This window comes from Gossypium arboreum, chromosome 7 (assembly GCF_025698485.1).
Source record: "Gossypium arboreum isolate Shixiya-1 chromosome 7, ASM2569848v2, whole genome shotgun sequence".
In the NCBI taxonomy this organism is placed as follows: domain Eukaryota; kingdom Viridiplantae; phylum Streptophyta; class Magnoliopsida; order Malvales; family Malvaceae; genus Gossypium; species Gossypium arboreum.
In genome coordinates this window covers 1,087,443-1,229,517 of record NC_069076.1, presented here as the reverse complement: position 1 = coordinate 1,229,517, position 142,075 = coordinate 1,087,443, and the positions used below count along the sequence as shown (strand labels likewise).

Genomic DNA, 142,075 nt, shown 5'->3' with positions numbered 1-142,075 from the left:
TTAAGAACAAAAACACGCGGATCCTAGGCGGGCATGGATCGGGTCGGACCGGGTCGCATGAAACGGCGTCGTTTTGGGGCTTAAGGGTGCCAACCAAAACGACGTTGTTTTGTAATATCTATAAAGGTTAATTTTTTTGTTTTAAAATCATTTGATATCTGTTTCTAAAAAAAATCTAACTCTTTCTTTGTTTTCTCTGCAGGTTTAGGCTCCGACGAGGCCCCAGGTCAACCACCACCGCCGATTGCTACCGCCGGCCACCGTACATGGTGGCCGGAAAGTCAAAAAGGTATATTTTTTATTATTTTCTTTTAGTTAAATAATATACTCTATATATGTGCATGTGGATGTGTATTTGAATAGAAAAGAAAGAAGAAATAAAAGAAAAAAGAAACAGATTCGGGAAAGGGAAAGGGAAGAAGATTAATAACCTCTTTTTTTGCCTTCAATTTTGGTTCTGGTACTTGAACAATCTATGGTACTTATCTTGCTGTTTTTTAAAACAATGTATGTATTTCTAACCTCCTTAAAAATTCTCCTTTTTTCTCCTTTTATACACTGAGTTTTGAAGGCTTTTGTAGCCCCATTTTACATGATTTTTCCTATTCTATTTACTGTCCTTTCTTCTGTTCTGCAAACGGTGCAACTTGGGCAAGTGGAGGGAGTCGGTAGCTGCTGGTCGATGTGACAGAGGTTGACAGAGAAGCGGCGGTGCAGAGAGCAGTTGGTGGAGGCAGGTGGCTGTTAGGCTAGGGTTTGCTCTTTTCTGATTTGTTTTGGGCTAGTGTTTAGTTGGGCTAGGGGTTTTGGTTAATTTTAGGTATTGGGCTGGTAGAATTGGGTTAGTGGGTTAGTTTGTTTGTAATGGGTATTGGGCTTGATGGGTTAAGGTTGTAAACGGGCCTTTTGTAATAGTAGGCTAAAATTGGCCTACAACATATATAATTTCAAATTTATGTTCTATAACATGGAATTAGTTATATTGTAATAAGATTTTAATTTAACTCGAACAATTTCACTTTATTCAGCTCGACTTGATTCAGAAAGAATTTCAAATAGATTTACGATAATAAAATATGACTCATTAACTTGATTAACTCAAATTTTTCACTCGATTCGACCAAACACTCAAACTGACAACAATCTTAACACCATTAATTATTTCTAATAATATATATATATATATATATTTAAAAAAACATTCTTTTCAGCGAGTGTTGGGTGTAGTAGTAAAGCACCTTACATTCTCCCGATGAGAATAGAGTTTAAATCTTGACAATGATATTGTTAGAATGGACAACCAAAAACCTTAAATATGGATCATAAGACGGATATACATTCTTTTCAAACTCATGATGTTAATATAAATTTTTATATTGAAAGGAGTTATAAAAAGTTGAGAGCACGAATTATGTCAAATTAATAGACGAGGATTAAATTCAAAGTCTAAGGAAAATAGAAAAACTAAAATCATAATTTGGTAGAGATAAAAATATAAATTTGGATTAGCATGCAATATTTAGTTGAATGTGAAAACTAACAAATGAAGCAAAGTAAAAGATCATCATGGTTGGCTATATAATGAAGCAGCTTGAAAATCATGAAAGGACACATTTGAGTTTTTGTGGGAAAGACACTGTGAGTACATGTCTTATTGCAACGAATTCATCGGTTGAAACTAAGATTTTATGAGAGATCGGATCGAATCGAATTGAATCTTCGGATAAAAAATGAAGACAAGAACATGTCTTTCACCGGTGAAGAACTCAATGGATTGATTCACTTATCTGCATGGCCAGGGGTGAGCGTTCGGTAGAACCGAGTGAAAAATTTTCGAGTTAACTAAGTTTACGAGTCCTTTTTTATTATCCTAACTCAAGTTAATTTTTTTTGAAATTGAGTCGAGTAAAGTAAAATCGAGTTGAGTCGAATCGAATCGAATTGAATGAAATTATTCGAGTTAAATTAAAAAAAATTAAATATGTCAAATAAAAATATTGTTATAGGATAACTAATTTCATGTTAGAGCACATAAAATTGAAACCATATATATTTGAAAAAATTTCAAAACAAAATAATAATAAAGAAGATACTTGAATATGATAAATTTGAATAATTAATTAGGCCCCAAAATTATTATTTTAGAAAAATTTTAAAATTTTAATCTTTTATATATTTTTAGAATTTTTATTTTTAAAAATATAACTTTTGAAAATTTTATAAATATTTTGAATTTTAAAATTATTTTTATTTTTTATAATTTTTATTGAGAGAGACCAATTTACTTATTTTCAAAGTTGACAAAGACCAAAAGAGTGTTCACACTAATCTATTATTCGAATTATTTGAATTATTCGAGTTATTTGAATTGTGAAATTCAACTCGACTTGAACTCGAAACTCAAATCGAATTATTCGAGTTGATTCAAATAATTCGAATAACTCAATTAGATTAACTCAAAATTAAAAATAAAAATTCGATTTTTTTAAATCAAATCGAATTTTGTTCACCCCTATACATGACAACTTTGTGTGACACATGAACACTATATCCCACCAATACCTATGAATCATAATAATGCAATTCGACTCCAACTCGATTTCATTCTATTTAATGAGACGGAGTGAAAAATATGATGTAAAGATTGTTCAGAATTCAAACCGAATAGATAGCTTTCTAATAACGGTGACATAGTACTTGTGCCAACTTAGAAATTCGTAGCTTTCAAGGCAATGCCTAGGAATTGATTGTGGCAATCAATTAAATGTTAGAAATGTATACATTCACTTCCGTGTAACACATATCTCATATTAATATGGAATTAATACTAATATCACACTCACATTCATAGCCATTGTTGCATAATCATATATAGATCTTAGTAACCAACAGTGCCTTATTCCATAAACCTAGAAATTTAGAAGAGGGAAATCAAGGAGATTCCAAACTTATCTTTGGCATCTTTGTCAAGTGGATCATCTCCTAGATACATGTTGATATAAGCCCTGCATAGAAGTTCACTCTCAACCTTGCTTATCACTTCACCCATCACTGCAAACCATTGGAAAAACATGTCACATTTCTGCAATTACTATTTCATCTAGAGATGGCAAAACACATATCGTGATCTAATCTATTTTTATTGGACGGATTTTTTTCTTAAAAAGTGCATACAAGACGGGATAAGGTGGATTTTTTTGGAGATAGTGGATATGAATTATAGAATGGTTATAATAATTATTTACCTCATTTCACTCCAACTCACCCCACTTTATGAAATTATCATTTTACCCTTATTTATAACTATTATTAAAGTAAAATTGTAATCAAGTGTAGAAGAAAAACCCATATGTTTTATGTGTAAATTTTTTCTAAGAATTATGTTTAAATACATACTTTTAAAAAGATTAAAAATATTAAAAATAATTAACAAAAAATAAATTAAAGTGAGGTGGAATGGGACGGGGTTGAATTGGGTTGGGTTGGGAATGGATGTATTAAACAATAATAATTTTTTAAATTATACGTCCATAGTAAAGCAGGGGAAGTGGTGGAGTAAATCGTGATAACTGTGGAGTAATAGTGAATTTAACAAAATTTACCTTCGTTCCACTGCATGATCATCCCTAATTTCACTTTCAAACACTCACCTTTCGTTTCAAGAACAAAGCCTGGAAGTCGAGAAATCTCGATAAGAGAACCCGATGTAAGCTTAATATCATCTGATGCTTGTCCCATGACCCTATCATCAATAGAAAAAGTTAATTCAAAACTCGGATACTTAAAAAGAAAAATAAAGAATCGGAGCAACGAGTTATTACTTGTTGGCTAACTCATCATTCTTCTTCCCACCATTTAGTTTCTTGATGGATGCTCCCAGACCTTCCCCAAAGTTCTTTCTCACCATGCTAATGGTGAGGCTTGAATACACAATCACCAACCTTACCACAATTTCCACATCACTGTCGATCACCATTTGATAGAGCTCTTTTGTGGGTTTTTCTGGGGCTTTCCCAATCTTTGACTTCAACAAATCTTTCAGCTTCTCATTATCAGCGTACATTCCTTTAAAAAAAAATTTAACAATGACATGATGATTTTATTAAATTTTTATCTATTTTATAATTAAAAATTGATCTCTATAAGTTAAAGTGAAGAATTATAATTGTATAATTATTCTGTTTATCATGTTAATTTTAATAATAATAATAGATAAAATTTTAATAAAAAATTTAATTTTTTATTTTAAGAATTAATTTATCTATTTTTAATTAAAAGGACACAAATACAATTTGACTTACATGATTTATTTGATTTACCATAGCTATAAACTTTGATGCCGAATCCTAGCATGGATTTCTTCCTAAGACCAACACAATTGAGCTGTTTCCCATCATCCAATTTAACAGGAAAAGAAACCCCAGTTTTTGGTTCAACTGCAACTTCCTCAGTTCCATTTGTTTCCTTTTCATCATTGGTTACTTCTTGAGCAGCTTTGGCAATTGTATTCTCAGAACTGGTCGCCATTGTTGAAAACTTAAAATAACTTTACGACAAAAATGGAAATTGAAAACAATAAAGATGGTTTTATGTTGGTGTGGTTGCTTTGAAAATTTGAAGAGAACCCAAAGGTTTATATAGATGGAAGATGTAAATAGGAAGATAAGAAACACATTTAATTGGAAATTTATCAGCATTTTTATCTTACAGGCCTACCTTGGTATCAGCATCGGATAAAAAAATAGAAATTTGTAAAGAATCAATCACACATATCAAGGGGGAACACATCTCTTATGAAATCCTGACTTGTCAATGTTAAATTGGTTCTGGGTTTTGGCCATTTATGTACTTCGAAGTGCTCAATCCACCTTCACCTATCAACTTAAACAAAATGCCACATTTTCAACTTATTAAAACATCAAAATCCAACAATAACTTTTTGATTTTTACCATGTGATACCATCATTCATTTAAGATTTCCAATACAAATCTGAGTTGGTTTATTAAAATAGTAAGTATTTTCTCTTAAAATTTATCAATTTAAAATTATCTTTATATGATGTGAAATACAATTGATAGAAAATTTTGACAAAAATTACCAACAACAGTAATGCTTAAATTAGAATTTTTAAGTTGAAAAATAATTGGATTAAATGCTTAAACTAGAATTTTTAAGTTGAAAAATAATTGGATTAAACTTTTAAAATTTAAAATACAAGGACCAAATCTCAAATTCTATACAAATATAAGGATTAACAGCATCTATATATTATAGTAGATATATATATACATATTTTTTTTATAAAAATTATCATTTTATGTGATAAAGCGATATAATATCAAAATATCATGTCATCACATGAATCAAAACTGAAAAAGATTGTCAAATTCTGATAAAGAAATCAAGGACTGAATTGAACAAAATACCAAATTTAAAGACTTTTGAAAAGTGGTCTCTAATACTGAACGGGCCTTTACCTTTGAGCTTTGGGTTTCAAAAATTGGCCCCAACTACATTCTTTTTCTAAGGTAATCCCATGTGTTCAATAAGAAGCTCTACACTTGCATTATTAATCTCTCTTTTTATTTTGGAGCAAATTTTAAGGGTTCATTATGATACATAATAAAGACTTAAGTTTCCATTAATCTTTTCTAACTAAGAGAAATAAGTACTAAGATAATAATTAGATATAACTTTAAGGGCTAAATTTTAATTCTATCTATATTAATTATTATTGTTATTTGACATAATGTGAAATTTATTTTTATTATTTACATATTTTATTAATTTAATTTTTAGTTAATTTGATGTTTAATCTTTAAAAATATAAAATTTGATTATATGATTTTTAAACATAATGGTTAAAATGTTAAAATTTTAAAAATAGCGACTTGCATAACAATTTATATGTACTTCATGCTAAACTTTTTATTTTCTTATTTTTGAATATTTTTATAATTTTTAAAATATTTTTAATGTGGCATATAAAATAAATAGTATTATACCAATATAAAATACATGTGGACTGCCATTGTCACATTTGTCATGGGTTGTCATGCCAATATTATTAAAAGAATTAATTTTAAGTCAATATTTTCATTAAAAATAATAATTTAATTTTTAAAAATTAATTTTAATAAAATTTAATTGTTTTTAATAAAATACAGTTATCTTGAGTAATATTATTTTTCAATGTGTGATGAATTATAGTTATTATTTTGTTAATTGGCCATAATAAATGTTCTACATAATTATTTTTTAAGAAAATCTATTTTTAAATGTACGAGAAGAAAGGCTTGAGAAGTCCATGGCTGACGCATTCTTAATTTTTCTCTTTCTTTTGTTTTTCTATTTTATTTTTGTATTTTGCTTTGCACAATCCAAAAATAATTTCAATAAAATTTTGCATAATTTTAGTGGTTTCCATTAATTCCTTTTATTTCTTCCTCACCGACAAGGTTGACCTCGTCAAATAATTAATTTTTTGGATTTTATTTAAAATAATATTTTTATTAAAATAAAATTATAATATTAAATATAACCTTCCTTAATTTTTTTAACTAAATTTAATCGTCAAGATTGACTACCAAATTAAACCATTAACTTTTAAAAAAGTTAAATTGTTATTTTTAACCTTGACTTCTTATTTCTTTCTATTTCTTTTTGAAATTATAATAATAGTAAAAGAAAAAAAAAAGCTTTGTTGAGGTTGGCCGCCAAACAAAACAAATATATATGAAATGAGAGTTTGACACGTCATGAATCTAAGGGTAAATCAGGAAACTCGTGGAAAAAGTATCAATTAAGTAATTACGTGGCAGCTGATTGTAGCTTGACTGAATAAAAACCTTCGGATGTCCCTAGAGAACATAAAAAGAAGTCAGAGAACTTATTAAAAAAAGTCAACGGTATTTTTGTGATTAATTAATAATCACTAGAAAATAGTATCAATATTAAGGTTGATTTTAGTTGAAATCTTTAATGTTGACCGATTAAGTTTGACATAGATGGGATCATTAATTTCCACATTAATAAAAACTTGAATTTAATCATAAAAATTATTAATTTCACCTTACTTAATTTAAATCCGAATGACAATAATTTAAAAGCGATTCAAAATTAGAATGATTCGAACCTAAAATAATTTATATAAAAATAATATGAAGTGACTTAAAATGATACGACTCAAAAAATTTATTAGTAACCTAAATTATTTGATTTTAAAATTGACTTGAACTCAAAATGATACAAATAAAAACTTTTAAAATTTTAAAACTTGAATTGATTTGATCTAAATTGATTTGATTTAGAATAAACTTTCATAAATTTAATTATTCGAGATTGTTCTGCAACTAAGGATATATGGACACAGATTATATATTCAAGAGACTTGCATGAATAGGTTACAACTAATCTAGAGAATAGTCTTAGATTGTAACTGGAAAGGGTAGATTGACAATCTTTATTTGGAATGGTAGTTTGGCGTATTTAGAAGAACCAAAACCTATTTATTTTTCAAGGAATAACGTCGAGGATTAAGGATTTAATGAAAATTTGATACAGTTGGGCTAAATAGTATACCTCTTCTGTTAAGGTAAATGTTTCCAACGGGCATGTTCCCTTATTAGCTTCACCCATGTTCGGGAATTGGAATCAATTAAACTTTGATGGTGTTGTAAAAGAGGATTCCAATTTTGCTACAATTGGAGGAATTCTACGTGATAGATACGATAAATGGATTTTTTGGTATAATTGGTTTGTGGGCATTTCATCAATTTTAAATGCTGAATTGTGAGGTATTTTGAAAGGCTTGGCGATTGTTATTGATAGATGATTTGACAAGATCTTTATCTTATCAGACAGTCAAGAAGCGGTACAAATTGTTCACGAGAGTGTTTCAAAGGTGTCGAATTCTATTAAAATACTTTTGACAAAAATGGTACAATAACCGATTCAACACACTTCCAGATATTATAATAAAGATGCTGATAAGTTAGCCAAAATGTCTATTGATAATAAAGGTGGTACTCAACTTTTAAACGCCCAAAGAAATTTGAATGTATTTCTAAATAGTTTCTTGTAATCAATCCCATAAAAAAAATAGAATTATTAGCATTTAAATATTATATAATTTTTTTAATTCACATTAATTAAAAATAATATAAACACCATAATAATTATTCATTACATATATATATATATATATATATATATAAAATTTAATGAGTCGAAGCGAAAACAAAATCAAAGTAGTCTTTGTTGGACTATATTTGGCAGTCAATCATGGCTTAATAAAGGCCTGTAAGGAAAATATTTGAAGAAAAACGCATTTAATTACGGCTATAAATTTTTTTTTGTTGTTTTTATGATTTTCTTTTCTTTCATGTGATTCATAGGAAATAAAAATAAAAATAGAAAAGGCCTTAAAATGTTATTTAAATAAATTATATTCTATAATATCTATACTACTTATATAAAAATTCTCAAACTTTTACACTTTTTTTAAGTTCAGCAATAAAATTGAATATAATTGTCAAATATTAAAATGAAAAATATAAATATTAAAGAGGATTTAATTGTTAAATTCAAGGATCAAAGTGAACAAAAAATATATGGAAGATTAAAATTATATTAACCCTTTTATTATTGTGTGGTAAAAGTATAATCAAGTCAATCTCAAGTACTAACTAAAAAGAAAAATGTCACATTTAATACCTGTACTTTCATAAAATATGTAATATGATATTTATATTTTAAAATATTTAATGTGTGTTTTATTATGGTATAAGGTGTTAATATCATTAGAGATTAACTAAACCGATCAATAAAAATTCCACATGTAAATTTATTTTCTCAAATAATGAAGTTCACTTGGATAGTATGATATTAAGTGAAAAGTTAAATAAAATAAAAATATTAAATTAAAAACAAGCAACTAAACATATGATTAATGAAAAGAAATAAACAATTTAAAAATGACCATTTGCTCAAATCCACAATATAACGCTTCTACTTATGCGAGTTTAGTATTTACTTTATTTTTATTAATCATATGTTTTAGTTATTTATTTATTTAATTTAATTTTTTTGTTTTATATAGTTTTTTACATTATGTTATGTGGGCTTAATGTTTTTTTAAAAAAATTTACATGTAAAATTTTTATTAATTAACTTAATAATTCACTAATAGTGTTAATATTAAGTACTGTAGTAAAATATATATTTATAAGAAGATAATAAAAATTAATAATTAATCATAATAATTAACGTGCTTTTACATTTACAATAATAATTATAATAATTATAACAATTACGGAAGGTGAATAAACAATGATTTTTCAGACAAAGATTGAGCAAAGAAAAAAAGAAAAGACATAATAGTGTAGTAGGTAGTTTTATTTTCATGTCATTTCCATTACAGTACATGAATATAACCGCGTTGAAAATCAAAAACCAAAAAACAATTCTTCCTTACACAATCTTAAATAATCTCAGCTCTCTCTCTCTCTCTCTCTCTCTCTCTCTCTTCGTCTTCAATTAACCAGTAACCACATCCCATCACCCATTTCTCGATCCACACTTTTCCCAGAGTCCTTCATTAAAGTCTTCTTTTCCTTCTTCTTTATATAATTCAACTATTTTTTTTTACTTAAAACAGCTCACTTTTTCCACCCTAAAAGAAAATACATCTTTTTATTTTAATTTCTCTTTGTTTATCTCAGTGTTTGATTCTTGTTCAAAGGGTCTTTCTTTATTTATTTCTTGTATTTCTCTGTTTTATTTATATATGAAATTTTGTTTTGTTGGGAGTTTTTGACTTTTGTAATGGGTAGTTCTTGATGGGTCTTTTTGGATCTGAAATCCATGATTTTTGGGATGAATCTTTGAGTATTAGTACCTTAATGTAGGCGAAAGCTATGATTTTTTTTTTAAAAATAAATTAAAATGTGGGATTTTTGAAAAAGGGTTTCTTTTTATTTGATCAATAAATGGTAGTTCTTTAGTTATTATTATTATTTTTTTAACAATGGGATCTGGAAATGGGTTTTTTTCAACTCAAGAGTTCAATTTAGATTCTAAATGGTTAATTGATCCTCAACAGCTTTTTGTTGGTCCTAAAATTGGTGAAGGTGCTCATGCTAAAGTATATGAAGGAAAGTAAGTAAATTTTTTTCTCTTTGAATTCTAGTTTTTGATCATTTAATACTTGTTATTACATTACAGTTAACTTATGTTTTGTTGTTTTTCTAGATACAAGAATCAAAATGTTGCTATTAAGGTTGTTAGAAGAGGGGAAACCCCTGAAGAAATTGCAAGAAGAGAAGGAAGGTTTGCAAGGGAAGTTGCAATGTTATCCAAAGTTCAACACAAAAATCTTGTCAAGGTTCAATTCCTGTGGCTGAATTTTATGTTTGTTAGGTTTATAGTTAATACATTATCGATCGATATCTGCAAATCAGTAATGTTTTATGTCATACTTAAGCCGAAATAGGTTGATATTGTCTATGACTATCTGTGAAATCGGAAAGTTTTAGGTCATATTAAGCGGCAATAGGCGTCTGTCTTAGCATTTGGCATGCCGGTTTTTTGGATCATTATATTTTTTGGTTTCCGTCTATTGACATCCTCGAATCCACATAGTTTTATGTCATACTTAAGCCGAAATAGGTTAATATTGTCTATGAATATCTGCGAAATCGGAAAGTTTTAGGTCATATTAAGTGGCAATAGGCGTCTGTCTTAGCATTTGGTGTGCAGGTTTGTTGGATCATTATATGTGTTGGTTTCGGTTTATAATCAATACATTGTCGATTGATATCCGCAAATCCACATAGTTTTACGGCATACTTAAGCTGAAATAGGTTGATATTGTGTATGAATATCTGCCGAATCGAGAAGTTTTAGGTGATGTTAAGCGGCAATAGGCTTCTGTCTTAGCATATGGTGTGAAGGTTTGTTGGATCACTATATCTGATGTCTCGGTTTATTTTCGATGAATATCCGCGAATCTGAAAGTTTGAGGTTTTGTTAAGTGGAAATAGGCTTGTATCTTAGTGGAGTTTTTGTTTATTTTTCCAGTTTATCGGAGCTTGTAAGGAGCCTGTTATGGTGATTGTAACTGAGCTTCTACTAGGTGGGACATTGCGTAAATACCTTCTGAATATGCGGCCTAAATGCTTGGACATGTGTGTGGCAATCGGATTTGCGCTCGATATTGCTCGTGCAATGGAATGCTTACATTCCCATGGTATCATTCACCGGGACCTGAAACCTGGTATGACTATAACTTTTTCTAACAGTGCTTATATGTCTGCACTAGAGTTGCTTGCTTTGAAAAATAAATGTACTAGGAATTGGATTGCATTTTGTCCCCTTTTCTCAAAAAAGGGCAAAATAGTCCTTGTACTTTAGATTAAATAGCAAACTGGTCCTTCTGTTAATATTTCATCTATTCTTACTGTTAAAAACTGCCCTCTGTACCTCATGCTGAGGTACACGTGGCATGCCGCATGTCACTATCTGGTTATTAGATCAGCTAGATCAGTTTTTAACAGTTCAAATAAATGAAATTTGTAATAGAAAGGACCATATTACTTTTTGATCTAACCTGCAGGGAATAATTTGCCCATTTTTAGGTAGAAGTGACAAAATGCAATACGACTCCTAGTACAAGGCCTCTATGGTTCTTTTACCAAAAAGTTGGTTGCTTCTATGTATTTTGCTACTTGATGGATCATTAGTTTCATACCGTATAGCATATCTCGTGGAAACTCTTGACTAACAGAGAAGAATCGATTTTATAATGATTTTTCATCCTTACCTAATGAAAATTTCCCTTTTTAAAATGGCCAAAAAATACGAATACTGTAATTTAGGAGGACAAGCTGAGTCCATGAGATATTGTGTTGTCGACTTTAATACGCTTGCATGATCCCAATAAATTCTATCCTATTGTAGAGAACCTGATATTGACCGAAGACCATAAAACAGTTAAACTCGCGGATTTCGGTTTAGCCAGGGAAGAGTCATTAACTGAAATGATGACTGCTGAAACCGGGACGTATCGTTGGATGGCTCCAGAGGTAAACCTAAAACCGATGTTTTTTTCTGTATAAACTTTGGGTTTTAGTTTACATTTGTGATGCTTAACCTTTACATATGTAACAGCTTTATAGCACGGTCACGCTAAGGCAGGGAGAGAAAAAGCATTACAATCATAAAGTAGACGCGTACAGCTTTGCTATTGTGTTATGGGAACTCATCCATAACAAGTTACCATTCGAGGGCATGTCGAATTTACAAGCGGCATATGCAGCCGCTTTTAAGGTAAAATGAATAACACATAGCCTTGTTTTTGTACCGATAAACTACGATGGGGATGGTTTCTCAAGTTTTAACTTTGTTGTTTTCAGAATGTTCGGCCTAGTGCTGAAGACCTTCCGGAAGATTTAGCAGCGATCGTGACTTCATGTTGGCAAGAGGATCCGAATGCTCGACCCAATTTCACTCAAATCATACAAATGCTATTACACTATCTCTCGACGGTTTCACCACCTGAGCTGGTAATGATGCCTCCAAAAAGAACAACATCCGAGAACGTTGTGTTCCCGCCGGAATCCCCAGGAACAAGCTCGTTGATGGCTGCTAGAGATGATGTAGCGGAAACCGCGAAAACCGTGGACGGAGAGGATAGGCGAAAAGGTTTCTTCTTCTGCTTTAACCAGTGTTATTGATCCCCTTTGAAGACACAATTTTGTATTTCAAAGGGTATTATTATCACAAAATTAAAATTTTAGGCAAGTTAAATAAAGTAAAATTAGCATAAATTGCTTAGATATTAGAAAGAAAAAGTGAAAAAAAATTGTTAAAATTAATCACATTAATTTAGTTCATAATTGTTAACTTTGCATATTACTTTTAAATCAATGGATCAAAGAACTTTTGGTGGCAGGGTTGCTTCCATTTTTATTTTGTTTTAGATATTATTATTTCATATGAATCTAATCTATTTTTACTATTAAAAATTAGTCTTTTATATATCAATACGACCACTTATTATTCCGATTTTAGCAATACAAATGAATAAAGTTTTTAATAAAAATAATCAGTTTACTCTTTAATCTAATGTGTATAAAAATTAATTAGTCATTTTTAATAGAATGAAAAAATATTTTTTATTAAGAAAGCAAATACTTTTTCTAATATAATAGAACCCAAATATCTTTGGTAAAGCCTAAATTCAACTATAAAAATTTTGATCAATTAAAATATTATATATATTTACTTTAATTTATAGTTTTATATTTCACAAAAATTGAGAATTTAAACTAATGATGGATAAACACATAATTTTTTAATTAATTTTGCCAAATTGTTTTTAAATTAGTTTAATATAACATTGGGTACCTAAATTTGATAGTTTTTCCTAATTTAATACCTAATTTTTTTTGTCTTTTTGGTACCTAAATTTTTTTGTCTAATTAGGCACCCAAATTTGACATTTTCCTCCTAATTTGAAACCTAAACTTTACACTTTTTATTAAGTTGATATTAAATTTTTTTTTGAGGTTCAATTTGGTACCTGAATTTGAATCTTTCTCCTAATTTGGTACCTAATCTTTTTTTTTGTTCGATTTTGTGTTTGAGCTTGTCAAATGTTTTACAAATTACTCTAATATACTAACAATATTTTTTATGAGGTAGCAAAAATAATCAATATATGATTGACATGTGGCAGATGATATGATTTTTTTGTATTTTACATGTTCAATTACTTTTAATTCTATTTATTTAATTAATTGAAAATAATGAATTTCTTTTAATTTGAGTTTTAAAACTCCTTTTCTTATTTAATATTAATTTAATAAGCATAGCTCAATACCTATTTTTAACATAAATTTCCTCTCATACTGATCATATTTTTGTAACATAATAAAAAAAACAATGTTAGTATTTTGCTTAATTTGTATAACATTTAATAAATCGGTACCAAATTAAACCTAAAATTAGATACCAAATTAAAAAAAATGCCAAATTTAGATATTGAATTGAGCCTAAAATACTTAGATACAAAATTGAAAAAAGTGTAAGTTGAAATGTCAGATTAAACTAAAAAAGTTGAAGTGCGAAGTTAGAATACCAAATGTTATATTAAGCATTAATTATATAAAACTATAAAGTTTAAGAATATTACTCCATTTCAACTTTTATGACAAGACTTTGTTGGGCCCAAAAGACCAGTAATACGGCATCGTCTTATTCTACTATATTTACGTGTATTTTTCTTTTTCGCTCAAAGCCTTTCCTTTTTGATAATCGGAACTTCACTTGACAAAACGACGATCAAGGTCCACATGAAACGCAGATCCGATTTCATTCTCTTTTTACACTATACTTGGATCATCTCCAGTTTTTTAACGGTATGTGTCTATTTTTTCAATAAGGTTAGCAATTGCATTTTTTGCAGGGTTTCCCGTACACATGGGTGTCTTAAAGGATGAACGTGATGATGTTGAAATGGTTTGTGATGCTATGTTTATTCTATTTGTTCCTCTTGTTGTTTCTTGTATACTGTTTCTCACTAGTGCTTGTGCTACCTCTGGAGAACTTTGATTCAGCAGTTTGCTGTCAATCAAGAATATTTTCGTGGCATTTTTAAGACCGTTGTTTTGTGGAGGAAAACTATATTCAAATGGTCTTCAAGGAGGAATTTGTAGTTCTCATTGTATTAGATTTACTAGTGAAGGATTAAAGGGCTCAGTGATTAGCCTGAGAGTGGGATGATCTAGCTCTATGATCTGTGGTTATACTTCTAACTTGTTATTTTTTGGTTACCTCCCTAGTCCCTATTCACGACCAAAGAAGTTTCTGGTGATTGTTCTTGGCAAATAATATTGCAGTTTTGTTTTCTTCATAAACCAAATATTCTTGTTTACCTTTATCCCACAAAGTAACCTTTTTGATCCAGAATTTCCTGAAATTGGAAAAAAGATTGATCACCATTCATTCCCTTCATGCAGGTTCGTTGAGGCCCTTGAAACTCTTGTTAGTGCTTTGACACCAATTGATCATGCAAAAGGGCCCACGAACGGGGTTCAGCCAGCTTTAATGAATACTGATTTGCTTTCCCAAGAATCAGAGAGCATTGCTCTTCCACTAAGTTTGCCGGTTAGAGTTCTTTGTATCAGAGAGCTCCTTACTTGACTCGTGAGGCTGAGGTGAACTTTTGGTTTGTTTAATCCCCTTGTATTCAGCCGTTCAATATTTGATTGCTGCACCTGAACCTTGCTTAATATATTTGATTGTAGTCTTCGAAGGTGCATTTGAAAAGATTTTTAGTATTATTAAGGAGGAAGGAGGTTCTGAAGGGGGTGTTGTTGTGCACGTGATTTATTTCATTTAATTTTTTCGAGTTAAGTGAATTTATACTGGCTGGTTTGCTGTTATACCACTCTCTTTTTTTTTTTTGGCAGCTTGTGTAGCTAATTCACGCATGTTGTATATCCTAATTTGCTATGATATGTTGGAGCAATCTATAAATGAAAGAATGTGATTCTTATATTGTTCTTGAACAGGACTGTCTCAAGCTGCTGGACAATCTTCTTCATAGTAATGCATCAAATCAGGTTTACTCCATGTTTTATTTTCATCGTTACCAATCTCTTTTGTGAGGGTTTATCTGCTGCTGATTTTAAGTGGGTTTTAGGTACTACTAAGGGAGACTGTGGGCTTTGACCCATTAATATCACTCTTGAAACTAAGAGGAAGTGCTTACAGTTTCAGTCAACAGAAGGTTAAATATTCAATTGTTTATAGCTTATGTGGCTTCTGTTTTTTCTCCATGATATCACAAGCTAACAGGTCATTTGCTGTTCTTCATGAAACAAACAACATGCCAGTAGACAATTAAAATAATTAGTGAATTGGAGACTATTAATTTGTTGATGATGGGAGGTTCAGAAGCTGATCCTCAAAAAGACTTGAACAAGATCACCAATAAAACGGTCCTAGTTCAGGTTCATTACGAATCATTTCTGCTTGAATTGAATGCCTAAGAGCTATCTGTTTCACTGATAGATTATCTTGTTTCTGGTTTTCTTGATTGTAGAAAAAGTTGTTGGACCATCTTGTAGAAAATGTATTGATCCTATGGAGCCAGTTAAATCCTAAAACTTCTGTTGGATTTAATTATGTTGTATGTATGTGTTATGCGCCTTGGCGTAGGATCTAGTCACAAGTCTAGATGAGAAAGAATTCTTGCTTCGACCTATGGTTACTCAAAAGGCAGATTCGTCCTTGATTGAATCCCCTTCCCAAACTAACCTTTGTTGATAAAAATAAACTACTTGCTTTATTTCATATTGGCAACCTTTTTATAGGCTGTTAATTACAAAGGGTAAGTCCTAATAGAATTCCTAATTTAAAGTGCTAATAGAATTCCTAATTTAAAGTTTATAAGGAAATAAAAAACCTAATATAATAAGTAAAATTAAAACTCCTAAAGAAATTAAATAAATCTAAGACTCTAATTCCTATTCCTTCTCTGATATTGTTTTCCTATGGAAACATCCACATCATTACTTCCTCTCTCGAAGTTGAGCTTGTCCTCAAGCTCAAATTCAGGATAAGCTGCTTGAAAACTATCAATTGGTTCCCAAGTGGCATCTTCTTGAGGACATCCTGCCTATTGCACTAATAGTTCCCGTTGACCTCGATTAAGCCTAGTTTTAATAATAGCTTGTGAAGTAGGCAAGGCCTTGCCATCATACACTAGGGGCAAGTCTCCTACAGCATCTGGTTAAGGTCCCTTGTATTCTTTGAGGAAAGAAACATGGAATACATTATGTATTCTGCTGCCTGTAGGTAATTCAAGCTGATAGGCCACTGTTCCTATTTTGTTCAAGACCTTAAAAGGACCAAAATATTTTGGCAACAACTTGTGATGCTTTTGTTTAGTTATCGTCAATTGCCGATATTGTTGAAGCCGTAACCAAACCTAATCCCTGACTTTAAAATTCAACTCTTTGTGCCCCAAATCATAAGTGTTCTTCATTCTTTGCTGAGCTTGCAAGAGTCTATCCCGAGTATTTTGTAAAACTGCATCCTTATCTTGTAAAGCCTTATCCACAGCTTCAATCCTTGTAGAACCAATTGAATAGGAGAGAAGTCAAAGTGGATCCCTACCGTATACTAATTGGAAAGGGGTGCCCCTTAGGGCAGTGTGATATGAGGTGTTGTAGCAATACTCAGCCCATGGAACCCAATCGATCCACTGTTGTGGACGATCACTAAAGAGGCATCGTAGGTACATTTCTATTGTTCGGTTAACTACCTCTGTCTGACCATCAGATTGGGGATGGTATGTTGAAGAAAAAGCGAGCTTAGAATCATTTTGACGAAATAATTCCTTCCAAAACAGGCTGAGGAAAACTTTATCACTGTTCGAAACTATGGATTCTGGAAAACCATGAAGTCGAAATACCTCTGAAAAGAAGATAGTAGCAATAGATATAGCAGTAAACGGATGAGACAAGGGTAAAAAATGAGCGTACTTCAATAATATGTCCACAACCACCATAAGTACCGATTTCCCTTTTACTTTGGGTAGATCCTCCACGAAATCCATAGAGATATCGACCTAAACATATTGTGGTATTGGAAAAGGTTGAAGTAAACCTGCGGGCTGTAAATTTTTCCATTTGTGGCGTTGGCATACTAAACAATGTTGCACAAATTCTGAGGTTGCAAGCTTCATTCCTGTAACACCCCTAACCCGTATCCATTACCGAAACAGGGTTACGAGACTTTACCGGACTTATACACTAGCATTCGTATAAAACTAAGTCAAAAATTTGCATTCTAGATTAAAACTTTTCAAATTTTATAATAAAGTCCCTAATATGAGCTTACGGGGCCCAATACATGCTTTAGAAATGGTCCGAGACAAAACCGATAGCTTTGAAAATTTTACCTTGAAGATAGAGGCACACGCCCGTGTGGCCAGCCCGTAGGGATCCCATGGCCGTGTGGCCAGCCCGTGTGGGATTCTGACTTGCAATTCTTAAGTATCAAAGGGGCACATGGCCTGGGCACACGCCCATGTGATTAGGCCGTGTGGTAAACTGATTTTAAGCCATTTTCACACGATTTTGACGCACGACCATACTTGAAACTCGTGTCCTTCACACGACCAAGACACACGACCGTGTCTTTGGCCCGTGTACTATCTTGAGGAAACACGGTCATATCAAATGCCCGTGGGCTTACCGTGTGTCATACACGGCCTAGACACATGCCCGTGTGTCTACCCGTGTGGACGAAAATAGGCCATTTAAGACCACTTTTCTCACCCCCATACTAACCTCTTACAAAAAAACGCAATTATATACTAATAAAGTCCAACCAATCCACCAATTCAAGCCAAAACATGTATATTTCATTATCTAACACAAACATTACATTCAACTTGCTTATATACTTAATCATTCATGCAATTACATTAACAAATCAACCCCTATACATGCCATATAAATCAAAAAGTTGTTTAATAAAATCTACCGGAGTAAATCTGGATAGTGTGATCCTTGATGTAGATCCGGTCCTCTGTATGTATATAAGTCAATCTACAAAACAAATAACATATACAAGTAAGCTTATAGAAGCTTAGTAAGCTCATAGGCATAAAATATAAATCTTACCGAACATTGTACACAATCATATATCTTTTAATTTAACTAATTCATCCTGTAAATCAAAAATTCATTAACAAGCTCATTTGAATAATTTCCATGTTCCTATTCACGAATTTAACTCCTTTGGGCCCATTTCTCGTTTACTTCCATTGTCAAATTAGGGAACAATAATGGAATTGAGTGCTTCATTATCACATTGCCATGGTAAAACCATGACTTGCACATAGTCACATATCACACACACCGAAGCCATAGGTCAGCCATGGTCTTACACGGATCACACATCATATCGATGCCATATCCCAGATATGGTCTTATACAGAAACACATTATCACATCACACCGATGCCATAGCCCAGCTATGGTCTTATGCGAAAACACATATCACATTGCACCGATGCCATAGCCTAGCTATGGTCTTATATGGAAGCACATATCACATCTTTTCCTTCAATTCATCATAGTCATAAAAATGAAAGCACTCAAAACCATTGTTCCATCTAATTTGTACTTTTAGTTACAACCATTGTTCCATCTAATTTGTACTTTTAGTTACACATTATTTAGTAATTAATACAATTTGGTAGTATTCATCTACAATAAAATACCTTAGAAATCATAAGATTTTAATAACAAAACATTGAACTCTGCCATATGAACTTACTTGGGCTAATTTGCAAAAGTCATAGAATTTTCAGGACTATTCTTATAATTTTTCCTTTCCATGATTCATTTCGTTTTCTTGATCTATAATTATAAAATCATTCCCTCATTAGCATCTAATTCAAATCTATTCCACTTCATAATTTATGCCCTTTAATATTTGAAATTACACTGTTACCCCTAAACTTTTTAGTTTTTACAATTTAGTCCTTGCTCAATTTATTCATCAATTGAGATAATTCCTCTCAAATAACACTTTATCAAGACATTATAAACTACCTCAAAGCATTTAACATTCAAAATTTCAACACAAAACCCTAATTCCAACAACTTTCACAATTAGATCCTAAAAATCAATTCCTATAAAAATCTATTCATAAAATCATCATATAATAAAATTAAAACCCCAATTCCATGATAAATCATCATAAAATTTCAAAACTTATTCATGGAAACTTTCAAAATTACCCATGAAATCAAAAACTAATGAATTAAACAAGTGGACCTAGTTGTAAATGTCTCAAAATCACAAAAATTACAAGAAATAATCAAGAATTGAGCTTACAAGTAGTAAAAATATGAGAGACCAGCTTAAGAAAACCCTTCAATGGTGTTTTTTCTAGAGAGGATGATGAAACATAAAGAAAATTCTAGATTTCATAATTTAATTCAATTTTTAACTATTAAAATTTAACTAAATAGCCAATTTACCCTTAGTTCGCACCATTTCTCAACTAATACCCACCTAACCGTCCAACCCATTTTATTTTAGGCCAGTTTACTCTTTGAGTCCCTCTTATTTATTATTTAAGCTATTTAATCATTTCCCACAGCTTTCCATCTTATTCAATTTAGTCCTTTTTCTTCAATTAACAATCAAAATGGTAAATTTTCTTAACGAAACTTTAATACTAACTTATTAACACTCTATAAATATTTCTAAAAATATTTATGCTTCGGTTTATGAATTCAAGGTCTCAATACCTCATTTTTATCTCATTTAATCTATAAATTTCCTTTAAGTCATAATTTCACTAATTCAAAAATATTTCTAAAACCACATTTAACTTTTACTTACTAATATTTAAACTCACATGTCGAATTTAGTGATCTCAAATCACTATTCCAATATCACTGAAATTTGGGTAGTTACAATTCCTTTCAAAAAAAAATATTGACGAAGACGATGCAATGTTTTCAATCCCCCTTCATGTGTCATAACATGTATAGAGGAAATAATAGTGGGAATAATTGGTAAGGTATGTAAGAGGTACAACCTCCCTTTGAAGAAAATCAACCCATCTTGTGCAACCCAATTGGACCCTAATTCTCATTGTAGAATTCTTTGCTAGAGTTGTGATAATTTTGGGGAAGCTTCTATTTCTTGTCTGATAGCTTTAAGAATTTCAACTTGAGGGAATGAAACAGTCATGAGGTGTGGTAAGTCTTCATATTTTCTAGATAAAACATCTGCAGCTTTATTCAACCTTCCTACTTTATACTCCACCGGAAATCAAACCCCATTAGCTTGCTGATCCAATGCTATTGTGAGGATGTCGTAAGTCGTTGGTCTAACAAATATTTAATATTGAAGTGATCAGTATGGATGAGGAAGTGCCTTTCCCAAAGATAGGGTCGCCAAGAGTCACTGCCTTTGCCAAACCAATTAATTCATGTTCGTAGGCAGCCAACTTAAGGTGTCAATCTACAATCTTGCAACTGAAAAAGGCAGTGGGGTGTCCTTTTTATTATAGTACGGCTCTAAACCCGCTGTTCGAAGCATCACATTCAACCATAAATTCCTCCTTAAAGCTGGGTAATTCCAAGACTGGGGCTGTTGAAAGAGAAGTTTTTAATTGGGTGAAAGCAACATCAGCTTCTATAGTCCAATTGAAAGCATTTTTCTTTAGAAAAGATGTTAAGAGTGCAACCACTTCTTCATAATTCTTAATGAATTTTCTGTAATATCCTACCAGCCCAAGAAAGCCTCGTAGAGCCTTGATAGTTTTAGGAGTTGCGGTGACATCTTTAATTTTAGTGTGATTAACCTCGACTTCCTCATCACTCTCCAAAGAAACACTTGGATTTCTTTAAGAACAACATGTTATCCCGCAAGAGTTCAAAAACTAATCTTACATGATGCAAATGTTCAGTCCATGTTTTGCTATAAATTAATATGTCATCAAAGAAGACCAAAACAAACTTACGCAAGTAAGGGCAAAAAATGTCATTCATCAAACACTGAAATGCGGAAGGGGCATTGGTACGCCTGAATGGCATGACAAGAAATTTAAAATGTCTATAGTGGGTTCGAAAGGTTGTCTTTTCCACATCTGTAGCTGCCATTCTAATTTGAAAATATCCCTACCGTAAATCAAATTTTGTAAAATGTTTTGCCCTATGAAGTTTGTCCAACAATTCATCCACTACAGGAATCGGATATTTGTCTTTAACAGTGCAAGCATTAAGCTCTCGATAATCAATGCAAAAATGCCATGACTCGTCATGTTTCTTTACTAAGAGTACTGGGGAAGAGAATGGTAATCTAATGGGTTGAATGATTCCTTGTTGTAACATTTGATTACACTGCTTCTCAATCTCATCCTTTTGAAAATATGGATATCGATAAGGCCTGACTACAATTGGTCCCGTTCTTGGTTTAAGAGTTATACAGTAGTTACATTTGCAGTTAGGAGGCAACCCAGATAGTTCTTGGCATAAATGCACAAATTCTATCAGTAGTTTATCCAATACTATATTAGTTAAATCCTGTCCTTATATCAAACTATGTGGAACTTCCTTTGGGTGCTACCCTTCCATATTATCTTCTTTTTGTTTACTGCAAATTGCATAGTTAAGGAGTTGAAATCCCATAAAATCGGACCAATGGTACACAACCATTTAACCCCCAAAATCATATTAAACCTTTCTAATGGTATTGTATAAAAATTAGCTTGAAAGTTATTTTTGGCTACAACGAACTATACTGATTTACAAATGCCTATGCTAGGAACTCGTTCTTCATTTGCCATACATACTTGCAGCCTAGATTTTTTTGTATTTTCAGTCCCAATCTTGGCACTAGACCTTTACGTTGAAAGTTATATGTACTTCTTGAATCAACGAGAACTAACACTGTTTTTCCTGACACATTTGTTGTTAGTTGCATAGTAGATGAATTGCAAGTTCCTCTAATGGCATGTAAAGAAATTTCTAGATCATCTACCTTATCATCTTGTTCATATTCAATATCTAGTACTTTTATCCAAAATAGGCTTTTACATCTGTGTCCCATGGAGTAAGACTCGTCACAATTATAACATAATCCCTTAGCCCTTCTTTCTGCCATTTCTACTCGTGTTAATCTCTTGATAAATGGTGCGGAGGAACTTATTTTGCTGTTATTTCCCATTGGTTTCGTTGTTTGTCCTCCTCCTTTTGCAAAGCTCTTAGTTGTTAGAATAATTGAAGTGCTGCTAATGTTTTGGGAAGCTGACCAATTTAGATTGGTTTGAGATAACATTTTGGATTAGACTTTTTGCTTACGTTCCAAAGCTCGAGCCATATTCATTGCAACTCAAAGGTTTCCTAGTTGTTGCATCTCAATATCGATTCTAAGTTCCTCTACCAATTTGGCAGTAAAAGGGTTTACTTGTTGTCGAGGTTTAAGATCAGTAGTCCTAGCCAGTAGCGATTGAAATTAGCGTTGATATTCTTTTACCGTCCCAGTTTGTCTCAGGTTTGCAAGTTCCCTCAAGGGGTTATTACTCATAGGTGGCCCAAACCTGACATGGCAACACTCTCTAAAGTGCTCTCAATCCAGATTTACCTCCTTTTCTTCGATTTGATCAAACCACAATTGTGCCTCTCCTAAGAGATGGAATAAAGCTAAGCCTACTTTGTCTTCTTCATTGGTCCGTTGATTGCCAAAAAAATTTCGCATCTTTTTAACCATCGTAAAGGATCTCCAACACTATCATAAATGGGAAATTCCATCTTAGAGTGTCGTGGCACCATGCCCTCACCATGTTGCGAATTTGAATTTCTTTTCTTGCCTCCACTACTGCCATGTTCTTCATTATTTTTTTCTGAATCCCTTTTCGTTGTCTTATGGACAGAAAGAGATAGCATTGCCATCTGCTCCTCTAATGCCTGTTGCCTTGTAGCCATTTGTTCCATGAATGCCTTCAGCTTGGCTGTCAAAGTTTTTCGTCACCCATGACAATTGACTCCGGTACCAAGTTATTATGCGCCTTGGCGTAGAATCTAGTTATAGGTCTAGACGAGAAAGAATTCTTGCTTCGACTTATGGTTACTCAAAAGGCAGATTCATCCTTGATTGAACCCCCTTCCCAAACTAACATTTGTGATAAAAATAAACTGCTTGCTTTATTTCATATTGGCAGCCTTTTTATAGGTTGTTAATTACAAAGGGTAAGTCCTAATAGAATTCTTAATTTAAAGTTTATAAGGAAATAAAAAACCTAATATAATAAGTAAAACTAAAATTCCTAAAGAAATTAAATAAATCTAAAACTTTAATTCCTATTCCTTCTCTAATATTGTTTTCCTATGAAAACATCCACATCAGTATGGCATCATTCTATTACATGGTCTTGCATTGAGTGAAAGCAATGGTGATATTGAGGTAACCTAATGTTCTCATGTTTCCATTCCGTATCGTTAACTTAGTGAAAATGAATGATACAGAGATCATAAATTTGGACCATCGCATGATCTTACCTGAAGTTTTTTTTTATAAATATCGATATCCATCATGCATGGTATTAGATTTTCTTCATTCTTAATGTCGAATACTGCTTGAGAATTATCTAGCTCTGATATTTTAAAGTACAAACTTGTTACAGGGCTACTAGTGTTCTTACTCACATTCTCAAGGACAATTTTTGGTGTAAAGAAAGGGTATGCTGTGACATTTTATTTCCCCTTTACACTTGCATCTAGAGAAAACTACTAACTGCATGCCTCAATTTTTTTATAATCTAATTTTGATGGAGATTATGTTGGTCCTACGAATTGAACTTGAAGCCCCAACTCCATCCTTCAGGGCTCCAGAGCTACTATTGCACCATATGGTTCTCTTCCGTGAAAGATAAAGATGGGAAGCCAGGTTACTCATATGTTCAACCAGTTATGTTGAAACTGCTCGTCACTTGGCTAGCAAATTGCCCAAGTACAGTGTAATGCTTTTGAGATTCATGTCCCCAGTTAACGTATTTGCTGGAGTTGGTTTCAAATACATCTTTAATCGTGTGGGTTAGGGGGTTGGCTGTAGTTATCTTGAGAGAATGTGTGATTTACAATAAATCTAGTGAAAGCAGAAAGGATGCTATTACTATAACTAATGTCATAAGCTAGAAAATTGGTCTTGCATCATACTTTCTGAAGTTCGATGAGATGTAGAGAAGCTCTCTTTTTGTCATCAGTAAAGTCAGTTGAGTCCCATAAACTACTAACTAGATCCGCTGCTGCTAGTACGTTAGAGATTGAAGATGTTGCCGAAGATGATATCTATCTCTAACACTCGTGTTAATTAGTTTTCACCTGTCTCATCTTCTATTTTCCATGCGCTTTTCATTCCTAGAAACTTCTTGGCTGAAATGCCACTTTGGCTGAGAATTTGGAAAGGGCAGGTGGGAGTGGGAATTCTCAACCTGAGAGAAAGGCGGGCAGCGGCTCAAACTGAGTCTAAGTAAAAACACTTTGTAGAGATCTTCTGGAGCCATCACAATGGGTAGAGATGCTTAAAGTAGAGAAAGCTAAATTTGAATCGAAGGCATCGACATACCAGAATTTGGCCGGAAAGTTAGAGTCTGATCTTAAGAGTCTTTCAGATGCTTACAGTAGTCTTGAACATGGCAATCACCACCTTGAAAAACAAGTGAAAGCCTTAGAGAGTGGCAGGACATCAAGATTTGTAGCAATACGAGAATGTAGGATGGGATTAGGACTTGAGAATTGTAACAGGTATGCCATGCCAAAATCATAGACCATTCTTCTTTCCGGTCATTTAAACAAGCACTGCCTTTTAGCTACAAACCCTGAAATCAAGCTTCCTTAATCCTCAACAGTATTGATACCTTTGATTGAAGTTTAATATTTCTGATGTGTAGGATCCATGTATATGGCAAGCATAAAGCATACTCTATATAGACTCATAGTTAACTCATAAGCTTAATCTAGTCTAGAAGGAAATCTAGAAAGAAAGCAGGGAATTTAGAAAGCCATAGATAGAAAACATACTGATATTTTATTGATCTAACTTGATCTGCCCTTACAAGAGGGTATAACTCTCCTTATATAGATGGAGAGGCTTACAAACAGACAAACTTATAGTACATATATTTTACATAAAGAAAACAGTACAAGACATCTTTATTGAAAGCAAACAATAAAAGTAGGATTTCATTCTTAAATCATAGTCAGTGGACTCATCTAATTGAGGTTAAGATCAATGATACGATCCTATTTTTCTTATTTTTTCTGATAGATTTCCAACAGGAGAGCATCATAGCGTACATCTGGATCAAAATCTTCATTCTTATCTTTATGTTGTGACTGAGAGTCTTGAATCCTTATCTTGTCAAGATTTATTTGGCTGCAGTACCAAGGATAATCTTGAAACCATTCTGTTGGATCTGGAATACTCTCATGATATTCTTAGATGACTTTTAAGATTTCTTTATGATAGAATTTATACTGAATTGGCCAAGTATCCCACGGAGCAGTGACATCTGAAGGAGGCCATATTTCAAATAGAATGACCTTGCTAAGCTGGCAAAGGAATTTTTGAATATTTCTATAATGGCTCAGAAGAATGGTCTGTACTTTTGGCATAGGATACCTGCTACAATTCTTATGTCTTGAATCCCGTCTTACATCTTATCTTGTATTGGTATTAGAGCCAACTTTGCTTAAAACTCATAATTTTGATCTTGTTTGAAAGGATAATCTAGAGAGAAGTCTTTTGATCATGACTGATATAATATTGTCACGACCTTCTACTTCTTCAACTTATATGTCAATGCTAAGTATGCTTTTAAAGTCACATTCTGTTAAGAAAATTTCTTCTCTGTACGAAATAGACTATCTTAGGGAAGAGGATAAGGTTCAACTTACAGATCTTCACACTGTAAATCCTTATTCTACTTATAAAAATGCTACTTTTTCTCCTATTAGGTCTATAAAAACTTTGATTTATAGTACTTCTAAGCAAGTAAAAGAGTATATTCAAGCCTCTAGGTTTGATTAGTTATCCTATCTCTGTTTCCACCTTTGAACAATTTATTACTCTTGAAATTCCATCAGAATTTCTCGGAGGATAGATACAAGCAGGCTACTTCCATATCCATTTTGGAGCAATCCAACTAGCACTAAACTACCATGGTGCAGAAAGCAAGCCTGTTGTAGTAAAAATTGCTCTGCTAGATTCTAGATATTTAGAATACTAGCATGCTTGCATTGCTACTATTGAAGCCACCTTAAACTCTGGTCTTGTCATGGTTACTCTTTTCCCAAATTTTACTATAGCACTAGCAGATTCAAATCTGTTTACAGCTCTCAAAGTTTAAATTCAAATTGTTGGAGCATTTAAAGTGCCATCTGCAATATTGGCTATCTTACACTATCAGATTCTCTATAAGGTATAAGACTATGTTTTTAATGTCTCACGACATGGTACATGAGACTCTCTTTTAATCACTGTCAACACCAATGATCAACCTCATTGTGTTCATGTTCCTAGACAAATCCCTAAGAAGGAACTCATCAAACTTCTACTAAAAAAATGGGTCACTAACTATGAACAGCTCTATGAGCATAGTCAGTCCATCCAGTCTACTAAAAGTCAGATTATATCTAAGGGAGATAGAACCACGTAAATAAAATTTGATCATAGTAATCTTCACAGCCCCAAAGGCCCTTTTATCTTTCCCACATAATTGATGATGCAACCCATAGGAAACCTAACGGTGAGTCATGATAATGAAGATCTAGAATGTTGTTGTGATCTTTGTGAACCTGGTCCAAAAAGAAATCTAGTACAGAGTTTGTTTACTGATGGAAAACCTTTGTACATGTTTGAATATGAGAATACTGGACACTGTCCTTGGGCTTTGAATTGTTCATGTGAGTTATGTGCTGATGATAGATTCGGTGCATGGATTGATAGTATGGATCACTCAGCTTAAAAATCGGGGAAAAAGAAAAATAAGAAAAAATCCACTCAGTCAGAATTTTATAGAAGATGGATGGAAGGAGACCCAAATATTGGACTATTTGGTGAAGATAATGGTAAATTTGTTTACCTTGTGGATTATTCAGCTAAATTACCATCACCAGTCCAAGAAAAAATTTCAGATATTTATAAACTTCCTCGTACTCCAAAACATCATTCTTCGCAAAATTCTTCTTCTCAAAGAAAACAAAAACCTTTTCCCAAGCCATGTTACAAAAAGATTAGTAAATGGGTTTAGAAATATCCTTTGCTTGAACAAAAATAATTCATGTTGTTCTTGTCGTATGTATGTTACAATCTTCCTTAGAAACATCATATAACAAAGAATTTCCACCTTTTGAAGAATTGACTGAAAAGAATTGTACTTATGTACCTAAGATCCCTTCCAAGATCCAAACCGACATTTCTGGTGCACCTGCAAAAATAAGTGCTGCAGAAGCCACTATCAACTATCAAACTAAAAATGCTTCGGCTTAGAATCATACATTGAAAAGAATTAATTCGAAGATATATGTTGTTGAAGCCAAAGTTGATGATAATACAAAAATGGTAAAAGACCTTAGTAGTCTTTTGCAAAAAAGATTGGATACTGTAACGAAAGAACCAGCTGCCCTAGGACAATATTTCTTTTCTCATTTAATGCCAAGATAAAATGAAATCCAAAATCTCAAAGAACAAATCAAAGTACTACAAGAAATGGCCAAAATTCCAGCATCAACTCCACGATTAGAAACAGTAGAGTTGTTTCCCTCAATTCATCAGAAAAATACTCTTCCAGCTGAAGCTGTTTGTAACATCCCGAAATAGGGCCTAAACGGAACAGTGGTTACGAAACCACAAATCCGAGGTAGAATGTAACGGCCTAATTTTCAATGGTGTCAAAAATGGTGATTTGAGATCACTAAATCGGACAAATAAGATTGAACAAGATAGTAACTTAATATTTATGAGTCAAGTAAGAATTTAGAAGAATTTGTGAAATGGTGAAATTAGTGAATTAAAATAATTTATTAGGTCAGACGGGTCAAAAACGAGGTATCGAGACGTCGAATTTGAAAATCGAGCTATAAATATTTTTATAAATATTTATGAAGTGTCATTGAGTTAGTATTAAAGTTTAGTTAGAAAATTTTGATGTTTGGATAGCTAATTAATTAAAAGGACTAAAGCGAAAATAGCTCAAAATTTGTTAAATTGTGAGTAAATAGCTTAAGTATTTAAAAAGATGGATTTAAAGAGCAATTAGACCCAAAGGTTAATGGCTGGACGGTTTGGGTATGAAATAAGCAAGAAAACAATGTGAACAAGGGACAAAATTGGAATTAGCATAAAAGTAAATAGTTAAAAAAATGATGTAATTGAAAATCTAGACATTTCTTCATCTTTCTCAGCCAGAAACGCCATAACAGGTCTCCTATGCTGGTTTTTCATATTTTTTCACCATGTAAGTTCAATTTTTACTATTTCTTAGTAATTTTTATGTTTTTGTGACTTTTACAATTAGGTCCAATCATGCAATTCATTAGTTTTTGATTTGGTGGGTGAAATTGGAAGTTACCCTGGCTGAGTAAGGGTAGTTTATGATGAATTATTATGAAATTGAAGTTCTAATTTCATATTAAGGTTGTTTTATTAAGTCATTTTGATAGAAAATGGTATTTAGGACCTAATTGTGAGCAAAATTGTGAATTAGATGTTGGTGTTGAAATTCAGAATATCAAAGGCTGTGAAATAGTTTATAATGATAAAATAAAAGTGTTAATTTAGAAAAAAATTAGTTCAATTGATGGGTGAATTGAGCAGGGACTAAATTGTAAAAAACTGTAAATTTTGGGGTAAAAGTGCAATTTCAAAATTTGAACAGCATAAATTGTGAAATGAAATAGAAATCAAATAAATGCTAATGAGTAGAAATATTTTATATTATAGATCAAGAATCCAAAGAAGAACGAGGAAAAGAAAAAGTAAAGGACTAAATTGTAAGGTTTAGTCACATTTTGTATCAAGGTAAGTTTACAGTAAATAAATGCAATATTCTTTTATTTACATTATTATTGTCAATTTCCATCATTTATATATTTATGTTATGAGAATATTTAAAGTCGAATTAAAGCGCGAAATGAGAGAAAAAGCATCGAAGCCCGTTTGAACCTTAGGAATGTTAGGATATTGGGGTTGACAGGACAGAGATGAGACAAAATGAGCCATGTAAGTCCATATCAGATATATGGCTTTGGAGACAGGAATGAGCCATGTAAGCCCATAATATATATATATATATATATATATATATATATATATATATGGCATTGGAGACAGGAATAATTCATGTAAGTCCATGTCGAAGACATGGCATTAGCAGAATATTGATAGACAGGAACGACCCTATTCTTAGTATTCCGAGTGGTTCAACGGGTCATTGTACACGTTAAATTACAGTGAATTATCAGCAAAAAGGGAAGGTAGATTATATTTATGAATAGTGAAAGGTCAGGTAAGAAAGAAGGTAAGTGAGTAAAGAAGAAGGTAGAAAATGAGAAGTAAAGGAAGTTTATGAGGCTAGGTGACATTATGTATATTTATTCAACATGTTGAATGTTGTAATTTATTTGCTTGTAAGCTTACTAAGCCTAGTGCTTACTCTCTTTATTTTATTTTTCTTATAGTTTTTATCAAGCCACTCGGGATCGAAGGAAGCGTCGGAGACCGATCACACTATCGAAGAAACCACATTGGTATAGTTAAGCGTTTACGTTTTGTGTATGGCATGTATAGGAACTTGGTTTCTTTTAATATGATATGATCAATGAATGACGTGTAAATACTTTCTAGTGATTAACTAATAGAATGGCTTATGATATACATGTTTAATAGTATGTATGATTAAGTAGTAACTATCACATGAAAACTATGAAAATGTGAAAGTAACTTAAAAACAGATTCAAGTATCGGAAATAACGTGATTTTGAAAAATCACAAGAAATTGTAGAGACATGGGTTGATGGTGATAATATATGAAATTAAAGCTCATTGTGTCTATTTTCATATGGAATAATCAAAAGCAGTAAAGGTTTTGTATTTTATAAGATATCCGGGTTTTAGTGAAATAGGGCGAGCAATTTCTGGATCCCTGTTCCAACTTTAGAAATTCACCATAAATTTTACAAAAATAATTAGGTGGTGTACTTTATATGTTTAGAATCCTTATTGAATCTAATTTTAATGGAAACAAGCGGTATAGTCATATGAATTTTTTACAGAGAGAAAAGTGGCTCGTAGTAAGTAGAGGCTAGTGTAGTCGAATTCTGAAATGGGGATAACTTTAACTAATAAACTGTACTAATTGGATAAGTAAAAAATTCTAGAAAAAAATTAATAGATAGATATATGAGTCTAGTTTCAGGAAAAATTTACGGATCTTAATTTCGAGTTTTGAAACTCGAGAAATGAATTTTTAAGCAACCATGACGCAGAAAACAGTTTATTCCGAAAATTAAAATAAGTGATTTAGAGTTGTTTAAAAGGTAAGATAAGTTTAGTAACACCTCAAGCTTGACTCCGATGACGGTTTCGGGCGTGGGGGCGTTACACTGTTCATATCACCTTTCCAAAATTTCCAGAACGAACTAAACCCATTACTTATGAAATATTTCTGAAAAATAAAAAAAAAGAAGCTGAAAAGAAAAATAAGAAAAAAGCTACTGAGGAAACTGAAGTAGTTGAAAAAGAAGAAGCCCATCAAAAAGAAATTAGACTTGGAAAAAGGCCAATAATAGACAAATCTCCACCAAAATCACCTCCTCCAAAACAAGTTTCTAAGTCTCTGATGATCCAACAAAACTAGAATCAAAATCCTTTGACAAATTTTTGTAAAAAATCAGTAATCCCAAAGATTTCAACTTTACAGCTCCAGGAGCAACAATCAGACACTGACACTGATTGTTCAGATTTGAGTTCATCATCAGACCCATCATCAGAAAGTCAATCAGAGGAAGAAAGCTTTTCAAAAGTTTTACAAACCCAATCAAATATGGAACAATCAGATGATGAAGATATGCCAGAAGCAGCAGAATCATCTTCATCATAATACTGTCCTACACAGAAAACTCCTATTGGTAGAACCACATTTACTTTTGATGATATTCTACAAGAAAACTGGCCAGAAGAATTCAAGAATTCCATTTCTGGCTTGAGACTTGCAAGCTTACTAAAGAAAGCAATTACAATATCCTTATGGAGTTCGTATCCAGATTTGCTGAAATGTTGCGAGATTGGTGGAATTTAATTAGCCAACAAGATCAAATGTAATTTTTGGTTCTTCAAGACCTTGTCCAACCAATACGAATCATTCATCATCATTTTGTGGACAATCCAGATGATCTTTTAACTCTAAAAAAAGAGAGTTTTACAAAAAAAAAATGTTGATCATATGGCATAAGAGATCTAGTAAAGCATTTTAAAATAATAATTAAATTATTTTGTGCTTTAGGTCTCAATTCAAATCTGAAGCCAATAATTCTTTCATCTCTTCCGGATCCTCTCCAAGTTGCAGTCAATCAAGCTCTCCAAAGGCAAAATAGAGATATTCTTCATTTGACAGTTAAAGAAATCCAATAAGAAGTTCTTATTAAGGTTTAATTAAGGTTGTAGTACCAAGGATAATCTTGAGATCATTCTGTTGGATCTAGAATACTCTCATGATATTCTTGGATGGCTTTTAAGATTTATTCAAAATAGGGTTTATATTGAACTGGCCAAGTATCTCATGGAGCAATGGCATCTGGAGGATGCCATATTTCAAATGGAATGACCTTGATAAGATGGTAAAGGATTTTTTTTCTTATTTCTAGAATGGCTATCAGAATTTCGGATATCATTAGGGAAAATTCTGTGGATCCAAGCAGTAGGAAAAGTTCCTAGTTGAGTTGATCTTCCACATTGCATGAAATATTAAGGTTTGTAAAAGATAATTATCATGTAAAACCCTAATTTTTCTTGGGAAGACTGGTTTATTATGTTCAACCGTTGTGGTAAAGGATGAAACCAGCTTATAAAAATAAAGAAATTCTGATGTTCAGATTCAATGTTTCCTCGAACAGCTTTTATCAAATAGTAAAGAAGATCAGGAACAAAGAACTGGATGGTAATATGGTAGAGATGAGTGATATACCATAAAAACCATTTTCTCTCCTCTGGTTGTTCAACAAATTCGAACCTTATTGGGTGTATAGATGGATATTCTGGATGTACACCCCAAGGTTTGAGAATAAGACCCCCAAAATTTTCAAACATCGAAATTAATATTCAAACATCGAAATTAATATTCAAACATCATCTCTTTGGCCTTTTAATGGAAGGTTTTTTGATGAACAAGGTTCATGACTTCTGGTGGAAGTTTTGGGTTAAAGTTAGGGGTGATTGGGTAAGAAATAGGTAAGGATGAGGATGTCGAGGATGGCCTATTCATCATTATAGGCTTGGATCAACTAGATGAGGTTCTTTTGAAAGCAAAAATTTCAGTCTTAGGCCTCGAAGGAAATCAGCAAGAATATTGTCCTTTCATTTGATATGTTTGTGTCAAAAGAGAATTTAGAAAACCATTTAGCCCACCTAAAGAGCTGAGGATGTGGAACTGTCTTTTGTTCAAAGTTGAGCATTTGAGGGAAAAAAGACATGTCCATTTGAACAAGGAAATGATATCCTGAAAGATGAAATTCTAACTTTGAGATACCTTTTTTAACTGCCAAGATTTCCTTGAAGGTGGAATGGTAATGGATTTTGGCTTCAGAAAATCTTCTATTTTTGAATCGACAAAGGTTTCTTTTTCCTTGTTTTTCTTCAAATAATGTTGCACTCCAATATTTGTCACTGGCATCTGTCTGTAGAATTCATTTTCTGTTGGAGGGAATTTGAAGTGGAGGCAAATTTTGTAACATTTCTTTTAGACGTTGTACAGTTCTTATTTGAGGGGATGACCATGTTGGAGGTTCCTTACCATGTTGGAGGTTCCTTCTTAAGCATCTTTCTTAAAGGGTTAATATAATTAGAAACCTTAGGAATAAAGTCTCTAAGATAATTAACAATCTTGAGAATTGTTGAACCTATTTTTTAAACAGGTTTTCATTTAAAAACTTAAGAAGTTCCTATGCAATATGTGGTCCCGGAGAGTACTATCCATCTTTCAATGTCATACCCAAAAATTTGATTTCTGGTTTATTAATTTGCATATTCTTTTCTGAGAGTATTATCCCATGTTTAAGAATGAGGGATTTAAATTCTTCTAGAAACTAAACATGAGATTCTTCTTTTGGACTATAAAGTAGGATGCCATTAATATAGATTAACGTATTTTCCATGAGAGGTTGGAAAATATTTATCATCGCCTTTTGGAATAATGATGGAGCAGTTTTTAATCCAAATGGCATGACTTTCCATTGAAAGTGCTTGTTAGGAATACAAAACCTCGTTTTAGCTCTGTCATCTGGGTTAATTCCTAACTGCCAAAATCCTACCTTGAGGTCGAACTTTGAAAATACTCTTGCTTTAACTAGACTTGAGAAAAGAGAATTTCTGTTTGGTAATGGGAATTTTTCATCTTATAGAAAATGATTAAGAGGTTGGTAATTAATAACCAATCTTAACTTTCCTCTGATTTTTTCAGATCTTTTATTTACATAGAAAGCTTCACATGCCCATTGAGAATTTGATGGCTCAATTAGATTTTGTTGTTGAAGTTCTTTGCATTCTTGTTCTGCTAGCAACAAATGATCTGGATTCATACCTATATGACTGGCCTTTGTTAGGATTATGTCTTCATTTCTCTTAAATGGAAGGGTAATAAAGAATTCAGAATTTTTCCATAAAGGATGTGAACATTTGAGCAGGAATTCTGAAAGAGAGTCTGCACAAGATTTTTTTTTTAGCTCTTAGACAAATTGGAGGATTTTTCTGACTGGATAGAGAAGAGTTTGGGAATGGAAACAAAAGGTTGAAACAGATTTTTGAAATGTACACCACTGGGAAGGCTCCTTAAGTGTTGGGCTTTTGTGTAGAGGTCAAAACCTACCACAATATCTTTTCTTCGGATTTTTGAACCTAATACTATAGTTCTTACACAAAAACCTGGAAAGAACTGAATGGTAATGGGCTTACTAATTAAGTGGGTAGCAAAAGGATGGTCTGCAGCAGAATTAAATACCTGACATATGGTTTCCACAAATTTGAAGGTAAAACATCTGGGTTCATAATGGTTTTAGCTGTTCTAGTATCTAGAAAGGCAATTATAGTAATGGGCTTACTATATTTTTCTAAATAGATTTTAACAGGAATATGGGGAATCGGTATCATGTTGCCATTGTCTTTTTGAGCTTGGGCTTGTAGCATATGAACGTCTAAATATTCTGATTCTAAATTTGGAGTTTCATTAGGACATGCAGGAATAGCGCAAATAGTCATTTCTAAATGTTTATCTTCAATGGAACAAACAGACTCTTTATCATCTTCTTTTTTAATTTTTATTCCTGATTGTTGAATCAGTTGTACAATCTTTTTTGCCCTCTTTTTATTTTTTGGACAGTCTCTTGAATAATGCCCCTTTTGCTTGCAGATGTAACATCGATCATATAACACCCCCTAACCCTTATCCGTCGTTGGAACAGGGTTATGAAGCATTACCACTCATTACAGAACAAATACAAACAATCTCATAAATATTTAACATACATATTAGAGTTTACCAACCCTGCAAATCTTAAACAACAAATAACTCAATATCCAATTATTTAACCAAATCAAAACACGATTAGACACTTCTAAATCATGACAAAATGATAGACTTAATAACCAAATCAATGTACTCTTATAGGTACTTTTCATATTTTAACCAAAACAATTCAATATAGCACCATTTAAACCATTTCTAAATTTATATCAATTTCACCCAAAGTTTATCAATTTCATACTTATATATGCATTAATATAAACATGCCATTTTATAATATTAATTTATTATACATATATTTAAGTATGTAAATAGTTTATAATCATTTAACATCATTTACAAACCTTACTCAAATATCAAACGACACCCTAGGTACACGCCATTGCCAAAAAGAAAATATACTTCATCACTTGAATTCGGGATCGGCTCTGGATGCCGATTCAACGATCTGATTATACCTAACCTGCATGGAAACAAACCGTACGCTGAGTATAACTCAATGGTATTTCTATAATCCGAATACTTATTAAGCAAAAATTTATAATTTTTTAAGTACATATTCATACATAATAGAAATTCATTCAACCAATAATCAATTTCATAAATTCAACATCCATATCACTTTCAATAATCATATTTTCTATTTTAATCTCACAATTGTTATTCAGTAGCATTTCACAATAAAATTCTCTATTCAATATCAATATCAATATCCATTTCTTATTCAATATCATTCAATGTCAATCATTTAATCAATTCATTCATATATCCTTATTTGTAACGCCCCTAACCCGAATCCGTCACCGGAATAGAGTTACGGAGCATTACCAGAGTTACCGATTCATTTATCAGATATTTCATTAATCCGATATCTTTTCTTTTCCAAGTTCAAGTCTCGTATTCAAGTCATCCAGATCTTTATAAAGAAATTTGATCGTCGTTTTCATTTATTTCATGTTATAGTACATTCAACTAATGCTCTAAACAAAATTATCATTTTACCCCTAAACTTTTAATTAATGACGATTTCATCCTTAGGTTAAAATAAAATAAAATTATTGCAATTTAATCCTTATTTCCAGCCGTTATTCTCGCACAAATTGATAACAACCTATGAATTCTATAAAATGTCAGAATTTTTCATAATTTCAACACTTCTCAATTTAATCCTTAAAACATGTTTTTCCCTGATCTTGAGCTAAATTAATAATTTCATTCAATTTTGTAATTTAAATAATAAAATAATCCATTTCATGCAAATTGGTCATTTCTAACATTTTTTTTACAAAATTGCCCATAAAATTTTACTTTTATTCAATTTAGTCCATGAGCCTAAAACTTACAAATTAGCCATGCTAGTTGAATATTCATACATATTTTCCTCCTCCTCCTCTCCATTCCACATCCTTAATTTATATAACATGCAACAAGTAACATTATCAATAATTTCACTATTTACTTATGTATATTCAAAACTGTCCATTTGCATCATAGTCACTAAATTATTTATATCTTAAGCTACAGAACTCAAAATTAAGATCCGCTAATTTTCCCTGAAACTAGACTTACTTATCTTATTACCAAAAAATTTTCAGAATTTTTGGTTTAGCCAATAAGTACAGTTTCTTCTTTAAAGTTGCCCCTGTTCTGCTATCTGACAGTTCCGACCCTTCTTTACTAAGAATTGATTATCTCATCATACGAGATTCGTATGATGTTACCGCTTATTTTTATTAAAAATAGACTCTTTAAGGATTTTAAACATATAAATTTAATCCCTTAATTATTTTTCTCCAATTTTTGATGATTTTCCAAAGTCAGAATAGGGGAACCCGAAATCATTCTGACATTGTCTCACAAAACTTATTATATCTCATGATTTACAATTCCATTGCTTACACCATTTCTTCTATAAGAAACTAGACTCAATAATATTTAATTTAATATTTTATTCATCCTCTAATTAGATTTCTACAATTTTTGGAGATTTTTCAAAGTTAGACAATTGCTGCTGTCCAAAACTGTTTTAGTGCAAATTGTTGATTTTCATTTTGCCCCAAATTTCACAGTTCATACAATTCAGTCCTTACTTAATTAACCCCTCAATTAAACTAATTTTCTCAATTAATACTTTTCCTAGGCATTATAAGTTATTTCATAAATATTGAAATTCAGAATTTCCACATAAAACTCTAACTTCAAACTCTTTTACAATTTAGGTCCCAAACATTCACTTTCTATTCAATTCTTTCAATAAAATCAGCATATAAACAATTTAAAGCTCTAATTCTATGTCAAATCATCATATACTTCCAGCACATATTCATAGAAACTTTCAATTTCTTTCATAGAATCAAGAACTAATGAATTCAACAAATGGACCTAGTTGTAAAAGTCACAAAAACACAAAAATTTCAAGAAATAATCAAGAATTGAACTTACTTGCAGTAAAAATATGAAAAACCAGCTTAAGGGAACTCTTCCATGGTGTTTTTGCTGATGAGAATGCAGAAAAAAAAAACAGAAATCTAGATAATTCCACTTTAGTCCTAGCTTTATTAAGTAAATTTTGCAATTTTGCAATTTTGCCCTAATTTTCTTGGTGATTTCAAGCTCTTGCCGTCCAGCCCAAATAGACCTTGGGTCTATTTGCCTTTTAAACCCTCTTTCTTTTATCATTTAAGCTATTTAATCATTTCCCACAATTTTACATTTGATACAATTTAGTCCTTTTTGTTCAATTAGCTATCAGTACTTTAAAATTTCTTGACGAAAGTTTAATACTAACTTATTAACACTCCATAAATATTTATAAAAATATTTATGGCTCGATTTAAAATTCCTGAGGTCTCGATACCTCGTTTTCAATTCTAATTATTTTAATATATATATATATATATATATATATATTTGTACATTTCACTATTTCAAAATTTTTCCTAACTTCACATTTAACTTATAGTCACTAAATTAATAATATTTCCTACTCATTTGTCGGATTTAGTGATCTCGAATCACTGTTCCGACACCACTGAAAATTAGGCTGTTACATTATTAACACGACTCGGACTCAGACGGATACGCGGATCCAACCCAAACACACCAGTATGGCACTCAGTGCCTCATCGGCCATGCCAAAGTAAAACAATACGGTACTCAATACCTCATCGGATTTATCCAAAGCAATAATAATACGACACATAGTGCCTCATCGACTCAAAGTCGAAGTTCTTCCAATCCTATGGCATGCCAACTATATCCGACTTAGCCCGACATTGTTAATAGGGTATTCAAATTACTTTTCAATTTCCATTCAATACGCAATTCAAATAAATTCATATGTTCCAATTAATACAATTCAATTCAACTCAATTCAATTTCATTATTACAATTATCCAATATTCAAATATCGTATCAATAACAAATTCACATACATTAAATTCAACATAAAAAATGCTAATACTTACCTTAATATCTTACCATAAATATTTAAATCAGAATTCAACAATTAATAATTAAACTCAGATTATAGAAATACAAACCGTAATTCCCGTGTCACTCTTCGTTTCCTTTTTCCTTTCCTTTCCTAGCCGAGGTCTTCGGCACCACGTTAGCTACGGAATTTAATCAATTAAAAATTATCAATAAAACACAATTTTATATCAATTATTTCAATTTATACAGAACTTTTTCTTAAATTCCAATTCAATCCCTATCCAAATTTAACCTTATTTTCTTCATAATTTTATTCTCAATTTTTCATTCAACTATCACTTAAAATCAATTTCAACCCTCTAATTTAGCCATATAACTCAAATTTTGAATTTCTTTCAATTTAGTCCCTACTACTTAAAACTTATAATTTGTTTTACAGTTTAATCCTTTTCTCAATTCTAACTTGAAATTCTATCAGCTCAAACCCTAATTATTCAATTAATTCAACAGAAACCACATCTAAAAATCAACTAAATTTTAAATTTTCAACATAAATCAAGTAATATTTTATTCTAGAATCCCAAAAACATCAAAATTACAAGAAAATGAACTAAATTGGCTTACCAATTGAACTTGAAACCTTAAAACCTAATTTCTCCCTTTTCTTTCTTTTCCTTTGTCCTTTCTTTCTTTCTCCCCTGTTTTTCGTTTCTATCGTGTTCTTCTTTTTTTTTTGTTTCTTTTGTTTATTTATTTAGTTATGTTTATTATATTAACATAATAATTATTATTTCTTAAATAATAAGTAAATATATATGTATCACAAATGTATTATTATATTTATTACACATCTTGTACAATTGTCTCAATTTTGATTTATTTATTTATTATTTAATAGCTAAGGTTTTGGTTAATTAACTCATTTGCTGAATTCTGTTAAGATAGTAAGATTTAGAGAAAATCCTCTCAATGGCTGACAAAATCTTATCGCAACCTTCAACTTCTTCTACTACTATTTCGATGCCTAATTTTCCTTTAAAATTTCATTCAGCTAAAAATATTTCATCTCTGTATGAGATAGAATATCTTGATGAAAGAGATAAAGATCAACCCACTAATCTCCCTACTGTAAATCCCTATGCAACATATAAAAAGGCTCTATTTTCTCCTATCAGGTTTATTAAAACCTTGATACAGGGTTCTTTTAAACAAGTGAGGGAATATATTCAAGCCTCTAAGTTTAATAGTTATGCCATCACTACAGCTTCACCTAAACAGTTTGTTACTTTGGAGATTCCTACAGAATCTCCAACAGAGTGGGCTCGAAGAGGATATACTCACATCTATTTTGCAGCTATTCGTCTAGCCTTAAATTATCATGGTACAGTTGGAAAACCTGTAGTAGAAAGAATAGCATTGCTAGATTCTAGATATTTGGAATATCAAAATGCTTGTATTACTACTATTAAAGCAGCCTTAAATTCAGGCCTTGTGATGGTCACACATTTTCCAAATTTCACCATGGCGTTAGCAGATCCCAACCTGATCACAGCTTTAAAATTCCAGATCCAGATTGCAGAAGCACCACAAGTGGCATCAGCTACAGCTACTATTCTTCATTACTAGATTGTTTACAGGATTCAAGATCATGCCTTCAACCTATCAAGACATGGAACAGAAGACTCTTTGCTGATCTCTGTGAACAAAAATGACCAACCTCATTATGTTCATGTTCCAAGAAAGATACCAAGAAATGAACTCATTAAACTTCTCCTAGAAAAATGGGTTATTAGCTATAAACAACTACTTGAACATAGCCAACCAATCCAATCGGTAAAAAGCAAGATCACATCAAAGGGAGATGGAACAACAGAAATAAAGTTTGATCATAGTCATTTGCACAGTCCTAAAGATTTCAATATTTTTCCTACACAATTAATAAAGCAACCAGTAGAAAGTTCGACGAAAGAACATGATCGAGAAGATCCAGATTGTTGCTGTGCATTATGTGAACTTGGTCTAGAAAGAAATCTAATACAAAGCTTTTCTGCAGATGGAAAACCTCTGTATATGTTTAAAGATGAAAAAACTGAACATTGTCATTGGGATCTTAGCTGCTCATGTGAGTTATGTACTGATGATAGAATGAGTGCCTGGATTGATGGTATAGACAACACTGCTTCAAAGCCAGGAAAGAAAAAGAACAAAAAATCTACTCAATTTGAGTTCTACAAAAGATGGATGGAAGGAGATCCAGATTTTGGTCCACTTAGTGAAGACAATAGTAAATTTATTTACCTTGTAGATTATTTAGCTGACAAACCTTCACCAGACAAAAAGGTTCCTCAAAACCTTGTAATCATTCTTTTCCTCCTACAAAACCATCTTCTTCGCCTCCTCTATAAAATCTAAATTTTTCAAGAAAACAAAAGCCTTTTTCACAGCCTTGATACAAGAAAATTAACAAATGAATTAGAAAAAATTCTTTCCCTGAACAATTAGAAATTCCTACTATCTTTATAATGCAATCTTCGTCAAAAGCATCATAAGACAAAGAATTTCCACCTCTTGAAGAATATTTTGAGAAAAACTATACTTATGCACCAAAAATCCCTTCAAAAATCCAAACAGATATTTTAGGTGAACCAACAAAGATAAGTGCTGCAGAAGCTACTCTCAATTGGTAGATAGAGAATGCCATTGCTCAAAATCATACCTTAAAAAAGATTGATTCAAAGATCTCAGCTGTTGAAACAAAAGTAGATGACAACACCAAAATGGTTAGAGATCTTATTCATCTTTTACAAAAAAGACTAGATGCAGTGGCAAAAGAACCAGCAGCACCAGAGCAAGATTTCTTTTCTTATCTTGCTCAGAGAGAAAAAGGAAATTCAGAATTTAAAAGACCAAATCAAAATTCTTCAAAAAACAGGAAAAATTCCTGAACCAGTTCAAAGAACAGAAATAATTGAGTTGTTTCCCTCAATACGGCAAAGAAGTTTACTTCCAGAAGAAGGAGTACGAATTACTTTTCCAGAATTTCCAAAACGTACTAAGCCTAGTACGTATGATATCTTTCTGGAAATCAAGAAACAAGAAGCTGATAAAAAGAAGAAAAAGGCTACTGAGAAAGTTAAAATAGCTAGTGAAAGTGAAGCATATCAGGTGGAAAAGAAAGTTGGTAAGAGACCAGTCTTAGAAGAATCTCCACCAAAGTCACCTCCTCCAAAGCAAGTTTCAAAGTCCCTGATGATTCAAGATGGACATCAAAATCCTTTAACAACTTTTTTAAAGGATTACGAAGAGTCTATAATCCCAAGAATTTTAGCCTTACAAAATCAAGAACAAGGATCAGATACTGAAACTGATTCGTTGAGAAATTCAAGTACACTAGAAGAATTTGAATCCTCATCAGAAAGATAAACAGAGACAGAAGATGAAATCCTCCAAAAGGCTTTTTAGACAACTAAAGTTGAAGAACCAAGTGATGAAGAAATGCCTTAATCATCTTCTGCACCACATAGACATTATTCCACACAAAAAACATCAATTGGAAGAACCACTTTCACTATTGATGATTTATCATCAGAAAAATGGCCAGATAGAATCCAAGAGTTCCATTCTTGGTTAGAAACTCGTAAGCTGACTAAAGATAGCAACTATAATATTATTATGGAATTTTTTTCCAGATTTACTGGAATGTTGCGAGATTGGTGGAATGCGATTGATCAGCAAAATCAAATGTAGTTCTTAGTCCTCCAAGATCTGGCTCAACCAATCAGAATTATACACCAACATTTTGTGAGCAATCCTGAAAATTTGTTGACATTGAAAAGAAGAGAATTCTACAAGAGAAAGTGTTGTTCATACAGGAAGAAAGATTTAACAAAGCACTTCAAAGTAATGACTAAATTATTTTGTATTTTGGGCTTAAATTCAAACCTTAAGCCAATTATTCTTTCATCTCTTCCTGATTCACTTCAAGTTGCAGTTAACTAAGCCCTCCAGTGACAAAATAAAGACATTCTCTAAATAACAATTGGAGAACTTCAACAAGAAGTCTTTATTGCTCTAGAAGACATCTGCAACAGAAGAAAGATATTCAAGGACTATCTCCATGGTGATAAGAAAATTGACAAAGCCTGCGATGAATCCCATCTGAAATACAAATGTGCAATGGATAAATTATGTAACTGTCAAACTAAGAAAAAGAAGCATTTCAGGAAACATTCTTTTTCTAAAAATACTTCAATATGGAAAGGGAAGAAAAGGCCCTAACGGAGATATCTCAAGAAGAAACGAAGAACAACAGCAAAATCTGATCGATACTATATTTGCAATCAGAAAGGACATTTCTCAAAAGATTGTCCAAAGAATAAAAAAAAGGCCAAAAAGATTGCACAAATGGTTCGACAATCAGGAATTAAGTTGTCGGAATAAGATGATATAGAGTCTATTTGCTCTGTTGAAGAAGAACCTTCAGAAAAAACAATTTGTGCTATTCCTGCTTATATTGATGAATTTTCAGAATCAAAATAGGATTATTCAGATATTCAAATGATGCTGGCCCAAGTACAGAAAAGATCAAGTAATATAGTTCCATTTCCTCAGATACCAGTCAAAATCTATTTAGACAAGTATAGTAAACCCATTACTATAATTGCCTTTATAGATACTAGAGCAACTGAAACCATTATGAATCCAGATGTTTTGCCTTCAAAATGGTGGAAACCTCATGTAAGGTACTTCAATTCTACTCCTGATCATCATTTTGCTACCCATCTGATTAGTAAGCCCATTACTATTCAGTTCTTTCCAGGCTGTTGTGTCAAAACAACAGTGCTGGGTTCAAAACTTCCAGGAAAAGATATTGTAGTAGGTTTCGACCTCTACATAAAAGCCCACTATTTGAGAATCCTCCTTGAAGGAATCAGATTTAAAATTCTTTTTTAACATTTTATGAAAATACCTAAACTTTTTGCCATCCAATCTGAAAAAATCCTCCAAATCATTCAGGAATTAAAAACCCAATCATGTACAGAATCTCACACAGAATTCCTGAAAAAAATTCCCAAATCCTTTGTGGAAAAACCCAGAATTCTTCATCAATTTTCCATTCAAGAAAAATAAAGATATCAATCCAACAAAGGTCAATAATACGGGAATGAATCTAGATCATTTATTGCTAGCAAAACAAGAATGCAAAGAATTACAACAACAAGATCTGATTGAACCATCAAATTCCCAATGAGCATGTGAAGCTTTCTATGTAAACAAGAGATCTGAACAAATCAGAGGAAAGTTAAAATTGGTAATAAATTATGAGCCCCTTAACTATTTCCTCTAAGATGTCAAGTTCCATATGCCAAATAGAAATTCACTTTTTTCAAGTTTGGCCAAGGCAAAAGCTTTCTCCAAGTTTGATCTCAAAGCGAGATTTTGGCAACCGGGAATTCATCCTAATGACAGACCAAAAAAATAGGATTTTTCATTCCCAACAGACACTTTCAATGGAAAGTAATTCCATTTGGTATAAAGATGGCCCATTCGCTCTTCTAGAAAGCAATGATAAAGATTTTCCAACCCCTTATGGAAAGTACTTTAGTTTATATTGATGATATCTTGCTTTACAGTTAGATGAAGAATCTCATGCTCAACTTCTTGAAGACTTCAAATTCATTATTTCCAAATATGGGATAATGCTTTCAGAAAGGAAGATGCAAATAAATAAATCAGAAATAGAATTTCTGGGAATGAAGTTGAGAGATGGACAATACTCTCCAGGTCCTCATATTGCTCAAGACATCCTTAAATTTCTATCTGAAAACCTGTCCTTAAACCTATCCTCATATTGCGCAACAACTCCTTAAATTTCCATCTGAAAGAACCTCCATCATGGTTATCTTCTCAAACAAGAGCTGTTCAAAGATTAAAAGAATTGACATAATATTTGCCACTACTCTAAATTCCTTCTGATGGGAAAAGAATTTTACAGACAGACGCCAGTGATAAATATTGGAGTGTAATTTTATTTGAATAAATGAACGACAAAAGACACCTCTGTGGTTATAAAAGTTGAAGATTCTTAGATGCAGAAATCCATTACCACTCCACTTTTAAAGAAATTCTAACAGTCAAAAAAGGCATCACAAAATTTAAATTTCATCTTGCAGAATACCATTTCCTTGTTGAAATGGACATGTCTTGTTTTCCCCAAATGCTCAAATTTAAACAGAAGATAGTCCTTCACCCTCAGCTTCTTAGATGGGCTGAATGGTTCTCACAATTCAAATTCGACACCAAACACATAAAAGGAAAGGACAATGTCCTTGTTGATTTCCTTTCTAGGCCTAAAACTGAAGTTTTTGCTTACAAAAGAGTTTTTTGGCCCAGACCCATCATGATGTATAGACCATTATCTTCTTTATCTACTACTTTCCCAACATCCCATCCTGTTGCTCCAAACCTCAATCCAGAATTCCTACCAGAAGTCATGACCCTTTTTGAATAATGAAACTTTCATCTAAAGACCAAAGAAATGATGTTTCAATATCAAATTCAGGTCTTTAAAAACTTTGTAGAACTTATCTTAAACCATGGGGTGTGCATCCTGATTATCCCTTCATCCATTTAATTAAGTTTGAATTCATGGAATAACCTGATGAATTAAAATGGTTTTTATGGTACCTCACTCATCTTTACCATATTGCCATACAATTCCTGAGTCCTGATCTTCGTTATTACTTGACAAAGGCCATTAGAGGAAACATTGAACCTGAGCACCAAAATTTCTTTACTTTTTTATGTTGGTTTCATCCTTTGACACAATGGTCAAATATAATTAATCAATATTGTTAAGAAAACAAAGGAAATTACATGATCATTATCTTTTATAAACCCCAGTACCTTGTTCAATGTGGAATATCAACTCAGTTAAGATCCTTTCCTTCCTCATGGATTTACAAAGTTCTTGATGATGACATTAGAAGATCTGATTACAATTACTGGAGTACACAAAATTTCCTTTTCCAACTCAATAGAATCATTCCATTAGAGATATGGCCTCCGCCAAATATTGATGCTCCTTGGAACACATGGCCGATAAAGTATAAACCTTATCACAAAGGAATCTTAAAAACCATCCAAGACTATTATGAAAGTATTCCAAATCCTTCAGAATGGTCTCAAGAGTAACCGTGGTATTGTAGTCAAATCAATCTTTCCAAGGTGAATACTTGTCAAGAAAAAGAAGAAAAATCTGACAATGAGGATATGGATGAAGACATGGACATGACGACAAATAGTGAAGATTCCATGGATAGTGCACAATATCCCCACTTAAATGATAATAGCTGAAAGTATTTGACAGGAATCTATACTTTTTAATTAGTGGTATGCTTATACTTAGCTACTTTATGTCAATAGCTTTAATAATAATGTTTGTACTACCAGTAGTGGTTATATTACTTTAAGTACTGTTTGCTTTATGCTTTACACTATTTATAGTACTATATGTACTATTTGCTATTTTGTTATATTACATCTCCTTCAATTATAAAAGGAAGATGCTATCAGCTTGTAAGGATATCAAGTTTTCTCCTAATAAAAAACCAGTGTGTTTTATTATCCATGGCTCTCTAAATTTTCTCTATTTCTCTAGATCTTCTTCTTTCCAGAAGTCCAGCAAATGAGTTAGCATAGAATTACAATAAATTATGCTCTGTGCTTGCCATATAATGGATCCTGCACATCAGAAATATTGAAATTCTGATCAATGATGACAATATTGTTGAGGATAACATATGCCTTTTGATTTAAACATTTGTAGCTACAAAGCAGTGCCTGTTTAAATGACCTAAGAGGAGAGGTCTATGTTTTGGCATAGCATACCTGCTACAAATTCTTCTTTCTTGCAGTCTCTATGTTTATTCTCTCTCGTATTAGTATCAGATGAACTGGAACTATATTACTTGATGTTTCTAAACTTGGGCCTGCACCATTTGAATATCTGAATAATCTGATTCTGATTCTGAAAATTCATCAATATAAGCAGGAATAGCACAAATTGTTTTTTTTTGAAGGTTCTTCTTCAACAGAGTAAACCGACTCTATATCATCTTTTTCCCGCAACTTAATTCCTGATTGTCGAACCATTTGTGCAATATTTTTGGCCTTCTTTTTATTTTTTGGACAATCTTTTGAGAAATGTCCTTTTTTATTGCAAATGTAGCATCGATCAGATTTTGCTATTGTTCTTCGTTTCTTCTTGAGATATCTCCATTGGGGCCTTTTCTTCCCTTTCCATCTTGAAGTATTTTTAGAAAAAACAATGTTTCCGGAAATGCTTATTTTTCTTAGTGTGATAGTCGTATAATTTATCCTTTGCACATTTGTATTTCAGATGGGATTCATCGCAGGCTTTGTCAATTTTCTTATCACCATGGAGATAGTCCTTGAATATATTTCTTCTGTTGTAGATGTCTTCTAGAGCAATAAAGACTTCTTGTTGAAGTTCTCCAACTGTTAATTAGAGAATATCTTTATTTTGTTGTAGGAGGGCTTAGTTAACTGCAACTTGGAGTGGATCAGGAAGAGATGAAAGAATAACTGGCTTAAGTTTTGAATTTAAGCCAAAAACACAAAATAATTTAGTCATTACTTTGAAGTGCTTTGCTAAATCTTTCTTGCTGTATGAACAACACTTTCTCTTGTAGAATTCTCTTCTTTTTAGTGTCAACAAATCTTCAGGATTGCCCACAAAATGCTGCTGTATAATTCTGATTGGTTGAGCCAGATCTTGGAGGACTAAGAACTGCATTTGATTTTACTGATCAATCGCATTCCACCAATCTCACAACATTCTAGTAAATCTGGAAACAAATTCCATAAGAATATTATAGTTGCTATCTTCAGTCAGCTTACGAGTTTTTAACCAAGAATGGAACTCTTGGATTCTATCTGGCCATTTTTCTGGTGGTAAATTATCGAGAGTGATACTGGTTCTTCCAATGAAAGTTTTTTGTGTGGAATAATGTCTTTGTGGTGCAGAAGATGATTCTGGCATTTCTTCATCACTTTGTTCTTCAACTTTAGTTGTCTAAAAAGACTTTTGGAGGATTTCATCTTCTGTCTCTAATTGTCTTTCTGATGAGGATTCAGATTCTTCTAGTGTACTTGAATTTCTCCACGAATCAGTTTTAGTATCTGAGACTAGTCTCTTACCAAGTTTCTTTTCCATTTGATATGCTTCACTTTCACTAGCTACTTTAACCTTCTCAGTAACCTTTTTCTTCTTTTTCTCAGCTTCTTGTTTCTTGATTTCTAGAAAGATTTCATTCGTACTAGGATTAGTACATTTTGGAAATTCTGGAAATGTAATTCGTACTCCTTCTACTGGAAGTGAACTTCTTTGTCGTATGGAGGGAAACCACTCAATTGTTTCTGTTTTTTGAACTGGTTCAGGAATTTTTCATGTTTCTTGAAGAATTTTGATTTGGTCTTTTAAATTCTGAATTTCCTTTTCTTTCTGAGCAAGATGAGAAAAGAAATCTTGCCCTGGTGCTGCTGGTTCTTTTGCCACTGCATCTAGTCTTTTTTTGTAAAAGATGAATAAGATCTCTAACCATTTTGGTGCTGTCATCTATTTGCTTCAACAGCTGAGATCTTTGAATCAATATTTTTTAAGACATGATTTTGAGCAATGGCATTCTCTGTCTGCCAATTGAGAGTAGCTTATGTAGTACTTATCTTTGTTGGTGCACCTGAAATATCTGTCTAAATTTTTAAAGGGATTTTTGGCACATAAGTATAGTTTTTTTCTCAAAATATTCTTTAAGAGGTGGAAATTCTTTGTCATATGATGCTTTTGACAAAGATTGCATCATAAGACTGTAGGAATTTTTGATTGTTCAGGGAAAGGATTTTTTCTAATCCATTTGTTAATTTTATTGTAACAAGGCTGTGAAAAAGGATTTTGTTTTCTTGAAAAATTTGGATTTCGTGGAGGAGGCGAAAAGGATAGTTTTGTAAGAGGAAAAGAAAGATTATAAGGTTCTGAGGGAACCTTTTTGTCTGGTAAAGGTCTGTCAGCTAAATAATCTACAAGGCAAATAAATTTACCATTGCCTTCACTAAGAAGACCAATATCTGGATCTCTTTCCACCCATCTTCTGTAGAACTCAAATTGAGTACATTTTTTGTTCTTTTTCTTTCCTGGCTTTGAAACAGTGTTGTCAATACCATCAATCCAGGTACTCATTCTGTCATCAGCACATAACTCACATGAGCAGCTAAGAACCCAATGACAATGTCTAGTTTTTTCATCTTTAAACATATACAAAGGCTTTCAATTTGCAGAAATGCTTTGTATTAGATTTCTTTCTGGACCAAGTTCACATAATGCACAACAATCTGGATCTTCTCGATCATGTTCTTTCGCCGGGCTTCCCACTGGTTGCATCATTAATTGTGTAGGAAAAATATTGAATCTTTAGGACTGTGCAAATGACTATGATCAAACTTTATTTCTATTGTTCCATCTCCCTTTGATGTGATCTTACTTTTTGTAGATTGGATTGGTTGGCTATGTTTAAGCAGTTGTTCATAGCTGGTAACCCATTTTTCTGGGAGAAGTTTAATGAGTTCATTTTTTGGTATCTTTATTGGAACATGAACACAATGAGGTTGGTCATTTTTGTTCATAGAGATTAGCAAAGAGTCTTCTATTCCATGTCTTAATAAGTTAAAGGCATGATCTTGAATCTTGTAAACAATCTGGTAATGATAGTAATAGCTAGGGCTGATGCCACTTGTTGCACTCCTGCAATCTGGATCTGGACTTTTAAAGCTGTGGTTAAGCTGGGATCTACTAACGCCATGGTAAAATTTGGAAAATGTATGACCATCACAAGGCCTAAATTTAAGGTTGCTTCAATTGTAGCAATACAAGCATTTTGATATTCCAAATATCTAGAATCTAGTAATGCTATTCTCGCTACTACAGGTTTTCCAACTGTACCATGATAATTAAAGGCTAGACGAATAGCTCCAAAATGGATAAGAGTATATCCTGCTCGAGCCCACTCTGTTGGAAATTCTGCAGGAATCTCCAAAGTAACAAACTGTTTAGGTGAAGCTGCAGTGATGGGATAACTATCAAACCTAGATGCTTAAATATATTCCCTCACTTGTTTAGAAGAACCCTGTACCAAGTTTCTAATAGACTTGATAGGAGAAAATGGAGCCTTTTTATGTGCTGCATAGGGATTTAAAGAAGGGAGATCAATAAGTTGAACTTTATTTCTTTCATCAAGATATTCTATCTCATATAAAGATGAAATCTTTTTAGCTGAATAAAATTTTAAAGGAAAATTAGGCATCGAAATAGTAGTAGAAGAAGTTGAGGGTCGCGATAAGATTTTGTCAGCCATTAAGAAGATTTTTTTTAAATCTTACTATCTCAATAGAATTCAGCAAATGAGCTAATTAACCAAAACCTTAGCTCTGATACCAGTACGAGATAAGATAAACACAGGGACTGCAAAAAAGAAGAATTTGTAGCAGGTATGCTATGCCAAAACACAGACCTCTCCTTTTAGGTCATTCAAACAGGCACTGCCTTTTAGCTACAAATGCTTAAATCAAGAGGCATATGTTATCCTCAACAATATTGTCATCATCGATTAGAATTTTAATATTTCTGATGTGCAGGATCCATTATATAGCAAGCACAAAGCATACTTTATTGTAATTCTATGCTAACTCATTTCTTGGACTTTTGAAAGAAGAAGATCTAGAGAAATAGAGAAAATTTAGAGAGCCATGGATAATAAAATACACTGGTATTTTATTAGGAGAAGACTTAATATCCTTACAAGCTGATAACATCTTCATTTTATAGCTGAAGGAGATGTAATACAACAAAATAGCAAATAGTACATATAGTACTATAACAGTGTAAAGCATAAAGCAAACAGTACATAAAGTAATACAACCACTACCGGTAGTACAAACATTATTATTAAAGCTATTGACATAAAGTAGCTAGGTATAAGCATACCACTAATTAAAAAGCATAGATTCCTGTTAAATGCTTTCAGCTGTTAACATTTGAGTGGGGATATTGTGCACTGTCCATGGAATCTTCACTATTTACTGTCATGTCCATGTTTTCATCCATATCCTCATTTTTAGATTTTTCTTCTTTTTCTTGATAAGTATTCACTTTGGAAAGATTGATTTGACTACAATACCACCGGTACTCTTGAGACTTTCTAAAGGATTTGGAATACTTTCATAATAGTCTTAGATGGCTTTTAAGATTACTTTGCGATAAGGTTTATGCTTTATCGGCCAGGTGTCCCAAGGAGCATCAATATCTAGAAGAGGCCATAACTCTAATAAAATGATTCTATTAAGTTGGCAAAGGAACTTTTGCATACTCTGGTAACAGTAATCAGATCTTCTAATGTCATAATCAAGAACTTTGTGAATCCATGCGGTAGGAAAGGATCCTAACTAAGTTGATCTTTCACATTGAACAAGGTACTAGGGTTTATAAAAGATAATGATCACATAATTTCCCTTGTTTTCTTGACAATATTGATCAATTATATTTGACCATTGTGCCAGAGGATGAAACCAACATAAAAAAGTAAAGAAATTTTGGTGCTCAGGTTCAATGTTTCCTCTGATGGCCTTTGTCAAGTAATAACGAAGATCAGGAATCAGGAATTGTATGGCAATATGGTAAAGATGAGTGAGGTACCACAAAAACCATTTTAATTCATCAGGTTGTTCCACAAATTCAAACTTAATTGGATAGATGAAGGGATAATCAAGATGCAGATCCCATGGTTTAAAGATAAGTCCTCTGAAGTTTTTAAAAACTTGAATTTGATATTGAAACATCATTTCTTTGACCTTTGGATGAAAGTTTCATTGTTCAACAAGGGTCATGACTTCTGATGGGAATTCTGGATTGAGGTTTGGAGCAACAAGATGGGATGTAGGGAAAGTAGGAGATGAGGAAGATTATGGTCTATACATCATGATGGGTCTGGGCCAAAAAACTCTTTTGTAAGCAAAAACTTTAGTTTTGGGCCTAGAAAGGAATTCAGCAAGGACATTTTCCTTTCCTTTTATGTGTTTGGTGTCGAATTTGAATTGTGAGAACCATTCAGCCCATCTAAGAAGCTGGGGATAAGGGAATATCTTCTGTTTAAATTTGAGCATTTGGGGCAAAAAAGACATGTCCATTTCAACAAGGAAATGGTATTCTGCAAGATGAAATTTGAATTTTGTGATACCTTTTTTTACTGCTAGAATTTCTTTGAAAGTGGAGTGGTAATGGATTTCTACATCTAACAATCTTCCACTTTTATAACCACAAATGTGTCTTTTGCCGTTCCTTTCTTCAAATAAAATTGCACTCCAATATTTATCATTGGCGTCTGTTTGTAAAATTCTTTTCCCATCAGAAGGAATTTGGAGTGGTAGTAAATATTGTGTCAATTCTTTTAATCATTGAACAGCTTTTGTTTGATAAGATGACCATGATGGAGGTTCTTTCTAAGCCTCTTTCTCAGGGGGTTAATATACTTAGAAATTTTAGGAAAAAAATCTCTAAGGTAATTAACAATCCCTAAGAATTGTTGTACCTATTTTAAGGACAGGTTTTCAGATGGAAATTTAAGGAGTTCTTGAGCAATATGAGGACCTGGAGAGTATTGCCCATCTTTCAACTTCATTCCTAGAAATTCTATTTCTGATTTGTTTATCTGTATCTTCCTTTCTGAAAGCATTATCCCATATTTGGAAATAATAAATTTGAAGTCTTTAAGAAGTTGAGCATGAGATTCTTCATCTGAACTGTAAAGCAAGATATCATCAATGTAAACTAAAGTATTTTTCATAAGGGGTTGGAAAATCTTTATCATCGCTTTCTGGAAGAGCAAAGGGGCCATCTTTATACCAAATGGAATTACTTTCCATTGAAAGTGTCTACTGGGAATGCAAAATCCTGTTTTTGGCCTGTCATCAGGATGAATTCCCAGTTGCCAAAATCTCATTTTGAGATTAAACTTGAAGAAAACTTTTGCCTTGGCCAAACTTGAAAAAAGTGAATTTCTATTTGGCAGAGGGAACTTGTCATCTTGGAGGAAATGGTTAAGGGGTTGATAATTTATTACCAATCTTAACTTTCCTCTGATTTGTTCAAGTCTCTTATTTATATAGAAAACTTCACATGCCCGCTAGGAATTTGATGGTTCAATCAGATCTTGCTGTTGTAATTCTTTGCATTCTTGTTCTACTAGCAATAAATGATCTGGATTCATTCCTGTATGGCTGGCCTTTTTTAGATTGATATATTCATTTTTCTTGAATGGAAAATTGATGAAGAATTCTAGGTTTTTTCACAAAAGATTTGGGCATTTTTTCAGGAATTCTAAGTGAGATTCTGCACATGATTGGGTTTTTAATTCTTGAATGATTTGGAGGATTTTTTCAGATTAGATGGTAAAAAATTTAGGTATTTTCACAAAAGGTTGGAAAATATTTTTAAATCTGACTCATTCAGGGAGGATTCTCAAATAGTGGGCTTTTATGTAGAGGTAAAAACCTACTACAATATCTTTTCTTGGAAGTTTTAAACCCAGAACTGTAGTTTTGACACAACAGCCTAGAAAGAACTGAATAGTAATGGGCTTACTAATCAGATGGGTAGCAAAAGGATGATCAACAACAAAATTGAAATACCTTACATGAGGTTTCCACCATTCTGAAGGCAAAACATCTGGATTCATAATGGTTTCTGCTGCTCTAGTATCTATAAAGGCAATTATAGTAATGGGTTTACTATATTTGTCTAAATAGATTTTGATTAGTATCTGAGGAAATGGAACTATATTACTTGATGTTTTCTGAACTTGGGCCTGCACCATTTGAATATCTGAATAATCTGATTCTGATTCTGAAATTCATCAATATAAGCAGGAATAGCACAAATTGTTTTTTCTGAAGGTTCTTCTTCAACAGAGCAAACAGACTCTATATCATCTTCTTCCCGCAACTTAATTCCTAATTGTCGAACCATTTGTGCAATATTTTTTGCCTTCTTTTTATTCTTTGGACAATCTTTTGAGAATTATCATTTTTTATTGCAAATGTAACATCGATCAAATTTTGCGGTTGTTCTTCGTTTCTTATTGAGATATATCCATTGAGGTCTTTTATTCCCTTTCCATCTTAAAATATTTTTAGAAAAAGAATGTTTCCTGAAATGCTTCTTTTTCTTAGTACGACAGTTACATAATTTATCCTTTGCACATTTGTATTTCAGATGGGATTCATCGCAGGCTTTGTCAATTTTCTCTGCACATTTGTATTTCAGATGGGATTCATCGTAGGCTTTGTCAATTTTCTTATCACCATGGAGATAGTCCTTGAATATTTTTCTTCGGTTGCAAATGTCTTCTAGGGCAATAAAGACTTCTTATTGAAGTTCTCTAACTGTTAATTGGAGAATATCTTTATTTTGTCGTTGGAGGGCTTGGTTAACTGTAACTTGGAGTGGATCAAGAAGAGATGAAAGAATAACTGGCTTAAGGTTTGAATTTAAGCCCAAAGCACAAAATAATTTAGTCATTACTTTGAAGTGCTTTGCTAAATCTCTCTTGCTGTATGAACAACACTTTCTCTTATAGAATTCTTTTATTTTCAATGTCAACAAATCTTTAGGATTGCCCACAAAATGTTGGTGTATAATTCTGATTAGTTAAGCCAGATTTAGAGGACTAAGAACTGCATTTGATTTTGCTAATCAATCACAGTCCACCAATCTCGCAACATTCTAGTAAATTTGGAAACAAATTCCATAAGAATATTATAGTTGCTATCTTCAGTCAGCTTACGAGTTTTTAACCAAGAATGGAACTCTTGGATTCTATCTGGCCATTTTTCTGGTGGTAAATCATCGAGAGTGATAGTGGTTCTTCCAATGGAAGTTTTTTGTGTGGAATAATGTCTTTGTGGTGCAGAAGATGATTCTGGCATTTCTTCATCACTTTGTTCTTCAACTTTAGTTGTCTAAAAAGCCTTTTGGAGGATTTCATCTTCTGTCTCTAATTGTCTTTCTGATGAGGATTCAGATTCTTCTAGTGTACTTGAATTTCTCCACGAATCAGTTTTAGTATCTTATTTTTATTCTTGATTTTGTAAGGCTGAGATTCCTAGGATTATGGACTCTTTGTAATCCTTTAAAAAAGTTGTTAAAGGATTTTGATGTCTATCTTGAATTATCAGGGACTTTGAAACTTGCTTTGGAGGAGGTGACTTTGGTGGAGATTCTTTTGAGACTGGTCTCTTACCAAGTTTCTTTTCCATCTGATATGCTTCACTTTCACTAGCTACTTTAACCTTCTCAGTAGCCTTTTTCTTCTTTTTCTCAGCTTCTTGTTTCTTGATTTCTAAAAAGATTTCATTCGTACTAGGATTAGTATGTTTTGGAAATTCTGGAAAAGTAATTCGTACTCCTTCTACTGGAAGTGAACTTCTTTGTCGTATGGAGGGAAACAACTCAATTGTTTCTGTTTTTTGAACTGGTTCAGGAATTTTTCATGTTTCTTGAAGAGTTTTGATTTGGTCTTTTAAATTCTGAATTTCCTTTTCTCTCTGAACAAGATGAGAAAAGAAATCTTGTCCTGGTGCTGCTGATTCTTTTGCCACTACATCTAGTCTTTTTTGTAAAAGATGAATAAGATCTCTAACCATTTTGGTGTTGTCATCTACTTTTGCTTCAACAGCTGAGATCTTTGAATCAATCTTTTTTAAGGCATGATTTTGAGCAATGGCATTCTCTGTCTGCCAATTGAGAGTAGCTTCTGTAGCACTTATCTTTGTTAGTGCACCTGAAATATCTGTTTGGATTTTTAAAGGGATTTTTGGTGCATAAGTATAGTTTTTTCTCAGAATATTCTTCAAGAGGTGGAAATTCTTTGTCATATGATGCTTTTGACAAAGATTGCATCATAAGACAGTAGGAATTTCTGATTGTTTAGGGAAAGGATTTTTTCTAATCCATTTGTTAATTTTCTTGTAACAAGGCTGTGAAAAAAGCTTTTGTTTTCTTGAAAAGTTTGGATTTTGTGGAGGAGGCGAAGAGGATGGTTTTATAGGAGGAAAAAAAGGATTACAAGGTTCTGAGGGAACTTTTTGTCTAGTAAAGGTCTGTCAGCTGAATAATCTACAAGGTAAATAAATTTACCATTGTCTTTACCAAGTGGACCAATATCTGGATCTCATTCCATCCATCTTCTGTAGAATTCAGATTGAGTAGATTTTTTGTTCTTTTTCTTTCCTGGCTTTGAAGCAGTGTTGTCTATACCATCAATCCAGGCACTCATTCCGTCATCAGCACATTACTCACATGAGCAGCTAAGATCTTAAGGACAATGTCCAGTTTTTTCATCTTTAAACATATATAAAGGCTTTCCATCTATAGAAAAGCTTTGTATTAGATTTCTTTCTGGACCAAGTTCACATAATGCACAGCAACAATCTGGATCTTCTCGATCATGTTCTTTTGCTAGGCTTTCCACTGGTTGCATCATTAATTGTGTAGGAAAAATATTGAAATTTTTAGGACTGTGCAAATGACTATGATCAAACTTTATTTCTATTGTTCCATCTTCCTTTGATGTGATCTTTCTTTTTGCCGATTGAATTGGTTGGCTATGTTCAATCAGTTGTTCATAGCTAGTAACCCATTTTTCTGGGAGAAGTTTAATGAGTTCAATTCTTAGAATCTTTCTTAGAACATGAACACAATGAGGTTGGTCATTTGTGTTCACAGAGATCAGCAAAGAGTCTTCTATTCTATGTCTTGATAAGTTAAAGGCATAATCTTGAACCTTGTAAACAATCTGGTAATGAAGAGTAGCAGCTATAGCTGATGTCACTTGTGGCGCTCCTGCAATCTGGATCTGGACTTTTAAAGGTGGTCAGGTTGGGATCTGCTAATGCCATGGTGAAATTTAGAAAAAGTGTGACCATCACAAGGCCTGAATTTAAGGTTGCTTTAATAGTAGCAATACAAGCATTTTGATTTTCCAAATATCTGGAATCTAGCAATGCTATTCTTGCTACTACATGTTTTCCAACTATACCATTATAATTTAAGGCTAGACGAATAGCTCCAAAATGGATGTGAGTATATCCTGCTCGAGCCCACTCTGTTGGAAATTCTGCAGGAATCTCCAAATTAACAAACTGTTCAGGTGAAGCTGCAGTGATGGGATAACTATCAAACCTAGAGGCTTGAATATATTCCCTCACTTGTTTAGAAGAACCCTGTATCAAGGTTCTAATAGACCTGATAGGAGAAAATGGAGCCTTTTTATATGCTGCATGGGGATTTACAGTAGGGAGATCAGTGGGTTGAACTTTATCTCTTTCATCAAGATATTATATCTCTTATAGAGATGAAAATCTTTTTAGTTGAATGAGATTTTAAAGGAAAATTAGGCATCGAAATAGTAGTAGAAGAAGTTGAGGGTCGCTATAAGATTTTGTTAGCCATTAAGAGGATTTTCTCTAAATCTTACTATCTTAACAAAATTCAGCAAATGAGTTAATTAACTAAAACCTTGACTCTGATACCAATACTTAAATATTAAATATTTACATTTATAATTATTTTATACTTATGTACATTATTTGTACAAATGTATTTAATTGTTACCATACACTTGTGTTTACTTTTTACCATACAAGTGTTACTTATGGTTTATTTTCTCATTTAATCCATCAAATTTTCTTTAATCTATAATTATACTTTCTCATTTTGTTCAATTAATCCTTATGCCTAATTAACCTTAATTTAAGCTAATTCACCTAACCAAAACCTAATTAACCACATTACTAACTTTGTAAATATTTTTAATAAATATTTACGAATCCGTTTTATGAGAACAATGACCCGAAAATACACTTTCCGATAACCATAAATTTCGGGTCATTACATTCAGACTTTGTTGATTCTCATTTCTTCCTGAGATACCTCCATTATGGCTTATTCTTCCTCTTCCATTTTGAAGAATATTTTCTAAAATGTTTCTTTTTCTTGGAATGGCAGACATAAGAATTGTCTTTGGGGCACTTGTATTTCAAATAGGATTCATCACATGCACAATCAATTTTCTTGTTACCATGGAGATAGTATTTGAATATTTTTCTCCTGTTGCAAATATCTTCCAAGGCAATAAAAACTTCTTGTTGGATTTCTCCAACTGTCAAATGAAGAATATCTCTATTTTGCCTTTGGAGAGCTTGATTGACTGCAACTTAAAGAGGATCTGGAAGAGATGAAAGAATTATTGGCTTTAGATTTGAATTGAGACCTAAAGCACAAAATAATTTAGTCATTATTTTAAAATGCTTTGCTAGACCTCTTTTGCTATATGAGCAACATTTTCTTTTGTAAAACTCTCGTCTTTTGAGAGGTAAAAGATCATCTGGATTGCCCACAAAATAATGGTGAATGATTCGTATTGGTTGGGTAAGGTGTTGAAGAACCAAAAATTGCATTTGATCTTGTTGGCTAATTGAATTCCACCAATCTCGCAACATTCCAGTAAACTTGGATACAAACTCCATAAGGATGTTGTAATTGCTTTCTTCAGTAAGCTTGCAAGTCTCAAGCCAGGAATGGAATTCTTGAATTCTATCTGGCCATTTTTCTTGTGGAATATCATCAAGAGTAAATGTGGTTCTACCAATAGAAGTTTTCTGTGTAGGATGGTATTGTGATGAAGATGATTTTGGTGTTTCTGGCATATCTTCATCATCTGATTGTTCCACCTTTAGGTGGGTTTGTAAAACTTTTGAAAAGCTTTCTTCCTCTGATTGACTTTCTGATGATGGGTCTGATGATGAACTCGAATCTAACCAATCAGTGTCAGTGTCTGATTGTTGCTCCTGGAGTTGTAAAGTTGAAATCTTTGGGATCATCAATTCTTTGGAGATTTGTCTATTACTGACCTTTTGCCAAGTCTAACGTCTTCTTGATGGGCTTATTCTTTTTCAACTACCTCAGTTTCCTCAATAGCTTTTTTCTAGCATGGAGTTAGCTCAAATTTTAGGAGGGTTTGAATAAAAATATTAAGTCCATTTAAAATATGGATTGAGCTCGAGGTTAAATATTCAAGGTTCAAGTTTAACCCGGCCCGACTTATTTTAAGTTTATAATATTTTGTATTATGTTATTTTTATATATTATTTAATTTATAACACATTAAAAAAATAAACTTATACTAAATATATAATACTACTCTAATATAAACATTAAAATAATGTTAAATGACTACATAAAGAATTTCAATAAATAAAAATGTATAAAATTATTAAATATTAAAATAATATAATATAAATATTTTTTAAAAAAATTAAAAAATAATATGAACGGGCTTAAAATGGGTTTGAGTTCATCTTTTGCAACTATGATCGAGTTTGGACAAGCATAGAACCTAACCTGACTCAACGCATGAGAGACACGAATATTTATCAAATAGGGATACTTTTAAGAAAAACGAATGGGATAAATTCTAAAATTATACATGAATTTCGATTTAATGTACAATTTAATACATGAACTTTAATTTGATGCAATTACATGAAACTTTGATTGTAGTTCAAATGTATACATGACACTTTAATTTTGATTCATTCATGCACATATAAAGAAATAAATATAGCAATTATTTTTATATTGAATAAATATAATTATATGTGTATGCAATATATAAACATAAAATTATGCTATATCAATAATTGTGTTAATAATTTATAAAATTTGAATCAAATTAAAATTTCATGTGTAAAATTACACAAAATCAAAATATATGTATAGAATTGCACATTAGACTAGAATTCATGTATAGTTTTAAAATTTATCCCAAAACGATCTGAGTAAAATTAATTATAAAATGAGTAAATACCTAAAGACCAAACAAATAAGAAATTGTCTATCTCCTAAAATCAGAAGGGTCCATCCCATAAGTTATGTCGGTAGTGCTAATCCCCATTGATTCATAATATGCTTTCTCTGCATCAGTCATCCTATTTTGGAACATGCTCCATTCTTTCTTACACCTTTCCCTAACCTGCCACAAACAACAATTTTCAGGTAGCTATCGTCAATAACAGTTATAAAAATATTATGAAAGTCTTTTTGTTTTTTGTCCTCTTTATTAAAAAAGAGTAAGTTAATTACTATATATTTGTCAAGATGATTTTTCTATTAAAAACTTTATTTATTTCTACTGTTAAAAATTGATTCTTACACGTCAGCATAAAATACATGCGGCATGTCACATATTACTGTTTAATTATTTCATCAGTCACATTAGTTTTAACAATATAAATGAATGAAATTTTTAACAAAAAAGATCCAATTTACTTTTTGATAGAAGAAACAATATACAATCTGACTCCTAATACAAAAACTTCCATCATGCTTTATCTCAATAACATTCATTACATCCACAATTGCACTAAATATGTTGTAATCATTATGAAAACCCCTATATTTATGTGTGGCGAGGATGGGTTTGAAGAAGAGAGAGAGGAATATTTAAGACATACCCCTTTCCATGGTGCCAGTCCAATGTCTTCTTGACCCATGGAAAATGTCTTGAAAAACAAACAATAAGAAGGTAATATTATAGTGTGCAAAATGGGAATAAGTAAATTATAAAAGGGTAAGATCTACATTCAAAGTCATGAAACTATTAGTAAGTTTATTTTTCGGTCATTAAACTTCAAAAAGTTAAAAAATAGTCACTAAACTATCCGGATGTTTTCATTTAAGTTACTAAGTTGTTAAAGTCACTGATGTATAGCATTCTTCGTTCTCACCTCCGACATCAATCGAAAGAGTAAACTTCGACCTCCTCTTCTACAATTTAGTTTTTTTTTTTTTCATTAAACAACTTTGAACATCACTAATTTATGAACCAAAATCCAAATAGATTTCTTCTACTCGTCGATGAGTACTGTTTCACCAAACTAATAGTCAACTCGTCGCTCCTAGCTCGCCCAACCGAACTTTTAAAAAAAAAAATTTTAACAGTCCAGTGACTTAAATAAAATCATTTGAAAAGTTCAGTGACTATTTTATAAGTTTTTAAAATTGAGTGACTGAAATGTAAAGTTACTAATAATTTAGTAACACTGGGTTTATTTACCCAATAATAAAAAAAAAGGGGGTTTAAAAGGGGGTTTTAAGATACCTGGTTCCGTAGAGAAGGAATACCTTGATGTACAATCCACTGAACGTCTACAACTCCTATTTTCTCATGTGGAGTCTGTTTCATTTCACACATTATCAGCAAATATCAGCAAAACTCCTTCGTTATATACATGTACACACATATTGAGTAAATATTGTCTGATTGTGTTTCATTACGAGATATTATCCGCTTTAGAAGTGTTTATCATTTTATGTATATCTGATTCGTATTTTGCAAATTCAGATATTCTAATTATTATCTGCAATAGATTTAGAGATGACATAGATATTAATCCTTGAATATCCATATCCAAATCTATTTTACACACAAGCATACGAATAACTATAAGGAAGTTACTAACCTCGACACATCTTCTAAGATAAAAATCGAGACCCCATCCGTGAACCAAATCATTCTGGCATTTCAAACAAGAGTTTATATCATAAATCGGGGAAGCTGAGAAAAATGAACATCCAATTGAGATTAAAGCTTAATCAATTTACCTGAATCATATGCCAAACACATCGCCATGCATTCCGAGAGAACACGGTAGCCATGATCTCAACAAATCTGTGACCAACCATGCAATGCAACAACAGTTTAGCAATATGTTTAAACATCATTTTAACAAAGAAAAGAGTATACTATATTATATATAATTTGGATTTGGTGTGAGTGTGAAACATGGATAAGTGTCTATGACATGTTCAATTTTTCTAAGTGTTTTTCATCCGACCCTATATGGTTTTAAAATCAGGGTTGGAGTTGAAAGCTAAAGTAATAAATAAAATTTGGGATGACACAGGTTCAGGTGTGTATATGTATATAGAAGTATAAATTCAGGTACCCTGTTGCCATCCTTGCCACTAAACTCATGCTCGAATATGTATTAAATACGGGTGTTTGTCGCAACTACTTTTGGAAAAACGAATATTCGAAGTAATATCATATATTTTATATATGTATTAATAATGTTTCATACGCTGCACATGGAGGCAAATGCAAATCAGTACACCAACCAGTTCTCTCTTGAGTTCTCCTGAAGAAAAAAAAAAACCTACATTAATTTCCATTTTCAACCTATGTGGGACGTACAAATATCGGTCAAACGCTCTTACGTGTGAATTTCAGTGTCGTTTCTCTTCATTGTCATTGCCCATGTCAACCCAACACTATCCGGATCTAACCCCGGTTGGGATATCTCTAAGCCATGTTTCCTCACAATTTTGATGTATCTGAGAGTTTCAGTTTATTTTCACATTACTTGCACATATATATATATATATATATATATGTAAAAGTATCATGGAGTCGGATTGCATTCTCCCTACTTAAAAATGAGTTAGTCCTTATATATTAAATAAAAAAATAAATTGATTATTATGTTAAAAATTCTATTTATTTTTACTGTTAAAAACTGGCCCCTGTATATCAACATAATGTACACATGGCATATCATGTATCACTATTTGATTACTTAGTTAACCACACTAGTTTTTACGGAAAGGACTAATATGCTATTTGAAATTTTATAAGTAGAGTCAAAATGCAATCGGATTCTTAGTATAAAGGTCTCCATGCTATGTTACTTAGACAAAGAGGGTGAGTTTCGTTTTTTCATATATTTGGAAAATTATATCCCTATACTTAATATCCAAATATGCGGTATACGAGAGACTGAAGAGTCGAAGCAACATAGTTCTTGAATCTAAAGAAAGACAAGGAAGTTATGGACTTACTCCTCTGCATTAAAGTGCTCCACACCGAGATCTTCATCCCATATAAAGATGTAATCATACGGTGCAACAATGTCGGGGTGCAAAAAGCGCTTCGCAAACCACCTTATAAACATTTCAATGGAGTTTCAAGTGAAATGCAGCGTAAACAAGGCTTATATATACTATTGATAAAAGCTAAAGGATTAGTTGCTTGCTAACCATTTACTCTGCTTTGGAGCACTCACGTGAATAGCTCTCTTTGACCAGTCAAATTCATCCCATTCACTGGTCACTCCATCGTAATGGAACAATACAATTGTGAAGTTGTTTGAGAACTGTCAACATTTTAGGAAAATGAAAAAATAGTATATACATGTGAGGCCAGAGATAGTCAACAATATGCATAGATATATGCTATGCTACTTGGACTCGGGTGTAAGCATTAGATATGGGTATGAAAATGAATTTATATAGGACGCAAAATGACAAGTCAAAATAACATAGCATATACATGCGTGTATGTGTGTGTGAGAGAGGGAGAGAGAGAACTGGGTGTGTGAGAGAGGGAGAGAGAGAACTGGCCTTTTTCACAGCTGCATCTATGTTGTGTTTCTGATTATAACCAACGGTAAACGCTACAAGATACTTTGGTTTGATGGTTAAGTCCTGCAAATGCAAACCCGGATTATATCAGAGAAACAAATTTTGAATACATTCGGATAAAGATACACCATCATTTGCCTCAAACATAGCTGACATATACCAGATTAGCATAAATACAAAATATAGTATAAAGGTGCATACCTTATCAGGATGACCCCATAATCGTCGAGGATATATATCAGATCTAGACGAAACTATACCAGGGGGGAGTGTTTCAGCACCCTTTGGATTTGTTGGAGTCCATATCTGCCATAATTAAGGAACTACCAGTTATTATTTTTACATTAACTATAGAGGGCAACGAGTAAAACAAATTCACATCATTCATTGCAGTAATCACAATAATAAAAGGGGGATTTACCTTTGCTCCTTTGGCTTTGTTAGACCCGACCTTATTAGCCTTGAGAGGGTTCAAAGCATCGAATAGTGCTTGAGTCGAAAGACCATGATATTTGCTCTCAATGTATGTAAGATTGATCTAACCAAGATACATATGTAATGAAATAAACTTGTCATTCAAGGGAATTAAAAAACAACTACTGTAAACATATTGAAACAGTAAATGAGTGTAACCTTAGTTGAAGAAAGCTTTGGAGATATTATTCCTAAAAAGAAGCCAAAAATAACTCCACCAAATGTTGTTATAATCAACCTCATTGTCTCATTTGGTATCCTAACATTACCACTGCAACTCAACAGGGGTGAAATGCAATTCATATTAGTACCTTTTTAGGTGTCAATTCAAATTTTTTCAACCAGTAAAAGTGCCAATACATCTAAGGTAAAAGTACTCCTGAAGTCCTTATACTAAAACTTAGATTGCATTTTACTCTCTCCGCTCAAAAAAATGGACAAATAATATCATTTACATTCAATCAAAGATCAAACTAATCTTTTTGTTATTCCATCAACTACGTCAGTTTTTAATAGTAAAAGATTTAATGTAAAAGGACTAATCTGCCCATTTTTAAGTAGAAGAGGCAAACTAAAATCAGACTCCTAGTACAAGGTTTTCATGATACTTTTACTGCCTTTCTAGTTTCTAGTACAAGTCTAATGTAAATATTGGGAGATGGTTATTAAATGTATTTGAAATATACTTGAAGGTTTATATTCATATCATTGTATATCTATATCCGAATATGTGTATGATAAAAGTATTTCGAGAAAAAAAAAAGAGTGGGAACAATATAAATAAGATAATAACTTAAGAAAAGGCAATACCTTCTCAAGGGAACTCTCATTATGGAAAGGATCTTAGTCTACTTTTACCAAGATCAAATTGAAATCCAACAAAAGTTGAATGGACCAAATGCCTTCATCTAGGGTTTAAATTCAAACTACAATAATTTGATAAACCAGAACTGAAAAAAAAAAGGTTTTAAGGGGAAAAAATATGTTAGTGGTCATTTTAGGTTTGAGAAATGTAAAACAACATGCATGAAATCTTATTGTGAAAAGAATTTCTTTCTTTTTTTATTTTTATTTTGATGAACCAATAAAATCAACCAAAACAAGCTTGAATTTTTCTTGATCAACAATGTCAATAAGCTAAAATAACACAAAAAAAGGGCATTTGAAAACTCAAAACACCATACATGAATCAAGAAGAGAATTTATGTTCTTCCTAAACCGGAAAATGTACCCAAAATTTTACATTAACATAACAAACCCAAGCTAAAAGAAATCCCCATCAACCCATTGGAAACAAAACCAAGAAGAAAATCTCAAACATTGAATTTAAACACACACAAAAAAAGCTGATTCCTTTGGAAGAGAAATATCATAATCTAAAGAGAAAAACAACATACTTGGAACCAAAATGACAATTCTTAAATTGGGTTTTCCTTAAAAGAGTGAGATCAAATAAAAAGTTAGAAACTTTGGGGAACCAAATAAATCAATCAGCCGCCTCAAAAAAATGGTACTCAGATTTTTATAGCAAACTGTTAAAAAGGTTTGGTTTTTCTTTTTAAATCTTATTCATTAACCGATTCTGTTTGTCTGAGGTGCCTTTGATTGACAATTGGTAATCTTATCAAAGGGTTCAAAGTGAGAGACCCTTTATTTGATGCTAAAAGGAAATGAAATCCATATATATTTCTATAAAATTCCTTTCTTTGGTAATCTCATTTTTGTTGTTTTTGACCATATTTGGAATAGGAACTCTTTGGCCTTATGCTTTTGATGTTTACTTTTCGAATCGTTGAATAATTGTTTCTTCATTCTAGACTTCAAGTACACCTTTCCCTTAGCCTTAATAGCTGAGTGTTGAAAATTAATGATCTAAGTTTTTATATTTGTTAATTCAAAATAAAATAATAGGAATAAAATTTTTTATCATAAAAAATACGGAAAATAATAGGTAGATAAAAGTTATTTATTATTTAATGGAGAATATTTTATATTTATTTTAATTTATTTATTTTAATGTTATATTATCCTATAAAAATTGATATTTAAATTTTAATTTTTTTAGAATAAAGTCAAATGTTTTAAAAATTAAAGATAAAATGTAAAGTATAATTTTATTTTATAACTTAAACTTAGTACTTAATTTTTCATTTTATCAAATATTATCTAAGTGTTTGGTCATTTTAAATCATTTTTGTGAACAAATTGATGAAATTCAATGGACTAAAATGAAGAATAAGTTAGACAATAATCTTTTATAAATTTGAGATAGCTTAAGGGTTAGTTTTTCATTGTTGTTGAGGTTGAAAATGATTTTGAAAAGTATTTTTAAAAAGTACAGTAACAATAAGTTATTTATTAATTTAAATTATTTAGTATTGCTGTAAAAAAAATATACTCGGAAGTTAAAATATCCACTTTAAGAAACTTAGAGCTACCCAGATAAAAGCCTATTACTTATTTTTTCGAAAGTTCGAATCTAGGTGAGTTTTATGGATGGATAAAACTTAGCTACCAGGCCAAGCAAAAGACTTCATTCTTAGTTGTTTTTTTGTAGGTGTGAAATTGATATTCACATATTATTATATCTTTATGTAATATTTATATAATATATTCGGGATTAAAGTGGAGGAAGCATTACAGAAGAGTTAGAAGGACATTATCATATTTCCTGGGAGTTGTAATGTCAAGAGTCGGAGGAGCAGTAACAACTTCACTGGTTCCGAATTAATTGGATTAATCAGGGTGAGAGGATACTTACTTTTCCCACTCAACAACTATAAGACGAAGATTGTATAATTCAATTATGATAGTAGTGGCATTTGGGTTGAGGAATTTATGATGAGCTGGGTCCAACAGCATAGGCAACCTTCATCATGTTCTTTCACAGGAAGACTTGATAGGCCTTTTACAGCGCTGTTTCAAATTGGAGCATAAGCTCCTGATCCGACCACATGCCAAATCAGGATTCTTTTGTCTGAAAGGGTCGTTAAGAACACAATCTTGCTTGAGATTCCTTAATACGGGTTATTTGCTCCCCTCGTGGCTTGCTTTCTGTCAACTTTTTTTATCTTCTAGTGTCACATACTACAGATCAAAACTCGTAATCATTGTGCATAGAAAGTTCTATGGAGGTCAACTTATTAAATGAGACTCATTTGATCTGTTTGAATTGACCTGACTCGTGGAATATACGGAGAAACTCATCTATTTAAAACTTTGGTGGCCCAGTTAAACACTCCAGTAAAATTAGAATAAGGATACATAAAGCTTAAATCTCTTAAGACTCTTATATTGTAGATAGACAAAATCTTGCTCGTCTATTTAATTTAATCTATACTATTGGATCTGTGAGAGCTCAACTATAAATAAAAAATTTTCTCTTAATTGTAAATCTTCAAAGTAATAAAATACTTTTCGAGAATAAACTGACTTAGGCAGAATAACCTAAAAAATTACTTAAGACCGCGCCAGTTGCCAGACTAAAGTTCTAGTCTCATGACTCATTGCCTTCTTCATTACTTCCAAAATTTTTCTTCATTTTCTTGCTTCAGCCTTCTGATTACTTTGGATAGTTACGGTATTTATCTGTGTATCCGTACTCTATTTTCATGTTCAATTGATAGGGGAAGACTTAATTGTCAAATCTAAATTGATCTTGTTATTGCAATTGGAATATGTTAATGTTAATGTTAATGTTAATGTTAATGTTAATTGAGGATGAGGCTTGTGTAAACTAAGTGAATGGAAGATACTTTGCCATACCTTGTGATATGTACATTTGTTAGTATATAGTTTCAATTGTGGATGCATAATAAGATGTCATAATGTTATAACATGTCAGCTGATTTATGTAATTGTTTTAAATTTAGTTTATAATGTTGTTTATCGGTATGCTCTTGACTTAATGAATGCATAAAGTATCATTGGATCGTAGTAAAATACCATTGAGCTTTAAGGAAAGTTTAATGTGGAGATTTATATTTTGTGCATAATTTATAAGAGTAAAGTGTAATTTAGTGGATAATGTTTGAGTCTCAACATGATCTCCTTATTGATGTAATGATATGTAACTAGGATTAAATTTTACTCAATTCTTAGCCTTGAATCTTTGGTTATTGTTTGCTTTAACATTTTTATCACTTGGTATTTTTGCAAGGCTTGTCATATCATAGGGGACTTTGTCGCTTTTGAATTGAATTTTGTTGAAAGGTTTAGTGTTATTCAAGATGTTGAAAACAACTAATCATATTATGACTTAGAAGTTAATCACACTTGAAATTGCATGTTTTAGTTGTGTTTTATAATGTCTAATGTGTTGGAATGATTTTGTTTGCATGTCATGTATGTTTAGTGCATTAAGGAGCATGTTTGGAAGTCTTGAATTAGTCTCTTTTTCTACATTTTTTACATGAGGTATCAGTACCCTATACCTATATACCGAAAATTTATAGTGGATATCGGTATCCAAATCCTAAGTGTCGATACTTTTGAAATTAGTATCTAAAATTGTGAAACAAGTGAGGCTTGTATTGGTACATGATTAAAACTGAGTTTTCGGTACTTAGGGTACATTTTTTGGTTTGTATTGGTACATTTTTTTGCATATGTTGTATACTAATAAAGTCCAAAATATTGAGGAGATAATAGAGATACAATCCAATATCCTTATTTTAAGGAATTCAATTGTTTAATCAGATCAAAATATGTTATTTCAAATGGATTGATATCCAAAACAGACTATCACGCATTCAAAATATCAGTAAAGATTACAATCTGAAGATTTTGTTTCTAAAGATTGTTAAAACTATATAAAGCTAAGTTATGTAACTTACTCAGTGTTAAGAACAACAAGCACTAAATAAAGATTGCTCACACAACTGCCACAATAATAATTAAAAATCAACTTGACTTATCTAAATTATTTCGATCAAGTTATTAAGTTAATTGATTAAGAAGAGTAAAACAAATTATTTAGCTGAGATAATTTGGTTACTTGGCCCAAGTGATTCTGGATTTTGGGAAAAAAATTATAATTTTAAGGGTGATCAAATTAGGGCCTTAATCAAATCAATCCTTTTACTATTAAATAGATCATTTTAGTCCTTATACTATTAAAAAATTAAATAAAATCAAATTAAAATAGAGTTAACATTTATTATTTAAAAATATCATTTACTATTTAACAAATTTACTATATTTTAAGTTTTTACGGTTCCGTAAATGAAATAATTTGTTTAAAATTAAAGCGCACTTGAAAAAATAATCTTCAAGATATTTTTTAATGTAAATGTTAACTCTATTATAATTTGAACTTATTTGGTTATCTTTAATAATACAAAGACTAAATTGATTCATTTAGTAATAGAAGGACTAATTTAATCTAGTCCCTATATTACAGGGATCTCACAGGTATTTTAACCTAATTTTAGGTCCTAAGTGCAATGTTTAATTTCCACCGGAGGACCAAATATGTAAAAAGTGGCATTCGAGTCTAACGCGTGGCAAAAAAAATATTGGCGAAAAGGAAAATAAATGTAAATTGACTTGTACTTCTTCCACGTGTTAATAGCAGAGAGACAAAACTAAAAACATAAGTGAAAACCAAAAAAGAAAAATCAAAACTTATCCACCGATTTTCCTTTTCTTTTTCTTCATTTTCTTTCCCTCTCTTTTAAATTTTAATTATATTTCAATATTAAAACAATTTTAAAAGGTTCCCCAAACTTTATTTATTTATTTTAAATTTTTTATAATAGCATTAATTTTTAATTCAAGCTTTATTTGAAAATAATAATAAAAAGTAAAAACTTTTGATCAAACTAAGGTTTGAATGAAGTGAAAAAAAAAATCTAGCTGGAAAGTAATCTGGTAAAAACAAACATTGTATCTCCGACGACGGAGATAAGAAACGTTAAACGATGTCGTCGCCGGACATTGCTTCAATCATGGACAACTCAAGGGAACTCGATCGATTAAGGAAAGATCAAGAAGAGGTGCTTGTTGAAATCAATAAGCTTCATAAAAAGCTTCAAGCCAGTAAATTTTCTTAACTTCTTTTTAAATTTTTTTGTCCTTTAGCTTCAAATTTTATGATCTGGGTTTATTTATTTTGTTCTTTAGATTAATGGGTTTGTTCTATATTATCAAAATATGATGTTATTCAATGGTTTTAAGGTTTTTTTTTTTTTTTGGTTCTTTGGGGGTTTTTTAGTTATGTTTCTTTTTAGGTGGGTTTGTTGTTAAAAGAGGTTAAAATTTGACCAAATAGGAGAGGAATAGTTTCTATTTGTAGTTTAACTGGTGTGACTTGGTTTAAAACTTAGCTATACTTATATGTTTGAATCTAAATTGTGGTTTAAACTTTAAAGGTAGCAAGTTTTTGATGTAATTTCGGTGTAAAGATTTCGCCTTTTCGATCTAAAAACACGCGACTTAGCTGGATTAGTTGCTTCTGGAGCTTCGTTTTCATGGAGAAGGAAATTTTGTGGTTTTCAGCTTGTAGTGGTTTCACTTTTTTTTTATATAACAATGCTTCATGTATAATATTACCTTATAACCGGTGAGCCTCGGAATATCCGTTTAGTTGCTTCAGGTAAGCTTTTGATATTATCATATCATAAACGTGCTCCTGATATCAGTTTTTCCATAATGTTTTGATTGCTTTAATAGAGAATGTTTGCATGAAAGAGGTCAGAAATCAGAATATTCTACAAAATAACAGCTAATTGTATGAAACCGGAAAAGGATGGTAAATGAAAATTATTGTTGTCAACTCAATAAGGTTTAAATTTGATCTGTAGTTTCTTGGAGTATTTTAGAAGTATTGTAGATGGAGCTTTGAGATCATAGTCATTACGATTTAAAAGCTATATTGGGGAACTATTGGATGCATTATTTTGAATTTCGGGGAATATATATTACTGAGAGTGTGTGCTAAATTTTGAACTTTGGTATATCAATGCAGCTCCTGAGGTAGTTGAGAAACCCGGTGATTCTTCATTGTCAAGGCTAAAAAGTTTGTATATTCAAGCTAAAGATCTTTCAGAGCGAGAAGTAGTGTATGTCCATTATCTTTGTTAAAGGCTTCTACCATTTTCTTTGTATTTAGTGATGAACTTTCTGGTTTGATTTTCATTACTGTATTCTCTTGTTCTTGAATTCCTGATGTTTTGTCATCGATACAGGATTTCCAATTCCTTAGTAAGTAAACTTGACACTTTCCTGCCATCCGGAGCACCAGGACAACAGCGAAGAAAAATGGGTGCATGTTATCCACCACTAATGTTCATTTTAGTTATGTTGTAATCAAAGAGTATGTTACGATGTTACCAGAAAAAAAAAATGTTAAGATAAGACTAATTTTCTGCAGTTTGATTTTCTCCTTGAAACCTTTAGTGAAACACGGAATTGCTTGGCTGATTACTAAAGAGTTTCTCAAGTTGATATGTGTGTACAAAATTATATCATGATGGTTAAAATCAAATAAAGACTCAGCAATTAGTTGAAGCGATCAAGTGTCTATCATCTTTCTCTTCTTTCAAAGCTAGAAAATTGAATATATGACATGTGTAAAACGAAGTCAATTTCATCTCTAGATTTCACATACTAGAATGAGGGTATCTGAACTTCCTGTTTATGTTACTGACATCAAATACTGCAGATGGTAGTGACCAGAAAAGGAGAAGAATGAAATCTGATTCAGATATCTCTCGCCTTTCTCCTTCTATGCGGAGTCATATTGAGGCTTGTCTTAGTCTCAAAGACGAACAGGTAAGCTTGTAGAGCATAGTTGTCTGTGTAGCTCTATCACAATCTTTGATATTTTTTTGTAGACCCAATTTACCTTTGCTTTGGAACTCAGGTAGCTGCGAGAGTCACCTCAGACGCCGAGAAGGATGAGTGGTTTGTCGTAAAAGTGATCAATTTTGATGAGAAAACAAAAGAGTAAGTACGGTTCATATAGGATGTTTCGTTTCGGCTCGTACGAAAATCCCATCCAGGGTCTTCTTTATTCTTGTTTTTAAGCTGAATCTCCATATCCAGATTCGAAGTACTCGATGAGGAACCAGGTGATGATGAAGAGGGCGGTGTCCAAAAGTAAGCTTTTTATACTTTGTTCTTTATCATGCTAATATTGACCGGTCCGGAGGACTCTATCGTGGTTTAACTGTAATTACAAGAATACCTATATCAATGGCTCAATTTATTTTATGTAGTCGGTCTTAAGAATCAATGTTCATTGGTTGCTTTTATTTTTCAATTATTTGCATAGCTGAAATTAGTCTTGAAGATGTCATTCTTTTTTCCGGTTATTGCGATTTCAGGAAGTACAAGCTGCCTGCATCTTGCATCATACCATTCCCGAAACGAAATGATCCTTCCGGTACTCAAGAATTCCCTGCAGGGAGAAATGTTTTGGCTGTTTATCCGGGAACAACTGCACTCTATAAAGCAACTGTCATTAGTACACCTCGAAAGGTGACTATTCTGGTCACCACCGTCATCATTCAGTACATAATATACACGTTTTGATCATTTCCTCTCCTTTATAAACTGACTAACAATCTTCTTTGTGCATATTCGCGGGGTACTCTCCACCTTACCATTTCTTTCCAGAGGAAATCCGATGAGTAAGTAACATTTTCCATGGCCTTTTATTTAAAAGAACCCGGAATTGTTTTACCTGTTGTGTGTTGCTGAAATGCATGATACCCTTTTCCAATCGTCTATAGGTATCTATTGGAATTCGATGACGATGAAGAAGACGGAGCTTTGCCGCAAAGGACGGTACCGTTTCACAAGGTGGTTCCATTGCCAGATGGGCATAGGCAATGAGATTTGTGTATAAAAATGTGTATATTAATTTAGAACTTGGCGTTTTAAACATGTGAATCTGAACCCTGATTATCATGTATTGGCTTAGCAATGGAAGATTGACAATCTGATATCTATTTTTGTTACTTAAAGCTCTGTATGTTTCTTCGTTAGTATGTTAGGGTAGCCACTGCACTCGATTCCACTTGAAGATGCCCATGTTGGACATATAACCAAAAAATATGCAGAAGGAAAAGGTGAAAGTACTAAGGAGACTCAAGTAAGAAGACTCTTATATTAAGAGTTGAATTATATTTTATTTTTACTCAAAAATAAAAAAATTAATCCATATATATTAGATCAAGAAGTAAATTGATTTTTTGTTAAAAATTAATCTTTATCCTTATGTACACATAATATGCTATGTGCAATTGTTCGATAATTTAGCTACTCATGCTAATTTTAACAGTAAAAATAAATAAAATTTTAAAAAAAAATCAGTTTAACTTTTTATTTAATATACAATAATTAATTTACCTATTTTTTGAGTAAATGGGGTAAAATGCAATCTGATTCTTGTCTATTGGTGAAGTTATATGAAAAATGAAGGTACTCATTTGCAAATGATGACATTCCACATAAGCTTCAATATTTTTTATTGGTCCCCAACATTATTAAAACTTCTCATTAAAGTCTTTTTTATATGACATTTGAGATCAATTTGCACGTAACAGATCTTTCCATACATCAAAATGGAGATTTCAATACATTTGAGATCAAAAGATTCTCTTACTTACTGCTTATGACATGCTAGAGTAACAGGAATTGCAGGGTCTGATAACGAGCCATTGAGTGTACGATCTGCAACATATTGATTTGCAGCCTGAGTGTAATGAACTCCATCCCAGCTTACAAACATAGACGGGTTTTTGCACGAAACTCCAAATACTTCGGTTTTGTTGATGATTGCTTTGTTCCCACACCATACGTGATCGTAGTTCACGTGATATCCGCAACAGGGCTTTAATGGATCCGCCATTCCTGTAAAAAATAAGCACAAACTGATAAATAAAGTTACCCTTGCATAGCATGGAGATTAAGGATCAGACATGATGGTGATGATGATGATGATTACCTAGATTCTTAGCATTGCCAATCATTGCAATCTTAGCGGTATAGACGTCTACAAGAGTAACCGAAGCTTCTGGGAGCTCGGTTCTTAACTTGATTACTCTGTCCTTAAGCTGTCTATTGAATTCCATGGCCATTTCATTTTGTTTCTTGACACAACCGTACTGATCAACATAACCAGGCTCGGGATTAAGGATGTAGAAAAAGTTAACCGGCAAGCAACCGATCGGACCCGTGTTGTGTATCCAGAAACTCCTCCCTCCTTGCTCATACAGATGCTGGATTTTAACATACTGATAAGTTAGATTTTGTTCCTTGTCACAAGTATGGACTAAAATGTTGCAATTACTTGTGAAAGTTCTAAGAAGACTGCTATTTGCACATATTTGATCAAAGAAAGCCATTGACACACAGATATTAGACTATCAAAGGTAAAAGTATCATGAAAATAATTGTACTAAGAGTCAGATTGTGTTTTGCCCTCTTTTTTTAAAAGATGAGTAAATTAGCCTCTACACATTAAAGTAAAGAGCAAACTAATCCTTTTATGATAAAAATTTCATTCATTTTTACTATTAAAAACTAACATAGGAATATGCCTCATGTCGGTGTACACTAGTTTTTAACTGTAAAAAATAGATAAAACTTTTAATAAAATGACTAATTTACTCATTTTTAATAGAAGAGATAAAATATAATTTGCCTTCTTCTAATACAAGGGCCTTCATAGTACTTTTACAGACTATGAACATGTTATTCAAAAAGACTACTATTTGCACTTGACGAGGCAAAGTGTTAGAAAGCCATTGCCACACACATATTAGACATTGCTAAAGATGTCAAATACAGGCAATTTTAAAACTAGAAGTTATGTTACTCGTACTTGGGTGTGTATCCAATTTGTTCATTTTTCTCCAAAGTTTCTCAATCTATTTGCAGGAATATCCTCGAAAAAAGGAAAAGTCAGAGCAACATAGACTCGAAGAACGAAACATACATGGACAGCTGATGCTAACTGGTTTATGATATCTGGGATGGCAGCACGCAGTTGATCAAAGCTCAATTTCCTAAACCCAACAGAAAGATCATTTTGGCCAATGTCAAAGGTGTAAAGCGCCTTTGTAAAGTCCTCAGGTCTTGGAAGTTTATCTTTTTCAGAAGGATCTTTAGCTAATAATTACCAAAAAAAAAAAAAAAGGGGGGGGTTAAAATAATGTCGAAATATCAAATTATTAACTTCATGTAAACATTTTATCAAACAGAAAACATGAAAAATCTAACCTTGATTATACATTTCAGTAGCCCTTGCCTTGAACTGTTCAAATTGTATAATCTGCATATCTAAACCAAATGGACTTATCCCATATTCATAAATGGTTTCATTCGGTCTTCTTATGGTTGATCCACCAGTAGCAAAATTTGCTCCATGCCTGAAATTTGCTCCCAAGGAATTCAAATATGCATGAAGATATGGCAACTTAAGTCTCTCAGCTGCCACAAGAAGAAGAAAACAGCAATCAATATAATAAAAGTTCACTGTGAACTGTGTTTTTTTTGAGCTTTTTTACCTATGAAGTCAATGATGAGGCGACCATCAGAGTCTCTACCAGATGGTTTGTGAAAATAGGGCACACCATATGGAGCTCTAATGGGTTCAAAAGCAGCTGAAATCCCACCAGTGTCTGAGTTTGAGTCACCAAAGTTGTAAATAGCAGGGAATTGACATGGTGGTAAATTAGCACCATTTACACTCAAAACCCACCAAGAAACTAAAACCCCAGAAATTAAAACTCCCCAAAACTCCATTTTTTTCTCAGCTACTTTAGCTCATTTCTAGGAACTTCTTTTATATGTATATGAAAAGCTATTTCACTTTTTTACTACTTTCCCATTTTTAATGTATTGGACAGTAATCTCAGTGGTAGAAACTTATCCACCAGCCTCACCATCTACCCTTTTTAATAATATCCAGCCAAGTGTGGCCTAGAATCAAGCCTGCCAGACTGACAGAGTAATCTTTTATGTCTCTTTTATGTCAAAGATTGCAGCAGACTGTATGGAGCATGGACCATGTGCTTTTTCATAGTTAAAACTTGTTTTGTACTGAGAGCTATGCACCGTTTGATGGGGGATTGTGTGGTGCTGATGAAGTGTTTTTACTGTCTTAGATTGCAAGTTATTATTACAGGTAGAGTTACTTTAGAAGTCCTTTACTTTAGGAACTTGATCAAATTAATTCATTTATTGTTGAAAAGAATGTTAAATTATTTTTTAAGTTCCTATATTCTTCGTCAATTTATATATAAAGACTAATTTAATCCAATCCTATAATATAACTTATTCATCATAGTAACAAGCTTCCTGTCGGTGTTAGGGAAAAGGGAGAAAAGAACAGTGTGGAAAAAAGGGTAGTATTTTCTTGGGTCTAGAAAATGGGATACATCATCCATGTGCATGTACACTAACCCACCAATTTCTAAGCTAACTACAAATCAGGTGCCAAATCTCATATTTTATTTCTTTTGAAATCTTATGATCTTCTTTGTAAAAACCAAAAACATCTCTAAATTATCCAAATGGGAATATTCTTAATTTACTCTATTTTTGGACTTTCAAGACCCTCTTCTTCAACCAAATTATATTACTTTGTCAACTAGTTACAATATGTGGTGTTTTAAAAGGTATGAAAAAATTATAAGTAGAAAGAAGCTATTTATCAGTAGTGATAATTAAATTGTATATTTTTACGATAGTAAAAATATAATTTTATTATTTTAATAATTTATATCTTGATAATTTTAAGAAATTAAATCAATTTTTATCATTTTATGGGATAAAGTATAATTTTATTATTACTAATTTAAAATTTTATAAATTATTAAAACCTAAATAGAAATTTTTTCATTTTAAGCCCTGACTTTGCCACTATTTATTACTTAACGGAATCTTTTTATTTTATTTTATTTACTTTAATTTTATATTATTCTATGTTTAAATTTTGAATTTTTTAAATGAGGTGAATTTTTAAAATTTAAGAATAAAATGAAATTTTTTTATAATTTAAAATTTATACATATTTATCAAATAATCTAAACATATTCTGCAATTAATTTTAAATAATATATCAAATAATTTTATAACTTAAATTCAGTATTTAAATATTCAGCATTTAATTTCCACTACTTGAGAGTAGTTATTTGAAGGCATAAAGGGGAAATTATTTACAACGGAATGAGATTTATGAAGGGTAAAATGGGGATTTCATTACTCTAGATCTTACCCTATAAATAGGTGACCTCTACTGATTTTCATAGAAATTAAACGAAGTTAAGTTTGATTGGATCTAATTTTTTTTATTGCTGATTTTCTCATTGCTTGCTTGCAATCTGGGTTTGCCATGCGAAACCTTTTTAGGCATAACAATTTTTCATCGATAGCGAGATAAAAAAAAAGAGACATCAAGTTTAAAACTTGAAAAACCAAAATCGTATAAGGCATTTACAATACATTGTTTTCAAACTAGTGAAGCCTACTTTAAGCCGTAACACAATTCAAATTACCAGAATGAATGAATGCATGAGGCTGAGTCATTAATACATCCTCATCATCAAGCTTCCCATGTAATAATGCATTCAAGATATTAACTTCACTAATGGACCATTGATGAGCACTAACAATGGACAATAGAAGTCGGATGGTTGTAGGCTTAACCATCGAATTGAAAGTATCTTCAAAATCAAACTCTAGACTTGGGCACTAGTATATATAACGTTACATACAATTGATGAATACAAGAAAAAAAGTATAAAATGTATCAAAACAAATATCAATATGATATAAATGTGTATATTATTAACATTTTAATCGAGTGATGCTTTCTTCTTAAATTGAATTTTTTAATTTTTTATAAAAAATATTTCTCAGGACATAAATATAATTGAAAGTCTTTTAATGCTCATGAGAAGATATATTAGAAATAGAAAAATATACATTTTATATATCATCTATTCCTTATATTTGATATTGATATCAATAATGAACGAATCTATTAAATTGACGAATGTCAAACGAGTAACATCCAAGACAAATTATAGAGGAAGCAATAATCTTTTTTTCCTACCATTCAAAAATGATAGATGTAGAAAACTCAACATTGATTGTTACTCAAGATAAATATGAACTCAACACTCTTGAATATTGAATTTCTTAAAATCATTTAGCTGTCACTTCATACGTGAAATTGTAGAGATCCTCCTAGAATGTCTGCTCCTCCTCGGCTACTGCCCTCGAGGGCAAAAAAAGTTAATAAAGAAAAACATTAATTCGAATATGGGTAAATTCTTAAAAATATGTGGTGTGAATGAAATTCACCTTAAATTTAAAAACATTTTAAATATGTTCTAAAATTTAATGTAATATCTCCTAACCTTCTTACAAGTGGAAAAGATAATGGATGATAAGGGATGTACATAATAAATGGCATTGGTATCCAGGCCTAAACTTTAAGGATGGTGCAACAAAAGTTCAACTGTTGTGATTTTTAATCCGTCTCATTGTCAAAAGGCCCAGTATACGAATGCCAGCATTATGGACCTCTAGTTGTTTGTGTCGACACGAGCGATGTCCTCCAACAATGGCAGATACATTAAGCGGTAGGTTTTTGGATTTATTTGACGTAAGCAATCACCGATGATGCACAGTATGTATGCTTTAACATATTTTTCAAACTCTTCATTGTTGATATCGCTTGCTGGTGGATGCTCGACTTGTCAACTTTACTCAATTGCTTTTTAAATATCTCTTGTTGTCGAGATAATGACCGAGTAACCTCCTCGTCTTTGGCTCAAGCTCAAATTTAACCACCTTAGCGATAATGGCTCCTTCAATTTAAAAGCATATGATTATCATTGCATCTTCCAAAATTATTATCGCTTTATTGTAGGGAAACTAAAAAGTAAGAGTCTCTAATCTCTACCTTTCTACTGATGCCATGAGCAACGATGGTCGCAAAGGAATAAGAGGCATTGAAGCCACCTTCAAAAAAACCCTCTATATATGGACATTTTGCAAGCTAATCGTACTCATTTGATATTTGATGATTTATATTAATTCAATTCTGGAGGTTTCGTTTGAAATTTACGAATAGTGTATAGATTAAATTTCAAATAATTTTAACAGTCTTAATAAATGGATCTAAATTTTAAAATTTAAAAAGTAAAAAAAATTAAATTCTTAAAAAAAAATAAAAAAAAAATTCTAAATTTACGAAAAGTATAAATATTGTGACATGTTTTAACCAATTCAATATGATTCAAGCAGGCCGAGCACCAACACATCATAAGGGCATTGGTGAGCCCAAGATTGGCCCATCAAAATACCCATTTTTACAAATACCAGAATTCTCTTCCTTTTTGTGCCATTTCCCCCTCTTCAAGGGTCTGGGACATCAATTACTTTTTCTAACCCTTTTTGTCACATTTTTTATTGGGACTTGTTTGTTTCCTACATTCTGTGAAAAAGTACAGAGGATAAAAAAAATGATTAACCCATCAACAGGGCCCTCTTCGAAAGCAAAAGTTGAGTCTTCACAACCTTCAGAAACTTCTTTCAAGCGCAAAAGAGGAGTTTTTCAGAAAGATTGTAACCCAATTTTTCTTCCTTTTATATTCCCAATTCTCTGAGTTTTTCTTTTCCTGCAAGTTTTTAATGATTTACATTGTTTTTCTCATTTACAGTTCAGCAGATGATGTATGGTTTTGGAGATGATCCCAATGTAAGTATTATTCCTCAGAAATTTTCACTACCGCCCTTTTCATTACTTTCTATTTTTCGTTTCAGTTTATGGATTATGATTGAAATCTCAATGAAAATGAGAGCTCCTCATATGAACCGATGAAATTACTCCTCTATTATTAAATTATTATTAAATATATGAATTTAATTTTTGTACTATTAATAAAAGTTAAATAAGATCAATTTGAAATAGAGTTAGCAATTTTTATGATTCTGTAAATAGAATTTTTATTTGGACTTTAACTATTATTAAAATAATAATTTTTCAGGACATTTTCATCTTGTAAATGTTATTTGAACTTATTTGATTCTTTTAATAATATAAGAATTAAATTAGCTTTAATAATAGAGGGACTAATTTGATCCAGTTCCAACACCCCATAATACAGGAACTTCCCGGTACTTTCACCCATTCTTTTACGTTGGAATGTTGTTTTTCATTCTTGTATGTTCATCTTTATTGTATACTGGCTTTTTTAGGGAGCTCTTAACCTTAGCCTATGTTACTTGGATTCGGGTTACATTTTCTTTATATTTTCCCATATATTTGGAGGATTTTTTGAGGGTTACAACTCGATACCTTGCTAGAAATGAGTACTTAAAAGAAAAATAAAGAGTCAGAACAACATGGATCTTAGCGGTAATCAATTTCTTCCCAGTGTTACTGCAATGAATTACAACTTATTTCACTTGAAGTGTAGAGGTTGTGAATCCATGTAATGTCATCGATGAGTTCGTATATCGTTCGTTGGCGTTGCATATGGTTTCGTACCTTTTGGTAGACTTAGTAGTTATCAATTCCTTCCCATGGTTTTGTCTAGAACAATTGGTTTTCAATGTCGTATACTGTAAATCACGATATTGTCATATGTTAGTGATTGTTTTGAGAAAGCTGGAAATTTCCAGTTGCAGCATATTTATAACTTTGCTATGCGTAGCTTCACATATTCTTCCATCACGAATTCAAATGAGTTGCTCGATACACGCATATAAAGTTTGAAATCTCATGTTATGGATGCTTCATTGTGAGAAAGGTGCATAACGTGCCTATCGTTGTCTGCTTTTGTTCACTGAAGTAATGAAAACAACACATTGTTCGTGTATAATTTTCCAGAAATATGATTGTTATATGTATTTGATCATAATTTTGAACTCCATTTCTTGCATTTCAGCCACTTCCCGAGACTGTGACCCTTGTCGAAGAAATTGTCGTGGAGTATGTAACAGATCTGGTAAGTTTCTGTTTACTGATTTGTATCTTTGGTTAATGAGATGGCATTGTTGGTAACATGTCGGTATTTGACTTGTTCAAAGGCACATAAAGCTCAAGATATCGGATCAAAGAGAGGAAAGTTATCGGTTGAGGATTTTCTGTTTCTATTTCGCAAGGTAAACTCTTAATACGAATACGTGAGGAACTATAATCTGAGTATGTTCCTGGAATTGGTTTTTATTGAAAACCGATTTGAATCTGCAGGACTTGCCGAAACTAAATCGGTGTACGGAATTGCTGTCAATGCAAGAGGAACTGAAGCAAGCAAGGAAGGCATTTGAGGTTGATGAAGAGAAGCTAGCAACATTAGAGTAGCTTAATTGGCTCTTTATTTGTTTAGGTCAAAAGGCCAAGTGCATTAAGCGTTGCAAACAAATGTTTATAATGATTTTGTTATAAGATAAAAGGGGTTTAGGGTTTTAGAAATAATTTTTGGTCCCTGAATTTAGGTCTACTTTGGTATATTGGTATTTTTTTTTTTGGTCCACTTTGATTTCTGAACTTGACAGATAGATCCATTTTGGTCATTACATTGGATTCTATCAAAGATTTAATGATATGACCAGTGTTACTATAATAAAACTTGATTGAATGGATCGAGAATTGATTGATATAACAGTATAAGCAAATGGGTTGAATTGTTAGACTCAAAAACTACTTGAAATTGGTAAAAATAAAAAATAACTTTGAAATTGCTTGAAATTGGTAAAAATAAAAAAATTAGGACAAAAATGGATTGTTGAATGTGTTGAATCGGTTTAATTTTTTTTATTTTTTAGATTTTTATAAATTTGAATTATTTATCTAACTATTGTCAGCTTGACTGTTAAATCGAACAAACTGGTTAAGTTGAAAATCGGCGGTTTGAGTTTTTCAACTACTAGTTCGATAATTAAAACACTAAATGTGATGCTTTAAGATTATATTGCATCATCACCTAAAAATTTTTATAAAATTTTAAATTTTCAAGTGATGATATGACACAATATTATCAAACTTTTATATTTTTCAATTTTAAGAATTAATGTCGACTTAGTTTTACGTCCAAGTGCCAAAGTGGATAAAAACAAATATAGATATCAAAGTAAATCTAGCTGTTAAGTTTAGAATCCAAAAATTATATTATTTCTAAGATGAACAATAGACTTTGTTGATGGGTCGAGTCATGATCCGATCTTTTTTTTATCTAGGTGTTATTTTGCGAGACGCAACTTTTAAACTTAAACTATTGTTTATTTAATATTAAATAATATTTATTATTATAAATAATAATTATAGTTCTTCAAAAGAAACTATAATAAAAAAGTAAAGTGAATCAAAAGAAACTATAATTTTAGAAGTTAATACATGGTAAAATTATAATTTATTCCCTCTTAAAATAATAAAATTTTGATTTACTCCTCCTAAAAACTATAAAGATATAAGTCAATAAATGGTGAAATTGTAGTTTAGTTCTTATAAAAATATATATAACTTAAGCTTGGTCCCTAGAAAAAATCTAAATTTACCCTTGAAGTGATCGAAAAAATTATAAAAGGACCACATTAAGAATTTCACTAAAATACAAGTACCAAATACTTATATATGATAAATAACATTCCATTTGATAAGTTATCAACTTAACTTCATTTATTTATTTTCATATTTCAGTGACGTGATACCAATAAACTTTGACTTTTAGGTCCCCAATTTCAATTGTTTTACATAACTCCTTTCACGTTGTTTTTGGAATTTTCAACGATGGATTGCTTCATATTACATATTTGCCATTCTTTTTATCCTAAATTTTCGTATTTTCAATATTAAGAAATTATTAATACCTATTAAAAAATTTTAAAAAATTATCATGTAAATTTTTTTTTCCAAAACCATAACAGACACATCAATTGGATCGGGAATTAATCAGGGAATCAATTTAGAATAAGGGGTTAGATCAGTTACAAATCGGTTAAATTGGGAGTTGAACTGAGATAATTATTCAATTTAACTAAACTAATTGATGAAATTGAGAACCAATGAACTGATCGATTTAATTACTGATCTAGTTCTGAATACCTTACTCATATATATATATATATATATATATATATATATATATTTCAGTTGATAGAAGCTTCTATAAAAGGAGACCAAACAAAGACTTTGAATAACGAAATTAACCTTTGTCGTACTGATAACCCAAAGTCTAGAAACCCTAACATAATTTCCCCACACTATATAGCATATGCAATGTACCAAAATGGAAAATGAAGAAAATCACAATGAAAATTCAACAATTATCCCCCAAACATTTTGACTTTCCACTGGGCAGCCAGCCATGCACGTCAAATAGTTTACATACTTTCAAGTAATTCTAGAAACTACAATATTTCAAATATATTTAGGGTAAATTACGCTTTTAGTCACTCAATTATCATCAAGTTTTCACTTTAATTACTCAATTATGAAATATTACAATTTAATCATTCAAATACTTGAAATTGATCATTAAAGTCATTCTATTAACTTGTTAATAGACGTCAATGTAGGTAGTTAAGTCACTATTCCTCAAATATATTTAGGTAAGTTACACTATTAGTCACCCAATTATTAGTAAATTTTTATTTTGGTCACCTGACTATGAATAATTATTAAATAATTACAAACGAATTGATGACATGGCATATTAGCTTAACGATTAACAGAGTAAATCTGTGTTCTTTTCAGCTCTTTTTTTTTTTTTAATTCTCAATGATTCTAATTTCGAAATTAAGTGGAAAATAATCAACACAATAAGAGAGCAATTTCTATTTTTTTGCTTGATGGATCATCTAATTTATGCCATATTTATAGTTTTCTATCATTATATTATTACTATCATGTTAAGAACATTTAAAAATTCACCTAGATTGAGAAGAATGCATTTGGAGGAAGGTATAACTTATAGTAAAGTATGACTTTGCATTTGGAGGAAGGTATAACTTATAGTAAAGTATGACTTTACTAAATTAATATATTTATAGTAAAGCATCAAATATATGTAATTTGCTAAAAAATAATGCAATTAATTTTAAAAATCAAAATTTTAAATTTTTTTGAAAAATTAGGCACAATTTTAAAATTTCAAGAAATTTTCATATACTTATAACTTTTATTTAAAAATATTTTCAGAATTTCATAAAATAAGTTTTGAATTTTCATATTTTTAAGAATTTGTGATATTTTTAAATTTTTTAGATTTTTGGATTTAATTTTAAAAATCTAAAAGATTCAATTGATATTTTAGTTATAGTTCAAAGACTAAATTAGCTATTAAGTCCAAGAGTTAAAGTGTCATGTCATCAGTTCTTTATTGAGTTAACAGATGAGTGATCAAAATATTATAAATCAATAACATTACTAATCATTTTGTAACTTTATATATTTGGGTGATCACAACGAAAATTTACCAATAATTGGATGACTAATGATAAACTTGAAGAATAGTGATTTAATGACCTACATTGACTTCTATTAGCAAGTTAATGAGGAATGACTTTATTGGCTAATTTCAAATAGTTGAGAGGTTAAAATTATAATTTTTTCATAATTACGTGACCAAATTGCAAATTTATTAATAGTTGAATGATTATCAGTGTAGTTTACCAATATATTTATTATAAGTGAATGTCCATAGGATAACAAGTTTGATAACTTTAGGACTCTGATGTTCATTAGGATTAGAATTTTATATCATTTATACTTTTATATATAAATAGGTTTAATTCATACTATAGACTATAAATTATATCACTTTTCCCACTTTGATTGTCTATCAATATGATAAATCAACTTTGCTTAACGTTCGTTGTGGTGACGGTTAGATCGAAAATAGACTGAAAAAAAATAAGAGTAGAAAAGAGTCGACACAATCGACTTTTGTTAATGTAGTTTAGATAAAACGGTCTTAAGCCTGCAAAATCTCTCTCGGTGAATAATTTTATTCAACAATCGTATGTATCAATTATTGGCTCACCAAAATACCTCACAATACAATCAATAAACTTTTCAAAAGAATACTTAAAAAAGTGTCACAAAATAACCATAATAAAAACATAACAAAACTGTCAACAAAGACACTTCAAAAAGTTGCTCTCTATATGACGTCACAAGCAACTTATTTATATACTTATACACAAGAGTCCATTCAACAGAGTCATGATAAGCCTTAAACATTTATTTAAAAGCTGAAATTATCTCATTAAATATTTTGAGTATTCATCACATAAAAGTGTTTACAAAACAATCTTCCAATTGCTCCAAACCTCTCTTAAATAAATCTGATAGTTATTTCTAAACCATAGCATTTTAATCATCTAAGAGATAATAAGACTTTAGTCAATCACTTCAAACAATTCAGTTGAGAGTCTTAGCACCTTGGTCGATCCATGCTTCTAGTTTTATTAAATATGCCACAATTAAGTAAATCGAACTCAGAACAAACGAAATCTATTTAATGCCCAAGTTATAATAAAAAGTATTAAAATTTTAAAAGCATTAAATATTACAATAAAATTATAAAATTCTTAAAATTATTAAAATTTAATAGTTATTAAGAAATTATAAAAAATAAAAAAGTTACTAAAATCATTTTGTTAATCTTATTCCACTTGTTCTTCCCTTTAGCGTAAACTAGGCTCCTTATTTATAATTCCAGTCTCTTTTTTTCAATTTTATAATTTCTTATTTTTATGATTTTTAATAATCTAATTTTATAAATTTTAATCATTTTTCAATTTTTTATAATTTTATTACTTTTTATATTTAATATATTTTTACCATTTTTAATATTTTTATTTTAAATATTTTTTTACAATTTTGTAATTTCGTAATAATTTTAAACAATATTCTACATTTTTATAATTTTAATAATAAAAAATTTATTTTAATAAATTTTAAAATTTTTATTTTATTTGTAATTATGGAGAAAGATATATTTATCTTAGAATAAATTTTAAGAGATAATAAATAAATACTCTGATAGCATTATGTAATTTAAAAAATAAAAAATAAAATTTTATCAACTATCCCAATATCCCCTGTCCCGACATCTTTTGAAGTTGATGAAAAAATTAATTGAAAGAAGGACAAGACATGATTGAGACGTGAGTTTAGCTTGCAAACATCAAAAATGTTTTTTATTCGGTTAAATTCTGCTATTAGTCCCTATACATTACAGAAATTGTGAATTTAGTCTCTATACTTTAATTTGGTCATTTTTACTCCTACATTTTCAAAATTTTAAATTCCATTCCTCACCAAATGATAATTTATTAAATTCATTAAGTTTTACTATTTCTTAAATTTGTTATGCAAAAATATTATCATCATGTAATACCATGTCAACTTATTATTTTCACATATTACTCACTAAAAATTCAGTTAATAAATTAACAATATTCATTTGCATCGAAATTGAAGTTTCAAAATTTGAATAATATAAGGACTTAGAATTATTCAATTAGAGAATATGGGCTAAATCTACAATTATACACATAGTACAAAACTAGTAATTGAATTCAACCAAGTGAATTTAAATGTTACTTTTGTGTCAAAAAAGTACAAACACTAAAATTAATCAAATTAAAGTGTAAAGACTAAATTCACAACTTTTACAAAGTATAAGAACTAATAACAAAATTTAACCTTTGTTTTTCTTTTTGGGTTTCAATCAATAATTGATCTAGAAATTCAAAAGCAAAGTAGACACCTATATTATCCTCCATTGAAGCAATGTAAAAAACTCAGCAACTTCCTATGATTCAATCAAAGCCATGTGAATTTTTTTCTCTTTGATCCCTTAAGTCTTAAAGTAGTTTACTTTTACGCTTTAAAATCTTCAAAATTTTCTTCATTTGAGAATATACTTTTAGCTGGCATCCGTTTCTGAATTGGTCACTTGATTGTTTGGTAAAGTAGAAAATTTTGAACTTTCTTGGAAAGTCACAAATATTCCATATCCTTTTATCTCTTCATTTCTTGCTAGCTTGTATATATATAGTCGTTTTGGTTTAAAGGGTATCCTTATATTTTAGCTTTACTTGTTGATCTTCACTGATTTTTGGAATTTCTGGAAAAATTTGGAGTTGATGGGAAGTACTAATTCGAAAGAGGGAAGTTGGAGACAGAGTTCGTCGAATCGTTCTAATTCATTATCGTCATGGGATTCGTATTTTTTCTATCCTCAGTCTTCATATGATCCAGAAAGCCCCAAGTACAGCTACGCTTCTCCGCAATATTATCCGCATTTGCAACACGAGCCGCCATATTATCCGCATACACGAGACCATGGAAATGATAAAACGATGTTGCAGAGGAGGTATTCTAGTATTGCAGATAGCTACAACTCCTTAGATCAGGTATGTATATCTGTTATATTGATTACTTGTGTTACAAGTTTATTTATTTTTTTCCCCGGTTGACTACATAGGTAACGGAGGCTCTTGCGAATGCTGGACTCGAATCATCGAATCTCATTGTCGGTATCGATTTCACGAAGAGCAATATGTGGACAGGTTAAGATCGATGTCTTAAAAGCGCGCCGCCGCGCCGGTAATATATGTTATGCGCCGTTTTACGTGCTGAATATGACTTGTTTTGTAGGTAAAAGATCATTCAATGGCAAAAGTTTACACCATATCGGAAATGACTTGAATCCATATGAACAGGCAATATCGATCATTGGGAAAACCTTATCTGTCTTTGATGAAGATAATTTGATTCCTTGTTTCGGATTCGGTGATGGTACGGACTAATTTCGTGTTTGTTTTTCCCTTTTGAGATGCCAATTGGTTTAAATTTCGACACTATTCATTGACAGCATCAACACATGATCAAGATGTCTTCAGTTTTTACCCGGATAACCGATTTTGTAACGGATTCGAGGAAGTCTTAAGCCGATATAGAGAACTCGTGCCTCATCTACGTCTTGCAGGTTTCGGCTAATCTTCCCTTTTTCATCCCTGTTTCGGGTTACCTTCTGCAGCTAATCCGATTAGTAATTGTTACTTAGGACCTACGTCGTTCGCTCCTATCATCGAAATGGCAATGACCATTGTCGAGCAGAGCTGTGGCCAGTACCATGTGTTAGTGATAATCGCCGATGGGCAGGTAACTAAAAGTACCGATACTGGACGGGATCGGCTAAGTCCGCAAGAGCAGAAAACTATTGATGTCATAGTACAAGCAAGGTAAACATTATGGATCCTGCTTCATTCGATTTCGTTTTTCTCATTGTCTTACATGTTGTTTTGTTTATTACAGCAAGCTTCCATTATCGATTATATTGGTCGGTGTCGGAGATGGACCGTGGGACATGATGAAAGAGTTCGACGACAACATTCCAGCTCGAGCTTTTGATAATTTCCGGGTAATTTCTGATTGCACACAAAATGTTTAACGTTCGATATCGTTCATGCTTCAGTTATTAAGCTCGTTCTTGCTGCGATTCGGTTTTTCTAGTTCGTGAATTTCACGGAAATTATGTCGAAGAATACAACTCCATCGCGCAAGGAAACGGAATTTGCACTAACTGCCTTAATGGAGATTCCATCACAGTACAAAGCTACCATTGAGCTTAACATTTTGGGGTAACAATACTTACTTCGCTATCCATTTTGAACCTTTTGCAAACTCGAAGTTATGATGACGATTTCCGATTTATTTTCTGGCAGCAATCGGACAGGAAATGTACCGCATAGAGTTCCCCTACCTCCGCGTACTTACGATGCCCCATATTTCAACAGCTCGAAACCGTCTTGCCGTACCGGTTTCCAACCAAGCGTCCCACCCTGTCCAGAAAATACGAGTCATATCAGCCCAACACCCTCAGCTCCAATTTCCATTTACGATAGCCAGGTATGGAACTTCATATATATACATGTATAACTAACTAATGTTGAAATTTAATCCTATTTACGGTTGTTTTGGAACAGCTTTGTCCCATTTGTCTTGATAACTCGAAAGACATGGCATTTGGTTGCGGCCATCAGACATGTGAAGAATGTTCGAAAGATCTTGAGACATGTCCGATATGCCGGAGTCCGATCGGAACGAAATTGAAGCTATACTTGTGATCATATTCTTTTAGTAATTTGTTGTTGATAAGATGCAAATAGTAAATAGGTTTGATGATGTTAGATTTTCTGATATTTTGATTGAAAATTCATTTGTTTCTCATTGTTTCCCTTGTAAAATTACAATCAATTGTATTTTCAAGCTCCATAGCATAATATTAAACACTTTTTGTAGATTGGGTCTTAACTCGATTGGCATTGACATTGTTGCCAATACAGGAGGACATAGGCTAGAGTATACTGAAGCGCATTATCCATATATTTAAGAGTTGAGAATAGATTATGGGTAGTTCTAGGCATTATAAGAGCATATATAATCAAAACCTTATTTATATTATAACACATATAATGTATACTAATTAATTTATATAAAATTATTATTATATATATTTGTATTATCTATTTATTCACATTGTGTAGATTTTTTGGATTGTGTTTTAATTAATTTTCTTGTATTTGTATCACTCGAGAGTTTATTTATATTATTTATTTTTAGAGATTGTTAGAAATATTTAAAGAGGTTTGACAAATTATAATTATTTTAGGGTTTGATTTCTTAGTTTATTGTATTTCATTTGAATATATTTTAAATTTATTTACATAAATATTAAAAATAATTATTATTATAAGATAAATTTATTTATAATTAATGGTTGACATCCAGGTGTAAAATCTAATTATTATAACTTTAAGATTATCTTCTATTAATTTTAAAAAATGGATATTTAGATAGATTATGTTGCTATGATAAGTATACTGCATGTCAAAAGCATGTCAATTGAGACCATAAGATTAAACTTGATCAGGGTTTGGGTTGCTCAGCTTGGCCCGAAGGCCCTCCTAAAAAAAAGAGAAGATTTGGATAAAAATATATGTATGAAAAATAGGTTTGGACAAAAAATTAATAGGTCTTGCCTTGAGTAAAAGTTTTTTGGCTGAGGCCAAGCCAGAATAAATTAATTATTTTTTAATAAAAATTATCTTGCTATTTTTTTTGTTGTTCCTGGTGTTTTGGTGCTGTTTTTTCTACTTTTACTTTTTTTTTGTTGATGTTTTTTTTGTTTCGGTGTTTTTTTTGTGATTTTTTATATTTTTTGCTACAGTTTATAATGTTGTTTCACTATTGTTTTTAATATTATTTAGATATTGTAGAACTTATATTTTATTATTAATTTTGCTATTGTTTTAGTTGCAACTATCTTAATATAAAATTTTTAATGTATTTTCAATTTATTTGTTGTTTTAATATTTATTTTAATATTTTTAAGTGTATTTGATATATTATATATATTTTAAATTTGTTGTATATAATAAAATAATCTAAAAAAATTAATATGAGTGAGCCGAGTTAGACTTGAGTTTGACTTCTATAATTCAGGTCAGGATTAGATAAAATTTAAACTTATTTTTTAGGCCGGATCTGGGCCTAAAATTTTGTTGAGAACAGACCTAGACCAGTCCACAATCAGCTCTACCTAGGACTTGTAATAATATATATTAACAATTGGCTAATAACAATAATATCATATTCGGCAAAGGAAAAAAAAAACACTATTTTTATAATATTTTATTAAATTCACAATATTTGGATAAAAAATTCTAAATATTTTTATTCAATTAAAATGGTATGTGTGATAATTTAATTAGTTCATAACTTAAATTTAAATAAAATAATTTTACTATTTAATTTAAATTCGAAATAAAACGAGCCGGCCGAACTAAACTTTAAAAACCCGGTCCAATTCGAATAGAACCCATTGGGAGACAGGCTACCCACCCAAATTATATACAAATTTTATTTTACTTCTTTTTTTTTTTCTAAATTTTCCTTCAAAAATTCTCGACCCACTCTCATCTCATCACACATTCCCCGCCGCCAAACAAGCTTCTCACCGCTCTCCTCCAGTGCCTCACCGGAGCCCTCTTTTTCCGGCAGACCAAGATATTAAATAAGGTAATTTTTTAAACCCTAAACTTGATTAATCAAATTTTGAGTTATCTGCTGTTGAGTTCTTTAGCGCTGGCTGACGGCGCTAAATAGCTGCCGAGACACCGCTACTGTACTTCTATTTGGAACCCTTTGAAGGGTATTTGAAATCTGACTATGGGTTTTTTTGCTGAAACTGAAAAAAAAAAAGGAAGCTTCAATGACTGAAGAAGAAAACCGAGAGTTTGATGTTGATGTTGATGATAATGATGATGATGGCTTTGAAGATGAAAATAATATACCCAAAAGCCAGAATAAGAAGAGGAAAAAGAAGAAATTGTTGAAGGAAGGTGGTGATGCTGATAATCGTGGGGTTTGTTATTTAAGCAGAGTTCCACCACATATGGATCATGTTAAACTACGCCAATTGCTTTCTCAGTATGGTGAAATTCTTAGGATTTATCTCACTCCTTCCGGTGAGTTAATATCAGTGAAATTCACACCTCAAAAATGGCTTCTTTTTGTTCTTCTTTAGTTATTATATTTGAAAAAGGATTGGGTTTTTATTAGTTTTATTAATGCAGGCCATCAACCCCAAGTAAAAGGTAAACGCCCTAGACCTTCTAAAGTTCAAGAACAAGAATTTTCTGAAGGGTATGTCATTGTATAGCTTAGCTAATCATAGTTTATTGTGAATTTATAGGGCTTTTTATGGTTTAACAATGAGTTCATTGTTTTTTTTTTTTCTCTAGGTGGGTTGAATTTGCTAGAAAAGGGATTGCAAAGAGGGTTGCTAATATGTTAAACGGTGAACAAATTGGTATGGAAAAAAATGTTATATTGTGTTTCTTTTTTATAATCTCTATCTATGTCTGTCAGACTCTTCGTTTTGCTTGAAATACCCGTGTTCTACACCCATGTCTAACTCTTTCATATATGGAATGGGGATATGACCCTCCAAGAATCCTCCAAATATATTGATAATCTTTAAAAAGAAAATTTAAATATGCTTGTGTCAGATATATACACATATCAGAAAATTTAAATTTGCTCTCTGATCTAATGTACAAGGACTAATTTGCCAATTTTTTGAGTAAAGGGAGCGAAATGCATTCTGATTCCTAATACAGGGGCTTCTGTGATTCTTTTACCTTATGTATTAGCATTTTGTGATGATATTGTGTGGCCTTACGATTTTGGTCTTTTTCACTGTGATTAGGTGGGAGGAAGAGGTCATCGTTCTATTATGACATTTGGAATATCAAATACTTGAGTAAATTCAAATGGGATGATCTTACTGAAGAAATTGGTAACTCATTGGTTTATATTTCTCTGTTTTGCAATGATTTTGGTGCTATATATAATTATATATGTGTAATGTTTATATTGATTGTGTCTGAGTTGATTTCTTTTCTCATATAGCTTACAAGAGTGCAATTAGGGAGCAGAAGTTGGCTTTAGAAATCTCTGCTGCCAAGAGGGAGCATGATTTCTATCTTTCGAAGGTTGACCAATCTCGTAAGCTAAGTTCAATTGAAGAGCGAATGAAGAAGGTAAACAACTACTTTTTCGATATAACTCATTGCTTGTGATCGATGTAAATCCATATCTACTTGATGCTTCATAGTTTCTTGGCTGAATTTCACGTGCTTAGTTTACTCTTGTAATTTCCTCGAACAAAACCAAATACAAGATTTTGCATGCATGTTTGATTCCTTTGTGTTTGACTTTCTGCAGAAGCAAAAGGTGCAAGAGGAGTCTGGAATGAACTCTGAGCTGCCGGTTAGCCAGAATAAGGTGATCCGCCAATTTCCACAGAAAAAATCAGTTGTAGTCGATACATCTCAAGGCAAACCGAGACTCTCTAAAGATGTTCTTGCAGGGGTGAGTATTACTTGATAAGCAAGTAACTAACAATTTTATTTGTTTTCTCTTGTATTGATCCCTGAAGCTTTCTTCCAATGGCATTTGCAGATATTTTCTCGGGTTTAGTAATCAAGGTCTAAAAGCGCTAGGTTGGCTCAACAAGTCATATTATATAGGTATTTCTCTATTTATTATTCAATTACTTTATGTTTCTCATAGGGGATTTTGGAAATAGAGTAAGCCTCTGATACCCGATTTTTCTCGAACGAATACTTGCTTTTAGCTTAGGTCCATCGAACTTTTGTAGTTGTTCCAAGTTTTAATCCGGATTTACACCAATGTAGAACAACCCTATCCTTGTTTTTTCGATATGATTAATGTCTCAATAAAGAAACAAGTCTTGGTTGAATTCTTTCTATTTCATGTATCAGTTAGTTACCCTCGGATAACAATCATTAATATGCAAATAACTCGAATTAAAATTAGGCAAATATGAATATTTCGATTCGAGTTCGGTACAAAGAAAAAAAGAAGACAGTTTTGTACATTCAGTGCGCTTGCTATAGTTCAAGAACACCATTAGGAATATATGAATCAAAGAAATGTGATGTAGTAATGAATTGAAGGATCAAATACAGGCACATATATTCTTTTTGCCTGCTAACCGCAACAGCCGCCTGTCTGACCAACGGTTCCACTTGTACCCAATGTACCTTGTCCACGTCCGTAGCCGATCTTGATGCCGCATGACTGCATTTTAGTTCATCAGTCGTTTCAGTAAGATACACGAGACGCTGACACTGTTTACGGAGTTAGGCCTACTTGGACTTAAGTGTGAGTATGGGAATAATGTGTCCGGCACAGGGTTTAAGTTTTTTTAAGATTTTGAGGGTCTTTAAAAGATAACATAAAAAACGAAAGATCAGAACAACATTGGTAATTTACCTCATTGGATGGATCAAAGATTCCTTCTTGAATGTTCTGAAGAATCTTTGCAGCAGTCATTATGAATGCCTACAAGACAATACGATATTACCATTTGATCATTCATCGAAAGTAACAAAAACAGTGGTAAAAGCACAATGTGACTTTTACGTGCCTTCGTTTGGTAATTACGCCAATCATTCCATTTTTAACAGTAAAAATGGAGAAATTTTTAACAAAAATGATGGATTTACTTTTCGATTTAATGCACAAGTTAATTTGCTTATTTTTTATTAAATGAGGCAAAATACAATTTGACTCCTAGTACAAAGCCTCTATGGTGTTTTTACTAATATAAAAACAATATGATACTATATTTGGAGATCCTTGGAGGATGACACTTACCTCTTCAGCATTTTGAGATGTCCTTGCAGAAGTTTCCAAGAATGAAAGTCCATAATCCTTTGCAAACTGTTCACCCTCTTCTTTGCTAACAGCCCTCCGTTGAGAAAGATCACATTTGTTTCCAATGACCGTGACCGCCATGTTTGGATTCGCATGCTGTCGAGCATCCTCCAACCAGCTAGCTAGATGATTAAATGTCTCTCTCCTGATCAAGTTTACAACTTGCAGTTCAGTACAAGACCCTTCAAATATACAAGAACTGGTGAAAAATCTCGAAGCAAAAGCTACAACAGGCAAGACGCAAGCTGTTGGAGCGTTCATTTCTTCTAATCTATATCAGGCGGTTATAACATAGAAGCCAAAGATAATTGATATCTCACCTGGTTATATCATAGACAAGAAGAGCTCCTGCTGCTCCTCTGTAGTAAGATCTGGTGATGGATCTGAAGGATTCTTGTCCAGCCTGATATATATATAGAGAGAGAGAGATATAAGCAAAAGAAAAGCTCTTTTCTAAAAAGATCATCAAATTATTGAATAACGGAAGGAAAAATGATCAACAAAAACATTGTGATTGAGATAAAAGAAGCCATTAAGTTCATTAATAAGCTACATTTCACTGATTCACCATTGCTTGAGTAGGAAGTAACTAACAAATGAATAACTATGATCTCCTTTTCATCAAAAGGAACTCCTATGACACAACAGAACAAAATACCTAATGCATTGATGTATTGCTAAAAATATAATTTCATAAAAGAAAAGGCATTAGAAGGACTAATGCACTTTCTATACACTCACAAATTCCCAACACATAAACCCTAAATCCCTTGTTTTGATTCTTTATTTAAAGTACTAATGTCTGACACTTACGTTTAACACCTCAGTATGACCATCATGGTAAAATTATAAAAAAGGAAGTTGAACGTGTTAAATATATACCAATATCCTACACTCACACTCTGATAAACATAATCCATAAGCCAGCCAACACTATGTCAATCATTTCACATAAAACAAAATTAAACTCCTATGGAATTCTGTCACCATCTTCTTTGTATCCTGAACTGAAATCATCTAAGCCTAACAGCCAAAAACTCCATTAATTTTAAGCACCCATTTCTATAAACAGCCAAAGAAAACATATAAAATTATACAAGAAAAGATTTTAAAAGAAATCCAAATCTTTCCTAAGTTATTCATACCCTTTTCACCAAAAAATACAAAAATGAATAAAAAAAATGACTAAAGAGTGAAGGTAATTACAGTATCCCAAATTTGAAGTTTGATGGGTCTGCCATCAACGGTGACCATCCGAGCACCGAATTCAACACCGATGGTTAGATCATGAACCGGTTGGAATCTTTTATCTGTAAACTGCAAGAGCAAACATGATTTTCCCACGCCTGCACCAACACACCAATTGAAAAAGAAATTTAAAAAAGAAAAGAAAAGAAAACCCAAATGGGGAGATTTAAGCAGACGCAGAGAAAGAGAGAGAGAGAATTAACCAGTGTCACCGATGATAATGTACTTGAAAAGATAGTCGTAAGACATGGTTGAATAGGATGACGTTTCTCAAGCTTTCTTCTTCTTCCTTCTATCTGTAAATAATACTTTCAGACGACGAAAAAGGAGGATATTAAAGAAGATGATGATTTGTGATTGGTTTAGTTCAAGTTTTGGTTTCTTGTTTTCATTTTAATACTTTTTTTTTAATAAAACTCTTTTAATTAACAATGAATTAAAGTTTTAATTACTACAATACTAATACTAATAATAGAGGGCTCATGAGTCGAGTTTAGGTCAGTTTTAAGCATGATATTATCATATTTAATACTTATTTAATTTCGGCTCGATCTAAAATGTAGATTTAAAATTCTAGTCAAACTGACTCATATTTACAAAAGATTAATTCAAACCAATTTTAGAACCATTCATATTATTTTTTAAAAAAATATTTATATTATGTTATTTTAACATTTAATAATTTTATTTATTAAAATTTTTATATAGTCATCTTAACATCATTTTAATGTTTACATTATAGTAGTATTATATATTTAATATAATTTATTTTTTAATGTATTTTAAATTACATAATATATAAAAATAACATAATATAAAATATCATAAATTTAAAAATAGGTCGGGTCGAGATTGGGCCTTGTATAATATAAAGTGTTCAAACCTGAGCCTAACCTATATTTTAAGCGGGCTTAATATTTTACTCAAATCATCCCAAATTTCAAGCTGGCATTTGGATCTATGCGAGTAATCTAGCCCATGAACAGATCTAAATAATAATAATATGGAAAAAAATTTAATCTAATAGATTTGTTACGGTTAGGGTGACACATATATCTGTTTAGATACAATTAAAAATCAGATAAAAATTATGTTATAGGTACTTGTTTTTTTATAAATTTGTAATTTTATTTTCAAAATTTAATCTTTTACTTTTTATATTTCAAAATTCAAGTCCTATTGCTACTATTGTTAATTTTTTGGGTTAAACTTATTTGTGTGAAATAATAATAAAAATTCATTTGATAGCTATGTAACTTACAAAAGATGACATCGTAATGAATTTGAATGTGTTAACTGTTGAACTTAAATTTTGAAATCTGAAAAGTATAGGAACTGAATTCCTATAAATAAAAATATAAAGATAAATTTTAAATTTATAAAGAGTATAGAGAATTAATAACATATTCTAACCTAAAAATAAATTATAGTTCACTACAAATCACGGCAAAATAATTAAAAGTAGTAAAAATAATAATGAAGAATAATTAAAAATATTAGGTTATGTAACAAGTGAGAATATACATATGATTAATTTTCTTTTAGAAAATAACATTTTTGATATAATGATAATTTTAAAAATTAGCAGTAGGTTTTTTCTCAAGGAGGGTGATTATAGTTGTAAAGTTAATTGTTTATTATATGTTGTGTATTAGATTTAAAATCTTTATTAATTTATTATTCTATATAATAAGAGACAAAAATACTCTAATGAAAATATAATTTAATTTATATGAGAGTAATTTCTTAAGTTGTTGATTTTCGGTTAATTTGTTAAATTTACTCAATAAAATACTAACCTTAGAAAAACCTAAAACATAGTAAGTTAGGGTAATTCATTAAATAATAAAAGGCACCCAAATTGGTTTTTAAACCCAAGTAAAAATTACATACACAATAAACAATGATTTAACAATCACATCAACCGTCGGTTAAATATTTTAATAATTTAGTAAAATTTAATTACTTTTTTATAATTTTTTTTAGTCATCGAAAACTTACTAATAGCTAACCTAAAATAAAAATATATATATAAAAAAAAGTAAATGACAATCCGGAATTTTATGTATTGAAATATTAGGCATAGAATGAAGGTTTTTGAGGGTAAATTACCATATTACTGCAATGTTAAAACAAACTCAAAAGGTTTGAATACCAACAAAATCTTTGGTCAAACAGATGAGCAATTGCACAATACTGATCAGAAAATAGTTCTTTGATAGAGCATAAATGAACGCTAGAGAGTTGATATACTAATCATCAGTTGCGTAAGTGCTTCATTCTTCCATGGCGTCGCCTCCTTCGATGATCTCCACTTTCTCCTTAAGCGGTATGATTTTTGTCAAGAGGACCTCTGCAACCCATAGAAATTAAAATCAAGCAACATATCATATTAAACTTGGAACATGCTACATTATCTTGTTCGTCCATGAAACTCTGTAGACTTCACTTGATTAAAATCAAACAACATTCAGATTAAGTCAACCAAACTCAACCCAATCTAATTTGATTATGAAAAGCCAAAAACCTGAATCTGAACCCGAAAATAACTCAAATCCAAAATGGCTAAAACTCAAAATAACTTAAACCGAAAATGAGCTAAACAACTAATCCAAAATGCCCTAAACCTGAGACGACCTAATCTGAAAAAAACCAACTAGCAGAATTAAATAACCCGAGCAGAAAATTATCCAAACCAAAATAACCTACACTTGAAAGGATCTGAACCCTAAATAACCCGTAAATTTTAAAATCCAAATTGACCTGACCCGTTTACCTTCGCGTCTTAGTTTTTCTTGAAGCACTTAACTCCAACACCATTTTGGACACAGTTACAAGGATATAACCTTTTAAAAGCCCTCCAAATATATAGAAAAGTTTTAAATAATTGGATATACTCTGTCAGATGCATACCCATATCCAACACACGAGTCTGAATAACGTAGATTAAATCACTTATTAAGGTCATTTGAGTGGACTTGCTTGACATTCAAATTCTTTGCTATCAACAAAACATACTAGTAACCACAGTTTTATTATGCTACATCAAAACCTCTGATAGTAGACATATGGCATCTTCTTGTTTTTTTCAAAAAATGGAAACAGAATGAGATTGTTCTTCATAGTTGAAATGGATTGAAAATGTAAAGCACAAAACTAACCTGTCTTCTTGGGAAAAGAATAGCCTTTGGAGCTGGTGTAAGTTCGAGGATTAGGTTGTAAATGGTTCCTCAAGTATTCTTTGCCACCCTGAGACATGATTCATTAAAATGAGAAGCTTGAGATCAAAATGAACCTAGGATGTCCCTTAACAAAAAGAGGCTGGTTCATAACAACAAACCTTAGTTATTACACAAATATCAACATTGCTTCCACTACCGAGGTCATTGAAGATACCAGAGCATATAGCCTCAGTGACAAGTTCTATTCCTTTGTTTCTCTGAAAGAGAAAAACCAGTGACCTTAGTATCAATAGATCAAAATAGGTGTAGTTGCTGCAAATTGAATATTGCTGATTTATTTTTCTTTTGTAGCTATAAAGGCATGAAATATTTTTATTAAAATGGAAAACATAAGAGAACCCCATAATCAGAGAACATGTTAGGGTAGTCTAACTCTTTAATCTTCAAGAGACCAAAAGAAGGGAATAGGTGAACTTACAGTAAGGCCTTCCCTGTATTTTGATTCAAATACAGCCATTGCTGCCAGGGAACCAGAACCCATTGTAGCAAATGGCAATGTGTCAGTTGACCCATGGGGATATATCTGCAGAATTTAAGCATTGCAGAAATAAGAATTTAAACTAATAGAGAAGGCAGAAAGCTATTGTCATTTTGAAGCCCAAATGGATAAAGAAAACTCACAGTATGCAAATGAGGCCCAGTGACATCTACACCACCTAGTACCAAAGCAGCAGAAACATAGCCTTGGTAGCTGGGCAAATTGGTAAGCAATTAGAATCACATGACCATGCAGAGTTATGTTGTCAGTCAAAAAATATCGAAACGCAAAAAAAGATTACTTGAAAAGGTGTCTCTTGAGAAGGGTCAATGCTGTCACAACCCTGGACTCTCTACCAGTATGATAGCGGTGTAACTGGAGCTGTGAACTGACCATGTCTGAGCATAAGCATAAGAGTATAACAATGGCTTAGTAACAGTAAAATGAGAATGTGAAAATAACAGTTTATAACCGAGGTGTTCAAGCATTCAAGTTGAAGAAACTACTGATTTTGTAGAACTATATTAAAGGCCAATTTCAAAAAGTACCAGTTACTGCCTCTGTGTCAGCAGCAGTTCCAGCTCCACAACAGTAAATGTTCGGGGCCATGTAATGAATTTTTTCACAATTTTTATCGCAAACTATAGGTCCTTCAGTTGCTCTAGTGTCTGCTCCAAGAATTACACCATCCTATACAAAAATTCAAGTAAAATCAAAGGCATTGCATAACTAGCATCACAACAAGTGTCAACATAATAACCTACATATACAAAACAAATAAGGGGAAGTAAGTTCCAGATATCTGCACATCAGTTTATGATATGCTTGAAGATAAAAGGAAAAGATAAAGCAATCGGCAAGTTCACAATAACATGGTGGCAACTACTGGTTTTTTAAGTTCCGCATCAGATATTAACCAACAATCATCATCTCAGTTTCAGTCTTATAAACTATATATATCAACATTATAAACCACAAAGAACCATGATCGCCATTAAACTTAAACAGACCAAGAAGCCAATCACATCAGTTAATATTCCAGCTAAATTTATTCACATAATTATTCTCATTATTTCAGCTTTTCAAGGGGCTCATCATTAGTTGCAGTGATAAAAATCTCGAGCCTGAATTCACGATAGCAGAGACATATCTCATGAAACAGCCACTTAAACAAAAATCCTAAAGCCTACAACTATAACCAAAATGTTTCCAGATTCACCTTCACATAACCCACTTGGAAGAATCACCCAGTAGGCAATCGCTAACAACACTAAAAATCAAGCTTCACTATGTCATATAGCAAACTATTAGTACAATTCATCCCTTCTTCGACTCCTTAATCTTAAAATCAACAGAAACTGCAATAAAATATTGAAACCTCCCACTATCAACCAATCAAAACCCCCAAAAAGTATCCATATAACACACTAAATACAGCTAAAAGAGTGGAACCTAAATATACACTAAAATCAGCTCAAAAGAACAGATTTTTCATGGTAAAACAAGCAACAAGGCCAAAACCCAGAAATTAACTTTTCCCCTCAAATTCAGTACCTGGAAGATCAAGCCGACAATTGTGGTACCCGTTTTACGAAATGACGGCGGATTAACGCCTTTCTTTGAAAGCATCTCGTTTCTTTTACAAAGATCGAAGCTAAACCCACCCTTTGGAGGCATTTCAATCACCGATTTCGACATGTTTGGTATTTTTTTTTTCTTTTTCCCCTTAAATTGAATGATTCTTCGACCTAAAAAAGAAGGAACAATTTCAAATCTGAATAAAATTTAAAGCAAAAAAAGAGAGATTAAAACTTTAATTAGTAAAGACTAACTGCCGCAGAGCTCACCGGAAAGCTGAGAGAGAATGCAAACGGAGTCAGAGACTGGAAGTTGAGTGAAGGATAAAAAGGGAAGGAAACCTATTTGACAAGAAACAAGTTTTTCAATTGATTGCAAATAAGGGTCTCTTTTATAACTTATTTTCAATCAGGTGCTCTTTTCGTGGGGCTTGGGATTTTATTTTGGTTAAAAAGTACCTATAGTCCCTGTACTTTTGAAAATTATGCATTTAGTCTTTGTACCTGTATATTTAGAAATTTAGTCCATCTACATTTTAGATTTCAAAATTCAATTCTAGTCTAACTATTAACAATGCTAATTGTTTTAGGTTAATTTTTTTCTATGACATTTCAGTAGCATGTAATTACAAATTATTGTAATTAAATTGAATTTAACAAAAAATAGTAGTGTTAACAATTGGATTAATATTGAATTTAACAAAAAATAGTAGTGTTAACAATTGGATCTGAATTTAGAATTCTAAAAAATAGAGGGCTTAATTTACTAGAAATACAAGTATAAGGACTAAATTCTTAAATTTCAAAAGTACAATAACTATAGGCACATTTTAACCTTTATTTTTCTTTCAATGACTTTTTAATATTCAATATAAAAAAAAATTATAGATATGCCTTGATAAACTCGGAAATATTGCCCCCATGCAGGATCGAACTACAGACCTTCAGTTTACAAGACTGACGCTCTACCACTGAGCTATAGGGGCTTTTGTTTTCAATGTACGGAACATATTTTAATATTTTATATACTAATTGGCAAAGATCTTTTTCTCCCTACATACAGCATAAAAACGTTTACAACTCATAAAAAGGATTTTTTTTATTTAACTCATAAAAACGTTATAATATCTTATATTCTTGTCATTTATTTAACCATTTTGAAATATTTGGCCCTTATTTAAGCACATCTTAATTTTTTTCTCATTTTGAAAGGTTTAGCCATTATATGATCAAATCATAAAAGGTTTAGCTCTAATTTAAACATGTAGCATTTATATGTATTAATGTATTGCTTTCATTATTATCAAATAAAATTACTTTCATATACTAATGAATTATATATCTTGGACTTGTGTATTTGAAGGGTTCAAAGATCATATTTCTATATTCATGTTTGAGTATAGATCAAACGCAGGTGTTAGAGACTAGTATTTTAAAAAATTCCGTAGTATTTTTAAAAAATATATTTTATTTGAGTAATAGTTAAATAAATTCAGTGAAAAAATGCATCCATGATATGTTACTTTTTGAACACAAAGATGCAACAGATAAAGAAGCTTGATTAGCTATGGTAAAGAAAGTGGACGGGAAGTGCTTAGCAAAGGGTGTAGCATAGTGGTGAATGCCCATTCCAACAAAGTTTTGTCTGCTTTGAGTGATTATGATGAATGTGGATGAAACCATGACAAAGCTTCCTCGACCTTATTGCCCCTTTATACACTACTCATTGCATGGGACTTAAAATTCTCTTATACCTTAGTCTCACAAGGTTTGTGTTTGGCATGTAATGTTAATGGCCATTATCTGATCTGAGTTGGTAACTTATTATAATTAAAATAAAATAAAAATATCATGTTTGGGTTTGACATGTAATGCAGGGGAAAAAACAGAATCTTTTCCAAGATTAATTATTAAAAATCCTCATGATATATGCAGCGAGTTAATTAGAATATAAGCCCCTATAGCTCAGTGGTAGAGCGTCAGTCTTGTAAACTGAAGGTCTGTAGTTCGATCCTGCATGGGGGCATCCTTTCTGTCATTTTTTTTTTCCGAATCTCCTCTGTTTATCTTCTTATAATTCAATTGCTACTTTTCCAGCTCACTTTTCGACTTGAATGCAAATAAAATTTTTTGTTTTCTTGTTGGTTTTTATTTTACTTTATTTCTTTGAATCGAACATGGATTTCGCTGGACGTGGAGGAGAAACTAGTTGTTCCACCGTTGAAATGATGAAGAAGGAGAATAATCCTCCTCTAATGTGCAAGAAAAGGGTGACTGGGCCCTTGACTCCTTGCACCACTTGAAAAGAGGAGTACGAAGCCCTTCTTCATTGTAGTGGTTGCAAATTCCCCACTTCAAGCACAAGTTTTTCCATGCCCTCAACCGGAGCCATTGAGTGCCCTCTGTGAGTATGACCTTGATCGTCCTGGGTTTCTCATACCCCTCCATGCTTGGGAGGGTCGGTTCACACTTCCCCTTCATCCAAGGTGCTGAATTTCTACGGTATTGTTCTAGGCCAGTTGACTGGGGCCTCATAATAGATTTTGTCTGGATTCATCATTTTTTTGGGGGGTTTGCCAAAAGGCGCGAGTGTGACACCCTACACTCGACCTAGTCACCAAATTTAAATGTGTAACATCACATCATATCACATCACATTGCCGAAGCAACTTTGATTTATTCTCTCAAAGTTTGAAACTATACATAAATAGCCACTAATCAAATATCAATTAATCTCTTTATACTCAAATAGGAGCTTAATAGGGTAAATTATAGAGTTGAGAATCAAAACAAAACTCAATCTTCAAATTTAAACAGTGTATCTCGAGATAGAGGAGTTCTTGTCTCGAAATCTAAATGAAACAAACTATGTTTAGGGTTCTATATTGCCTTGTCTAAAGGCAAAAAGGTTCTTAACTCAAGACTATGTATTATTTATCTCGAAACACGATTGTTATATCTTAAAATGAACTTATCAAAAATATAACTTTACAACAATTAAATGATGATAAGAAACTTTGTATAGTCTCCCTTTATGATTGCATCAACCAAATACATCCATATAACATAAGAGAAGCATAATTAATATTTTTAAAATTATGGCATAATATTTATACCAAAAAAATTTATGGCATACTATACTGAAATGAAACAAATTAATCCTTAAACTCATTAAGTACATATTTTAACTGTTTAATTAAAATAGCAGTTCAACCAAATTCAATTATATCAAGCTACTATCTCAATTCATGACATAACTTTCATGACTTAGCTTAGAAGCAACCTTTAATTTTGATGTTTGTCTATCTTGAGACACACTGTTACAAGCTGCATTAAATGCGTAAAATAAATGCTCTCAATGACTAGAATTCATCCTCAATGGTCATCAACGTCCACAAACTTGTTCCTAGATATAAATACAAGTTAAAGACACATCAAGACATAAAAGATGAATGTCCAAGCATAAAAATAAGTAGAAAAACATCAAATTATTTATTTCTTGATATTTTCGGTTGTACATATCTCTTAGATGTTTATTGTTAGATCTTTTTATCATTTTCATTTCAATTCTTTGAGAGAGCTAAACATTTGTAAACACACACACACCTTTGAGAGACCTTCATGTTTACATCTTTTCTTGCACTTGCAAAAAACTACCTAAGGTTTTTGAGGCATAAAATCTTAAGTAATTTGTAAATAATTTTAGTTGAGCCACGAAAATTAGGAAGGATTTTAATTTAATTATAAAAGCTTGGGGGAAAGGTTCTATCTAAGCTTTAAGTAAAAGACAGTCTTGTGAAGTCTATATCTTTTTCTTAAAAAATAACAATTCAAGTATAGTTGATTGAGAAATCTTTGGTTGAGGTAGACATTTGGGACTGAATCACTATAAATTAAAATGTCCAAACATTTCTTTCATTTCCTCGTCATTTAAAAAAATGTACGAAAGATTTAAAATACGAATTCACCTCATTTTTTATATTTTTGAGTTTAACAAATTATGAGCTTCACAATTCTCTTCCGAGACCCAAAGCTAAATTGGAAACTCAATTATTCATAGAATGAAAGTATATGCCTAAAAAAGAATGAATAAATTAATTAAAATTAAATCAAATTAAAAAAATGGCTTAAATTTAAAGTAACTTAGTGACCTGAGTGAAAAATAGAACATTGTAGCTAGATCAAGTGTGGAAGTTAAATTTAAAGCAATGACCCAAGGAATTTGTGAGTTGTTAAAATTATATTAGAAGGTTTGAAGATAAAATTGAGTGGACCAATGAAGTTATACCGTGACAATAGATTGACCATTAGTATTGCACATAATCCCATGCAATATGATCGAACTAAGCATATTGAGGTACCGAGGCTCATGTATGAGTGCCAGATATAGATACATGTCCAATATAAATTTTAGTTATGGGTACTTCAAATCAAGATAGAACAAAGAAAACAAAATATCTTACATGATCCCATTAAAAAAAATAAATTAGACCGGTCATCGTTCAGACATTTACACAAACGAAGGAGTTGCAAATAGAGGTAAGTATTCGATTGAGTCGAGTAAAAAATTTTTGAGTTAGTCGAGTTGACAAATCCTATTTTAGCAACCGAACTCAATTTGATTTTTTTTAATCGAATTGCATCGAGTTAAAAAAATTCGAGTCAAGTTGACGAATCATATTATTTATACTTAATGTTGTATTTAGATGGACCGATTATTTAACTAGTAGACGAAGTACAAGATTATTTAACTACATGAACAATATAATAATTTAATCTTTTAACTTAATTGGTAAACATTTATCAAAACAACGTAATTTTATCAAAACGACGTAATTTTATCTTTTCTTATTCGGATTTTCGGATAACTCGAATTGTATAATTTATATTCGAGTTAAACTGAAAAACTTAATTCTTTATTCGAGTTGATCTTAATAACTTGATTAACTCAAATAACTCAAACAATTTAATTCAAAATTTAAATTTTTATCGTATTTTTCGAATCGAATCGGATTTTACTCACCCCTAATTGCAAATTAGTTGCTTACATTAGTTCTGTTAATGACATCCGAATTTTCATTACATGAACAAAATTTTCATCATTCAACCATATCAACATCAATATATATATATATTATATGGGAGAATAGAATACCATGAAAAGAGTTGAGCTTGACCGTGTTAGAAGCAATGAGTTTAGCAGCAACACTGCCCCAATTGGCACTACCAACAACATTGACCCTTGATTTGAAGCCAACGTGAGTGTCACTGCCACCCTTGTTTAGAGTGTTGGATGTGTTATGGGGGTATTTTTCTACAATAATACAAATAATTACCAACATAGATAAATTTTTTGCATTTGGATGCAAAATGGGTTTACCTTAAACCGATTTCTACATTTTTTAGATGCCATCATATCATTTCCCAATTTCGAAAGGAATATTTTCGGTTAAATCATCAGGGAATGAAAAATTTTCTTAGAGAAATGAATTTTATCTTAAAATTGAAGAACTAAGGCATCTTCCTATTCTATGATGCAAAAATAGGATTTATTCAAGAATTGTTTGCAATAAAATGGCAAGTAAAAACTGGTCTTTCAAGGAGCTCTGTCAAAGGGCTTTGTGTCATTATAACAGATATCCCACACAGCCTCCATGGCATCCTTTGCGGCTGTTTTGGAGCAGAAAGGGTTAGCCATCACCGATTTCATAACTCTTCTTCTCACACAGTCCTTCAAAATCAAAACATAAATTACTTGGATTTGATACAGAAGAAACTATATCAGAAAGACCATTACTGAGTTTAAACTTTAAAGTAAACCATAAACATGATATCTTCAACAAAATGTAAAGAAAAACAACAAACAAGGTAAAAACTCAATAGGAACCAAAAACAAGTTTAGCATAAATAAGTCCTTAATAGGATAAGGTTGGTTTCCATCACAAATTTCTTTATTCTAGCTTAGCTGGAACCAAGGGTGGGTAAGTGGAAACTTTGTTGCTCAAAATTAGGTTTGAGTGTCAGACATGGATATGAGTCCAATGCATTTTTGAAGTTTTTCCATGTACCAATGGGTCCTTAAAGAGCCATATCCTAGACTCATTTCCAAAAATGTGTCAAACACGGGTACTTCAAGAAAAATGAAAAGTCAGAGCAACATAGATTGGAAAGAAGTAGATTCGAAGGGAGGGTCCAACATGTATTTCTCAACATGAATATGTTATGCAAAGAGGTGTCTAGTCTTCTTCCTCGTCAAAATATTTGCCTCATAAAGCTATGTTCATATTTTAAAGAAAGAATTGAACAAGGAATTGAAGAGGCTGAGTTCATTTTAGGATAAGCTCATAGCACAACTCCTACTTGAGAGTTCAGTTTATACAATGCTAACCCTCTTGATAATCAGACCTTTGCAATCAAACCAACTGATATACAGCCTAGAGATAAGCCAAACTGCAAATTCAAGGTATTGCGCTAGTAAAATAAGATAATAACAAACAACTAAGTTTTAGAGATAAGGGTTCATTGAGTACCATCTCACTACCACCCTTACACTTATTTAAATTGATGCCCCTATAGACAGATTCAAATCTAAAATTTCGGCCAATGAAACCTGGGTTGTGTAAATCATGTGAGTTTTCTTCCATATTTATTCTAATTAGTTGGTAACTAGAGTTGAGTTAGTTATTTAATTCAATGCTTGTAATGATTGATTCTAATTGGAAGCGTTGATATAGTTGTAAATTCAAAAAATAATAAATAAAAAAAACTAAAGTTTCTTAATGAAACAATATAAGAGGGGAAAGAACTCACTTGTTCATGGCCCCTTATCTTCATAAAACCCCGCAGAAATTCCCGTTTGTAGTGGCAATCACCACTTAGATGGCCAGCACGAATCTGCAATAATAGAAGAAAAAAAAGTTAAAACATCTACTTTACCAAATGTACTGAGAGACCCCAAATATAAGGAGAAACTTGACAAACCTCACTACAGGCATGATGAGCACAATTTGTCCAGTCCAAATTTGAAGCACGGCATTCATCATATGCGTGAATAAGCTCATGTATAACTACTTGATTGACATCATCTTGTATCTTCACTTGGTCGCTACACACCACTATCTAGAAACACACACACAAAATCATCTAAAGAGAAGGTATCTATTAAAATAAACCATTAATCATATTGCATTAACTGATCAAGAAACTGTTTTAATTGGATTAATTTAAAGCAATATTTCTAACATAAAGGAGTATAAAGATTCTTACTCCTTCGCCACGAACATAGCCTCCACCCATCTTCCTGTTGCAATTAACTGCCTTGATGAAATTATCTCCTACCTTACACCCTGTTTTCTCCATATGCTCCATCAAAAATTTCACCATTGGAGCTATTCCAAATATACACACAAAAAATAATAATAATTAGATCCATTCAATCATATATATACCTGTTCGGTGCTAGGAAATGCGGGGAAAAAAGGAGAAAAACATAAAACTTGGAAACTGTGAAATTCACTCTTTCGTAGCAAAGAAATCATGAAAACCTTGAATTATTTGATTTCTTTCTAGATAAATCTCAGAAACAGGATAAAAAAACAGAACCCCAAACCCTTAGATTTGAACACTGAATACCTCAATCTACAAAGCCAAAAAAAGATTTACCATTAGTTCCGAATATATTAGGTAAAACCCCCCAAATTTTTTGAAGGAAAAAAACCTAAAATGAAAAATCCTGAAAACTCCATTCAAGAAAGTAAAGCAACAAAATTTAACTTTTCCCACAGTTTTCCCAATGAATAACCACCAATAATTCAGAAATGATTATTAGAAATAATACATTTTAGCAAAAAAAAAGATTAAAAAAAAGAATTGAAATATTACTCCGTAGACTTCTTTGAATCATGTCTTGGCATTCCTTAATGGTGCAGCCTTCAGATTTCTTGTAAGATTCTTCTTCCATTTTGTACTGTTTTGGGTTTTTGGGCAAAAAATGGAGCACCTATATAGCAAGGGTATTTCTAATTGTTTTTATTAAGAAAAAGAGATTACTCTTCTCAGTTGTGTTATAAAAGAATCAGTCTAATAGATGAGAGATAAAACCTAAAGATCAATGGCTGCCGAAGAATATCGTTGGATTTCGAAAGCAGAGTTGAAGATGTCGCAGCACTGTGTAGGAATTAAGTCAGTGCGACTCGTGAGAATCGAAATCGGTGTGAGGGGAAACAGCAGTTGGAGAAGAAAAAGGACGTCGCCTGAGAATGCGTCGGGGAAGTGGTGAGGTGAAGGCGGCTGTTTAGTTTTATTTATTTATTTATTTAGGGTGAACTACAAAAACCATCACTTTTATTTGTCTTAAATTACATTTTAGTCATTTATGTTTGAAATGTTACGTTTTAGTCACTTACGTTATCATTTTATTGTGAAGTGGTCACTCTACCATTAAACTCCATTAACTCACTAACGACAGTCCTATATGGCAGTCCAAATGGGTTTTAAATGTCAGCTTGGATGTCCAGTAGCTAGGATGAAAATAAATTTTTAATTAAATAGATTTAATTTAGATTGCCACCTAGTGTCATGGGCCAGAGTTCAAAGCCCATGACCATCGAACCAAATGCATCCGATGGAGGTCTACTACTTAGATGGGGATCATTTGGCCCACGAGAGCTGGCCTGATTCAAGGAACTATTGGAGAAGCCTGTCAGATTGAAGCCTGGTTGGCCCGATAGCGAAGATATGACAACTTAGGCAACTATGATAACTAATCTTTAAAGATAGAGGGAATCATATCTTGTAAAGATTAGATAGGAATTGATATCACAATATCTTGTAAATCCCTTAAATCATGGGATTGGTTAATCTTGTCCGTCGATGTAATTGTATCTTGACCGTCGGTTTTGGGGGAGCTCAAGTATAAATAGAGAGCCTCCCCCTCATTTGTACAGACTCCATTCATTGTTTCATTATTCTTTGTGAATAAGAGAATAGAGAGCATTTACTCAAACACGTTGCGAGTGTCCCTTTCTGTTGTTCTTTATAAGCTTCTTTTGGCATAAGTTTGCTTCCGCTGTACGAGTTGGTACCTTGGAGGAGTTCTTAAGGAATCCTCATTCGAGTAAAGGCTGACTTGGGCGAGTTTGGACGAGCAAATCGCCTAAGGCCGCACAGATTGTGAGACGAAAGGTCTAGCCCCGTGACAAGTGGTATCCAAGCTATTGGTTCGAAGGCACTGTTGGGATGTCGAAAGAAGAGTTCGAACAAAGATGGGCAAGAAAAGGTTTGAGGGAGATGCTGTCGGCAGTAGAGGAATCCATGGAGGACGTAAAGGAGGCACTCGATGGGTTCGAGGGTCACATAGACAACTGGAAAGAACAGTTCAGAGACTATGTAAAGATGTCTCTTAGTTCGACCATGGATAAGGTAAATGAGTTGTTTGATTCACATAAAGATAAACTGTCGGATAGGAACGATGCTCTTGAGGCCATGTTGATGGCTTTGAAGGAGGAAACAATGGCCACGACGCTGGCTTTAAGCACAAGAATAGAGGAGCTCGAAGGAGAGCTGGCCTTGTGTCGAGCAGCGGTGGGGGAAGGAGTGTCAAGTGCAGCACTCAGTAACGAGTATGTCCCAAAGCCAAAAAAGTTTGTGGGGACAAGGTCTGCATGTGATGTGGACAATTTCTTGTAGAGGATAGAAAACTACTTTCGTGCCAAAGGCATCATGGATGATGCGGATAAGGTAAACACTGCTTCATTATTTCTTACTGATATTGCGCTTTTATGGTGGCGAGGTAGGATCATGGATAAAAGGCAAGGTAAGATTGGAACGTGGCAAGAGTTCCAATGTGAGTTAAAGGGACAGTTTTACCCAGAGTTTGCCGAGGAAGAAGCTCGGGCAAAGTTGCAAGGGATAATGCAACGGGGCACAGTGGGGGAGTATGTTCGTGAGTTCAAGGAACTCATGCTCCAAGTTTCAGATGTGACTGAGAGAGAAGCAATGCTTGCTTTTCAAGAGGGATTGAAGCCGTGGGTCAGACAGGAGGGAACAAAGAACAAAGAGGTGTCCAAAAGCTGTCGGAAGCCATGACGGTAGCAGTATCCGTGGTTAAGCTTGGTTTAGGGAAAGACAAGCTTGGATCTTCCAAGTCCAAGGAAAGTGGCGTACGTAAAGGGAATCACAAGAAAGATACGAATGAGTATGGTAATGGCAATGGCAACAATTGTGGTAATGGGAAACCACGAGTTGGGAAGAAGAAACCCAAGAGGAAAAGGGACAAGCTGAAATGCTTTCTCTGCGACGGTGCACACATGTTAAAGAAATGTCCGATGAAATCCGCGCTTAGGAAGAAGCCAGTGGATAAGGCATTGGGACTTGGTTCGAGTGCAAGGGGTGTCGAAGCCAAGAAGGCCGAAAGCGAGAAGAAGCCAGTAGAGTGCTTCTTATGTCATGGTCCGCATAGGTTGCGAAAGTGTCCAAGGAAGTCTGTCATGGATGGGAACGATGGAACAGATACGGAGCCCAATAAGCTTGGTTCGAGCAAGGTAAAAGCCGAAGCCAAGAGGGCAAACAGGAGCAAGCCTGTCATCAAAGGGAACGATGGAGCAGACAAGGAGCCCAAGAAGCTTGGTTCGAGCAAGGGTAAAGCCGAAGCCAAGAGGGCTAAGAGGAGCAAAAAGAAGTGAGTAAAGTGCTTCTTGTGCCATGGTCCGCATGAGTTGCGGAACTGTCCAAAGTAAGCCGTAGTCAAAGGAAAGGCAACGTCCGAGCATAGTGAGTCGTCGGAGGGGCTTCCACCCAAGGAAGAGGTGAGTTTGTCGTCGAACTTAGAGGAAGAAGTTGCGATGAAAACAATGAAGCTGGGACCAATGAGGCTCGAGTCGATTGAAGTGTCGGAGTTGGCCGAGTCATTGACAAGGCTTCCACCTATAGGAGAGGTGGGTGGTGCATCCGACTTTAAGGAAAAAGAAGTGATGCATGTGGGACAGTTGACTCGAGTAAATGCAAAGGTGCATTCCGAACGCTCTGGTAGTGTGTTGCATTCTAACTTGTGTACTTGGCGAGAACGTAGGGGCCCTTTCAAAGTTCTTGAGCAAGGAGGCTGAGAGACTGTGGGCAAAGCGAAGCCAAGTGTTGTGAATCACGAGGATTCTATTCGAGGGAAGTTAGAATGTAAGCAAGGGAGTGACATAACTCCTTGTCGTCGAGATGTACAAATGAGTAGGACGGCTCGAGTTAAGAAGTGACAGAAACCGAACCAAAAGTCCCGAAGGAAGGGAAGAGCCAAGGCAACGAGTAGGATCCGAGGTGAATCAAGCCAATGCCATTCGGGAGTTGCAACGAGGACGTTACGAGAATGGGTGGGGGAGAATGTCACGGGCTAGAGTTCAATGCCCGTGACCATCGAACCAAATGCATCCGATGGAGGTCTATTGCTTAGATGGGGATCATTTGGCCCACGAAAGCTGGCCCGATTCAAGAAACTATTGGAGAAGCCTGTCAGATTGAAGCCTAGTTGGCCCGATAGCGAAGATATGGCAACTTAGGCAACTATGGTAACTAATCTTTAAAGATAGAGGGAATCATATCTTGTAAAGATTAGATAGGATTTGATATGGTAATATCTTGTAAATCTCTTAAATTATGGGATTAGTTAATCTCGTTCGTCGATGTAATTATATTTTGACCGTCGGTTTTGGGGGAGCTCAAGTATAAATTGAGAGCCTCCCCCTCATTTGTACAGACTCCATTCATTGTTTCATTATTCTTTGTGAATAAGAGAATGGATAGCATTTACTCAAATACTTTGCGAGCGTCCCTTTCTGTTGTTCTTTATAAGCTTCTTTTGGCATAAGTTTGCTTCCGCTGTACGAGTTGGTGCCTTGGAGGAGTTCTTAAGGAATCCTTATTCGAGTAAAGGCTGACTTGGGCGAGTTTGGACGAGTTAATCGCCTAAGGCCGCATGGATTGTGAGATGAAAGGTCTAGCTCCGTGACACTAGGACATCCAAATTCGCATTTAAAATCCATTTGGACTACCACTTAGGGTCGCCATTAGGGAGGTAACGGAACTTAACGGTACAGTGACCACTTCGTAACAAAACAATTATGTAAGTGACTAAAGCGTAACATTTCAAACATAAGTGACTAAAATGTAATATAAGGCAAACAAAAGTGACTATTTTTATAGTTTATCCATTTATTTATTAAAAATAGAAGGAAAATAAATATAAAAATATTATAATTTTAATGTAAAAATTTAATGTATTTTTTAAAAAATAAAATTTTAATTTAAAATTACAAGTGATGTAATAACTGGATTTTCGGTTGTGTTGGAACAGTGATTCAAGATCACTAAATCCAAAAATGAGTAGAAAATATTATTAATTTAGTGAGTATAAGTTAAATGTGAAGTTAGGAAAATTTTTGAAATAGTGAATAGTGTACTAGAAATAAATATTAAAATAATTAGAATCGAAAACGAGGTATCGAGACTTTGAAAATTTTAAATTGAGCCATAAATATTTTTATAAATATTTATGGAGTGTTAATAAGTTAGTATTAAAGTTTCGTCAAGAAATTTTAAAGTTCCGATAGTTAATTGAACAAGAAGGACTAAATTGTAAAAAATATAAAATTATGAGAAATGATTAAATAGCTTAAATGATAAAAGAAAGACTGTTTAAAAGGTAAATAAACCCAAGGTCAATTTGGGCTGGACAGAAAGGGCATGAAATCAGCAAGAAAATAAGGAGAATTAAGGGTAAAATTGGAATATTGCAAAATTTACTTAATAAAGCTAGGACTAAACTGGAATTATCTAGATTTCTCTTTATTTTTCTACATTCTCATCAGAAAAAACACCATAGAAGGGTTTACTTAAGCTGGTTTTTCATATTTTTACTGCAAGTAAGTTCAATTCTTGATTATTTATTGAAATTTTTGTGTTTTTGTGACTTTTACAACTAGATCCACTTGTTGAATTCATTAGTTTTTTTATTCAATGAAAGAAATTGAAAGTTGATATGAATATGTGCTGGAAGTATATGATGATTTAGCATAGAATTAGAGCTTTAAATTTTTATATTCTAATTTTATTGAAAGAATTAAATAGAAAGTAAATGTTTGGGACCTAATTGTAAAAGAGTTTGAATTTAGGGTTTTAAGGAGAAATTTTGAATTTCAATAGTTGTGAAATAACTTATAATGTCTAAGTAAAGTATTAATTGAGAAAAATTAGCTTAATTTTGGGGTTAATTGAGCAAGGACTGAATTGTATGAACTGTGAAATTTGGGGCAAAATAGAAATCAACATTTTGCACTAAAATAATTTTGGACAACAGCAGTAGTCTAACTTTGAAAAATCACAAAAAATTTTAGAAATCGAATTAGAGGATGAATAAAATATGAAATTAAAGCTTATTGAGTCTAGTTTCTTATAAAAGAAATGATGTAAGCAATGGAATTGTGAATCATGAGATATAATAAATTTTTTGAGACAAGGTTAGAATGATTTTGGGTTCCCCTGTTCTGACATTGGAAAATCATAAAAAAATTTAGAAAAATAATTATGAGCTTAAATTTATATGTTTAAAATTCTGAATGAGTCTATTTTCAAGAAAAATAAACAAGAACATCATCTGAATTCCGTACAAGGAGATAATTAATTTTTAGTGAAGAAGGGTCAGAACTGTCAGATAGTAGAACAGGGGTGACCTTAAAGAATAAACTATACCTATTGGCCAAACCAAAAAATTCTGAAAATTTTACGATAAGAAGATATGTGAGTCTAGTTTCAGGAAAAATTAGTGGATCCTAATTTTGAGTACTGTAGCTCAAGTTACAAAAAATTTAGTGACTATGACACAGATGGACAGTATTAAATATACATAAGTAAATAGTGAAATTATAGATAATGTTACTTATAAGCGAGTTATAAACATTAAGGATGTGAAATAGAGTGAAGGTGAAGTCAATACTGATAAGTGAATGATTTTACAATGATAGATTGAGAGCCCGAAGCAAGTCGAGGAAAAGAAAAAGTAGCTGATTAGTCCCTGAACTTTCACAAATTTTGCAAATCCACCCAGGTAAGTTCATATGGCTAAAATTTAATGATTAAATGTTAATTTTATGAATTATATAATGTATGATGAGATATATTTATTGATGAATTGAGAATAAAATAACAATACGAAAACCGAATAAATGATCAAATTGAGTGGAATGTCGGAATTGAGTACTTCTTATCAGTGACAAGTGATAAGTGGTAACCTCAGCTACACTTATTTGATTAGTGACAAGTGACAAGTGATAAATGGTAGCCTCAGCTACACTTATCTGATCAGTGACAAGTGACAAGTGATAAGTGGTAGCTTTAGCTACACTTATATGATTAGTGACAAGTGACAAGTTACAAGTGATAAATGTGATCTGTGTAAGACCGTGGTAGGGTTATGGCTTCGGAAAATGATAAGTGATCATACGCAAGATTGTAGTTATACTATGGCAAAGTGGAAGTGAAGTACTCAATTCTGAGGTTTCACTCAATTTGATCATTTATTCGGTTCTCGCATTGTTATTTTATTCTCAATTCATCAATAAATATATCTCATCATACATTATATAATTCATAAAATTAACATTTAATCATTAAATTTCAGCCATATGATCTTACCTGGGTCGATTTGTAAAATTTTGTGAAAGTTCGAGGACAAATCAGCTACTTTTTCTTTTCCTCGACTTGTTTTGGGTTCTCGATCTATCATTGTAAAATCATTCACTTATCAGTATTGACTTCACTTTCACTCTATTTCACATCCTTAATGTTTATATCCCGTTTATAAGTAACATTATCTATAATTTCACAATTTACTTATGTATATTCAATGTTGTCCATCCATGTCATAGTCATTAAATTATTTTTATCTTGAGCTACAGAACTCCAAATTAGGATCCGCTAATTTTTCCTGAAACTAGACTCACATATCTTCTTACCATAAAATTTTCAGAATTTTTTGATTTAGCCAATAAGTACAGTTTATTCTTAAATGTCACCCCTGTTCTGCTGTCTAATAGTTCCGACCCTTCTTCAATAAAAATTAATTATTTGCTCGTACAGAATTCAGATGATGTTTCCGTTTATTTCTATTGAAAATAGACTCATTCAAGATTTTAAAAATGTAAATTTAAGCCCCTAATTATTTTTATCCAATGTTTTATGATTTTCCAAAGTCAAAACAGGGGAACCCAAAATCATTCTGACATTGTCTCACAAAATTTATTATATCTCATGATTTAAAATTCCATTGCTTACATCATTTCTTCTATAAGAAACTAGACTCAATAAGCTTTAATTTCATATTTTATTCATCCTCTAATTCGATTTCTAAAATTTTTGGTGATTTTTCAAGGTTAGACTACTGCTGCTGTCCAAAACTATTTTAGTGCAAAATGTTGATTTCCATTTTGCCCCAACTTTCACAGTTCATACAATTCAGTCCTTGCTCAATTAACCCCTCAATTAAGCTAATTTTTCTCAATTAATACTTTACCTAGACATTATAAGTTATTTCACAACTATTGAAATTCAGAACTTCCACATAAAACCCTAAATTCAAACTCTTTTACAATTAGGTCCTAAACATTCACTTTCTATTCAATTCTTTCAATAAAATCAGCATATAAATAGTTTAAAGTTCTAATTCCATGCTAAATCATCATATACTTCCAGCAAATATTCATAGAAACTTTCAATTTCTTTCATAGAATCAAAAACTAATGAATTTAACAAGTGGACCTAGTTGTAAAAGTCACAAAAACATAAAAATTTCAAGAAATAATCAAGAATTGAACTTAATTGCAGCAAAAATATGAAAAACCAGCTTAAGGAAACCCTTCTATGGTTTTTTTTTGCTGATGAGAATGTAGGAAAATAAAGAGAAATCTAGATAATTCCACTTTAGTCCTAGCTTTATTAAGTAAATTTTGCAATATTCCAATTTTGCCCTTAATTCTCCTTATTTTCTTGCTGGTTTCATGCCCTTGCCGTCCAGCCCAAATAGACCTTGGAGGCCCATTTAAAGGACGTTTAAATACTATTCAATTCACTTTCTTTTAAAGTGAATTAAATAGCTTTGGAGGCCCATTTAAAGGACGTTTAAATACTATTCAATTCACTTTCTTTTAAAGTGAATTAAATAGCTTTGGAGGCCCATTTAAAGGACGTCATGACATGTTTCGATAAATGAATAGTATTTAACTTGTAATAACGAAAAATTAATTCGGTAAACTCTGGTAATATCCCGTACTCTATTCAGTGACGAATACGGGTAAGGGGTGTTATAGGCGAGTTATGGCACATCAGTAAACCTGGAACAAAGGTGTCATGCCACATCAGTAAAATGGTTGACCACATCAAATCAACTTATTCATCTAAATTTGATCTATTTGATAAAAATTGAAAGAGTAAAAATGCAATCTAAAAAAGAGATTAGGGTGAAATTAAAAAAATCCAAATATTAAGGTTAAAATTTGCAATCAAGCCACTAAACAACTGGTAATGAAGAAAAAATCAACAAGCTAAATTACTTTTGAGGTCATTGAAATATTATTGAGTTTACACTTTGGTCACTTAACTTTTAAATGTTATAAAATGGTTACTGAACTGATGTGGCTGTTAAATCATTATTGATCATATATAATTGTTGATACGTAGTATAAACAGAAGTAGAGGAGAGAGGGGTGTCGAGGAAAGTCAGTTCACCCATTCTAGGGTCGAGAGTCGATAAAGCAGAACTTAAGATGAATGCTTAGTATTAGGGTTTGGGGGGAATGAGAGGAGTTCCCCTACTATGTTGATCATTGGGGTATTTATAGGTAAGTGAGGGCTCCTACCCAATTCCAACCGGGTCCAAATTGAGTCCCTCCCCTAATCGAGAGGTAGGTTATAAAATGACTTTAGGATTCAAATACCTAGAACAAAGCTAGCTTCTCACAAGTCCTCAATACTAAACTGTTGAGTTAACCACAGTTTAACCAATGACAATGTCCTTACATAATTTCTAATTAGTAGAATGTCATTGACATATAAAACGAGAAATTCCATTTGTTCATCCCCAATACGTTTATAAGCATAAGTTTCATCTACGTTTTTCTCCAATTCAAAAGTTTTGATCGTTTGATCAAATCTTTGATTCCATGAGCTGGATGCTTACTTAAGTCTATATATGAATCTAAGCAATTTAAAAACTTTATACTCGTTTCCTTTAGCTATATATCTGGTGGGTTATATCATATAGATGCTCTCTTCAAAATAATTGTTCAAAAACAATGTCTTGACATCCATTTTTCCAATTTCGTAATTGAGAACTGTTGCAATGGATAACAATATACGAATTAAATTGAGTATGGCAATAAAAAAGAAAGTTTTTTCATAATCGATACCTTCTTTTTTAGTATAACCCTTTGCTGCAACTCTAGCTTTATAAGTTTCCACTTTTCCATATGCATTTCTTTTCTTCTTGTAGATCTATTTACACCCTATGGGTTTTATCCCTTCTAGTAAGTCTACAAGTTCTCATACTGAATTGGATTTCATAACATCTATCTTAGCTTTCATAGTTATTTCCTAGAGCTTGGAATCAGCGTCTGCATCATTTTGTCAAATGTGAGTGGGTCATCATCTTCCTATTTGACAAACTCGGTGTTTAAAGCACTTCCACCAGACTAAAATAACTCAGGCCTACAAGGGACCCTCCCACTACGACGAAGCTCCTTATGTTGTTAATCATTTGCAGGTCTACTATTAAGAGTTGGTTCTAGAACCATTATTATAGGGTTTAGTGTATTTCTGGAAAGTTCTTCAAGTATGATGTGATTTCAGTCATATCATGTGTTGATTCAGCTAGAAAGACTCGCGATTGGCCCAAGTGTGAAGGGTCCAAGTGTAAAATGAAATATCATTAGACGTGGATATTTGCATATTTGTTTTAAGCTATATTTATTTGTTTCAACAATGATTAATCATGTTTTTAGACTAAATGATTATGCCATTTGATTACTTATTATGTGTCTATCGTTCTTATTTTGTATGTTAAGATATATGCTTGTTTTAATGTTGATGCATATTTTAAAGTCAAGTTACGTGTGTTTTGCATTGTTGAGTCATGGAAGTGTTTGATTGTTTATCATACATCATCTTATTATTTGAGTCATGTCTTATGTTGAAAATGAGCTTATGTTGGTTTTATTTATATGTGATATAAGGGCAACCTGTGACCATTTGTATTCTTCTCCAAATTCATGCAACTTAATATCCAATGCACCTATAGATTCATTTGCCATACATGGACATCCTAAGGGAGATGTATATGCCTTTTTGGAAGATTCATGCATCACAAAGGGGGATTAACATGATCTTTGGCTGATTCATGAACCTGCCAAGTTCATGTACATTCAAGGGTAATTAAATGAAGTTACATTGTACCTTAAAGATGCATGGATGACAATTAAGAGTTGTATAGACGTTCAAGGAAGGTGAATAACCAATTAACTTGTTCATTGAACACCCAAATGCATGAACAACCAAGGGAAGATGTTTTTGTCCATTCATTAATGCTTAAAGATACATGAATTTCAAGGATGCATGTACATTCGACAAGTGGGATGAATCTCATCATACATGTGTTGGGAACTGTGCTCATATTGTAGTAAATATGTAACTATTTTTTAATTTATTTGAACGATGAATAAATAAATAAAATTAATTTCACATTTCACTATTATGTCTTTTGTATTTTTTATCTTTCATATTTTGCATGCACAGCGAAATTGTAACGAGCAAATATTAGCTCATTGATTGTCTAAGTTCAAACTAAAGATAAATGACATTGTAAGAATGTTTACATTGCGAGAAAGACAACTTACTTCAGTAGATAATCTAAATAAGTTCGTAATCCCGTAAAAGAATCGAAGTGAGCATTTGATTTAAATACTGAGAAGGATTATTATGTCGTCTACAATTCCAGATGGGGAGATAGCTAGTCTTGGCTATCAGAGCAATTGACTCCATGGATAAAGACATAGATGTATTCATTGGTAGAACAATACATTAGACTGGTCCTAAGATGAATTAATTCTGAATCCGTTTGTGAATTAATTCACTTGTGACGTCCATGGTGTGATTTACCTAAATCCTGAGCTAGCCATTGACCATGCTTATGTAACTCATGTGCTTTGATATAAATGGAGGCTTATGCTCTAAAGATGATCGAGCCCATAGCCGATATGTTGGGTACATGACTTGTGTATGGCTTGGCTTTGCTAGCAACAGTAGAATTCATAGCTCAATTAAAGAGTTAATGATAGCCTTTCATTGGCATTGTGTGGATTGATAAATATGGAACGTGGCCACGGGTTGCTCGTTTTTGAACAAGCAATTCATCACAGTTATTTATTGATAGTAATCATATTAATCATTAAGAAGACACAATGGTGACAATAAGATAAAATCGGATTGTATTAAGTAAACAATTTAACTTAAAGGAATCAACGATATCATATGAGGGTAAAACACACATGATGAGGTCATTAGACAAAGTAGTTGGATGAATTGCTTTTGTAAAGAGTATACAATAAGGAGTTTTCAATCATGGTACTTCTTGTGGATTAACTCCATGATTAAGTAATTGCAAATTATCGAAACAATGCTTCTGGACATAATTGCAATTACTAAAGCCTAATTGTATATGTCCGATTGGTCCCTCCGCTAGCTCAAGAAAAACTCGATCAGATTGCATTTAAATCAGAAGAAAATTCTATGACTTTGGAAATAATTTAATTGAGTCGATTTATTCAATGTGAAATTAAATTAGGTGGTCGTGAGAATTGTTCAACTGGAGAATTTAATTAAAGAATTTTCTTGAAAAATTAATTCGGAAAATCTAAGTGATTTTTGGGAAAATTAATTTTGATTAAGTAAAATTAAATTAATCAAATTAATTAAAATTAATATGATATTTTTGGAAACTAATTTTCAAGCCAGACAATTGGCCTAATGGGTAATTGAACTTGAAAATTGGACTTGAGATCATAATTGGGCTTGAGAGCCCAAAATCGAGATCAAGACCTAAAAATTGGTCGAATCGGGTTCGGTATGTGAAACGGGACCAACGATCCAACCGGTGGCTAGATCAGACTGGTCGGGTCGTTATTGACCAGGACCGAATCAGCAGCAACTAAATCGACTTGGGGTGCCATAAGGGTGTCACATCTGCATCACTGGACACGACGGTTCCGACGGCTGCGATGACGGTGTCCCGTTTGCCGGCAGCAGTTGGTCTTTGGTGGTTGAGCAGTGAAAGATTTACACTCCTATTGGAATTCTACCAGAAAATTTGATTTTAGATTAACTATTTTAAAAATAATATTATTTTAATAGTTTAATATTAAATTAAATTTAATAGTTATCTTAATAGTATTTTATTAATTTAATATTAAAGTGATTATCTTAATATTAAATTAAATTTAATGTTTATCTTGTAGATAAGATTTTATTACTTTAATGTTTATCTTGCAGATAAGATTTAATATTAAATTTAATTTAAATATTATATTTTACACATAATTCAAGAAAGTTGTAGAGAAAATTCTCTAAAGAGATAATTTAAATAAATTTCTAGAGATATTTTTTAATTTACAACTTGACCCAAAAGTTTAGAAAAATTACAAAATTAGCCCATTGGTAATTTTTATGAAATTTTTTTTATTCGAACCGAGCCTACACTCGGTAGACGTGAGCTTGAGGATAGTAGAGAAGACTACTTGGTCGAAGTGCTCATCCTAGACAAATAAAATATGTACAATTTTGAATAAGTGTTTATTACTTTGGATATCACAACCAAGATCTTGTTTTGGAATTTTTTTTTAAACTTTGATTTCTCCCTAAATTTTTTTTCCTTTGTGTTTTCCAAACCCATTTTTTCCAACAACATGCACATTAAAGAGGGGTAAATATGTTGAATTCATGAATTTGTTTGGTTCATTGTACGGTCCAATTCATGTACAAGATTTATGGTTGAATTTGACCATTCATCTACTTAGGCTAGTCTATAAATAATTTAGTTATTTTCTTTGTAAAGGTTAGACAATGTTGAATTATATAATTTGAACTGAACTTAACATCAATCAAACCATGTCCAACAAACTTCAATTCTTTCTCTCGACTACGCTATGTGGAGTTCTTGATGCGATTGATTGGGATAATATCTCATTTTCTATGAGGTAACTTAAGAACTCATTTGATAAGTATTCCTTACCTCGACTAGATCAAAACATCTTTATGGGTAATCCTAGTTGTTTCTCCACTTTTGCATGAAACATTTTAAATTTATAAAAGATTTCATTTTTGCGGTGCATTAGGTACACATACCCGTATCTGAAATAATCATCTATGAATGTTGCATAATAATCGTAACCCTTTGAGCATTGACATTCATGAGGCCACATACATCAGTATGCATAAGTTCTAAAGGGTTCATGACCCTTGTTCCTTTTAATTTAAAAGATCGTTTATTCATCTTACCTCAACAACCCGTTTTTTAGTGATATTAGAAATAGTGGTTTCGGGACCATAAATTTGGTGAGTAAATTATTATTTTATTATTTATTATAGGTCTACGTGATATAATTAAGGTCGTATTAAAATTTCGTAAAGAAATTTTGATGTTTAAATAGTTAATTAAGTGAAAAGGACTAAATCATAAAAAAAGTGTAAAAGTTGAGTTCTAATAGATAAATGAGTCAAATGGCTATAAAACTTTAAATTGAAGGACTAGAATGGTAAATATACCATTTAAGGTGACAATGGATGTACACGGACATGGTTTTGATGAAATTATGATAGATTTTAAAGGTTAAAATAGTAATTTGGTAAATAAAACAAGCATAACTAAGAAAAAAGGTTCATCTTCTTCATTTGTGTACATCTCCACTGAAAACCACCATTGAAAAAAGCTAGGGTATTCATCCAAGCTTATTTCCTTGCATGTAAGTGATTCCGAGTCCCGTTTTTAATGGTTTTTATGTTTTTGAGTTCGTTTTAGCTTAATCTAGCTAGCCCGGGGGTTAATTTGCAAAACTATTAAAGGTTGAAGGACTTACCATGAATGATTTTGTATGATTTTTGGTGTTAGCTGATAGATTATGAATATTTGTTGAAAAATGAACAAGTTTTGTTAAGTGATTTTTAGATTAAAATGACATTTAAGGATAAAATAGAGATTATTAGAAAACCATCCATTATAGATAATAGCATGATTTCTAAATTATTATTAAAAGTCACTATCAAGTTATCTTTAAATAAACATGCAAAAGAAACTAGGTACATAGAAAGTATCTTTTAAATTAATTTTCCTAAAATTATTAAAATAAAAATGTACATATTCCACTACTTCAGCTGCCACACTTGTCCTATCTTTAGTTTACAACGATAGCCTTTTTATCTTTAAGATCTTTCATTTCCTTAAACCCCTATGCCCTTAATGGCTAGGTGCTCATCCCGTTCTTTACAGTTGGCCTTGAAACGCGCTTTCTTATTGCAAAAAAAAAAAAAAAAAACCTTATACTTAGATATGTCTTTAGGCTTTTTAGTTCTTTTCTTTTCCACTTTAGGTGGCCTAGAGGACTTTATCTTGTTTCTCTTAGTATGGTTTTCTCTTCCCTTTAGAGGAAAAAACAACTACTAAGTTAACTTTTGCTTTTTGGATCAATTGATCACCATTAAACATCAACTTATAGGATTATAACTCCTTCATGAGTTGTGTAAGCATCAATTTCTTGTTTCCAAGGTTATATGCTGCCCTAAAGCCTACAAAGTCTTTAGATAAGCTTTTGAACACCATTTCATTTTTTGTATTCTAGTCCAAATTGGCCTCATTATTTGCAACCTCAATAAAGCAACAAGAGTAATCATATGGTCTTTGATTGGAGTACTAGGTTCCTGCTGGGCATTCATCAAACTAGTTATAGTTGACTTTCGAGCCAAGATATCTTGACCTCCAAACATGTCCTCTAGTTTTTCTATAATCACTTTGGTAGTCTTACTACTCTCTAGTTGCTTACAAAGGGTGATGATCACACTTGCTAGCATGTAGCAACGAGCTATCTCATTAGATTCCTCCTAGTGATTTCTAGCCTTAGCTTGATTGGCCGAAGGCCATTTGTTATCAAAAATTGTCTTAAGTTTCTCATATCTTAGGACATTCGTGAGGTTCCTTTTCCATTCATTATAGTTATTTCTATTTAGTCTGCTCTTAGTGAGCATGCTTAGTAAGGGAGTTGGTGTAACAACCCATTTTTAGTCAAATCAGAATAGTGGTTTTGAAACCACAAATTTGAATTTGAAATAATTATTTTATTTTTAATTTAGTGTCTGATGCATGATAGTATGACTGTGTGAAGTTTTCATTAATAAATTTTATTGTTTGAGTACTCGATTTGATAAAAAGGACTAAATCGTGTAAAGTGTAAAATTTGTGTGCTATTAGTTATATGTGTCTAATAGCTATAGAATTTCAAAGTAAAGGTCCTTATGTGGTTATTAACTCATTTATAAGATAGTGGAGGTAAGCGGAGTGGTATTTGGTGTAGTTATTGAATATTTTTAAGGTTAAAATTGGTATTTAGTAATTAAAGTATAATTAAATAAAACAAATGAAATTATTTTTTTCATTCATCTTCTTGAAACCGAAAACTAGGCCTAAGGGAAGCCATTTTTGGTGTTCAAGCATTCGACCACTTCATTGCTTAATTGTAAGTCTATTTTTGTCCCGTTTTTAATGATTTCTATATTTTTGAGATCGTTGCAGCTTATTTTAGCTAGCCCAGGGACTAATTTGCAAAAATCTTAAAGATTTTAGATGTTTCCATTGATGAAATAACATTTTTTTAGGTTCCTTGATAGATTATGAATCCTTGTTGATAGATATGCAAGTTTTATTTAGTGATTTTTAGTGAAAATACAAATTAAGGATTAAATTGTGAAATGTGGAAATTTAGTGTTTAAAATGTAAAATAAATGAAAAATATGGGCTACTAGGGTTATAATAGTAATTCGGCTAGGCTTGGGTTGTGATGAAATTGAATAAATTTTGTTTTACGAGCCTAGGGACTAAATTGTAAAAGTTGTGAAATTCTAGGGGTAAAAGTGTAATTATGCTTAAATGTGTGTTTTAGATTAAATGAATGTAGAGATTATTAAATAAGTTAATTTTGAATATATTTAGGTCAAGAAAAGTGAAATTCAGATCTAGATCGACAGAAAACTAAAGTTATCGATTAATAGACCTATTTCGTCATTTTCACATCCGAGGTAAGTTTGTATATTATAAGTTTTAATAAAAATGTATTCCATATACTTTGATATTCCATAAATTGTGAATACGAGATTATGGATATGATCGATAGTGATTCAACATTCGAAATCTAGGTTGAACTTTAGGAATAGTTTAGGATACTAGTGACATGTCATTAGAGGATGCATTGAGTTGGCTTAGGGCCATGATATTAATACCTCTAGTGCAAGTTATACTGATTTGGCTTCGGGCCATGAATATCGGCTGATTTGGCTTCGGGGATTGTTATTAGTATTGTAGATATAAGCTACCTTAATTTGGCTTCGGGCCATGGTATAGGTACTTAGTGTGCGAGACTCTTGAGTATCTGATTTCTATTCCGAATGGTTCAATGGGTAAACGAAAGATGTGATTGAGTATGAGCATGATATGAGATGGTACAAGTACGTACGTGACATGTATAAGCTTTAGTTCGAAGAAACTTGTGAAGAATGTGATAAATATCATAATTATATATATGAAAGGTTTGTTAGCTAATATATGCTAAATGTTGATATATTCAAATTGTTGATTTATAATCTTGAGATTGAATTAAGTTTATGGTATACGAGCTTACTAAGCTTTATAGCTTACTTTGTTTATTTTTCTGTGTTTTTATAGTGTTATCAAGCTAGCTCGGATTCGGGGATCGTCGGAGATCTCTTCACACTATCCACCTATCACTTAGTACCTATGAGCTTTAGTATTTTAAGTATATAGCATGTATAGGGATTTTGTCTTTTTGGTATATGTATTTTAGCCATTTGAGTTGGTTTATTTTGTCTAAGATGGTGATGTATATATATGTGTGTTAATGCTCTTTATTGATGAGTTCATAATTGTTTGTGATAGGTAATATGGTTGTTAAATGGTTGATATTAGATATGAATTGTGCTTGTGAATTGGTGCAAAATGATATATGTTTGGGAAAGGTTTAGTTAGTTGATTCGTATATGTGTATTTGGTATGTTTTGAATGAGTAAAATATGAGTTTATAAGCATGTTGGTTGCTATTATTGGAAATGGGATGATTTAGCCTTGATTGAGGTTAAGTTAGATGTTCATTTATGCTATGAATTTGTACCATTTGGGTTGTGTAGGTACATGCAAATTTGGGTGGCAAATTGGCTTGGTAAATAACCTATATTTTTGTCCACACGGGAAGAGACACGGGCGTGTGTCTTAGTTGTGTACAATACACGGTCAAGTTACACAGCCGTGTGTCCCTTGGTGTTGAATTAGAAATCAAGTCAGTATGCTCCACACAGCCTCACACACGGGCGTGTGACATGGCCGTGTGGCATAAGTTAGTATACCCTACAGGTTTGGCACGGCTTGACACACAGGCGTAAATTCCTATTTTTAGGGCACATGGGCTAGCCACATGGGCTTGTATGTTGGCCGTGTGACCCAAGTTAGAGAGTTACATGGGGTCGGACACAGGCTAGGACACGGCCATGTGTTCCCATTTCGAATGTCCATACGGCCTGTGACTTGGGCATGTCTTTAGCCGTGTGAGACACACGGCCGGGCCACACAGGCGTGTGTCCCTTGTTTTTATGAAAATTTTCTATGTTTTGTAAAAATTTCTTGAGTTCTCGATTTAGTCCTGAACCACTCCCAAAGTATGTTTAAGGCCTCGTAGGCTCATAATAAGGACAATGTGATTGTATTTGATTGGAATTACTTTTGGTTGATGATTTTTTTATTCAAATTGGATGGTTGTTTATGTTGTAAGTTTGGCAATACTCTATAACCCTATTCCAACGTTGAATATAGGTGATGGGTGTTATATTTATTGGTATCAAAGCTATGATTTAGTCTATTTTAATACTAGCATAGTGTATGTGAGAGTCTAGCTATACATGCCATATACAAATTGTGATAATACGATGATTCATGTCATTTTAAAATGTGTTTTCATATAGTAAATGGATCCCAATCGAGTTGTTGCTAATGAGGTTGAAAGTAATGCGCCAAATCCCACTCAAGGGACAGCACCATCTTGATCTAGACCCATATCGGGTAGCCAAAGAGGAGAGGCTTAAGAAGCCTTCTTCCAAATGATGAATGAGTGGTTCACTCAATATGTCCGGACCAATCCGGCTACTCAACAACCTCCACCTCTACCAAATCCTCAATCGATCCCTGTAGCCCTTCAAGTTGTGGAATTTCAATGACTAAATTAGCCTCCGGTTGATAAAATCCGTAAGTACGGGGCCGAGAATTTCAGAGCTACCGTTGATTACGATCCCAAGAGAGCTGAATTTTGGCCTGAAAATACTATTCGGGTATGTAATGAACTATCGTGTACTCTAGCTGGGAGTTTAAAGTGTGCCGTTTCATTATTGAGAGATACAGCATATTAATGGTGGAATACTCTAGTATTAGTGGTACTGAGAGAAAGAGTGACCTAGGAATTTTTCCAGACTGAATTCCGAAAGAAATATATAAGCCAGGGATTTCTTGATCAAAAGCATAAAGAGTTTCTAAAACTGAAACAGGTCCATTTGACTATTACTGAGTATGAAAGAGAATTTGTACGGTTGAGAAAGAATGCTCGGGAGTATGTCTCTACTGAAGAAATCATGTGCAAGCGGTTTGTTGATGGGTTAAACGAGGATATTAAACTTCTAGTCAGAATTCTAGAATTGAAAGAATTTGTTGTCCTGGTTGACAAAGCTTGCAAAGCCGAGGAACTTAACAAAAAAAAGAGAAAAACAGATTCAAAAGGCAATAGACTCAATAAAAAGACTGATGAATAAGCCATATTATTCTTCATTAAAGAAATCTTGAGATTCGTATAGGCGATCGAATGCATTAGTGGGATACCAGAATAGAGATCAAGGAAATCAATATGTGATTCCTAAAGCTCAAGCTACTTCTGTCTCGAGTGTTGGCAGTGTGAAAAACAACAAACTCGAGTGTCAACGGTGAGGGAGAAGACATTTTGGAGAGTGCTGGAAAAAGAGTAATAAAAACTTGCTTTGAATGTGGTTCACCAGATCATTTTAATCGTGATTGTCCTATGTTGGCTGAGAAAGACCAATTTCAAAATGTAAGACCCGGTAATACAACCACTAGAGGGAAGCCACCAAGAAATGCTGGAAATGTGACCAGTAGTAGAGGTACAATGAAAGACTCTACTTTGAGCTTCGAGGCTAGAGCACCTGCTACGCTATTCGCGCTCGTGAAGAAGCTTCGTCACTCGATGTTATCGCTGGTACATTCTCTCTTTATGGCACTAATCTGATTGCATTGATTGATCCTGGATCGACTCATTCGTATATCTGTATAAATTTAGTGTTTAGTAAGAATTTGCCTGTTGAGTCTACTGAGTTTATGATTAAAGTATCTAACCCCTTAAGCAAGTATGTTCCAGTTGATAAAGTTTGCAAGGATTTCCCTTTCATAGCTCAGGTTACAATTTTTCGGCTGACTTGATGCTTTTACCATTTGATGAGTTCAATGTGATTCTGGGTATAGATTGGTTGGCTCTGCATGATGCTATTGTAAATTGTAAAAGAAAGACTATTGAGTTGAAATGTCAGAATAGTGAAATCATGCTAATTGAATCCGATGAATCGAGTGGTTTGCCTATAGCGATTTCATCGATGTCGGCTCAAAGATATATGAGAAAAGGTTGTGATGCGTACCTAGCATATGTTTTAGATACAAAGTGTCTAAAATGAAGATTGAATCAGTGCCTGTAGTTTGTGAATTTTCGGATGTATTTCCAGAAGAATTGCCTAGGTTGCCACTGGTCAGAGAGGTTGAGTTCGCTATTTAACTGGTACCGGGAACATTGCCGATATCTATAGCTCTTTACAGAATGGCTCTGACAGAATTAAAGAAGTTGAAATATCAGTTGCAAGAGTTAACAGATAAAGGTTTCGCACGACCGAGTTTTTCGTCCTTGGGTGCACCAGTATTGTTCGTAAAGAAGAAAGATGGGTCAATGAGAATGTGTATTGATTATCAAAAACTCAACAAGGTTACAATAAAGAACAATTATCCATTACCAATAATAGATGATTTATTTGATCAGTTGAAAGGGGCAACAATGTTCTCGAAGATAGATTTGAGATTCGATTATTATTAGTTACGAGTTAAAGATTCAGATGTACCAAAAATTGCATTCAGAACGAGTTACAGGTATTATGAATTCCTTGTTATGGCTTTCAGATTGATTAATGCTCCTGCAGTCTTTATAGATTTGATGAATCAGATCTTTAGACCGTATTTAGAAAGATTCGTTATTATGTTCATTGACGACATTCTGATTTACTCACGAGATGAGTCTGAGCATGCCAAACATTTGAGAATTATGTTTCAAACCTTGATAGATAAAAAATTGTATGCTAAATTAAGTAAATATGAGTTTTGGCTCAGAAAAGTCAGATTCTTGAGGCACATTGTTTTAGCAGAAGGTATTAGTGTTGATTCAAGAAAAATTTCAGCAGTTGTTGACTGGACACTGCCAAGGAATGTATCTGAAGTCAGAAGCTTTCTGGGGTTAGCTGGTTATTATCGACATTTTGTTAAAGGATTGTCGATGATTGGTACACCGATGACCAGATTACTACAGAAAGACGTAAAGTTTGAATGGTCCGAGAAATGTCAACAGAGTTTCGATCAGTTGAAAGCATTGTTAACTGAGGCACCAGTATTGGTTTAACCTGAGCCGGGGTAAAGAATTTGTGATTTACAGCGACGCATCATTGAACAGTTTGGGATACGTGTTGATGCAAAAGGGAAAAGTGATAGCCTATGCCTCTAGACAGTTGAAGCCGCATGAAAAGAACTATACGACGCATAATTTAGAATTGGCCGCTATTGTTTTCACATTGAAAATTTGGCGACATCATTTTTACGATAGAAAATGTCATATCTTTACCGATCATAAAAGCTTAAAGTATATTATAACTCGGAAAGATATGAACTTGCAACAACGGAGATGGCTCGAACTACTAAAAGACTATGAATCAGTAATCGATTATCATCAAGGGAAAGCGAATGTAGTCGCAGATGCTTTGAGTAGAAAATCTCTGTTTGCTTTGAGAGCGATGAATATAAGATTGAATATGTCTGATAATGGTTCGATATTAGCCGAGTTGAAATCTAAACCGATTTTTCTTCAGTAAATTTTTGAAGCTCAAAATTGTGATGCTGAGTTACAAGCCAAAAGAATGCTATATAAGTTGAATAATGATTCAGATTATCAGATCAAAGATGGTAATTGTTTAATGTTCCAAAACGGAATCTGCATACCAAAGAATTCTGGACTCATTCAGAAAATTCTGCATAAAGCACATAATGGTTGTTTATCTGTTCACCTAGGGAGTACCAAAATGTACAATGATTTGAAACAATTGTATTGGTGGTTAGGTATGAAACAAGATATTTCAGAATTTGTATCGAGATGTTTAGTGTGTCAACAAGTTAAAGCTGAACATCAAGTGCCTTCGAGATTGCTACAACCTATTATGATACCAGAATGGAAGTGGGATAAAGTTATGATGGATTTCGTATCGGGATTACCCTTGTCTCCAAAGAAGAAAGATGCTATTTGGGTTGTCGTAGATCGACTGACGAAATCAACACATCTCATTCTGGTATGAATAGATTATTCGCTTGATAAATTAGCTGAGTTGTACATTTCTAAGATAGATAGTTTGCACCGGGTGCCAGTTTTGATTATTTCGGATAGAGATCCGAGGTTTACATCGTGATTTTGGAAGAAATTGCAAGAGACTCTGGGCACAAGGTTGAATTTTAGTACAACATTTCATCCGCAAACTGATAGACAGTCTGAGAGAGTAATTCAGGTTCTTGAAGATATGCTCTGATTTTGTGTTTTAGAGTTCGAAGGAAACTAGGAGAATAATTGCCATTGGTTGAATTTGCGTATAACAACAGCTTTCAATCTAGCATAAAGATGGCACCATATGAAGCTTTGTATGGTCGCAAATGCCGAACCCTATTATACTAGACTGAGTTGAGAAAGAAAAAGATTCACGGGATTGATTTGATCCGAGAGATTGAAGAGAAAGTGAAAGTAATTCGTGACAGTTTGAAAGCAGCTTCAGATAAACAAAAATCATACGCGGATTTGAAACGAAAGGTCATTAAATTTCAGATCGGTAATAAAGTGTTTATGAAAGTATCTCCGTGGAAGAAGATACTTAGATTTGGTCGTAAAGGCAAATTGAGTCCACGTTTTATCTGGCCGTATGAGATCATTGAAAGAATAGGTCTAGTGGCATATCGGCTAACTTTACCGAATAAGTTAGAAAGGATGCACAATGTGTTTCATGTGCTGATATTATGTCAATATAGATTGGATCCTTCACATGTAATTTCTCCGGTAGAGATTGAAATTCAACCCGACATGATGTACAACAAAGAACCAATTAGAATTTTAGCTCGAGAGGTTAAAGAGTTGAGAAATAAATACATAGATTTAGTGAAAGTTTTGTGGCAACGTCACAGTGTTAAAGAAGCTACGTGGGAGACCGAAGAAGCTATGAGAAACCAGTACCTTAACCTTTTCACTGGTAAGATTTTCGGGGACAAAAATCCCTAAGGGCGGAGAGTTGTAACAGCTTATTTTTAGTCAAATTAGAATAGTGGTTTTGAAACCACAAATTTGAAGTCAAAATAATTATTTTATTGTTAATTTAGTGTCTGCTGCATAGTAGTATGGTTGTGTGAAGATTTCGTTAAAAAATTTTATTGTTTGAGTACTCGATTTGATAAAAAGAATTGAATTGCATAAAGTGTAAAACTTGTGTGCTATTAGTTATATGTGTCTAATACTATAGAATTTCAAAGTAAAGGTCCTTATATGGTTATTAACTCATTTATGAGATAGTGGAGGTAGGTAGAGTGGTATTTGGTGTAGTTACTAAATATTTTTAAGGTTAAAATTGGTATTTAGTAATTAAAGTATAATTAAATAAAACAAATGAAATTATTTTTTTCATTCATCTTCTTGAAACCGAAAACTAGGCCTAAGGGAAGCCATTTTTGGTGTTCAAGCATTCAGCCACTTCATTGCTTAATTGTAAGTCCGTTTTTGTCCCATTTTTAATGATTTTTACGTTTTTGAGATCGTTGCAGCTTATTCTAGCTAGCCTAGAGACTAATTTGCAAAAAATTTAAAGATTTTAGATGTTTCTATTGATGAAATAGCATTTGTTTTGAGGTTCCTTGATAGATTATGAATGCTTGTTGACAGATATGCAAGTTTTGTTAAGTGATTTTCAGTGAAAATGCAAATTAAGGATTAAATTGTGAAATATGAAATTTTAGTGGTTAAAATGTGAAATAAATGAAAAATATGGGCTGCTAGGGTTATAATAGCAATTCGGATAGGCTTGGGTTGTGATGAAATTGAATGAATTTTGTTTTACGAGCCTAAGGACTAAATTGTAAAAGTTGTAAAATTTTAAGGGTAAAAGTGTAAATATGCTTAAATGTGTGTTTTGGATTAAATGAATGCAGAGATTATTAAATAAGTTAATTTTGAATATATTCAGATCAAGAAAAGTGAAATTCGGATCTAGATCAGGGGAAAACTAAAGTTATCGACTAATCGACGTATTTCATCGTTTTCACATCCGAGGTAAGTTTGTATATCATAAGTTTTAATACAAATGTATTTCATATGCTTTGATATTGCATAAATTGTGAATACGAGACTATGGATATGATCGATAGTGATTCGACATTCGAAATCCCGGTTGAACCTTAGCAATAGTTTAGGATACTAGTGACAAGTCATTAGGGGATACATTGAGTTGGCTTCGGGCCATGATATTAGCACTTCAGGTGCGAGTTATACCGACTTGGCTTCTAGCCATGAATATCAGCTGATTTGGCTTTGGGCCATGATATCACTATTTCAGATATAAGCCACCTTGATTTAGCTTCGAGCCGTGGTATAGGTACTTAGTGTGCAAGACTCTTGAGTATCTGATTTCTATTCCGAATGGTTCAATGGGTAAACGAAAGATGTGATTGAGTATGAGCATGATATGAGATGGTACAGGTACGTACATATGTATGAGCTTTGGTTTGAAGAAACTTGTGAAGGATGTGATAAATATCATAATTGTGTATATGAAAGGTTTGTTAGCTAATATATGCTAAATGTTAATATATTCAAATTGTTGATTTATAATCTTGAGAACGAATTAAGTTTATGGTATACAAGCTTACTAAGCTTTATAGTTTACTTTGTTTATTTTTCTGTGTTTTATAATGTTATCAAGATAGCTCGGACTCGAGGATCGTCGAAGATCGCTTCACACTATCCACTTATCACTTGGTACCTATGAACTTTGATATTTTAAGTATATGGCATGTTTAGGGATTTGGTCTTTTTGGTATATGTATTTTGGCCATTTGTGTTGGTTTATGTTGTCTAAGATGGTCATGTATATATATGTGTGTTAATGCTCTTTATTGATGAGTTCATAATTGTTTGTGATAGGTAATATGGTTGTTAAATGGTTGATATTAGATATGAATTGTGCTTGTGAATTGGTGCAAAATGATATATGTTTGGGAGATGTTTAGTTAGTTGATTCGTATATGTGTATTTGGTATATTTTGAATGAGTAAAACTTGAGTTTATAAGCATGTTGGTTGCTATTATTGGAAATGATATGATTTAGCCTTGATTGAGGTTAAGTTAGATGTTCATTTATGCTATGAATTTGCACCATTTAGGTTGTGTAGGTATATGCAAATTTGGGTGGCAAATTGGCTTGGTAAATAGCCTATTTTTATCCACCGGGTAGAGACACGGGCGTGTGTTTCAGCCGTATACGATACATGTTCAGGTTGCACAGCCATATTTCCCCTGGTGTTGAATTAGAAATCAAGTTAGTATGCTCCACACGGCCTCACACACGGGCGTGTGACATGGCCGTGTGGCATAAGTTAGTATACCCTACAGGTTTGGCACGGCCTAGTACACGGCTTGCACACGGGCGTGTATTGCCATTTTTAGGGCACGTGTTGGCTGTGTGACCCAAGTCAGAGAGTTACACAGGGTCGGACACGAGCTGGGACACGGCCATGTGTTTCCATTTCGATTGTCCACACGGCCTGTGACACGGGCATGTCTTTAGCAGTGTGAGACACACGGCCGGGCCACACGGGCGTATGTCCCCTTTGTTAAGAAAATTTTTTAAGTTTTGTAAAAATTTCTTGAGTTTCAATTTAGTCACGAACTACTCCCAAAGTATGTTTAGGGCCTTGTAGGCTCGTAATAGGGACAATGTGATTGTATTTGATTGGAATTACTTTTGGTTGATGATTTTTGATTCAAATTGGATGGTTGTTTATGTTGTAAGTCTAGTAATACTCTGTAACCCTATTTCGGCGTTGAATATGGGTGAAGGGTGTTACAGTTGGTGTTATTTTCGAATTGAAAATGAAATATTCATTTCTTAATATATTTGTATTAAGCAAATATTTGAATTTTTTTGTGACATTCAATATGCATGAAAATGATGTATGTGTCTTACATTAAACCTTGAAGAACATTTGTAAGCTAGTGCAAGGATAATTCCTACACCCATTGAATTAAGTCACCTTAGGGGAATCTTAATTAACTAGTAAGAACTTGTATTTCCATCCAATTAATATATGAACTTAATCCCTTAATTGTAACACCCCAAACCCGGCCTGGACGTTATGACCGGATCTGATGCGCCACATTGATGCGTTCAAAACATTCCGTATTACTTAGTTTGGAAAATTTGAGTTGGTGTTGTAAAAGACACTTTTAAAAGTAGGTTAAAGTGAATGGAAGCTGCGCACGGTAGGAAACCAGAAGAAGAGGAGGTGAGTCCGTTGACCGCTTAAGTACCAAGCTCTCTCTTGGATCCAATCCTAGACATGCACACCGCCATTGCCACACTCTAACATCTCGTATAATTTTGAGAAAACCGTTTGATTATGACCACTTAAGAAAATGATTAAGGTTGCAAATCGTTTGCTTAAAATATTTATTTTTCTTGGGAAAACATTTACCTTACGGAAACTTTATGCGTCATCGTGATCTTTTTAAAAACAAGTAGATTTTATAAAACGAACCCTAGTGCTAGCCAGTTTAATAATCCCCAAAATATAAGTAATTAAAAGAGCGACCTTATTACAACTTTAAGCATAATAAAATAATCCAAAATAAATATTAAACTTATTTAAAATCGGCAATCAATCTTCATGGCCACTCTGAATCCCGCTTGACTCCAAGTCCACCAATTCTAGGGCTCACCGCAAGGATGGAAGAGGAAGGGGTGAGTTTGGGAAAACTCGGTATATAGAAACCCATCCAAAGCCCAAATCAGCTCGAGCCCATTGGGCCTAAGCCCTATTCAGATAACGAAGACATGAGAGGTCAAGCCCTTTTCGAATCTGATAGCAAGGCCTTAGCCCTTTTTACATAACAATGTGGCCCATAGGCCCGATTCGAAGAGCATGAGTAACAACAGAATAATGAATGCAAGCCCATCCTGGGAGACTACTCAACCCACCAACCGCTACACCGCCTGCACCAACCCTACACACCATGTGGGGAATATCTCAACCCACCCAAATTTCTACACACCACAGTTGCAAAGAACGTTGCTCAAATTTCGGTCGATTGAGGCAAAGCCTCCAAGACGTGGATGAACCACTTTCGAGACTTCCTCCATTAATACCCCAATCCCATGTAATGAGATATTAATAAATGCATATCACGCAAAATACAAGAGTAATCAATCAAGCAAGATGACCAATTTAAAACCCTAGAGGTATATCGGTAATTTTGCTCTTTAGGGGTAATTTCGTGATCTACGCTCTCGCACAAGCTAATTCAGATAATTTTTATCGGTTTTATGCAATTTGATTCCACCATCTACCTAATGAGCTAATTTGCCCATCTCTTACCCATATTGGTCCAGTAAGCCCATTGGGCCCAGCTTTTGGCCCATCGAGCCCTTTTTCCGAAATACGCTAAAACATCACGCTGAACGTGCTTACCACCTTATGTGCCGATCTAACAATTATTCTATGACTTGAGAGCATTCGCATACCCACATGACCATGAAATGCCAAAATTTCAAAGATTTCGGCTTTTGAATTGAACTAAAGAAGGGTGTTAGACACACCGATTTGCGATATTCCTGACGAGATCTCCTATGCGATTTCCCTATAATCAACCACTTATAGATTAGACCATGTTGTATTAAACCAAATCGAAACTACCTATTATCATCATCGACACATTCGCCACCATCCACAGTGGCCCTTGGGTACCTTACCTTTGTCGCCAAAATCGATGACTAGCTCGAATCCGATTGCTCCAAATGATTCACGCTTTCAATCCCACACTTAAGAAGGCACTAACCAATGAAAGAAAATGACCGTTAACAACCCTTAGAGCCACATGCCCAAATCGTGACCTCCCTAATTTTAGGGACTTGACTTTTCTTAACTTTGCAAAATAAGAACAGATCCGAGATGATACGTACTTACCCCTTACTCCCACTTGATTTTGATGCAATCTAGTGTAGATTTATCTATCAAACGACGGTAGAACTCGATTCCCCAAAGTCTTGTAGTTTTGCCACAAGCCCCCAAATCTATGGTTTTTCGGCTTTTGTGTGATGAAGAAGATGATAGTGTGGGGCTACAACCTTGAAGTAGAATTGCGATCAGGAATCTAGGATTAAGAAAAGATAATTGTAAATTAAGAAAACAAAAGAACATAAAAGAACACGGCTTTGAAGAAATCGGCACAAGCGGTGATCACGTGTTTTCGGCTTTTATGGATTTGGCAAAAGTGTTGATGAATAGTAGGTATGATGAATAGTTTGAAGAAGAAAAATAGAAGAAGAAGAATAGGGAGGTGGTAGTTTGGCTAGAGAGGAAAAGAGAGAAAAGAACAATCCTAAGGTGTAAAAGAAGAAAAGCGGCACCAACAATACCCTAAGTGCCGAAATACTACCCTCATAATCCCCCGCCGATTTTCCTCTTCAATTCCCCCATTCGCTAACTCCTAGCCTCATCCCAATCCCTTAAATCTCTCCCTTATCACTCCTTAATCCAAGCATTTAAACCGATCCCACTCTCCTCTAGCAAAATCCACCGAACTCCAACACTTACCCTTCTCGCACTTAAAAATAAATGCATCTATTTGCCAACACAGGAATCGATCCTTGCCTTCCCAAAGCTCCACATGCCGCTTTTCTAGGAGCCTAGTGGCGCCACCCTTGCCACTTAGCCAAGGCTCTTTTGTGATGCAAATTACCCATCACTCCACTTAAGGCCACTTAGCCGTAACCCCTAACTCCTAAGTCTAAAATTCCAAAACTCAACTGGTTTTGGCCAACTCATGGGCCTTCTATAAGCCCATTTACCTACTCAAAATACTAATTCCACATCCAAATACAAAATTTTAGAAATCTTTACAAAATATTAAAATCGCGAATAAACCCGAAAATCAGGATGTTACAACTCTACCCTCCTTAAAGAAATTTCGACCTCGAAATTTTACCTTATCGAAACAGTTGAGGGTACTGTTGACGATCGCCTCCTCGCCTCCCAAGTAGCTTCTTCCTTGCCATGGTTTCTCCAAAGTACTTTCACTAGTGGAACTGATTTCCTTCTCAACATCTTGACGTCACGATCAAGTATTTCCTGAGTTCCTCCTCGAAAGTTAAATCGACTGTACCTCGATTTCAAAGAATCGGTATGATATGAGTTGGGTCGATCGATACTGCCTCAAAGATGGATACATGGAAAACGTCGTGGATACGATCACGATTCGTGGTAACTCTAGCTGATAAGCCATGGTCCAACCCACTTAACAATCCGGTAAGGCCCAATAAACCGTGGGCTCAACTTACCCTTCTTACCAAATCTCAAAATTTTCTTCCAAGGGAAACCTTCAAGAAAACCATATCCCCACAAATAACTCAATCTCTTTGCGCTTTAAACCGCATACGACTTCGCATCTATCGGATGCCTCCTTTAACCGACCCTTATCGCCTTAACCTTGGTTTCGATTATTCGCCACCAATTTCGGTCCAAGCACTCGTCGTTCACCCAACTCGTCCAACACGTCGATTGCACGACATCTTCGCCCATAAAGCGCTTCATATGGTGCCATCTCAATACTTGCTTGATAGTCTGTTATTGTATGCAAACTCCGCCAATGGTAAGTAGTCCTCCCAACTTCCACGAAAATCGATGATACAACCTCTCAACATATCTTCCGTAACACGAATAACCCTTTCGATCGTCCATCATGCGTGGGTGAAAAGCGGTGCTAAAATCCAATCGTGTTCCCAACGCTTGCAACTTCCGCCAAAACCTAGACGTGAACCTAGGGTCTCGATCGAAATTATTGACACCGGCACACCATGCAATCAGACTACCTCCGCCACGTATAACTTGGCCAACTTTTGCAAAGGAGTAGTCAAGACGAGCAGGTATGAAATGAGCAGATTTTGTTAACCTATCCACAACTACCCACACCGAATCTTTCTTGGTGGGTGTCAAAGGTAACCCACTCACAAAGTCCATTGTTACTCTTTCCCACTTCTATAGTGGAATTTTCATCGGTTGCAATAATCCCGACGGCAGGTTGGTGCTCACCTTAACTCTGGCGGCATGTTAGACATTTCCCACAAATTTAGTCACCTCTCGCTTTAATCCGCCACCAAGACACCTCTCGCAAGTCTCGGTATAACTTATTCCCTTCAGATGCATGGCACGAGTCCACCATGAGCCTCTTTTAGAATTAATCGCCTCAATTCGGGTCCTTTGGAATACAAACCCTTCCACGAAAACACGTAACTCCTTCACTGTTCAACCCAAAATCCTTGTTCTCACCACTCTTAATTTCTTTGGAACCAAGAGCTAATGAATCGTCTTTCAACTGTTTTTCCTTAATCTGCTCAGTCCAAGTAGGCCTTATTTGCAGTTCTGCCAATAAGCTTCCATCATCGTGCGAACAAGGCTCTCAAATCCGTAACAACCTTTCGACTCAATGCATCCGCCACTACATTAGCCTTTCCTGGGTGGTACTCTATCGAACAGTCGCAGTCTTTAAGCAACTCCACCCACCTTCGTTGCCTAAGGTTCAACTCCTTCTGAGTCAACAAATACTTTAAGCTCTTATGATCGGTGTATATGATGCACTTTTCCCCATATAAATAATGTCTCCAAATTTTTAACGCAAAAATCACCGCTGCTAGCTCCAAATCATGCGTAGGGTAATTCACCTCATGAGCCTTAAGCTATCGTGATGCATAGCGACCACCTTGCCCTCTTGCATCAAGACGTTAACCTAACCCCACATGCGACGATCGCTATATACTGGTGAAGTCCTTCCCGGACACCGGTTGAATCAACACCGCACTTCATCAATACCTTTTTCAACCGATCAAAAGCTTTTCTTTGTTTCTCGGTCCGCATAAATGGTACTCCTTTCCTTATGAGCTTTGTCAAAGCGCCGCCATCACCATAGAAACCCTCCACAAACCTTCAGTAGTAACTCGCCAACCCTAGGAAACTCCGATTTCCGATCTCGACCTAGGTGGCTTCCATTCCAAAATCGCTTCAATTTTACGAGGATCCACCTTAATCCCCGGCAGAGACCACATGCCCTAGGAAAGTTACCTCCCTCAACCGAATTCACACTTGCTAAATTTCGCATAGAGCTCATTTTCCTTAACACTTGCAAAGACAATACGGAGATGCTCATCATGCTTCGCCTCCGTTTGAGTATACCAAGATATCGTCGATAAAGACGACTACAAACCGATCCAAGTAAGGTTGGAATACTCGATTCATCGATCCATAAAAAGCTGCGGTCGTTAAATCATTAAGCGGCATGACCACAAACTCATAATGTCCATATCGAGTTCAAATCTTTGTCTTATGAATATCCCTTCTTTACCCTTACCGATGGTATCGAGCGAAGATCGATTTTGGAGAATACCGAAGCTCCCTAAGTTGATCGAACAGTCATCAATCCTTGGTAGTGGATACTTATTCTTAATCGCGGTTTGTTCAATGGCGATAATCGATGCACATGCGCATCGTTTCGTCCTTCTTCTTCACAAACAGACCGGTGCTCCCCAAGGAGACACACTAGGCCTAATGAAGCCTCTATCTAATAGCTCTTGAATTTGAGCCTTTAGTTCCACCAACTCCTTGATTGCCATCCTATAGGGTGCAATAGATACTGAGTCGTTCCGTGAACAAATCGATTCCAAACTCAACTTCCGATTGGGAGGTAATCCAGAAGCTCTTAGGAAAAACCTCCAGAATTCCCTAACAGATTCGATGGTCTCCACAATGATCCTCGCCACTTGACTTACCAAAGCCGGATATGCCTCGCATCCCTTAAGATCGATTTCTCACCTCAAGCGATACTACATTAGATAAGTAATCCTTCGTTCTCCAATAATCATTACCTCTTCATCATTGTGATCCTTAACACCATCCTCTTAGTTGCACAATCTAAAGTTGCCTTATGCTTGGTCAACCAATCCATCCCTAGTATCAAATCGAATTCTTCAAACGGTAACTCCATCAAATCCTCACGTAAAACCCTACCTTGAATCTCCGAGGCACCTCCTTGAAGAGTTTCTCTACCTTAACCGTCGACCTAAAGGACTTATCACAGACACCCCACATACAGTCTCCTCGAAGTGCACGCCCGGTGCCCCGTAAATGTTATATGCCACATACGAATGGGTTGATCCCACATCAATCGAGAAAGATATAAGGTACACTATAGATAAAAACGTGCAGCTTATGACATCAGTGCGTCACCCTCCTCGCGGCGACGAGCAAAGATACACCAAAGTCGGGCCGACGAGCATCCGCGTTACCAATACCGCCGGGTGCCCCACGCCCACGGCCATTACCACCGCGACCTTGTCCACGACCTCTTGGCGCGGTGGTCCATCCTCACTGAGTTGAGCGGTCGCCTGACCCCTTGTTCGGCCACCGAGCCCGAGTGGCCCTCCTAGGACAATCCTTAATCCTATGCTCCTTAGACCCACAATGAAAACAAGCCCCAGAACTCTTCCAGCACTCTCCTTGATGCATTCTGCCGCAATCTCCACAAGCTTACAGTCTACCAGATTCACCGGAATCGCTCGAACCGGTTCTTCCATCCTAGCTCTCTTAACATTTCGATTTAAAGACACACTGGTCCAAGATCCCTCTGAACCGATCTCGATCCTTATCACGATTCCTCCATTCGGTTTGCTTCACTTCATCGACTATCTTAGCCTTCTCTACCAGTGCAGCGAAATCTCGCTCTCTCTGGGGAGCTATGAGCACCCTTAACTCATCTCTAAGGCCATCCTCAAACGCGACTGTTGCGCCAGATTCAAGTGGAAACGATGCCATTAGCATACCGACTCAATCGTAGAAACTCCGCCTCATATTCAAGAATGGTCTTATTTCCGAGTCGATTCAGAACTCCTTTCTGCGTGCATCTACATAGCTAGCTCCAACATATTTTGCCTTAAAGGTCATTTGAATAGCTCACATGTTACCCTCTCACCGGGGTACCTTCTCTCACAAGAATCCACCATCGACACGCTTCATCCGCAAAGAACGACATCGCCCTTTCAACTTCGCTCTCCCGAGTAGTCCAGTCATCCATGATCCGCTCTGTGGCTTCCAACCAAGATTCACCACATTTGGGGCCACTCCAGACACGCCCTAAAAATCTCGGCTCATATTCAAGTCGTTCGAAATGGACCCCTATTCATGGGCCGACGTTAGCTCTACCACCCTTTCCAAAACCCTCAACATGGCACGAGACAAAGCGGCATCCCTGCGGCCGGTCATACGGCCTATTTTCATTAATCGGTGGTGGACGTACCCCGCCAGCTGGCATGTGTTCAGATGACGCAGATCCAGCTTGAGTGCTACCTCGGCCTCGACCACGGCCTCTTCCTCGAGTAGCCCTTGTAC

The 142,075-nt window shown here is 33.0% G+C and overlaps 12 protein-coding genes and 2 non-coding genes across 28 annotated transcripts; 7 read left to right on the top strand and 7 right to left on the bottom strand.

Annotated features, from left to right (window-relative positions):
• Positions 1-2,787: 2,787 nt before the first annotated feature.
• On the bottom strand, positions 2,788-4,713 carry LOC108470441 (chalcone isomerase-like protein 1). 2 transcript variants are annotated; one of them, XM_053031282.1, is made up of 4 exons: positions 4,302-4,713; positions 3,822-4,065; positions 3,603-3,742; positions 2,788-3,051 (listed from the first exon to the last, which is right to left on the bottom strand). In XM_053031282.1, the coding sequence occupies exons 2-4, from the start codon at positions 4,061-4,063 to the stop codon at positions 2,918-2,920; spliced, it is 516 nt and encodes a 171-aa protein (XP_052887242.1). In that variant the 5' UTR covers positions 4,064-4,065; positions 4,302-4,713; the 3' UTR covers positions 2,788-2,917. The 2 variants fall into 2 exon arrangements, with proteins under 2 accessions (XP_052887242.1, XP_052887243.1); XM_053031283.1 differs by having other exon boundaries at positions 3,651-3,742; positions 4,302-4,699.
• Positions 4,714-9,431: 4,718 nt separating this feature from the next.
• Positions 9,432-12,952, top strand: LOC108464946 (serine/threonine-protein kinase STY13). The gene is made up of 6 exons (XM_017765260.2): positions 9,432-10,159; positions 10,253-10,385; positions 11,081-11,276; positions 11,960-12,084; positions 12,170-12,328; positions 12,415-12,952. Exons 1-6 carry the CDS (start codon positions 10,029-10,031, stop codon positions 12,733-12,735), a joined length of 1,065 nt encoding a protein of 354 aa, XP_017620749.1. The 5' UTR covers positions 9,432-10,028; the 3' UTR covers positions 12,736-12,952.
• A 1,141-nt stretch (positions 12,953-14,093) lies between these two features.
• Positions 14,094-30,299, top strand: LOC128295482 (uncharacterized). 10 transcript variants are annotated; one of them, XR_008285919.1, is made up of 6 exons: positions 14,094-14,349; positions 14,469-14,521; positions 15,022-15,219; positions 15,310-15,413; positions 15,577-15,627; positions 15,708-16,319. XR_008285919.1 is itself a non-coding variant. In XM_053031092.1 (3 exons), the coding sequence occupies exons 1-3, from the start codon at positions 14,356-14,358 to the stop codon at positions 15,909-15,911; spliced, it is 321 nt and encodes a 106-aa protein (XP_052887052.1). In that variant the 5' UTR covers positions 14,094-14,355; the 3' UTR covers positions 15,912-16,319. The 10 variants fall into 10 exon arrangements, 1 of the variants encoding a protein (XP_052887052.1); XR_008285913.1 differs by lacking the exon at positions 14,469-14,521 and having other exon boundaries at positions 14,094-14,421; positions 15,856-16,017; positions 16,110-16,319; XR_008285914.1 differs by having other exon boundaries at positions 14,094-14,521; positions 15,863-16,017; positions 16,110-16,319.
• Positions 30,300-59,574: 29,275 nt separating this feature from the next.
• On the bottom strand, positions 59,575-64,152 carry LOC108478410 (uncharacterized). Its single transcript, XM_053030604.1, has 13 exons — positions 63,973-64,152; positions 63,797-63,913; positions 63,577-63,681; positions 63,355-63,438; positions 62,992-63,107; positions 62,794-62,895; positions 62,173-62,289; positions 62,037-62,093; positions 61,558-61,624; positions 61,416-61,469; positions 61,055-61,129; positions 60,408-60,455; positions 59,575-59,926 (listed from the first exon to the last, which is right to left on the bottom strand). The coding sequence occupies exons 1-13, from the start codon at positions 64,150-64,152 to the stop codon at positions 59,789-59,791; spliced, it is 1,260 nt and encodes a 419-aa protein (XP_052886564.1). The 3' UTR covers positions 59,575-59,788.
• Positions 64,153-69,438: 5,286 nt separating this feature from the next.
• Positions 69,439-72,818, top strand: LOC108481519 (SAGA-associated factor 29 homolog A-like). The gene is made up of 9 exons (XM_017784642.2): positions 69,439-69,888; positions 70,817-70,910; positions 71,037-71,113; positions 71,513-71,622; positions 71,714-71,796; positions 71,896-71,949; positions 72,177-72,330; positions 72,469-72,482; positions 72,585-72,818. Exons 1-9 carry the CDS (start codon positions 69,771-69,773, stop codon positions 72,685-72,687), a joined length of 807 nt encoding a protein of 268 aa, XP_017640131.1. The 5' UTR covers positions 69,439-69,770; the 3' UTR covers positions 72,688-72,818.
• Positions 72,819-73,298: 480 nt separating this feature from the next.
• LOC108463351 (GDSL esterase/lipase At5g14450-like) lies at positions 73,299-75,794 on the bottom strand. Its single transcript, XM_017763600.2, has 5 exons — positions 75,366-75,794; positions 75,079-75,288; positions 74,795-74,967; positions 73,802-74,075; positions 73,299-73,707 (listed from the first exon to the last, which is right to left on the bottom strand). The coding sequence occupies exons 1-5, from the start codon at positions 75,601-75,603 to the stop codon at positions 73,460-73,462; spliced, it is 1,143 nt and encodes a 380-aa protein (XP_017619089.1). The 5' UTR covers positions 75,604-75,794; the 3' UTR covers positions 73,299-73,459.
• Positions 75,795-79,205: 3,411 nt separating this feature from the next.
• Positions 79,206-81,445, top strand: LOC108485172 (transcription initiation factor TFIID subunit 13-like). The gene is made up of 5 exons (XM_017789018.2): positions 79,206-79,437; positions 79,533-79,570; positions 80,763-80,822; positions 80,905-80,979; positions 81,068-81,445. The coding sequence occupies exons 1-5, from the start codon at positions 79,335-79,337 to the stop codon at positions 81,176-81,178; spliced, it is 387 nt and encodes a 128-aa protein (XP_017644507.1). The 5' UTR covers positions 79,206-79,334; the 3' UTR covers positions 81,179-81,445.
• Positions 81,446-86,574: 5,129 nt separating this feature from the next.
• LOC108484577 (E3 ubiquitin-protein ligase RGLG2-like) lies at positions 86,575-89,143 on the top strand. Its single transcript, XM_017788406.2, has 9 exons — positions 86,575-87,240; positions 87,312-87,396; positions 87,485-87,625; positions 87,702-87,815; positions 87,894-88,071; positions 88,145-88,250; positions 88,343-88,470; positions 88,555-88,738; positions 88,816-89,143. Exons 1-9 carry the CDS (start codon positions 86,971-86,973, stop codon positions 88,954-88,956), a joined length of 1,347 nt encoding a protein of 448 aa, XP_017643895.1. The 5' UTR covers positions 86,575-86,970; the 3' UTR covers positions 88,957-89,143.
• A 1,569-nt stretch (positions 89,144-90,712) lies between these two features.
• Positions 90,713-93,158, top strand: LOC108466856 (pre-rRNA-processing protein ESF2). Of its 2 annotated transcripts, none has more exons than XM_053030292.1 (8): positions 90,713-90,910; positions 91,099-91,359; positions 91,468-91,537; positions 91,636-91,703; positions 92,103-92,192; positions 92,306-92,436; positions 92,621-92,767; positions 92,858-93,158. In XM_053030292.1, exons 2-8 carry the CDS (start codon positions 91,104-91,106, stop codon positions 92,873-92,875), a joined length of 780 nt encoding a protein of 259 aa, XP_052886252.1. In that variant the 5' UTR covers positions 90,713-90,910; positions 91,099-91,103; the 3' UTR covers positions 92,876-93,158. The 2 variants fall into 2 exon arrangements, with proteins under 2 accessions (XP_052886252.1, XP_017622705.1); XM_017767216.2 differs by having other exon boundaries at positions 90,717-90,910; positions 91,095-91,359.
• Positions 93,159-93,210: 52 nt separating this feature from the next.
• LOC108466866 (ras-related protein RABB1b-like) lies at positions 93,211-95,796 on the bottom strand. The gene is made up of 6 exons (XM_017767223.2): positions 95,590-95,796; positions 95,345-95,484; positions 94,459-94,541; positions 94,079-94,283; positions 93,695-93,763; positions 93,211-93,499 (listed from the first exon to the last, which is right to left on the bottom strand). Exons 1-6 carry the CDS (start codon positions 95,633-95,635, stop codon positions 93,410-93,412), a joined length of 633 nt encoding a protein of 210 aa, XP_017622712.1. The 5' UTR covers positions 95,636-95,796; the 3' UTR covers positions 93,211-93,409.
• A 1,684-nt stretch (positions 95,797-97,480) lies between these two features.
• Positions 97,481-101,088, bottom strand: LOC108474546 (proteasome subunit beta type-7-A-like). Of its 2 annotated transcripts, none has more exons than XM_017776542.2 (9): positions 100,954-101,088; positions 100,661-100,854; positions 99,655-99,796; positions 99,408-99,504; positions 99,250-99,319; positions 99,047-99,151; positions 98,727-98,825; positions 98,548-98,635; positions 97,481-97,739 (listed from the first exon to the last, which is right to left on the bottom strand). In XM_017776542.2, the coding sequence occupies exons 2-9, from the start codon at positions 100,802-100,804 to the stop codon at positions 97,663-97,665; spliced, it is 822 nt and encodes a 273-aa protein (XP_017632031.1). In that variant the 5' UTR covers positions 100,805-100,854; positions 100,954-101,088; the 3' UTR covers positions 97,481-97,662. The 2 variants fall into 2 exon arrangements, with proteins under 2 accessions (XP_017632031.1, XP_017632110.1); XM_017776621.2 differs by having other exon boundaries at positions 100,939-101,038.
• Positions 101,089-101,597: 509 nt separating this feature from the next.
• Positions 101,598-101,669, bottom strand: TRNAT-UGU (transfer RNA threonine (anticodon UGU)). Its single transcript has one exon. It is a non-coding gene; the product is annotated as a tRNA-Thr (tRNA).
• A 968-nt stretch (positions 101,670-102,637) lies between these two features.
• Positions 102,638-102,709, top strand: TRNAT-UGU (transfer RNA threonine (anticodon UGU)). Its single transcript has one exon. It is a non-coding gene; the product is annotated as a tRNA-Thr (tRNA).
• Positions 102,710-106,155: 3,446 nt separating this feature from the next.
• LOC108472189 (mitochondrial inner membrane protease ATP23) lies at positions 106,156-109,006 on the bottom strand. Of its 3 annotated transcripts, XM_017773703.2 has the most exons (6): positions 108,784-109,006; positions 108,565-108,682; positions 107,950-108,071; positions 107,665-107,802; positions 107,494-107,577; positions 106,156-106,414 (listed from the first exon to the last, which is right to left on the bottom strand). In XM_017773703.2, exons 2-6 carry the CDS (start codon positions 108,641-108,643, stop codon positions 106,280-106,282), a joined length of 558 nt encoding a protein of 185 aa, XP_017629192.1. In that variant the 5' UTR covers positions 108,644-108,682; positions 108,784-109,006; the 3' UTR covers positions 106,156-106,279. The 3 variants fall into 3 exon arrangements, with proteins under 3 accessions (XP_017629192.1, XP_017629186.1, XP_052886428.1); XM_017773697.2 differs by having other exon boundaries at positions 108,565-109,006; XM_053030468.1 differs by lacking the exons at positions 108,565-108,682; positions 108,784-109,006 and adding an exon at positions 108,228-108,392.
• Between the last annotated feature and the right edge of the window lie 33,069 nt (positions 109,007-142,075).

What these genes read in the sequence shown, in the direction of transcription:
- LOC108481519 (XM_017784642.2), top strand. Translation starts at nt 69,771, where the DNA reads ATGTCGTCGCCGGACATTGCTTCAATCATGGACAACTCAAGGGAACTC. An exon ending in TTAGTCTCAAAGACGAACAG is followed by an intron (nt 71,623 to 71,713) that starts GTAAGCTTGTAG and finishes TTTGGAACTCAG; the next exon opens with GTAGCTGCGAGAGTCACCTC. An exon ending in TTTGATGAGAAAACAAAAGA is followed by an intron (nt 71,797 to 71,895) that starts GTAAGTACGGTT and finishes CTCCATATCCAG; the next exon opens with ATTCGAAGTACTCGATGAGG.
- LOC108478410 (XM_053030604.1), bottom strand. Translation starts at nt 64,152, where the DNA reads ATGAATTGCATTTCACCCCTGTTGAGTTGCAGTGGTAATGTTAGGATA. An exon ending in GTGTTTGGCATATGATTCAG is followed by an intron (nt 61,470 to 61,557) that starts GTAAATTGATTA and finishes TTGAAATGCCAG; the next exon opens with AATGATTTGGTTCACGGATG. An exon ending in GACTGGCACCATGGAAAGGG is followed by an intron (nt 59,927 to 60,407) that starts GTATGTCTTAAA and finishes TGTTTGTGGCAG; the next exon opens with GTTAGGGAAAGGTGTAAGAA.
- LOC108466866 (XM_017767223.2), bottom strand. Translation starts at nt 95,635, where the DNA reads ATGTCTTACGACTATCTTTTCAAGTACATTATCATCGGTGACACTG. An exon ending in CATCTCAAAATGCTGAAGAG is followed by an intron (nt 93,764 to 94,078) that starts GTAAGTGTCATC and finishes ATTGTCTTGTAG; the next exon opens with GCATTCATAATGACTGCTGC. An exon ending in TCTTTGATCCATCCAATGAG is followed by an intron (nt 93,500 to 93,694) that starts GTAAATTACCAA and finishes ACTAAAATGCAG; the next exon opens with TCATGCGGCATCAAGATCGG.
- LOC108466856 (XM_053030292.1), top strand. Translation starts at nt 91,104, where the DNA reads ATGACTGAAGAAGAAAACCGAGAGTTTGATGTTGATGTTGATGATAAT. An exon ending in GAACAAGAATTTTCTGAAGG is followed by an intron (nt 91,538 to 91,635) that starts GTATGTCATTGT and finishes TTTTTTCTCTAG; the next exon opens with GTGGGTTGAATTTGCTAGAA. An exon ending in TTGAAGAGCGAATGAAGAAG is followed by an intron (nt 92,437 to 92,620) that starts GTAAACAACTAC and finishes GACTTTCTGCAG; the next exon opens with AAGCAAAAGGTGCAAGAGGA.
- LOC108470441 (XM_053031282.1), bottom strand. Translation starts at nt 4,063, where the DNA reads ATGTACGCTGATAATGAGAAGCTGAAAGATTTGTTGAAGTCAAAGATT. An exon ending in AATGATGAGTTAGCCAACAA is followed by an intron (nt 3,743 to 3,821) that starts GTAATAACTCGT and finishes TATTGATGATAG; the next exon opens with GGTCATGGGACAAGCATCAG. An exon ending in GATCATGCAGTGGAACGAAG is followed by an intron (nt 3,052 to 3,602) that starts GTAAATTTTGTT and finishes AATGGTTTGCAG; the next exon opens with TGATGGGTGAAGTGATAAGC.
- LOC108485172 (XM_017789018.2), top strand. Translation starts at nt 79,335, where the DNA reads ATGATTAACCCATCAACAGGGCCCTCTTCGAAAGCAAAAGTTGAGTCT. An exon ending in TGGAGTATGTAACAGATCTG is followed by an intron (nt 80,823 to 80,904) that starts GTAAGTTTCTGT and finishes ACTTGTTCAAAG; the next exon opens with GCACATAAAGCTCAAGATAT. An exon ending in TTCTGTTTCTATTTCGCAAG is followed by an intron (nt 80,980 to 81,067) that starts GTAAACTCTTAA and finishes TTGAATCTGCAG; the next exon opens with GACTTGCCGAAACTAAATCG.
- LOC108463351 (XM_017763600.2), bottom strand. Translation starts at nt 75,603, where the DNA reads ATGGAGTTTTGGGGAGTTTTAATTTCTGGGGTTTTAGTTTCTTGGTGG. An exon ending in TACTGAAATGTATAATCAAG is followed by an intron (nt 74,968 to 75,078) that starts GTTAGATTTTTC and finishes GGTAATTATTAG; the next exon opens with CTAAAGATCCTTCTGAAAAA. An exon ending in TGGCAATGCTAAGAATCTAG is followed by an intron (nt 73,708 to 73,801) that starts GTAATCATCATC and finishes TATTTTTTACAG; the next exon opens with GAATGGCGGATCCATTAAAG.
- LOC108474546 (XM_017776542.2), bottom strand. Translation starts at nt 100,804, where the DNA reads ATGTCGAAATCGGTGATTGAAATGCCTCCAAAGGGTGGGTTTAGCTTC. An exon ending in TTGTCGGCTTGATCTTCCAG is followed by an intron (nt 99,797 to 100,660) that starts GTACTGAATTTG and finishes ATTTTTGTATAG; the next exon opens with GATGGTGTAATTCTTGGAGC. An exon ending in CTCAAGAGACACCTTTTCAA is followed by an intron (nt 99,320 to 99,407) that starts GTAATCTTTTTT and finishes CAATTTGCCCAG; the next exon opens with CTACCAAGGCTATGTTTCTG.
- LOC128295482 (XM_053031092.1), top strand. Translation starts at nt 14,356, where the DNA reads ATGAAACGCAGATCCGATTTCATTCTCTTTTTACACTATACTTGGATC. An exon ending in TCATCTCCAGTTTTTTAACG is followed by an intron (nt 14,422 to 15,576) that starts GTATGTGTCTAT and finishes GTTCTTGAACAG; the next exon opens with GACTGTCTCAAGCTGCTGGA. An exon ending in ATAGTAATGCATCAAATCAG is followed by an intron (nt 15,628 to 15,707) that starts GTTTACTCCATG and finishes AGTGGGTTTTAG; the next exon opens with GTACTACTAAGGGAGACTGT.
- LOC108472189 (XM_017773697.2), bottom strand. Translation starts at nt 108,643, where the DNA reads ATGGAAGAAGAATCTTACAAGAAATCTGAAGGCTGCACCATTAAGGAA. An exon ending in GATTCAAAGAAGTCTACGGA is followed by an intron (nt 108,072 to 108,564) that starts GTAATATTTCAA and finishes TATTTGGAATAG; the next exon opens with CTCCAATGGTGAAATTTTTG. An exon ending in AGATAAGGGGCCATGAACAA is followed by an intron (nt 106,415 to 107,493) that starts GTGAGTTCTTTC and finishes TTGATTTTGAAG; the next exon opens with GACTGTGTGAGAAGAAGAGT.
- LOC108484577 (XM_017788406.2), top strand. Translation starts at nt 86,971, where the DNA reads ATGGGAAGTACTAATTCGAAAGAGGGAAGTTGGAGACAGAGTTCGTCG. An exon ending in GCCTCATCTACGTCTTGCAG is followed by an intron (nt 87,816 to 87,893) that starts GTTTCGGCTAAT and finishes ATTGTTACTTAG; the next exon opens with GACCTACGTCGTTCGCTCCT. An exon ending in GATGTCATAGTACAAGCAAG is followed by an intron (nt 88,072 to 88,144) that starts GTAAACATTATG and finishes TGTTTATTACAG; the next exon opens with CAAGCTTCCATTATCGATTA.
- LOC108464946 (XM_017765260.2), top strand. Translation starts at nt 10,029, where the DNA reads ATGGGATCTGGAAATGGGTTTTTTTCAACTCAAGAGTTCAATTTAGAT. An exon ending in AACACAAAAATCTTGTCAAG is followed by an intron (nt 10,386 to 11,080) that starts GTTCAATTCCTG and finishes TTATTTTTCCAG; the next exon opens with TTTATCGGAGCTTGTAAGGA. An exon ending in ATCGTTGGATGGCTCCAGAG is followed by an intron (nt 12,085 to 12,169) that starts GTAAACCTAAAA and finishes CATATGTAACAG; the next exon opens with CTTTATAGCACGGTCACGCT.